A 113,468-nucleotide genomic window follows, 5' to 3' on the forward strand; every position below is an offset into this window, starting at 1 on the left:
TTCCGGAAGACTGTGACATGATGGGGCCGGCCGCTGGCAATCCTTGGTTCTTAACTTGTCACATGGCAAGGCACAGGGTGGCATCTCTTGGTCTCTCCCTCTCTTCCAGGTTCCACTGATCTTCAGCTTCTGGCTGCTCTCTCTGGCTTTCTCTATATCTGAGTTTCATTCTGCTTATAAAGGACTCCAGTAACAGGATTAAGACCCATCCTGATGGAGGTAGGTCACATCTTAACTGAACAAACTTCATCAGGAGGTCCTACTTACAATGTGTTAACACCCACACGAATGGATCAGATTTAAGAACATGTTTTTCTATGGTACGTAGAGCTTCAAACTACCACATTTAGTATATTTCTACCATGAGCCTCTTTACTCTTATAATTTTAATAAGATATAAATTTTACAATTTGGAACTTATAGATCAAGTAGTTCTATGATCAGTGTATACTTTGCATATACCACACTTTCAACCCACACATCTTCAAACCTCCTTGAGCATACAAACTCCTTATTTAGCTTTAATCTTCCCAATATCCACTGAAGTGCTCAACATACAGAAAATATGAATATATTACATCAAGATGTTCAAGATGCAAGTCTTGGTACAAAACGTGACTGCCCTCTACCTACTGTATTTAGCAAATCACCATACTAAAGGGGTTCTTTAAATTACAGAGGATAGAATGATTAAAATAGTAACCTTCAAACTTTTCAGAAGTCTTTCTTCAAACAAAATCTTTTTCAAAGCCTAATATATACAGTCGATAAAAATAAAGCCATTCTGGTGGGGGGATGGAAGCTGTGTCCTGTCCACTCAGTCTTCCTCCTAACATTTCATAGACTGCTGTGCATTTTGAAAACCACTATCTAATACAATTCAGTTGACCCTATATGGCATGTCAGAGCTAGAAGAAACAGCAAAAACACATTCAATCTAACATTTATTTATTTAGCTTTTCTTTTCAACTAAAAATTACAATCACTAGTATATCTGTAATTCTTCTTAATGGTCTGTTCAACTAAAGAATAAGCAAACACAGCAAAGGTTGGTTTAAAACAAATCACAGGATTTCCTAGTGTAATTTGCAAAAGGGGGGAAAAGTCTTGGACCCACTCCTTGGAAATAAATATCAAGTAACCATAAAAATATCCAGCCATTTTTCAGTTATTCAGGAAGGTTCATGCATGTTCCCAGGCACAGCATCAGAGTTCCTCTTTGAAATATCCCAGCTTTGCCAATGACATCTCTTTTCTTAACTGCATAACTTCCCAAAACATCTGATCAACTATACAAACAGAAGAGAAAGACATGTAATCACAAAAGAAATACCAGCTTGTTACTTTTAATCTTTCACTGAAAATTTATGATTAGCTGTAATACCTAATGATGTCTCTGATGCCTAATTATACTACACATATTTCACAAAAACTTTTCGAAGTATTTGTGAGTATCCCAGTTTTATCAATAATAAGCAATATTTACACAGTTTTGTCACAACTATTTGTTAGATAAATCCATGACTAGTACTTTAGCCCAAGAAAAAGCATAGGCATTTCAGTGTCCTGAGTAAATGTCAATGTTGTTGCCTTCATAAGTAATTATACTCATTGCTCAATAATTGAAGAGTTTATTATCTAACATATGGACCTTCTTGCTCTAGCTTGCTATATCTTGGCCATTTCACTCTTCATTAACAATAACAGAAGGTGAGCAGGAAAAAGGAAAACACAAGATAAGTCAGAAAACACAGTCACATTATTCATGAGTAATAATATAGGGAAAGGCATGTATGGCTCAAATTATAAGTAAAGTATTAGAGGATGACATGTCAATTTCAATTATCTACCCTTTTGCAAGTCTCCACATAAATGGAAAAAATTTGGCTCTGTATTTCAGACAATAAAATGTCTTCATATATCATACGGTAAGATTAGAATGATTTGGATCAGCAGTGCTCAACTGGGGAGACTGTACCTTCCAGGGGACATTTGGCAACATCTTGAGAAATTTTTGGTTGTCACATCTAGGGTGTTCCTACTGACAATTAGTGAGTAAAGACAAGGGATACTGCTAAACATCCTACAATGCCCAAGACAGCTTCTACAACAAAGATTCACCTAGTTCAAATGGTTAATAGTGCCAAGGTAGAGAAATCCTACTTTAGATTTTAGCTGCCTTAAATCCTATTTGTCAAGTCATAAATAATAAATGGATTTTTTAATTAATAATATTTGCTGCATGCTCACACAACATATGATGTGTACCAAAAACTGTGGAACAGAAGAGCGATTGAAACTAAAGAAGATATCACTTTTCTCACTATCACCCCCACCATCACTCATGACACTTTCTTCCTATTCTCATAAAGTAAATTAACTTTCAGCCTTCCCTACAAAAAACAGTTTCATTTTAACAAGAAGAAAAACATGCCAAGCAATTTAACTTAATACAAATCATCTGTTCTCCTGCGTTGTTATATTACTCACCAACAGGTATTCAAAAATAGTTCCATTTTATTTAAGTAACAAAAGATATTGTATAGTTTAAAGACTAGTTTTATGCTGAGCAGCCCTACTCTTTCAAGCATTAAAATCCAATTACATGAGATTCTAAACAAACATGAAGTTTGCAACATACCAGAACTTGAGAAAGGGTAAACCAAGTTTTTATCACCATGATTAATTTTTCCATAGAAGTAAGATTCACTGGTTTACCTGGTTGAAAAATAGTAGGCTTCTAATTTTTAAGCATAAGAATATAGTCATAAGAATATTTTCAATGCCTAAAAAAATACAAAGAGAAAAATCTCCCACTACTTCAAATACAAAATTGGCATGGACTTGACTGTAGCCCAGTACCTGTTATTTCTGTTTTAAAACGATCACATGTACTCAAGAAACACGTTTTTGGAACTTCAGGCCATAAAAGTTTTTATGCCTACTATGCAAGATATTTAGCTTTAAAACCATCAGACAATATTAAATATATTGAAACACTTGCATGAGGTTGGCTCTCCTGAATATAACATCTGCACATTTCTGCTGGTTTAGAATACAGTAACCTTTATTCCATTCAGAATAATTCATGACTGCTTTATTAACTCACACATGAAAGTAGAAAATACAGAAAAAAATTTCCTGTTAGCTCCTTCATGGTTTCCACCAGTTAAAATAAATCTGACCACTTCCAAATCTCGTTCATTTTCACTTCTTAAAGAGTAAATTCAAAGAGCTCTGCACTGTCCTCACTTTATTATTTGGTTTATCATATACCCCTCTATAGTTAAAACTACTCCTGCCTAAAATTCAAAATTAGAGTAAAATGAGGCAAATAAAAGGATTGAATAATTTATTTTTTTAAACAGAGATATTTGTTCCCAAATTCTCACAACAGTTTATCAGAACTATAAAAGGGATTCAAAATAAATGTACCAATAATTAAGTTTACTTGAATGTTATTATGTTCTAGACTTTTTTGCTAAACAGTTTATGTAAATATTTATAGTGAATTAAAAACACTCACCATCCTGCTGTTTCACAAGTCCCTGCTGAATATATCGAATATATGTAAAAAAGTTGCATACGGAAGTGATCTAGACCAACAGAAAAAATGTCATAAATAGTCAAATGTCTCATATCAGTGAGCTTTATTAAAAGTCATGAGTAAGTTACTTACCCTGTATCTACAAAAAGGAGAAATATAATAATAGTTGCTTGAGTCCCCTAATTTAATTCTGTGTTTACAAGATTTACTCTGGCCAGTGAGAGCACATTTTCTGTAAAATAATGATAAATTTTAGTTGTTGTATTTTTTTTTTAACTATTAAAGGCATTTGCCTCTACATTCTATACAAGCTGTATACTCATTCTATCAGACAGTAAATATTTGAGAACCTACTATGTATTAGAAACTGTTCTAGAGGCTGGGCTACAGTGATGAACAAGACAAAGTTCCTGCCCATGTGGGCCTTATGTTCTATTATAAGCAACACCATTACATTAGCCATGATTCTAGAAATATAAACTAGATGTTTTCAAAATCTTCTGAATTTGTCTAAATAATTCTTAAGAATAAGTGTAAGCAGTACCATAACATTAAGCATGGTTCTAGAAATAAACTAGATACTTCAAATATCTTCTGAATTTGTCTAATTCTTAAGAAATAACTTATTATAGTTCTATTTGTTACAATCATTATTGGTTAGACTATGAAAAGAGATTTGTATATTTTCCAAGACATCATCCTAAGCAATGAGGGTGATAATGCAAAAGGACAGAAAATACTTTATATAACTACTCAGTTAAGAAGTAGAGTATAGGTGACACAGGTGGCCCCAGAGGAAGTTCTATGTGTGATTTAAATTTCTCCTATTACACCAGTAATCAACTTCAGGGTAGCTCTCAGCTTTCCATCAGGATTTCAACTTCTTTCTCAGTTGAAAAAAAAAACCTAATGGTAATTGTTCAAGTCTTAAAACATGTTATTCATAGGTTACAGGGTAAGAGCCTCCAGATGGAGTAGTTTTTTGATTTATATGCATTTCATGTGGCACCTATGCCTAAAAACCACAAAAGAATAAGCCCCCTATAAAAATAGTGAATCTTAAGTAAATAAGGAGTACACTACATTTAAACATACCATCCTTTCAATTTTTAACCTACAAAATTTAAAATTTGGTATGGCTGGCTCTCTGGCTGGGATTAAACTGTAAACTTCTTAAACTTCTTAAGCTGTAAACTTCTTATTCACTTTTGAACTGCTGGCACCAAGAACATGCCTAGCACACAGCAGGTGTTCAAGAACTGTTGATTCAGTGATGGCCTTCTGTCACCCTGCTGATCAACAGGATGAAGTTGGCTTGTCTATGAAGCTAGATTTGAAAGAGCTGGTTGTCATTCTCCTAAGCTAGGAGCTTGGCTGAATACAATTACCACTCTCTGACAATGTAAAATTAGCATAGCTCTAAGGAAAATAAAGTGGCCAACAGCATTTTATATGTCATTGTAAATTAGATAATAAGGAAAAACATATTAAATGGAAAACATTAAATTTCAGCTATATTTACAGGTATAAGAAATATGACATAAATGTGCCTCTACATTAAAAAAAGAAATGAATAATATGTATTTAAAATAGTATAAATTTTGGAGGTAACCTTTCAAATCACAAAAGAACTCATATTTACAAAGAGATTTTGCCTCAATGTTCCTTTATTAACAAATTCTTTTAATGGTCTGTACTATTTAAAAGCACCACCCATTTGCTTGGGGAGAATAGGAGAACAAAAAATTTAAGGCACAAGTACTGAAGCCCTTGGAACTTCCAAAAGCGTAATTTATGCAAGGGGAAAAAGTATCATCAAACTATTGTACCATCACACACTATTTTTCTGAAAACATACATATACCAGTATGTCTACTTTTTGTCTAATTTTGAAAGTGCTCTGCTAAAACGGTTTAAAATGCCAACTAAAAAAAAAAAGTGTTTCTAAAATTACCTCATTTCTAAAGCCAGCTGTAAACACATTACACCCAACATATTTTTACTAGAAACCAGGGTTCAATGCTGTCTTCTGACCACCAAACTCCAATGCCCCTTTAACATGTTACACTACCTCAGTATCTCTTTACAGCTCTAGCCCAAAGATTTCAAATCCTTGCCTGACATTTTCACTTGGGGATATCAACATATCTAAATCTGGACTCAACATCTTCACAAAACCAGAGCCGTTTCTATTAATTACCAAAATTATTTCAAATCATTCTTCTAGTTGGTCATCTCTAACAACTTTTCACTTTTACTCACCCCCCCACCCCAAAGTAATCCTCTCCTTATGTTTTTTTTTTAAGGTTTGTCACATCTTTTCTTTCCTCTCCATATACTTAACATCCTCTGAACACACCTCGTTTTCTTGGCCTTCAGTCATATGTACTGTTCCTCCTGTGCAAAAGGTACTCTTTTCTATTGGGTGGACAGATTATTTTTTTATAATATAGGTCCGAATTCCACCTATGTTTCAAAACCCAGATCAAATCTCCCCAACTAGAATGATCTAGGCTTCCTCAAACTTCCTACAGCTGTATGGCATTCATTTAGTGACTACTTTAATAACCTATTCCTGGTGGCAACCCTCAGGAAGAAATACTTTACATTTCATAAAAGAGGACAGTATCTTTCCTCGGTTTCTTCCACACAATACACACTCCAAACACACTGGCTTCTGGCCCCATTTCCACAAGCACAATAACCTTTGACTATGTAAATTGTTTCAAAACCTAACACCTAATTATTTTGCTAAAATACTATAAATTCATTTCAACTGACATTTCCATTTGCCATCATTTGATATTTGTGCATGTATATGTGTGATATATATAATGCAAGCACAAGTTTAAAGCTCTACAATAAAAATTTTGATATGCTACATTTAAAATAAGGTATGACGTACACCTTAAAAGTACAAAACTAATATTAAATTTAATTCCCCCTTTAGTACGGTAAAGGATCAGGATAAAAACACTTCGGTGTTTGCTGAATAGGTAGGATTTAGGAATATAAATCTCCTCTCCAAAATTCAGAGGCCATTGTGATACAGGTATGGCACAGGAAGTGTGTAAAACTGGCCCCAACTCCAGGTGTGTGTGTGTCATTCACAGAGCAAATATGTGACCAGGTATCCTTCACAAATGGCCACCCAAATACCAGCATTCTGTAATCTTGCTGGGAATGTAATGTGCATAACAGCAAACAGGAAGAACAACAAGACTCCTACACAGGCTTAAACAAAGATCTATTAGTTAATCTCAATCTACAGTCCTTTCCTCTTCTGGCTTCAAATATCACTCTCTGAACTCTTGCAGGCTTTCCAGTCCCCTATGTTCATCAAGTTCTTAACCCCTAACTAAAGCTTTTCCTCAAAAGCTTTCTGAGTCACTTTTTAAACACAGGCAAAGGTAAAACCTTCAGCTATGCCAAAGATTACAGGCACTGTTGGTTTCAAGTCTTTTTTCCTCTCAGGATTGGATGGAAATAAGCTTGCTTTGATAAGAAATATAGGAGTCTTATCTGTGAAGGTTTATAATGGGCAAATATATCTCACATAAGGAAGACAGAACTATTATTTATCAAAGTGGGAATCCTTTATAAGGACAATATGAAAGGAAAGGACTAATCAAGTCTTTTTGGTACTCTGTTTTCATGCTTGATAAGATCTGGTCTAACTCAATGTCTTTCCAGATCATTTTTGGTGGCAACCCTCAGGAAGAAATACTTTACACAGAAATCTAGCATACACTGCTAGATATACATCACAAACAAAAAACTCTGTTTATGACCCATGAAACTGATTTCATGATCCACTCATGGTCATAACATGTGGTTTAAAAAAACATACTTCTCTAGTCCCTGGCTGCCATGTGTGCAGTGTGGGGCACACACGCCGGTGCCTGGAGTGCTTAGCCTACCACAGGAGCAAGAGCCCGAACTCCACATGCTCCAGGGACTGGAGTCCTCTAGGACGAGCTGTCCTCCACACATCATACGTGTATATTTTCATAATTAAAAGGGGTCTCCTTTGATGCTGTTTGAAATGCTATGTCCCTACTATCTGGGAAATTTTCTTTTGGCTGTACAGACTCTAAATAGAAAATTGATAGGGAATCTAACCACATTTAAAAAAAAAAAAAACTAATAACAACACATAACAAAATTTAAAAGCTCAGTATCTTTCACAAGTCATGGATTTGAAAACATACTTTGGTCCTCCACATTCAACTGCAGAAGCTTTCACAAATCTAATCGGTTGTAATCCTACTGGTTCAATGCTTAGGGTATTGTTTTCCACAGCTTCCAGAACAGCTGAAGCCAACTTTAAAAAAATGAAAAAAGTATTAGATGCTATGCTGGAAGAAAAACATCAAAATTATATTCTATGGTAAACTGATTTAAAAAATTGTTCTTCCCCCAAGTTTCACTGGCCAGTCAACAAAAAAGCAAAGAAACTACATAATCTTGGTTTGAATACTTTTAGAACCCAAACACTGCATTAAAGACAATTCATTTAGAGCTAAATAACTTCTCTTATTAACTGGAAGAGGATTAAAGGCATCAATTCCAGTCTGTCTTCTCCTTACAATTCACACCCACTGCTAATGTCCCTTCAAAATGAACATCCTAATGCATTATTTTGCTAACTCTGTGCTATACTCTTTAATATTGGTTATTTATAACACAGCAACATATACTAATTGCAGCTATATGTTTCCTGTACTTGTATTTATGTGCATGAGTTACAAAAGAATTAACTGAATTACCAAATATTAAATGCCCAGATGGAGATGGTAACAACTGATAAAACTAGATGAAAGAGGCATAACTTCTCCAGAATCTGGCAAGATTACTAATACTGAATGGCCTACCTGAAAGTACACACAGAGCCATAATTAATAACATATTCACATATCAAAAATGTTTTACTGTTCATCTTAACTTACCCTTAAAAGTAATATTATATGAAACAAAATAAAGTTTCAGTGGCTGAGAGATTTCAAATGGAATCGAGGGGTCATTCTAGAGGTTATTCTTACACGTTATATAGATATCCCTTTTAGGTTTTAGTGTATTGGAATAGCTAGAAGAAAATTCCTGAAACCGTTGAATTGCAACCCAGTAGCCTTGATTCTTGAAGATGAATGCATAACTTTGTAGCTTACACAGTGTGACCGTGTGACTGAAAACCTTGTGGCTCACACTCTATCCAGTGTATGAACAGATGAGCAGAAAAGTGGGGACAAAAATTAAATTACTAATGGGGGGATGGATGTTTTGGGTGGTATGTTTTTACTTTAATTTTTATTCTTATATTTATTTCTTTGGGAATAATGAAAATTCAAAAATTGATTGAGGTGATGATACACAACTATATGATGGTACTGTGAACAACTGATGGTACGCTTTGGATGACTGTATGGTATGTGAATATATCTCAATAAAACTGAATAAAAAAAGTATTACAATTAAGTCCTCAAAACAATTAACATAAGATTCTTAGTATTAAACTTCTAAATACTGATTTATATGACATTTTAGATGAACGCTTTACATGCAAATACATACTGAAATTATAGCCTTACATCAGATGCCTTATATTTTTTGGAAGCTCTCATAGATATTTAATCCACTTCATTTTATCCTCATAACAAACCCCGTGCCATAGGCAAGGAAGGCATTACATTTCCTGTTTTAAAACTGAAGAAACTAAATATGATTTTTTATCATTTACAGATAAAGCCAATAAATGCTTTTAATAGAATGCACAGAACTTTCTTCACACTGAACCTTGGACAAGAATAAAAATAAGCCCTATCCCCAAGGCATGTTTAATACTTCATTCCAACATAACACACATTTCAGTGTAATTGATCCCCTGCTCAAATCAGGAAAGATGTTTAGTTACTGAAAGCAAAGAAATTATTATAATCCTAACAGAGCATGGAGAAAACAGTAACAGGTGGCATTTTATAATAACTTATTTGTGTATGAGATTTTTGTAAGAGATATTAAATATGTAACATGATTTAGTAAAAAGTACAGAAACAATTCTAATGCATTTGCATTGGAATGAAAAAATAAATTACCTCACTTTTTGAGAATGTTAAACATGGAAAGATATCTTCTTGATAGATTTTGTCTAAGAAAGGGCATGTTCTATCCATTGTGGGTTCATCTTTCCAAGATCTGAATTCATTATACAGAGATAAGTCAGCCTAACAAACCAAAAGAGACCACACAAAAAATTTTTTAAGTACAAAACAAAACCACTTTATAAAACCAAAACGTACTGAAAAAGAAATATTCTTCCTATTAAAAAACAAATAATGAAAAATTGGATACTTCTTGATTACAGTACATGGTAGCAATTTCTCTTTTTTAAAAAAAATGCCAAGCTTACACTCCTGAATGACTAAAAATCATTCCTTTTTCAGTGTACCCACCGTGGATGTCCAATGATGCTATCATTATCCACCTTCCCCTACCACCCCGCCAAAGACCAGATGTCCTTTTAAGACACATGTGCATATCATTTTGAATATAAAAAATGAAAAGTCTTTTTTTGAAAAGAGTCAAAAAGTGATTTTTGAATCAAGCTAATTAGAGTGCTTGAATAAACTGTGAATGACTAAATTGTGAAAACCAGTTTGGGGTCAAAAATGACATTAATTGTTTTGCTATTATCTGAAGGCATTTCCAAAAGAATTTCAAAAATGTTTATTGTATAAACAGCAAGATTAAAAGAAGCATACATATAGCCTCCTAAACTGACTACCCTAAAATATAATATTTATTTACTTGTTTTTTAAATATCAACATCCGGTAATAACCATCTGAATTACCAACCATAATCTGCTGGTACCCACCTTCCTATTTACTTATCCAGTGTCCCTCTCTTTCCCTCATCCCTATGATAAATTTTCCCCAAGTAATCTTCCCTACAGATTCTCAGATTCCCTCACCCAGCTCAATACTACCTGAAGATGTAAGGCTGCACCTATCCCCACCCAGTCAAACACTGAGTATTCTCCCTCATCCTCCTGCAGCTTTAAGTCATTCTTGTCCAGAAGCACTGGATACGCTTTAAATAATGCACCAACTGCAGCTATAACCTCTAGGACAGCTTAATGGTAAGTACAACTAGTCTACATGAAAGTAACAAAAAAGTGAATGTATCCAAGCTTTCCTATAAGCTTTCTTTTAAGGTGTATGATGGCAATTGCAATGTGAATTTTTTTTATCCCAATCCATAAATTCCTTCAGTCAAAGCTAAAGGCAAAAAGGGTAAGGAATAATAGCAGAGAAGAAACACTTCCATCTTTAAATTCATATTCTTTGTAAAGCTTACACTATAAAGACTTAAACCCCAAGTTTTAAATGAAAAATTCTAGTTTAAAGGCAGTAATTTAAGTCACTTATTAAGAGCTATGTGCCAAGAACTATCCTAAGCACATTATAAACATCCAATCCTCACAGCTGTGCAAGATAGATACTATGATTCCCATTTTATATAGATGAGAAAACTGAGGCTTAAAGAGATAAGGTAACTGGCCCAAGGTTACACAGCAAGAAAGCAATTAAGACATGGACTAGAGTTAAAAGTACAATTATTAAAATGTGCTTTCAACAATTCTAACAAATGGTCCACACCAATACAAGGTGCTAATAATAGGGTGGTATATGGAAATCCTGTCTTTTATACATGATTGTTCTGTAAACCCACAACTAAAGGAAAAAGAGATTTATTTCCTAACTGTATAAAATAAGCCAAGCAATAAAAAATAAGTGCTTTTACAGCTAAAGCTAATTACAATATAGCAAATATGCTGGCAATATCTTTACTTGAACTATCTAATTTTTTTTAATATGCTGTGAAGGTTAAGGCAGAATCCTATTCTCAAAGTCAAAGGACCAGTCTGGACAAAGTCTTTTTAATCTAATCAATAATTATTTAATAGTTAAACCAAAAAAAAGTTAACTTGATATTATAGTTACTTCTAGCTATGCACATTTTCAAATAAAAATTGGGTGTAATTTTATAGATTGATAATTCTTTATAGGTGGAAAATGGGTAAGAGTTGTATTTTAGAAACTCTTCAGTATTTTCTGATATTGTCAGCTAAGGCTGTATAATTAATCAAATGTTGACTTAATATAAGCATCTGAGAATATGATGGGTGGGCCATATACCATTTGTACCTAATAACTCTGTGCAAGTAATCAATAATATGATTCTTTTAGCGAACACAATATCTGTTTTCAATTCTTTCAAAAAAAAACATACTGAAAAAAAAAATTATGAGAACTAGACAAGATTATTAATTCTATCCCTTCAAACTCTAAAACTGTATAGTTCTAGGTTTCATTTTAAACAACGGAGAGATGTGTTTTGTGCATGCGTGTGTGTGTGTTTTTAAGATAAAAGGCATACTTTATAGTATCCTTCATTATCATGTTAAGGGAAAAAGTGAACAACAAAATCACAGATCTAAAATTTCAGGAAAAAAAACAAATTCAGTTTAGGAGAATGAGGGAAGGAGGTGATGTATGAGCCAACCTTAAAGGAGGAGAGAGATTCTGTCAGGTGAAAAAGGCAGGATTTAAAGGAGATGACATCTGAAATGAGTTTTGAAGAATGAGTAGGCGTTAACCAGACAACAAAGAGGGCTCTCCAGCCAGATGAATAGTATATGTGTACTTCAGATCCTGTGTTGGGAAGATATCTGTATATATATGTGTGCATTAAAAAAAAGAAAATAAAAAAAGCAGTAAGAGTCAAACTTCAAATTTAAGTGAATTGATCCCAAAGGCATGCATTGTGTATGTGTGTTTAATGTGTACAAAAGTTATGTCCCTAATGTCATATTTTCTACAAAAACATGGACACATTTTATTTTTTCATTTAGATTGTTATATGTTTTCTAAGACTTCTACAGGTTAAATAACTTGTTTCCTTTGTCTAATAAGACTTTTTGACAAGTTTTCACAAAATACCACAGTATATGTATACCTGGAAAGCAGAAAGTTATTATTATTCTGAAGTTATATTCTGCCTAATCAAATTTTAAAGGATTTCATAAGCTAAAATTAAACTTTAAAATGTTCCATAAGAAATGAAATAAACTTCAGTGGCAGAGTTTCCAAAAGGAGCTGAGAGGTCACTCTGGTGGGCACTCTTAGGCACAACTTAGACAACCCTTTTTAGGTTCTAATGAATTGGGGTAGCTGGTGGTAGATACCTGAAACTGTCAAACTATAACCCAGAACCCATGAATCTTGAAGACAATTGTATAAAAATGTAGCTCATGAGGGGTGACAATGGGATTGGGAAAGCCATAAGGACCACACTCCCCTTTGTCTAGTTTATGGATGGATGAGTAGAAAAATAGGGGAAGGAAACAAACAGACAGACAAAGGCACCCAGTGTTCTTTTTTACTTTAATTGCTCTTTTTCACTTTAATTATTATTCTTGTTATTTTTGTGTGTGTGGTAATGAAGGTGTCAGGGATTGATTTTGGTGATGAATGTACAACTATGTAACGGTACGGTGAACAATCGAATGTACGATTTGTTTTGTGTGACTGCGTGGTATGTGAATACATCTCAATAAAATGAATATAAAAAAAAATGTTCCATAAGAAAACATATTTAAATTTCATTGGTATAAATAATAGAGAAAAAAAGTATATAAGTTCACATAGTGAGAAACTGTAGCAAAAATATAAGTTGTGCCAACCAATTAAAAATGCTCTTCAAATTCAAAGAAATCAGAATAAAGTTCTGGCTACAAAAAGGTTCTTAAATATTTAAGAAACAAGTTAATTTCAGATCTTGTCACATTCAGAGTTAACCATTTATTGAACTTCTCTCTCACTAGCATCTTTTTACTAATACCTAAACAAAATACAACTTAATTAAAATTAAAAACAATAAGTTTGGTTATTCAGTTTAATAAACTCCTGGCCCTTCCATGCGAAAATGGAAGCTTCTTAAAAATTGATGGTACCCAAAGACTTGAATTCAACAATGTAAAATAAAGCTTTTAGAAAAAACACGGGAGGAGTGCACCATGAATTACTGATCAATCCCCTTGAAAAATGATGCCATTAAAGTCATGCTTTCTTACAGTGTGCAAAGATTAGGTGAAAAACATTTAATAACTACATCATTTTTTTATTCAAAACAGCTCAAAGCACTTCCAAATTATCTCAGTTATTTTTATGACCTGTATTTTAAAATGATATAAGGCTACCATTATTTCTATTTTTTGTTCCTTAATTATCCGAATGAACTGGAGGACAGACTTACTGACATAAAATTCTACTTCTCCCAGAATTTAATGAAAAGCAATGTGCCATTCTTCAAGGAAATCATCTTATTTTCACATAGTTCTTATATTCGTATTTTGATAGAGTACACTAGCAATAAATTTCAACTAGCCAGATAATTAAGCCACACACTCTCCTTTATGCAACACATGACAGTTTGCTCCCTAAATGAAGTATCAAGATTAAGAAACTTACCCAAGTTTCCAGAAGGTACTCCCAGGTCAGCCAGGTAGAAAATGGAATTGAAGAATCCCTGAAAGCAGCCAGCTCTAGACAAAGCCTCCCCCATCTTAATACTGCATTATGTTCTACTAAAATTTCTGCTGGCAAAAATCATAACTGACACCTCAGTGATGAAAATTAATAAATATCAATAGAGTCAGAGGGACAGTCCTTGAGGAGTTTTACCTCTTTGCAGTCTTTTACAATTGGTTGTATCACACTGAGGTCCTGATGACTGCCACTCATAGCACTGCTCATACTTTTATTTCTTGTATGCCCCTTTTTAAAAGGTGTCTTTCCACCTGGCAAAGGCTCTTGTGTAGGTGAGGTTGGAGAACTGGACAATACAAGCGTCTTTAATGCAGCTACTTCAGCTTGAAGTACATCAATCTTGAAAAGAAATCAACATAGTAACATACACTAAAAACATTTTATAACATTTGCAGCTAAATGTTAGCAATTTGGTCAGAAACACTTTCATTTTAAAGATGGAAAATAAATTTAATCTCGATTTCCTGTGGAATAATAAAAGGAAAGTAAAACCAAGTTTGTTTTTTTTTTGACATTTCCTTTAAATTATTTGGTTCTAATATAAATGGACACCAAAATGTTCACTATTAATTATATCTGGGCATTACTTATTTTCTTCTTCATAGTTTTATGTAGTTTCAAACTCTTCTAAAATAAGTACTTCTTTTTTAATCAGAATCCAATAAATGTTATCATTAAAAGAGTAATCACTAATTTCTTTACATTTTATGCCATTAAAACTTACTTTTCCTTGTGCTTCTTTTAGCTGTTTTTCTGCTGTTGCCTGCTTGACATTTGCTTCTCTCACCATCTTATGAGCTTCCTGAAAAAGTTAATATTTCAAGTTTGGAACCAAAGTATTTAGCATTTGTTTTCAAAAGACTTTTCACCAAAAAGTTTTCAAAAGATTTGTTTTCAAAAAACTTTTCATTCAACATCTATGACTGAAGCAAAGTTACACTATCATAATTTAGCCTGAAAATAAGTATTCAATGTCAATTACTGAAACAGGAGTTGTCATCGGATACATAAACTATCAGGATTTAGAACAGGTACCTTCCTTTAGTACCTATTACCACTGAAGCAGCCAAGTTGTGTTCAACCATCTGATCAATACAAAAACATAGTGACCCACATGTCAAGGCCAATTTTTCTGCAGTTGGGCTTTGGTAATTTAGTCACAATATATATATATTCATATATTAGTCACAGCAAAGATATACACACAGGCCAAGTAAAAAAAGCAAGTACAAGCATGTATAATGTTGCAGTTTATAGGCATGACAGCTGAGAAGTCTTAGAACTTCCAATAAAAACATTCAACAATGATGTTAAGTGATAATTCTGTGCAAAGCAACCTAAAAAGGGGCAAATCAGAGTTTACCTTTTAATAGAGTCATTAGTACCACAAATATGAAACCCTAGGTATTTCAATCCATTCTATTCATTTGATATTTATCAAACATTTATTCATGCCATCTCTCTGTGAGGTACTGAGTAGATACTGGGAAAACAAACAAGTTCCCTGCTCTTAAAAGGCTACATTCTAATAATCAAATAAAATATCAAGGCAAGAAATCTGGATTTTATTTTAAAGGCAAAACAGAGCCTTAAGGTTTTTTAAGGAAGAGAGTGACATGATCTTACTTTCATTTTTAAAAGATTACTCTGCTGTATGAAAAATGAACTATAAGAGATTAAGGATAGACTGGAATGGTATGTGGAGGGTACTTAAGACAATCCTCTAGGATTTAAGAACATACATTTTAGAACTCAATTTACAGTTTATTGGAAGGAAGGAAGGAGGGAAGGAAGGAAGGAAATGAATTTCAATGATATTTAATACATGTTTTGAAAATGGCATCCTCCCTAGGTCCATCAACTGTTCAGGGGTAGAGAGGAAGAGTGGAAATTCTCTAAATCATAAGAGTTTGACAGTGACACTCCCATCTGTCCATTTGCTTTTACAGCGTTGCAGTGAATTACATTTTGTGTGTACCCAATGAATGTGAATTTACAGATGACATTGGTTTAAATAAGAGAATCTTTACTATCAGTGCTTTACAATTAAATGAGATTGATCATGAAAATCTGTACACATAGTTATGCTGGTTATTTCATGGCAGAAATCTCTTAACAGCTGTCAAAATTAGAATAAGTTAAGCATTTTTTCTTTTAAAAAACAACAAAATTACCAAATTTACTGAAATTTTCTGTGATGGCAAGTGGCTATCAGTAGGAGGCTATATGGCAGATATTTTCAAAATAATAAACACATATAATCTGACCCTTTGAGGAAAGTGACATTTAAATTTGTAAACGCAAAAGTAACTCATCCTATGGATAGAATATTTGTTTAAATTTTTGGAAATTGATTCTTCTTCCATTAAAGAATGGACTATGCAATTTAGACCAAATATTCCACTGGGAACAATTAGAAAAGTGGATAAAATTTTTTGTTAATGTCTTTGAAGGCATCAAAGAGTAAACAAAATAGCGAAGAATTAGGAGACACCAAAATCCAGGAAAAGAAGTAAACCCAGAAAAGTCAGCCGGAATTTGGGGTGACTTTCCCCTAGAGACACAAAGGTCTAACATATACACAAATTGAATCCCTAAAAGGAAAGACAAAAGCTTGGATGAAGCAGTATCTATTAAAACAATTCTGAGAATTGTACAAATTGACAACACATCAAAATGTACATTAAAAAATGTTTGAAGATTTTTTATTGCCCTTTCATTCTGAAGCTGAAAATGATGTAAGTATCCTACCAGGAGTCAGCAAATTTTTCTGTGAAGAATCAGAGAGTGAGCATTTTTGGCTTTGCAGGCCATAAGGTCTCTGTCATAACCACTCAAGTCTGCTATTCCAATGTGAAAGCAGCCATACACATAATACATAAACAAATAAACATGGCTCTTTCAATAAAACTTTATTTACAGTCACCGACATAAGAATTTCATATAATTCTCATATGTCTCAAAACATTCTTCTTTTGATTCTTGCTCCCTCATTAGAGAAATTTCTGTGAAGACCCTCACATAACTGCTCAATGGAACTGAAAACTTAGTATAATGATTTAATACAGGGGAAAAGATTATTATACCTGTGAGTTATCAGCAACCATTACATATAATCAAAAACAAACAAACAAACAAAAAACAACAGAATTTAGACCAGACCCTCATCTGGATGTTAAATTGTCAAAACAAGATTTCTAGAACAAGGTAACATATTAGAGCACACTCTTCTCATAAAATGATTATATTTTACTGAGGACAAAAACTTTTGTACAATTTTGTACTGTTATAAAACATTTTGAGCATTTTTATTATTGTCTCATTGTTATCATACATAACTTATAAATACTTACACATGCCTTTAGAACAGTATCTAGCACAAAAGGAATTCTCCATAAATATTAGTTATCTTCATCATAATGAGGGTATATGCTTAAATTTTCCTTTTCCTGATTGAGTACATGATCAAAAAGTTTGGCACCTACTGGCCTAGATAAAAAATGATGATGGTTTGGCGGATGGTGTCAGCAATATCAAAATAGAAAGGCAGATGGATTTGGTTTATATTTTGGAGGCAGTGTCACAAGAACCCACTCATAGTTTGAATGCATGGTGAAGGAAAAGCCTCAACAGCAACTCCTTTTCTGCGGCTTGAGACAAACGGAAGTTCCTTTTATTATTTTCATAGTACTTAAAGCAAGAGTCAAGGTCATGAATTTGAGTCCCAGCCTTGCCCCATAACCTTTCTATAACTCATTTTCCTCACAGGAAAAATGAAAACATCTGCCCAATATGCCTCATGGCATTGCTGAGAGAAAAGTAGGCATATCACAGGCATTTACTAAAACTGGCTGACTAAAAATATCATAAAAAGTATCTTAAGACTACCTATCTTTTTTTCTTTTCCATGTTAAATGCAGAATACTTTGTAAAGGATTATTTCAAGTGACTTCATTTTATATTATCACAAAACCTAAAGTATTAAGAGAAAAATACATAACTTTGAGGATCTTGCATTTGATACTTTTAAGACTCAACTTTGCTATATATAAAGTGTAATTATATTAGAGAATATTCATCATACATAATAAAATCCAAAACTGAATTTTGGATTTACATATTAAGTTTACCAGAAGTATGCAAATTGAGTTTATTCATAATAATCTTTAATTCTTAAAAAAAACTATATGTACACACACAACACATATATATACATAAAAAAAATCATTTCTTGAGACAATGGCAAACTGAGATCATGAAGGCATGATTAGGAACAGTGAAAAGCTTATGGCACTTCTTTTCACAGTTCATAAATTGGTTTGAATACAACTTTCTTCACTGTATTTTCACTGTACTTCATCGATGTACTTTCTTTCCTAGAAAGCATACGTAGTGTTAAAACTACAAGCCATTGTTAATTACCTGTTTTAGAAACATGATTTTTAGATATACCTTTTCTTTACATGCACAAGTTGCATTTCTTGTACTTTATAAACCCCTTGCTACAGAAAGGGAGAAGTTTCCTTCTGCTTGTTTTCCTTCTACTTCATCTAACAGAATATGCAAGTATGTGCAAATGAATGGAACTAAGCAGAGCTAAATTAAAGTGCAGGGAGGTAGCAAATCAAAATTAATACATTAGCTTGATATACTTTCCTTCTTACCTAGTTTCTACATATCATTATAAAATTTGCTTCTAACCAAACAATCTTGGGAGGTGGTGGGAAGTCTTAGTTTCTGTATACCTTCAATACACAAAAATGTAACAAGTCACAAGGTCCTGCTCCAGATTTTTAACTTCTCACTCTTCCCATCTTCCTCTTATCTCTGGTGACTAGCTAACTAAGCAAATAAACGAATTAATTTAAAATGTTCACAAAAGAAAATGATTCCAAAAAAGATGGAAGGAAAAATGAGGGGTGTATCTAAAGATAGTAACACTGCAATGTTACTTGTAATGATAAAAATTGTGGAAAATACACTTAATAGATTGACCATCATGACAATTAGTAATGACTAAAAAAAAGCAATTAGAAGAAAATAATACAAAGTATATAGGATTCCAACCACGTAAGAAAATATTCATAGTCTGTAAAACTGAAACCCGTGTTGCGTAAATAAAAATAACAAAAGGTAATGGAATTTTTCCTTTTTTCCCCTAAAATTTCTCATTACAGTAAAAGTTCTAAGAACAAATTTTTGAGAAAAGAAAGAACTTTTTGGTAAATGATTAATGACATTAGCCATTCCAGTAATGGATCAATATTTTTGATAAGGAACTTCTGGAGGCTCAAGGTCTCAACCGAAAGAAGACACTCTATGGCAATGGTTCCTAACCAGTGAAGTACTTTCCTTTCTCCTCGCCCCCCCCCCACCCCCGCCCCTGCCCTCACCCTGGGGATATTTTTTTTAACTTATCAAAACGATCAGGGAATACTACTAGCACTTTTTTTTAACTTTTTATTTGGAAATAATTTCAAACTTACAGGACAGATGCAAAAATAATCAAACCCCATACAGAGAACTCCAAATATTCCCCGTCCCCTCCAATCCAATACCCAGATCCACCAAATTTACCATTTTGCCACCTGTGTCATTATCAGTCTATCATCTATCTATCTTCTGAACATTTCAGAGTAGGGTGCACACATCATACTCCTTGAACACATAATACTTCTGTGAACATTTCCTAAGAACAAGTATATTCACTTATATAACTACCTTAACATGGGTATAAAGTTTACATTCTATATTCCAATATTTTCTAATGTTACAATAATGTGCTTTTGAGCATTTTCTCCTCCATTCTTAGATCCCATCCAGTATCATACATCGTGATTAATTATCATCTCTTTAGTTTCTCTTTCTTTGTTTCTTTTATTTATTTGTGGAAACATACACACGATATAAATCTTCCTATCCCAACCCCTCCCAATCATACCATTCAGTGAAACTAATCACAGTCTCAATATTGCAGTACCTTCACCATCATCCATTACTATAACTTTCCCTTCACCCCAAATAGAAACCCTACCCTCATTTTGCATTTACTCCCATTGCTCCTACCCTCTACCCCTGATAACCTGTACCCTAGTATCTGTCTCTACAAGTTTACCTATTCTCTCATATTCGGAGAATAGCTCAGGCCAAAGTATAGGGGCCTCCCAGACGTTTTCTGTGCATGTACCTTGTCTTGGGCATGCATCTGTGGCCTAGGAATCTCCCTTTTTCGCACCGATACTAATGTCCCCCCTTCTCTACAAAACAGTTTCTTCATGGTCCCAGGCACTGTATTGTCTGCACTACAGCCAGCAATCCTTGTCCTAGGCAGCATGACTTGATGGCTCTCCCACAGTGTTCTGCAGGAGAGTTTGGTGAGCGGCCTTCTACATGCAGGGCAAGTTCTGGAACACTGAATCCCTCAAGTCACCATCAGACAGACTAGGCCAGACATACATACTCCCAGTATATGCATGAGGGTTACTCTGCTCCCTCTGGAACCGGGACCAGGGATTCACACTGAGAACATGGGCCAGCTCTGTGCCAACCTGGTGAGGGATGCAGAAGGGACCAGCCAGGGTGCCATAAGATACTACTGCTTTTAGGTGGCATTTTTCTTGATTCAGCACTCGCACTGCTACTGCCATCCTTTAACTATTTTCTGGAGATTTTAGAAAGACGATTCTGTCTGTTCTTGCTGGTTGTTCAAAGCTTCTGTGGGGGGACAAAGCCCTGAAGTGTCTCACTCTATCTTGATTGGCGCCAGACTACTAGCACGTTTTGGGCCAAGCCAAGGATGCTAATTTCCTACAGTGCCTGTGGAACCACTATTGAGAAATATTGCTAGAGTTGGCTAGAAATTTTGGTCATGGTGGCAGGCTGGAAATGAAGATATATACAAGTAGGTGTGCCTTCTAACATTTCTCAAATCATCCCATATCAGATGACTACCTCAAAGGGTCTGCCCTCTTTGTTCTGAAGTCATATAGTTACTCGAAAGTAGTACATAAATACTTGCTAAGATCAAAACGAAAATTAACATTTACCTCTTCTCTTACTATGCATGCATTTTTAAACAACCTAATACTGGTGGCAAATAGTGTTTTTTTTTTTCTTTTTACATCATTTTAAGTTACAGCTACAACATTTCTTAAAGATTTTATTTATTTATTTATTTTTGATTACAGGGCTTATAAATATAAGTGAAGTTAAGCATATCTCTTTCAAGATTCCTTCCAAAAACAGTTCTATCAATATATGAAGAATCAAGATGCTCCTCTTGCCAAGATATAAATAGACAGACCAACCTCAAACAGACTAGCTGTAAGTTCCTCCAATTCCTGTCCAAGTTGATCTCGTACTTTAGAAAGCCTCTCACATTCTTCATCTTTTAACTTCAGTTCCTGTAAGAAATTGATAATTTTATTTTGAATTTCCTTAGTTTGAAGTTAGATTTAGCAGACTAATAATAAAACTACAAAATATTAATACTTTCCCCTCCTACAATATTCACAGTAAAAATGTTTATCTGGCACTTGCTATGTGGAAGAAAATCAGGCAAATCTAAAATTAAAACTAAACCCAACTAATGTACATTTTCACCATTCTTTCATAAGACATCCAAGATTAAATATGCAATATGTAGCATAAGTGGAAATAAACAAAATGACTTAATCCTTGCTTTCCTTTAACTTTAATCTGAATATATTTATTTCCATCAAGCAAGGGATTTCTTCAATTATGTTTATATATGTTGTGTGATTTTTTTCATTTAAAATTGTTTATTTATAGATCACTTCATGTACCATACTGCAATTAGTCTAAAATTTCCACCAGGAGACTATACCCACACTTAAGGCTGTTACCAGAGGTTAATGATGCACATCAGAAGTTAAAAATCAAGCAAACAGTTAATGACAAAAATCACATCCTAAAATTAAGCATGACTCCTCAACAACTCACAAATAGATGCAAAATTTTCCATTATTAAGGTGTTAAAAATATGCAATTTTATATTTTGAAGTAGTCTTAAGGTAATCTTTAAAATTTAAGAGATAAAAATTTCCTATATATTAGTCACAATTAAATTAATAAAACAATTGGCAGTCATGCTACAAGTGTGGTGGCAACTTAGTTTTTGAATCCCCCAAGGACAACTCCTGAAAACCAAATAAATATACCAACTAGGATATCAGAAGAACCCAAGGACTACATCTTCAACAGAACTAGGCAGAAGAGAATTCTCGCAAATTTTAGAATATGAGGGAATATGGTTAAACTGCCAATAATGCAGGATTAGCAGCTGTGCAGAAGTAAAGCTGTGCAAGAAAGTAAAAGGAGACTACTGAACATAGTACTCTACAAACCTCAGAACTCAAAAATCTCTACCTACCCCAAAAGGAAAGGACTCTAACCTGAGTGGAAACTAAGAAAACAAATCTGAGAACAGATGGCATAAAAGAAAGGTTTTCACAGGCCCCAAGTTGCAGGTAAATTCAAAACCTGTGTATGCCATTACAAAGGCAGCAAACAGGGCTATGAAGCTTTAAACTCAAGAATCTCAGGAGGATCCAGCAAAGCACCCCTTCAAGAGCGACAGAGCAACAGCCTAAGGGAAAAGCGCGTGGAATCTGAAACCACACTGAACAGAACAGGAACAATGGAGAGAAAGGCTCAGATAGTAAAAGGAGAGGAAGAGTTGTGGTAAGGTTCCAAAGGAAACAGATCCCAGAACAAAATATGGTTATCTTGTGACGGAATGGTAAGACTGTAAAGCTCTCAGAAACACTGGACTAGAGGAGAAAATATTTGTGAACAACGCTCAGCTCTGAGAGACAGAAGTGGCTACACAGATACATGAAATTTTGCGACAATCTCTGTGGTCTAAAGTATATTTAAACTTATAGCAATTGATTTGTGAACAGCAAGCTGTATCTCTTTATTTCCAGCTAATACTCAGTATTGCTTAGGGTAGGGAGCAAAGGCAGTATCTTAAAAAAGCATTAAGGGCATTAAGTTAATACCCTGACAGAAACAAGCCCAAACATTTTTATCAATAAATATAAATGTGCATAAGTCACCCATTAATAGAAAATGATTTTCAGATTGGCTAACAGACCAAAATTGCTCCCTATGCTCTATACAAGACATATTTAAAACAAAGTGATTTAGACAATGAAAATGAAAGAACAGGCAAAAGTGTACCAAAATTACAATACAAATAAAAATAAAACAGGGATTTTAATGCTGATATCGAACTAGGTAGAATGCAGGGCAATAATCATTAAAGAAGACAAAGAAAACACCATGATGCTAAGGACTACAATTCACAATGAAACCTTTAAAATACTCCTGAAAAACATGGAAAGTAGACCTAAGCAGAGAGATATATTTGGATAGAAAGGCATCATAAAGATGTCAATTATCCTTGCATGCATTAAAAATGCATAAATTTAATAACAGGTCCTTTCAAACACTAATTTATAATTACGTATGAAAACTAAGTCAAATTCTTTAACATTTCCCATTAGGAATGCACTGTGGTAAATCTTCAGGATACAAAAAAAAAAAAAAACAAATACAATACAGTGCCCTTGAGAAGGTTCCAATCCATTAGAACAATATATATGTCATTTATGAAAATAAAATTCTCAAATAGCTCCCTACCACCTTCTGAACTGGCATAAACCTCATCCTAATATTAAAGACTATATACAGCCTACGCTCAATTTCTCTTTTCAGAATTCTCTCTCTTGATCCATACTCTAAAACTAAAGTTAAACCGATTTGATTCATCCATCTGGGCTGTTTTCCACAACTATCTATCTACTTAGTTGTTATCTTTTAAGGTACAACTCAGTCTACCTATATGCAGTAAAATTTGTTCTTTCTGTGAACTTCATTTGTACTCTTCATTATTGGTACCTTGCACTGCAACATAGTTATTCAAAATTCAGTTCTTCAACAAACCTTAATTCTGTATTAACAATGCATGAGGCATTCATCTAGATGTTGGAGATACAGAAAAGGAATGAGACCCACTCTGTGATTTTCATGAGGTCACAGCCTAATCAGGGAGGAGGGGGAGCAAATCTTTAAACAGATTTAAGGGCTACAGCGGTATACATGCTAGGAAAAGTAGGAGTTTGCCAAATATAAAGGAGGGAATAACGGTGACTGTTTTATAGTAGCTAAAGGAAAGGGGGTGGGCACAAGAAGATGATGCCAAAAAGTTACATTTATCCAGTCCTGAAAGACCTTGGATGTCAGGCTAAGAAACTGGAGTTATCTTAAAGACAAGAGGACATTATCTCAAAGGCAATGGGAAGTCACTAAAAGATTTTAAACAGGACAGTGACAAATCAGATTTCAACTGATAACAACTTGGGCAAAAAAAAAAAAAAAAAAGACTGGAGGCAGAGAAAATAGTTCATTACTATTTGGCTTTATTTTAGGCAAGAGATAGGATTTAGAGTAGTAGCACTAGAGAAAAGAAATCGAAAGATATTCAGAACACAGTTATCACTACTCTAGTGACCAAGTGTACTTTGCCGAATCCAAGACTTGATATTTAAGACAAACCATTATTTTGTACACCAAGAGAGAAAAAAAATACCATCCAAAACTATGATGCAACGCTTATTATTCACATAGAATTTCCAATTTATAAGAACTCCTTTAATCTTAGCATTGTAAGTTTTTATCATATATCATACTACTACTCTTTTTGTGCCATTCCATGTACCAGTAACTTTTTGTTTCAATGCCATATAATAGTAAGATCATTTTGAAGATATTTAACCCAGTAATTAAGACCAACAAATATATCACCCCAACTCACATAGTTCAAATGAATTAATAGCAACTATGACCAAGTTCATACACAAGTAGTCAATGACAACTGTCATGCCTACTGCTAGCTGAAGGCCATTTTGCCTCAGACTGGTTTCAGAGAGGTTAAAATGGGAGAAAAATGTATGACTCAGAATCAATGAAACATGACATATGTAAGCATGCCTTTTCTTCCCAACTGTTAACTTGACCACAGGGCTATATCTCATTTATTTTTGGCCTCTCTCTACAAGGCACAGTACAATGCTGTGAAAACTGTGACTACTCAAGAAATATGTGTTAATAAAAGAATATAGTGAGTGATATCATCAACATGATGACATAAGACTTCCCCTGAAAAAACCTTCCCAGAGATTCAGCTAAAAAAAACGACAAATCCCACTTGCTTAGAACTCTGGAGGACTGCAGAGACTGGAGAAGGACTCCACAAACACTGAATCAAAGAAAAAGGAAAGTATCAGACAGAATATTTCCATCCCGGATCTACTAGTCCAGTCCTCTCCCCCTAACTAGGTCCTATGCAGCTTGGGAGTAGCTCAGAGGCAGTGGCCTCAGTCCCTCCCACAGCAGACACAGACTATAGAAGCACTCACAGCAGAAAGTTACTATTTCCAGGCACAAGGACTCAAGCCCATAGAGAACCAGGGTGGAATACAAGCAGCTGAGGAGTACTGCATACAAAAGGGGCCACAAGGGGTAGGGAAAGGAGAGAGACAGTCCATGGTAGAAAGGATAGCAAGTCCTGTACTCTATCCAATTTCTGTTGGCTGGACCACCAAACACAAAAGGGACTTTTCTGGAGTGACCCACATGTCTGCACTGACCCCATCTGGCTCCCCAGAATAGTATACCCTAACAGGGAAGAAACCCAAGGCAGAAAAGCTTCAAAGAGGGAAAAAGGGGAAAAGAGGTTTCAAACTGAAAGACAAACTGAAAAGTGTAAGGAAAATAGAGCACTGAGTAAGGGAGAGAATTTAAACAAATCACAGGAGCTAGGGAAAAATTCTGCACAAAAACAAACAGAACAGATCAAGATTCCTGGGGAAGGAACAGAGGAAAGGAAGCTTTCTCCTGCAGGTGAAACAACTGTACAAAAACAGCAGTCTTAAAAACTGTATCACATACACAGGGCAAGAAAGAAATGAGAAGAGCTGAGAAAATCTGATCAGTTAAACACGGACTATTCTAAAAGTCTAGAATAAGTTGGAACAAGCATCAAAGAAGAGCCTTAACACAAAGTCAATTAAAAATAAAACCCTAGACAAGAGGGAGAAACTGACCTTCAGAGTTAACTCATTGCTCCAGTTTGCTAATGCTGCCAGAATGTAAAATACCAGAAATGGATTGGCTTTTATAAAGGGGATTTATTTGGTTATAAAGTTAGTCTTACAGCCATGCAAATGTCCAAACAAAGGCATCAACAGTAGGGCACCTTCACTGAAGAACACTGATGGCATCTGGAAAACCTCTGTCAGCTGGGAAGGCACAAGGCTGGCATCTGCTTGCTCCTAGGTTGTGTTTCAAAATGGCGTTCACCAAAATGTCAGCGGCTGCTTTCAACGACCATCTTCAAAATGTATCTCTAAGCTGCAGCTACGTCTGGGCCTGTGTGGCTCTTTTTAAAGTATTCCAGTGATTTAATTAAGACCCATGCTGAATGGATGGGGCCACACCTCAAAGGAAATAATCTTATCACAGTTATTACCCACAGTTGGGTGGCTCACATCTCCATGAAAACAACCTAATCCAAAGATTCCAACCTAATCAACATAATACTTCTGCGCCCACAAGATTGCATTAAAGAACACGGTGTTTTGGGGGACATAATACATCCAAACCGGCACACTCACCAAGAGATTCAAACACCTAGACATCAACAAAAAATTACAAGCCACACTAAGAAACAGGAAGATAGGGCTCAGTCAAGGGAACAAATTAAAACTTCAAAGGATACACAGAATTTAGAGCAACTAATCAAAGAAGTCAAACAAATCTTCTAAATCAATTCAAGAAGAAGAAGGAAATATGGATAAAGAGCTAAAGGTTATTAAGAAGACAATGTATGAATGAAAAATAGGGTGGGATGGGGGGATGATTTGGGTGTTCTTTTTTTACTTTTATTTCTTATTCTGATTCTGATTCTGGTGCAAGGAAATTGGTCAAAAATAGATTGGGGTGATGAAGGCATATCTATGTGATGGTACTGTAAACAGTTGATTGTACACCATAGATGATTGTATAGTATGTGAATATATCTCATTAAAACTGAATTTAATTTAAAAAAAGTAAATCAATAATGGGGGGGAGGAGGGGAATGGAATGTTTTGGATGTTCTTTCTAACTTTTATTTTATCTTTTGGAGTAATGAAAATGTTCAAAGATTGATTGTGGTGATGAAGGCACAACGGTATGATGATACTGTGAACAACTGATTGTACACTTTGAAGGATTTTATGTTATGTGAATATATCTCAATAAAATTGCATTAAAAGAAAAGACAATATATGGACATTAAGAAGAATTTTAAAGTATAAAAAGAAACGTAACAGAAATTATGGGGATGAAGAGCACAACGGTAGAAATTAAAAATATACTAAAAATATACATACAAATATAAATATATATATACATATATGTATACACTAAAGGAATATACAACAACACATTTGAACAGGCAGAAGAAAAGCAGTGAACTAGAAGACAGGACAATCAAAATCATACACTCAGGGCTGTGGTGACTTCTGGGAGTCCATTCCTGAAGTGGCACTGGCAACTTTCCATGTGTCCTCTGTGCCTGCTCACTCAACCGAGGACAGGCTAGTCCTGCATGTAAATTACCTGAGAGGTGCCTTGTTTTCCCAAGGGAATCTTGACAGTAAAGAACACAAAGGCACAAAGGGCTGGGCTGTGGAGATTTCAGTAAAATCAAGTTTTCATTAAGAGTGGATTTAGGGGGCAAGATGGCAACATAGTAAGGTGTAAAATTTAGTTAGTCCTCTGGAACAACTAGCATATAGCCAGGAACAACTAGTAAATAGTATGGAACAACCGTTGGGGGACATCTGTGAACTGAAGTGGGCCCCCTCCCCTTAATCTGTAACAGGAGGGTCCCCTCCCCCTCAACCGGCAACGACTGCAAAGTAAAAAATGTTGAGTAAGCATTAAGCCCTGAGAAGAAGGAAGTGAAACTGTACCATTTTAGGGAGTGAAACTTGCGGTTGTACACATTAGCCAAGCATAACCGTTTCAACAATCAACCATTGTGCCAACCTTGAGAAAATTTCTCAACCTTGCTAAAGATCCTAAGCAACCAATAACTAACCACCAACTCTGCTTCTGTCAAAATAGCTTGCTTGCATTTTCAGGATGCAGTTTCTGCCTATATAAGTCTCAAGCACACTCAGGTCGGGGCTGCTTACTGAATTCCCTGCGCAGAATGACAGTGAGCAGTCACCGGCCGGCTAATAAAGGCTCTTTAAATTCTGTTTGGCTGTCTTGTACTTTAACTCGCGGGCACCGTAACATGAACCAACAAACATCGTACACCAGTCTGGAATGGGTGGAATGGCTAAGATTGCAGCATAAACACTGTAAGTAAAGCTCCCCAAACCGCAGAGCTGGCGCCGCTCCCCCACTGGCACGGCAGGCTGAGTGAAACACTTCCCTTTGGGAAAACAGTCTACCAGGAGGAAGGGAAAGTAGCTCAACCAAACTCCAATTGTGGTTTTGATTAACAAATTTGTACTACTGACAAGCTACTAGCACAGATAAACCCAGAGCAAAAAGGAAAAGAACCCGGAGGTTCCTCCCAGCAGAGAGGAGGTGGGGCTGATGAAAAAAATACATAAATAAATAAAAACAGAGGCTTCTTGAATCAGCTGAGCTCAGAATACTGGAAAAGGGGCACACAGAACTGGATACCAACTCCAGTTCTTGACTGGTAACTGGGAGACTCGGGACTGGCTCTGAAAAGGGGATTTCTTTCCTTTTTCCTTTGTCTTCTCTCAGTCTAAGTAGCTCATTAAAGAAAGCCTCAAGCAATTTCAATTGTCAGTGCTGACCCAGGCAAGAGTGGAGTTAAGATAGAGAGCCAAAGGAAGAAATCAAGTGTAGGAGATAAATCCCTAACAGGCTTATCTTCCCGAAGAAAAGAGGGAGCCAGGGCTCACCTCCCTCAGAGAACTCAGACCCTAGGGCCTGGGGTTAAAAAAAAACAGAAACAGCTTAAGCTAGGCTTCTGACACTCTTGGCCCATGGCAGGGACAGGGTCTACTGAGAATTAAAGGCAACATACTTCTTTACACTGGTGGGGAGCTGCAGGCTGACAATCACCACCTGCTGGGCAGGATAGGAAAAGCACAGCATCTAGAGGCCTCAAAGGAAAGTCTCGATAATCTGCTGGGTGTCATCCTCAGGGAAACCTGATACTGATTACACACCCTCTTCCTAAGACCTGGACCTGTCTGGTCTGGGAAAGTCTGATTGGGGTAACCAAGGAAACCAGATGCCTAGACAACAAAAAAGTATGAATCACAATAGAAAAAACAAAGATATGGCCCAGTCAAAGGAACAAACTTACACTTCAAATGAGATACAGGAGTTCAAACAACCAATTAAAGATCTTCAAACAAATATGCTAAATAAATTCAAAAATCAAATCAATAAGTTGAGGGAAGAAATGGCAAAAGAGATGAATGATATAAAGAAGACATTGGGCAAACATAATGAAGAACTTGAAAGTTTGAAAAAACAATTGGCAGAACTCATGGGAATGAAAGGCACAATGCAAGAGATGAAAAACACAATGGAGACATACAACAGGAGATCTGAAGAGGCAGAATAAAGGATTCAGGAACTAGAGGACAGACAATCTGAAATCCCACACAAAAAAAGAACAGATAGGGAAAAGAATGGAAAAATAAGAGCAGGGTCTCAGGGAACTGAATGACAACGTGAATTCCATGAATGTACCTGTCATGGGTGTCCAAGAAGGAGAAGAGAAGGGAAAGGGGGCAGAAAGAATAATGCAGGAAATAATCACTGAAAATTTCCCATCTGTTATGAAAGACATATAATTATGGATCCAAGAAGTGCAGCATACCCCAAACAGAACAGATCCAAATAGACCTACTCGAAGACACACAATAATCAGATTACCAAATGTCAAAGACAAAGAGAGAATCCTGAAAGCAGAAAGAGAAAAGCAATCCATCACATACAAAGGAAGCTCAACAAGACTATGTGCAGATTTCTCAGTAAAAACCATGAAGTAGAGAAGTCAGTGGCATGATATATTTAAAATACTGGAAGAGAAAAACTATCAACCAAGAATTCTAAATCTGGCAAAGCTGTCCTTCAAAAATGAGGGAGAGCTTAAAATATCTTCAGACAAACAGACACTGAGCAATTCTGTGAACAAGAGACTTGTTCTACAAGAAACAATAAAGGGAGCACTACAGGAAGATAGGAAAAGACAGGAGAGAGAGGTTTGGAGAACAGCGTAGAAATGAAGACTATTAGTAAGAGTAAAGAGAAAGAGAAAAATAAAATAAAAATAAGATATGACATATAAAATCCAGAAGACAAAATGGTAGACAGTAGACATTACATTGAGTGAAATTAGCCAGAAACAAAAGGACAGATACTCTATGGACTCACTAATATGAATTAATATTGATGAGCAAAATCTGAGAGTTAAGTTGAGAACACAGGTTGTCAGGAGATAGAAAGAAGTTAGAAAATAGGCATTAAATGCTGAAGGAGTGACTGTATAGATCCAGAATTGGATAGCATAATACTGTGTGATGGCAGCACAGTATTGTAAGTACTCTGAACAAAGATAAGTGTGAGTATGGTTGAAAGCAGAAGGCTAGGGGCATGTATGAAATCAGAAGGAAAGAGAGAAGATAAAGACTGGGATTGTATAACTTGGTGAAACCTAGAGTGGTCAATGATGGTGATTAAATGTACAAATATAAGAATGTTTTAAAAGAGGGAGAACAAATGAATGTCAACACTGCAAGGTGTTGAAAATTGGATGGTATGGGGAAAAAATATAGTCAATGCAAACTAGAGCCCATAGTCAACGGTAACATTGTAAAATGCTTCCATTAATTGTAACAAAAGGCAGTATACCAAAGTAAATGTCTATAAGAGGGAGTTATAAGCGAGTGATAAGGGATTCTTGGTGGTGACCTTTTCATTGTATTTTATTTTACTTTTTTCTTCTTTTATATTTTTATTCATTTTTTTTCTCCTTTTCCTCTTTCTTTGTGGAACAAATGGACATGACCTCTTATAGTTTGTGGTGGTAAATGCATAATTATGTGATTATCCCAGGAATTACTGATTGTTTACTTAGGATGGATTGCATAGTGTGAGAATAAAACTGTTTAAAAAATAAACAGGGATACAAGTGTTGGAGAAACTGTGAAGAGAGGGATGTACCTATTCACTGTTACTAGGGAAGTAGAATGGGGCAGCCCATCTGGAGGGCAGTGTGGTGGTTCCACAGGAAGCTAACTATAGGGTTGCCATATGGTCCTGCAACCCCATTATTGGGTATATACTTGGAAGAACTGAGAGCAGGGACATGAATGGACATTGCACACTGATTTTATGGCGGCAGCCTTCATGATTCACAATGACCCATTAGAAACATTAGAGATGATCTAAGGGTACACCGACTGATAAGCGGAATGGCGAACTGTGCTGTATATATACAATGGAATATTGAGCAGTGGCAAGAAAAAATGAAGTTGTGAGGCACATGTTCTAGTTTGCTAATGCTGCCAGAATGCAAAACACCAGAGATGGATTGGGTTTTATAAAAGGGGGGTTATTTGGTTACACAGTTACAGTCTGAAGGCCATAAAGTGTCCAAGGTAACACATCAGCAATCAGGTACCTTCACTGGAGGATGGTCGATGGTGTCCAGGAAACCTCTGTTAGCTGGGAAGGCATGTGGCTGGCGTCTGCTCCAAAGTTCTGGTTTCAAAATGGCTTCCTCCCAGAACATTCCTCTCTAGGCTGCAGTTCCTCAAAAATGTCACTCTTAGTTGCACTTGGGATATTTGTCCTCTCTCAGCTTCTCCGGAGCAAGAGACTGCTTTCAGCAGCCGTCTTCAAAACTGTCTCTCATTTGCAGCTCCTGTGCTTTCTTCCAAGCGTCCCTCTTAGCTGTAGCTCCTCTTCAAGGAACTGCACTGAGTTCCTTCTGCTTGTCAGCTCATTTATATGGTTCCACTGACCAAGGCCCACCCTAAATGGGTGGGGCCATGCCTCCATGGAAATATCCAATCAGAGTCATCACCCACAGCTGGGTGGGATGCATCTCCAAAGAAACACTCAAAGAAATCTAATCAAAACTGATAAAATCTGCTCACACAAGATTACATCAAAGATAATGGCGTTTGGGGGACACAATACATTCAAACTGGCACAGGACGCAACTAGATGAATGGACTTGAGGACAATATGCTGAGTGAAATAAGCCAGAAAAGAAAAGACAAATATTCTAATGCCCCACTAATATGGACTAACTATAATTTGCAAACTCAGAATTGAACTGAGAGCACAGGTTATCAGGCGAAGGTTTATGGTAAAGGTTCCTAGACTGTAAGCTCTTACAGAAGTCACATCTATTTATGAGGTATAATGGTTATTTCTAAATTCTGAGATGATGAGCTATTTGTGTATAACCTGGTCGGTCCCTGGAACTTCAGGTATTTGTGTGATACCTGAGACTTAGAGCCAGAGATCGATAGCTATGAATGTCAGCATTACCCCATATAGCAAATGTTAAAGAACCTGAAAAAGAAATCAGACTTTAATTAGAGATATGAACAAAATGGACTTAGTCAGGACTAAGGTAAATCAGACTAAAGGGAAAAGGATAATATTGACTGTGTTTTAAAACTTCAACTTCTGTGTGAGACCAAAGGAAGGCACGTTTATTTGGTGGAAAACCTATGTTTTCTGTAGCATGCTATATAATGTAACTTGTATGGTCAGTTTACTCAAACACCATAATTACATGGAACCTCATTGGTTTGAACAGGTTAGCATGAAACCCTGATATATCCCAGAGTAATTTGTGCAGAGAATAAAAAGTATTTGTAAAGCCCCCTTGAGGGACTGTGGAAAAACTGGGAATATTAAACTTCCCCACCTGGGGAATTCTTGATAGTCTTACAATCATTGGGGACTACCAATGTAGTTGGCCAATCCCTTGATCTTGGGGCTTGCCCTTATGAAGCTTATTACTGCAAAGGAGAGGCTAAGTCTACCTAAAATTGTGCCTAAGAGTCACCCCCAGAGAACCTCTTTCATTGCTCAGATGTGGTCTCTCTCTAAGCCAACGCTGCAGGTAAACTCATTGCCATCCCCCATACATGGGACATAACTCCCGGGGATGAGCCTGGACCTGGTATCATATGATTGAGAAAGCCTTCTTGACTAATGGGGAAGAGAACTGAAACAAAACAAAGTTTCAGTGGCTGAGAAATCTCCAATGGAGTTGAGGGGTCACTCTGCAGGCTATTATTATGCATTATATAGATATCCCTTTTCAGTTTTTAGTGTATTAGAATAGCTAGAAGGAAATACCTGAAACTGCTGAACTGCAATCCAGTATCCTTGATTCCTGAAGACGACTATATAACTATATAGCTTATACGGGATGACTGTGTGATTGCGAAAACCCTGTGGCCCACACTCTTTTTATCTGGTGTATGGACAGATGCGTAGAAAAAATAGGGACAAAAAGTAAATGAATAATAGGTGGGGAAAAGAGGTATGAGATGTTTTGGGTGATCTTTTTTAATTTTTGTTTTTATTCTTAGTCTTATTTTTATTTCTTAGAGTGATGAAAAGTTCAAAAAATTGATTGTGGTGATAAATACACAGCTATGTGATGATACTGTAAACAACTGATTGTACACTCTGGATGACTGTATGGTATGTGAATGTATCTCAATAAAATTCCATTAAAAAATGAGGGAGATTTTTAAATATTCCCAGAGAAAAAGAAACAGAGAGTTCGTCAGCAAAAAACATGACTTCCAAGAATTACTAAAGGGAGTTCTGCAGGTTGAAAGGAAAAAAATCCAAGAGAGTAGCTTGGATTACTGTGAAGGAATGAATATGATCACTAAGGTAATTAAAAGGGTAAATGCAAAACACAATAGTACTGGATCCTCAAAGAATCAGAATACAAATGAACAAGAAAGAAGCATATTTCCTAATATTGGAAATGCAAAATATAAAGTGGAAAACTGGGACCAAAACAACATAAAGAGGGGAAACAAAGGGTTATGAAGCAGAGAATACGTATGCTATTGAAGCCAAGTTGGTATCTTTTCAAATAAGTAGGCTAAAGATGTGGGTTGTGTAATATAAAGTCAAAGATAAACACAATGAAAGTATTTAGAAAATACACACAAACAGAAATGAGAAAGGATCAGTCAGATACATCATAACAAATCAACCATGCAGAAAAAAAAAAAAAAAAGATATCACATAAAAACCAAATGACAAAATGGCTGACGTTGAGTATTGCCTTTACATATTGCCTTTACAGTCATAACACTGAATGTTAATGGCTGAAATTCCCAATTTAAAAGACACAGGTTTGGAAAATTGATTAAAAAAAAAAAGCATGATCCAACTATAAGCTGTTTACAAGAGACGAGACTTACCTTAGACACAAAGATACAAATAGGGTGAAAGTGAAAGGATGGAAAAAAATATTCCATGAAACTAGTAAACAAAAAAGAACTAGGGTAGCAATACTAACTTTGGACAAAATAGACTTTATGTCAAAAGCTGTTATAAGAAACAAAGAAGGACACTATATATTAATAAAAGGGGTGGTCCACCAAGAAGAAATAACAATCATAAGTATTTATGCACCTAACCACAGTGTCCCAAAATACATGAGGTAAACACTGGCAAAACTGAAAGGAGAAACAGACATCTCTACAATAATAGCTGGAGACCCCAATACACCACACTCATCAACAGACAGAACATCTAGACAGAAGACCAATAAGGAAACAGAGAACTTGAATACTATGATAAATGAACTAGATCTAACAAACATATACAGAACATTGCACTCCAAGACAGCAGGATATACATTCTTGTCAAGTGCACATGGATCATTCTCCAGAACAGACCATATGCTGGGTCACAAACAAATGTCTCTATAAATTTTAAAAGACTGAATTTATATAAAGCATCTTCTGTGACCATAATGGATGAAGCTGGAAATCAGTAACAGGCAGAGAACTGGAAAATCCACAAATATAAGGGAGTTAAAAAACACACTCTTAAACAATCAGTGGTAAAAGAAGAAATTGTAGGAGAAATCAGTAATATCTTGAAATGAATGAAAAACAAGAACACAACATATCAAAACTTATCAGATGCAGAAAATGCAGTAGTATTGATAGGCAAATGTATAGCTCTCAATGCTTACATTTAAGAACAAAGAGCTAAAATTAAAGACCTAATGGTACACCTGGAAGAACTAGCAAAAGAACAGCAAACTAGTCCCAAAGCAAGCAGAAGGAAATAACAAAGATTAGAGCAGAAGTAAATGAAATTGAGAACAAAAAACAATAGAGAATTCACAAAACCAAAAGTTGGTTCTTTGAAAAGAGAAGTAACATTGACAAACCCTTTGTAAGGCATGTGAATATAACTCAATAAAATAGCATTTAAAAAACTTGACAAACCTTTAGCCAGAATGATGAAGAAAAAAAAGAAAGAAGATAAAAATAAACAATATCAGAAATGAGAGAGAGGACATTACTACTGACCATATAGAAATAAAAAGGATCATAAGAGGATACTATGAACAACTATGCCAACAAATTAGATGAAATGGACAAATTCCTAGAAACACACAACCTATACTGACTCTAGAAGAAATGGAAGACTTCAACGGAACAATTACAAGTAACGAAATTCAATCAGTCATCAAAACTCTCAAAAAAGAGCAACCCAGCACCAAATGGCTTCACAGGTGAATTCTACCAATCATTCCAAGAAGAATTAATACCAATCCTGCTCAAACTCTCCAAGTAATTGATGAGGGAACACTATCTAATTCATCCTATGAGGCCAACATCACCCTAATATACCAAAGTCAGATAAAGATACAATAATAACAAAAAAATTACAGACCAATATCTCTTATGAATATAGACGCAAAAATCCTCAACAAAGTACTCACGAATCAAACCAACAGCTCATTAAAACAACTAAACATCATGATCTAAGTGGGTTTTCTCCCAGGTATGCAAAGGTGGTTCAACATAAAAAAATCAATTAATGAATAATACCACATCAACAAAGTGAAGGGGAAAAACCACATGATCATTTCAATTGACATAAAAAAGGCATTTGACAAAATCCAACATCCTTTTCTGATAACACTTAGAAAAACAGGAATAGAAGGAAACTTCCTCAACACAATAAAAGGCATAAATGAAAAACCCACAGCTAAATCAGTCTCAATGGTGAAAGACTGAAAGTTTTTACTCTTAAGATCTGGAACAAGACAAGGATGCCCATTGTCACCACTGTTATTCAACACTGTACTGGAAGTTCTAGCTAGAGGAGTTAGTTAAGAAAAACTTTCACAACTTGCAGATGACATGATCCCATATATAGAAAGCCCCCCAAAATTGATAACATAGCTACTAGAGCTAATATATGAATTCAACAAAGCAGCAGGGAACAAGATCAATGTGCAAAAATCTGTAGTGTTTCTATACACTAATAATGAGCAAGCTGAGGAAATCAAGAAAAAAATTCCATTTACAATAAAACTAAAACAAATATCTAGGAATAAATTTAACCACAGATATAAAGGACTTGTACACAGGAAACAAAACACTGTTAAAAGAAATCAAAGATGATGTAAATAAATGCAAGGACATTCCATGTTCATGGACTGGAAGACTAAATATCGTTAAGATGTTAATTCTATCCAAAATGATTTACAGATTCAATACAATCTCAATCAAAATTTCAACAGCCTAGTTTGTAGAAACATAAAAGCCAATCATTAAATGTATTTGGAAGAGTAAGGGGCCTCAAATTTCCAAAAACATCTTGTAAAAGAACAAAGTTGGAGGATTTATACTTCCTGATATTAAAGCATATTACAAAGCTACAATAGTCAAAACAGCAAGGTACTGTCACAAGGGTAGATATTATCGACCAATGGAATTGAATTGAGAGTTCAGAAACAGACCCTCACATGTATGGCCAATTGATTTTTGACAAGGCTGAAACGTCCACTCAACTGGGAAAGAAACAAATGGTTCTGGGAGAATTGGATGTCCATAAGCAAAAGAATGAAACAATAGCCCTATGTCACACTATATACAAAAATCAACTCAAAATGGATCAAAGACCAAAATATAAGAACCAGGATTATAAAACTCCTAGAAGAAAATGTAGGGAAGCATCTTTAGGATCTTGAGTTAGGCACTGGTTTCTTAGACTTTACATCCAAAGCACAAGCAATGAAAGAAAAAATAGATGAACAGGACCTTATGAAAATTAAATACTTTTGCGCATCAAAGTACTTTGCCACAAAAGTAAAAAGATAACCTAACCAACGGAAGCAAAGATTTGGAAACTACATATCTGATAAGGGTTTAATATCCATAAATATATAAAGAAATCCTACAACTCAACAATAAAAAGACAAACAACCCAATTTAAAAATGGGCAAAAGACCTGAATAGACCTTTCTCCAAAGAGGATATACAAATGGCTATAAAGCACATGAAAAGATGCTCAACATCACTAGCTATTAGGTAAATGCAAATTAAAATCACAATGAGATATCTTTCCACAGCCATTTTTTTTAATGGCTACTATTAAAAAAAAAAAAAAAAGGGGTTGGAGAGGATGTGGAAAAATAGGAACACTCATTCATTGCTGTTAGGACTGCAAAAAGGTGCAGCCACCATGGAAGACAGTTTGACAGTTCCTCATGAAGCTAAGTATAGAACTACCACATGATTCAGCAATCCCACTACCAGGTATGTACCCAGAAGAAATGAAAGCAGGGACTTCAAAGGATATTTGCATACTGATGTTCATAGTGGCATTATTCACAAATGCCAAAAGCTGAAAGCAACTCAAGTGTCCATCAAAATGAATGATAAATAAAATGTGGTACAGATATACAATGGAATATTATTATTCAACCATAAAAAGGAATGAAATCCTGATATATACAACAACATGGATGAACCTTGAGGACATTATGCTGGGTGAAATAAGCCAGACATAAAAGGACAAACATTGTATGATCTCACTGACATAAAATATTGGAATAAGCAAACTCATAGAGTTAGAACCTAGAATAGACATTACCAGGGAATAGATTGGGGGTAGAAAATGAGAAGCTGATGCTTAATTTGTACAGAATTTCTATTTAGATTGATAGTAAATGTTTGGAAATGGATGGTGGTGAAGGTAGCTAGCACATTATTGTGAGTGTAATTAACATTGCTGAATCCTATATGTGAATTTGGTTAAAAGAGAAAACTTTGGGTCATATATGTTAACAAAAGAAAATTTAAAAAATAAAAGACAGCATTGTATAACACAGTGAACCCTACTGTAGACAATGGATTATAGTTAAAAATACAAGTATAAGAATGTTCTTGCACAAATTATAACTTATGTATGACACTAATACAAGGTGTTAATAACAGGGTGGCATCTGGGGAAAAAAAATACACCTAATGTAAACTATGGGTGATAGTTTATGGTGCTCTTTTAATAATCTTTCATCAATTGTAAAGTTCCAACAATAAGGGGGTATATGGAAATGCTGCTTTTTTACATGATTTTGCTGTAAACTTACAACTAATTAAAAGTCTAATTTAAAAAAAAAAGGAAATAATTCACAGGCCTGTGTCTATTTTGGGTTTTTTAAATGAGGTAATCCCATGTAATTCGCTTCACACAGTGCCTAGAACATAAAATGTGTCAATAAATACTGGCTACTACTATTAAAGAATAGTAATAATAATAATACAATTATAAAAAAAAGTGCTACCGATTCCTACAAATGTTCCACACCAATGCAAGGTGTTGGTGGTGGGGCGGTATATGAGAATCCTGCATTTTATGCAAGATTGCTCTGTAGACCCACAACTTCTCTAAGAAAAAAATTAAAAATCAAAAAGAACAGGTAAATGTTTACAAACATCCTTGGCCAAAGTTAGTAGGTCCAAGTTGAGCATGGATTTGGTAGAGGTATGCATTTTGAGCAAATGTCTCTAGCTCTAAGTTATTCCACTGGATTTAATTTTCCAAGCCATTTCATTCTCCTTTAAGAAAGATAAACTAAAAGTTGAAAGCAACATCTTTTAACGAAGCCTCAACATAATAATTTTGTTTCAGCAGATCTGGGGTGGAGTCTAGGAATCTACATCTTAATAAGGATGTACTAGAGATCAACTTCTGCATCACTTCCACGAAAAGCTGCCCTTCAGCAATGACCTGCAGAAAAAGCCAAATAGCTGAATGACGACATCATGATCTGGCATCCCTGAACCTGAAAATGAATGCATGGGTTAAAACAACATCTAAGCTGCATAACCACATCACCAATACAAAACAAGATGTTTTAATTTATTATTACCTGAATATTCATTTTTAAATTTACAACTTGGAGTGATCTTGCTACAGGAAGGAGGAGTCTATAGACCACATTTTAAGCCTTATATTTTTGAAGAACTAACCCTCCAAAGAATGCAGGATTGTCATTCAGTAAATTGTTCCTACCAGGTACTCAATGACTTGATTTGCACCTGTAAGAAAAGATGCTCTAAAAGAAATTCAAACGAGAATGAGATACCATTTCATCTGTTAGAAAATATTAAAGCCATATAATATACAGTTTGGGCAAAAGTATGAGGAAAGTATGTTTAATGAGATATTAACAAGACCGTAAAGCAGTAATTTGCTCTACAAATTGAATGCCTTTAATAAAAGAAAACTTGGGCATTCCCTTTGATCTACTGAGTCCATTCATTATGGACACCTCCTGGATCCACTACCTCATATAACAATTCTTTTCCCCTTGAGAAACAGATGAAATGAACATTTAGCTATATTACATAACTCAAGTAAACTATGCCAAGATTGGAACCTGTTCCCAGAAGATAAATATAACCCTTTGGTCTTGTCTCTTGTCGGTCCCAGGCTTTGTCTTGATATGTTTAAAAGAATCAAATTATGGCCCATAAACAGGAGGCACACCTAATGCAAAAGTCTGCAGAAAGATATACCTAGGAAAATTCACTAGCTCTCTGAAATTTAAAATGTGAAATAATGTCTATGACTAACGTATGATTAAATTTTAGGTGCAACCACATAATAAAATACTATACAACCATTAAAAAATAATGAAGTGCCTATATATAAGACCAATGTAGAAAGATGTCTAATATACAGATTGAGAAGAAAAAAGTAAATAAAAGGGAAAAAGTTATCAAACTGAATGTCTAAACTTATCCTATTTTTGTTTAAAAAAAATAGCTGCACATGTGACACAGATGACAAGCTGTCCAGCAACCCTTATGCCCCACCCCCACACCCCAAAGACACACACACACAGTAAGGATTTATTGCTGGAAAGTGGCTGCTCAGCCAGGGACAACATTTCCCAACCCACCACACATTATCAGCATCAAACTGGTTCACACCAACAGAATGTAAGCAGAATTTATGAGTACCCCTTTCATGTCAAGGTTTTTTAGAAACAGGTATGCTTTCTTCAAGCTTTCTTTTCCCTTCAGCTTAATGGCTAGACACATATAACAATACAGAAGAAACAGATCCCTGAGATATTTCACAGAGAACTATCAACTATGAATGTCTGCTTACAACCATTAAATGAATAAAAAGGAATTTCTGTTGGGAGAAGTCACTAAAATGTTGGCATTCCTTATAGGCAGTTAGCATTACTCTAATCTATCCATACACTAGGGTAAATGCGTACACATGTATACATTCTCTTAATCAACAATACGTTATCAAGAACCCATCATATATATAATATGAACAAAAACACATAAAATCTTTATCCTCATGAAATTCAAAATTATGGAGCAAGTGTATACAAGTATAGATTCTGCGTGGGGGCGTTATGAGGAAGGGGCAGGGAAGACAATCAAATAATACAAATAAAGAAAACAGAACTTTCACTTCTAATCAAGATAGAGTAACAGGGATAAGATTTGCCATCATGCCTGACACAACTATAAAAACTGGACAAAAGATAAGAAAAGTTGTTTCCAATATAGAGGATATTAGGTAACAAAGACAGTGACCCCAAAGAGATGGGAAAAAATAAGGTGATATGCCCCAGTTTATTGCCTAGAGAAGTGAAAGAATTAATATAGAAAGATCAAAACTGTAAAACTGCATTTCATATGTTCAATAAACTAGAGGAAAGACTGATCATATTAAGTAGAGTAAGGAGGATGTAAAAAAAGACCCAAACCAAACTTCTAGAGATAAAAATTACACCATCTAAGATGAAAAACAAACCATGTGAGATTATCAGATTAGACATAGCAGAAGAAAAGAGTAAGTGATACTGAAGACATAGCAATACGAACTATCCACAGTGAAGCACAATGAGAAAAAAAAGATCACAAAAGAAATGAACAGAGGACTAGCAACCTGTGGGACAACTTTGCCTAATGTACATGTAATAAGAGTCTCCAAAAGAGGAGATAAGAGGGAGGAAAGTAAAAGTTTCTGAAGAAACAATGACTGAAAAATTCACGCCTTTTATAAAATAACCTACAGAACCAAGAAGCTCAACAAATCTCATGCAAGAAGTCTGAAGAAAGCTATACCAAGTCACATCATAATCAAATTGCTTAAAGTCAGTTAAAAACAGGAATCTTGAAAGCAGCCAGACAGAAAAGACACATCACGTAGTGGAAAAAGCTAAGGATAACTGCCGACTTCTTGTCAGAAACAATGCAAGCAAGGAGGCAGTGGAACCTTCACTGTAAGTATTCAGTGTTACCGCTTTTTTCATTTTAGCCTTTCTCATTGGTGTGTAGTGCTATCTCATTGTAGCTTTAATTTGCAGTTCCAAAATGGGTAGTGATACTGAACATTTTTTTATGTGCTTATCTGCCAGTCTGCATAACCTCTGTGGTGAAACATCTCCATGTCAATTCAAATTAAATCATATATATATAGTTGTAAATGCACAAAACTCAACAGTATATATATATATACTGTTGAGTTTTGTGCATTCTTTGTATATTCTAAATACTAGTCATTTTTCAGAATTGTAGTTTGCACCCACTTTCTCATAATCTCTAACTTGTCTTTTCATCCTCTTAATGGGGTCTTCACAGAGCAAAAGGTTTTAAATTTGATGATGTCCAATTTACCAACTTTCCTTTTATGGATCGTGCTTTTGGTGTCAAGTCTAAGAACTTTTTGCCCAGTCCTAGATCTTGTGGGTTTTCTATGTTTTTCCCTAAAAGTTTTATAGTTCTGTATTTTACAATGAACTCTGCAATGCACTTCGAGTTAATTTTCGTATAGGTGTGATACTTACAGTGAGGTTCATTTCTTTGCCAATAGATGTCTAACAGCTCCAGCCCCATTTGTTGGAAAGGCTATCTTTCCTCAATTGAATTGCTTTTTCAACTGTCAAAACTCAGAGCAAATGCCAAGAATTGAATTCGAGAGTACAGGTTACCAGGGAATAGAATGTACGCAGAGATTGGGCAATTGATGAAGCAGGAGAACAGAATGCTCAATAAGCCTTATTGTGAAGGTTCATAGATTGTAAGCTCTTACAGCAGTCACAACTATTCCTGAGTTTTAACTGTTAAATATATTTAAGAGATATTTATTTAGTACAAAATTTATATTCTCTGTAGTACCCTAATTTAATCCGTATGGTCAGTTTATTTAAACAACCTAATTACATGGGACCTAGAATAGGGAATGAGTTCTTGTTATTCTGTACAGGCTATTTTAATACTCCGATATACCGCAGAGTATTTTGGGTAGAAAATAAAAAGGTATTTGCAAAGTTCCCTTGAGGGACGGGAGAAAAACGTACAAATATTAAACTTCCCCACCTGCAAATTCTTGATATTATCTCAAGCATTAGGTACTCCCAATTTATTAAGTCAAGCCCTCAGTCTTGCCCTTAAGAAACTTATTCCTGCAAAGGAGAAGCTAAGCCTACTTATAATTATGCCCAAGAGTCACCCCCAGAGAACCCCTTTTGTTGCTCAGATGTGGCCTCTTTCTCTTCCAGGCAACTCTGCAAATAATTCACTGCCCTCCCTCCTATGAGGGACATGACTCCCACATGCATAAGTGTCCCTGGCACCATGCGACATGACTCCCAGAGATGAGCCTGGCCCCAGCATCATGGGACTGAGAATGTCTTCTTGGACAAAAGGGGGGAAGAGAAATGAAACAAAGTTTCAGAGGCTGAGAGATTTCAAATACAGTTGAGAGGTCATTCTGGAGGGTATTCTTATGCATTATATAGCTATTCCTTTTCAGTTTCTAGTGTATTAGAATAGCTAGAAGGAAATACCTGAATCTTTTAAAAGGTAATCCAATAGACTTGATTCTTGATGACTATATAATTATATAGCTTTTATTGTATGATCATGTGATTGTGAAAACCTCGTGACTGACACTCCTTTTATCCAGTGTATGGGCAGATGAATAATAAAATAAAGACGAAAAATATATTAAAAATAAGGGGGAATAAAGCGTATGGTATGTTTTGGGTGTTCTTTTTATTTTTTTCTTTATTTTGGCATAATGAAAATGTTCTAAAATTGATTCAGTGATGAATGAATAACCATATGATGATACCGTGAACTGACTGCATACTTTGGATGGATTATATGGTGTACGAATATCTCAATAAATTAAAAAATTTTTTTTTCACATGCAAAAAAAAAAACAGTAAGGAATATTTGTGTGGTTCTATTTCTGGGTTCTCTGTTCTGTTTCATTGATTTATGTGCCTATCCCTATGCCAATACCACACAGTCCTGACTGCTGTAACTATGCAATCAGTCTTGAAAACAGGCAGACTGATTCCTTCCACTTTATTCTTCTTTTCCAAATAGTTATAGCTATCTTAGTTCCACTGTATTCTTCCCATATAATTTTAGAATAATAATCTCTACACCAACAAAAAATCTTGTTGGGATTTTGTGAGAAATTGCCAATCTGTATATCAATTCGGGAAATATTCAAATCTTTAATATGTTGAGTCTTCCAATCCCTAAACATGGTGTGTCTCTCCATTTATTTAGATGTTTGATTCCTTTCATGAGTGCTTTGTAGTTTTCAGCATATAAGTCCTACATGTTTTGTTGGGTTCACCCTATTTCATTGGTGGGGTGGGGTGGGTGGGACAATTGTAAATGGCATTGTATTTTAACACATTGTGCCCACATGTTCATGGCTAGCATATAGAAATACAAGTGGTTTTATATGTTTACCTTGTATCCTGTAATCACTCTGAACTCATTTATTAATTCAAGGAATTTGGGTTTTTTTGTTTGTTTGTTTTTTGTTTTAGTAGATTCCTTGGGATTCTTGATGTAGACAATCATGTCACTGGCAAACAGTTTCACTCCTACCTTCCCACTTAGCATGCCTTTTATTTCCTTACTAAACTGGCTAGAATTCTGAACACTATACTGAATAAGAGTCATGAAAACAGATGTCCTTGCCTGACTTTAGGGAGAAAACATTCAGTTTTTTATCACTAAATAAAATGCTAGCTGTGGGTTTCTACAAATGCTCTTGATTGAGAAAGTTCCCGTCTGTGGGAGGCAAAATAATGTCTCCCCAAAGATCCACATTCTCATCCCCAAATATTTTATGTTACATCACAAAAGGGAAATAAGGTTGCAGATGCCATTACGGTTAATCAGAAATAATCCTGGATTATGCAGGCAGGCCCAATGAAATCAAAGAGCCCTTAAATGTGGAAGAGGGAGGCAGAAGAAGAACCTGGAGTGATGAGACATGAGAAGAACTCTGTCATTGCCAGATTTGAAGATTGAGGAAGACAGCCAGGAGCCAAAAGATGTAAGCAGATCTAGAAGCCGGAAAGAACAGGAAATGCATTTTCCTCTAGAGCCTCGAGAAAGGCACACAGTACTGGTAACCCTGAGGGCATTTTTGCCCACTGAGACCCATTTCAGACTTCCAAACTACAGACTGTAAGATAGTAAATTTGTGTTGTTTTAAGCCACAGAGTTTGCGGTAATTTGATAAAGCAGCCATAGAAAACAAATATACCCTCTATTTAAATTTTTTTAAAGTTTTTATCATGAATGTATGTTGAGTTGTCAAAATTCTTTTTCTTTATCTATTGATATGATTATGGTAGGTTACACTGATTCTACAAACATTGAACCAGCTTTGCATTCCCAGAATAAATCCCACTTGGTCATGGGGTATAATTATTTTTATATATTGCTGAATTCTGTTTGCTAATATTTTGTTCAGGAGTTTTTCATCTATATTCTTGAAAGATATTGGTGGTAGTTTTCTTTTCCTATACCATCTTTGGTTTCCATGGCATCAAGGTAATGCTAACTTCATAAGTTTAGAAGTGTTCTCTCATCTTCTATTTTCTAGAAGAGATTCTAGAATTGGTGTTAATTCTTCTTAAACATTTTAAAGAATTCTCCAGTTGAAAATGTCTGGGCCTGGACATCTCTTTTTTTGGGAATTTTTTAATTACAAATTCAGTTTTTAAAATATTTATGGGGTTATTCAAATTAACTATTTCATACTGGGTGATTTGTGATAGTTTGTGTTTTTTCAGGAATTTGTCCATTTCATCTACATTATCAAATTTATATATGTAGAATTGTTCACATTATTTCTTTACTGTACTTTTTGATGTCTGCAGGATCTGTAGTGATATACACTGTTTCATTCCTGCAATTGGTAATTTGTGTCTTCTATTTCCATTTCTTTATCAGTCTTGCTAGAGATTGTCAATGTCACTGAATTTTTAAAAGGTTCAGCTCTTTGTTTCCCTCATTTTCTCTACTGTTTTCCTGTATTTCAGTTTCACTGATTTATCTTTATTATTTATTTATTTATTTATTCATTCATTCATTTATTGTACTGGATTTATTTTGCTCTTTTTTTCTAGGTTCTTAAGATAGCTTAGATTGTTAATTTGAAACATTTCCTCTTTTCTAATGTATGCCTTTAATGCTATAAATTTCCCTCTCAAGCAATGCTTTTGCTGTGTCCCACAAAGTTTGATCTATTTTCATTTTCATTTAGTTCAATGTGTTCCACTTTCCTTGAAATTACTGTTCAATCCATGAATTACAGAAATGTATTAGTTTCCATGTGTTTGGAGATTTTCCTGTTACTTTTCTGTCCCTAATTTCTAGTTTGGTCGTAAAATAGACACTGTATTATATCAATTCTTTTAAATTTGTTAAGATCTGTGTTATGGACCAGAATATTGTCTATCTTGGTGTTGTTAGGTGGAGTATTCTATAAATGTCAATTCGAACATGTTGGTTAATAGTATTGCTTTGTTCTATATTCTTTCTGATTTTCTGTTTAGTAGTTATTCAACTGTTGAAGGAGGGGTGGTCATGTCTCCATTTGTGGATTTAGGTATTTCCCCTTAATTCCATCAGCTTTTGCTTCACATATTTTGCAGCTCTGTTGTTTGCTGCATGCATATTTAGGGCTGCTATGTCTTCCCACTGGATTGATCCTTTCATCATTATATAATGTCACTCTCTGTCTCCGGTAATTTTCAATGCTCTGAAGTCTATCTTTCATTAATATAACCAATCACTTCCCTTGATTAATGTTTGCATGATAGATCTTTTTTCATCCTTTCACTTTCAATATGATTGTATCATTACATTTGAAGGAGGTTTCACATATAGTTGAAACCTATACCCAACATATTTGGGTATTTTTTTTTAATTCAATCACCAATCTCTGTCTTTTATTTCATATATGTAGACCATTTACATTTAATGTAATTATTGATATGTTGGGGCTCATGTCTATTTTTTTCCTTTTGTTTTCTGTTTCTCATTTGTTTTCTTTTTCCTGTGTTACTGTGAGTTATCTGAACATTTTTTAGAATTCCATTTTGACTTAACTACAGTTCCTCTGAGTACGTTTCTTCGCATACCTTCTTTAAAGGCTGTTCTAGGTATTACTTCCTATATACATAACATCACAGTGTACTGGTTGTATCCTTTTACAAGTTTGAGTGAATACAGACCCTATCTTTACATCCTTTACCTTACCCCACTTCTAATTTTCTTAAATATTTCAATTATACACATTCATTGTTAGAGCTTTTGCTTCAACCATCATATATAGATTAGAAAACTAAAGAGAAAGAAAGTCTATTGTATATCCACTATTTCTGCTTACAATGTTTTTTTTTACCTTCTTGATGTTTCAAGATTCCTTCTTTTATTGTTTCTTTTCTGTTTAGAGAATATCCTTTAGGCATTCTTAAAGGGCAGGTCTGCTAGAGATAAATTCTCTTAATTTTCCTTCATCTGAGAATGTCTTGATTCCCTCTTTCATTCCTGAAGATTATTTTCACTGGATATAAACTTTAGATTGACAGGTTTTGTTGTAGCTGTTGTTGTTGTTGTCCCCCAGCACTTTAAAAATGTTGTGCCACTTCTCTCTGGCCTCCATAGTTTCTGGTGAGATACCTGCTTCATTTCAATTTTTTCTCCTATAAGTAAGGTGTCGTTTCTCTCCTGCTGCTTTCAAGGTTTTTTTCCTTCAGTTTTCAGAACTTTGATATATAATGTACCTTGGTGTGGATTTCTTTGGTTTTATCCTTTGGGGTTCACTTAGATTTTTGAATTTGTAGGTTTATGTCTTTTGCCAAATTTGGGAAGTTTTCAGCCATAACCTTTTTTGGGTACTTTTTCAGCCCCACCTTCTTTCTCTTTTCCTTCCAGGGCTCCAATGACATGATGTTAAATTTTCTGTTACAGTTCCACAGGTCTCTGAAGCTCTGTCATCTTTTTTTCTCAATCCCTAACAAGTCCGAAATTAAGCAGGCCAAACTACATTAGATTTTAAGATCTGAGAGTCATCTGTGGATCAACATTTTGTCCTCCAGGCCTGCTGAATTGGCAGCCCCACTCTTTCCAAGAGCTTGCACTGTGGCCTTGCTCTCCCCTAGACATATTGGAGCATATGACCCACAATCCCAAATGCTGATGGTGGCTTGGCTCTCTAAAAATGCTGGGGCACTGGCCCCACCATCTCCAGGAATTGGAGTGTCAGCACTCTTCCCAAATGATCAGACACAAGGCCCACCCCTTCAAAGTACTGAGGCAGATGGTCTGTCCCCTCCAAGCACAGGGGTGGACCCAGACCCATCTTTTCTACACAAATGGATAGGCCTATTCCCCTGGCCTGAGGAAATCTTTTTGGTCTAGGCCTGTGCTTCCATGGTTCTGCCCTTGAAGCCATTCTTCCATCAATTCATCCCTTCTCTGTCCCTTTCAGACACTGCTTCTGTTCATACAGATTTCACAAAACTTTGCTGGCTTTGCATGCAGTCCCGGGGGTGTAAACCATCCTAAAGAACTTTCCACAGACACTGCATTTCCAATCCTACTGCCACTGAAATAGTACGATCCATGCTCAGCCACATCCTCTTAAGAACAAGGTTGATCAGTTAAATCCTCACATCAATCCCTGTTCTCTCACAACTCCCTTCCCAGAAGCTCAGGGAGGTCCCTGATATAACCACTTCAGGCTCAATCTTAGGGAACACTACATAGGCTGAAAATTTTTCAAATCATCAATTGCTGGTTTCATTGTGCTTAGACACTCAATTCTCAGCTTATCTATTTCCTCTCACAATACTATAAGCTGCAAGAAGCCAGGCTGCACCTTCCACATTTAGCTTGGAAATCTGAGCTAATTATCCAAGTTCATTACTTTCAAATTCTGCCTTCCATCTGACATCAGATCACAGTTTTTCCAAGCCCTCTGCCACTTTAAAACCAGGATCACCTTTCCTCCAGTTTCCAATAACACATTCATCATTTCCTTCTAAGGTCTCATCAACAGTACTTTTAATGTCCATATTTTTACTGACAGTCCCTTCAAAGTAATCTAGGTTCTTTCTATAAAGTGCCTCAGAATTCTTCCAGGCTCCATTACTCAACTCAAAAGCTGTTTCCGCATTTTAGGTATTTGTAATAGCAGCACCCCACTTTTCAGTACCAAAAACAGTACTGGAAAACAAATACCATACAATAGGTTGGCTTAACAACAGGACTTTATTTATTTGGCTCATCGTTTCAGTGGCTAAAAGGCTTGCTTCTTCCAGGTAAGTTTATCTTCTGGCTGGCCAGCCATCTTTAGGGTTCCTTTGCTCTTCCACTACATGGCAATGCACACGGCAGTGACTTCTCCTTTCTCTTCTGGATTCTTCTGATTTCCAGCTCCTGCCTGCTCCCCATGGCTTCTTTTCTCTGGGGCTTTCTCTATAAGGCCTCCAACAATAGGATTAAGACCCATCCTGATCAGTGCGCCACTTACCCAAAGTAACCTCATGAAAAGGTCCTATTTACAACGAATTCACAGGAATGGATTACGATCAAGAACATGTTTTTCTGGGGTACATAACTCCAAGCCACCACATTATAAAATCATCATCAAGTACTAATTCCACCCTCATCTACAAGTCAGTCAGCTTGTACTTACTATGGAACCAATACAAAAGCACTAACATAGAAAGGTAAGGAAAGACACAAAATAATATTAATAATAGCATTAACAGAAACTAGCATTTGGGCACTACTATAAGACATAATGAAAAAGAAAGGTTACATGATTTTTTTCTCATTAATTTTTACAGCAAATCTACAGATGAAAGAACTGTGAATTCAAAAGGCTGAGTTATGATTTACAAACCAGTGATTTGGCAGTGTCAAGTATGGTAAAAATTATTACAAACTGAGGACTAAACTTCACATTTATAGTGATAGGGCAACTATACATAAAGTAGTGACTGGAGCTGTCTATCAAGTATTTGAAAAAGACACAGAAATAAATCCGGAATCAAAATGACAGATGAGATCTATATAGGGAATTAAGAACAGAAAACTGTAGCAAAAGCACAATTAGGAATAAATTAAAATTTAATTGAAGTCTCAGAAAAATAATAAGACATGGACACAAATTTGGATATAAATAGCAGAAATTTTAAGGAGCAAATGGAAAATAGAATAGATTACCAAGGAAAGAAAATTCCCCAAGATACTGAAAATATTCAAACCCAGTTGAATAACAAAGGTAATGTTACTGAAACAATTCTTCAAAACAAAATTACTTGGTCTGAATGACTTAAAGTAAAGAACCATTAAGATGACCACATGTAAGGAAGGAAAAACCCTCATGTGGAATATAACCCATTGTTTGCATTACAGATAATTCAAGACAGGGAACAGACAATGTAGAGGGCACAAGAAGAGTTTCAAAATCTCATTTTGCCAGTTAGTACTCTTAGATCAGCTTCTTTACTACCCAACCAATTTCACAGATGTCTAAATGTTGCCCAAAAGGAGCTGAGGCTGGGCAAATGTGAAGGATAAGTACAGGACTATACCGATTTCATTTATGAGCTGCTCCATCTTATGGGTAAATTAATTTAGAATATAATACATGGAAGAACTAAATACCCTTTTTTCTTACCCTCTGAGCTTTTGCAAGTTCTTCTTTTAATCTTTCATAGCCCTTTTCTCTGACTTCCAAAACAGATGGGCTTCGTAAGCGGGACAGACTATCAGTACTCAACCCAAAAATATCATCACTGCCATCACAATCCTCTGTTACTGTAGCACCCTGTAAAAACTCCCTCTCTGCTGTACAGTTGTCTTTTCTTGTAGTTAATTTATTTAACCCAGCTGCAACTCCAGAGGTAGAACAGGATGCTGGATCTGTAACTTGGATGCTATAAAGGAAAGAAACATTTTTCAGAAAACATCAACATCTGTTCAAACATAACTGCCAAAAACACAAAAGTCTAGAACTGTGTTATCCAAAATGTAATGACTATATTTAATTAATAGTGTGTCCTCAATCACGCTATCCACATTTCAAGTGCTCGACAGCTGCATTTAGCTAATGAATACAATATTAAAAAAAACACCATAGAAATAAAACATTTCCATCATCACAGAAACTTCTAATGATTAGTGCTACTACAGAACAGGAGTCAGCAAACTACGGCCTTTAAGCCAAATCCATCCTGCGACCTGTTTTTCCAAGTCCCACAAGCCAAGAATAGTTTTTACATTTTCTATTGGTTGCAAAAAAAATCAAATAATATAGTACTTTATGGCACGAAAAGTATATGAAATTCAGTGTTCATAAATAAAGTTTTACTGGAACACAGCCATGCTCATTCATTTATTTACATCAAGTCTGTGGTTGCTTCCACATTCTAACAGCAGAGTTGAGTAGTTGCAGCACGGACTATATGGCCCACAAGGCCTAAAAAATTTCTATCTGGTCTTTTACAGAAAAACATTGCTGACTTTTGCTCTAGAAAATTAACACATATTGCTCCACATATTGCTTTTAATTTTCACATTTTCTATAATAATGATATTTAAAATAAGGTAATCAAGCAAACTGCATTTTCTTAATACAGTACTCCAAAATAAGTGTTTTGATGATCACCTACCTGATACTAGATATTTCCACACAATTTAAATGTCTGGAGGATGAATACACAGGTTGTGTAGGAAGATGAGAAACATCTAACGCATTAGCCTGGACAGGGGTAGAGCACAAAGCTGAAGGATGTGGACGGTAGATGACACTTGGCGAGGAGGTCTGCTCTTGAGTTCCTGATTCGGACACACAAAGAAGGTCTGGAGAAGTAGGTGAAGCAAGGTTTACTTCATGGAAACCTTCCAAGGGGTCTTTAGCCATAGCAAAAGCCTCATGATAAGATAACCTATGTTAAAACAAAAAACAGGTAATTATCTTTAGATGGTGACTTTTTTTGTGCTAGATTAACTAAGTTAAGATATATACATTATAAAATTTGTTTAATAGTATATTATAAAGTTATAAGAGATAGCAAAGAAAAAAATCTACAATCATTTAACATTTATTGAGTAACCTCAGTATAAATACTACAAAAGACTTAATCTGATTTGGAAAAAATCTAAAAGTGACAGCTAACATTGGTAAAGTATGAGGAATGAATAAAAAGTTGCTTGACAAATTAAACCTTGGTTTGAGTAAGTAGAAGAGGACAGATCTGAGTTCAACAAACTATTCTGCCTCATACTGCAGTACTGGTTATGTGACTTAGGGTGAATCAATGTTTTTCTTTTCTTTTTTATTTTGAAATCATTTCAAATTTACATAAAAGATGCAAAGTTCCTACATACTTTTCACCCAGATTACACAACTTTTAACACTTCTGAATATTGGAGAATAAATTTCAGACACAATGCCCCGTTATACCTAATACTTCAGTGGGTATATCCTAAGTAAAAGGACATTCTCCCATATAACCACAGAATCTCCATCAAAAAATCAGGATATTAATATTGATCAATATTACCATCTCATCCACAGGATGGTAATTCAAATTTCAGTGATTGTCCCAATAATTATGGGTCCAGGATCTAACGCAGGATTATGTGCTCATTTCTCTAAGCCTTAAATTCCTCTGATGGGATGAAAATTGGGATAATAGTCCTTCTTTTCACTGGGTTATCAAGAGGATTAAAGGAGACAAACCATATAAAGAACCTGGCACACGGCATGATCTCAATAGGCATTTGTTACCATAGCTATTAACATTAACACATATGCTTCAGTTTTTCTATAAGCAAATAATATTTCATATGACTACTCAAATGCTACATGAAAACTAAAAAGCACTGACTCAAGTTTTTCACTTGAAAATCTAAAAAGCTAAAAGAAATCTTATATACCCTTCATTGATTTCCTACTGTCTACAGAAAAAAGTCCAACCTTATTAGTCTGGTATTCAAGGTCCTCTATGATCTGAAAAAAATCATAAACTACTTCCAGTATCATATTAGTATTAACATTTTTACTGTTATTCTGAAACTATTACATATAATAGGATAAAATAAATAAATTATGTTAATGTCATCCAGAAAAGATCATCAGGATATGAGAGAAAAGATATAAAATCAAAGAAGTTAAGTAAAAAAACCCTGGAGCCCTAACTTTGAATCATAAATACGAAAAAAACTTTTACTAAAAAAAAAAAATTCCTATCTTTATCCATTCAAAAGGCCTAGCAACAGGGACCCACTCAGGAGCAATGAGTACCCATTGTGCTCAGAGTAATACCATTTCCTACTAAAAAGAACAGGGTCTCCTGGGGGAAATGGCTGATTAAAGGCCTGGGATGAAAATCTACAAAAGGACCCTGGAACACCTTGTTATAACAGGAAGCAAGAAAGCTACCAAAAACTTAACTATTGGAGTTGTACCAAAAAGGACTCCTAGTGACCAAAGATGGGACAATTTGAACATTAGAGAAAAAAAAAAAAAAAAATCTGCAATGAACTGAAACACAAATGTTTAAATCCATGAGTCCATAATACTAAAAACAAAACAAAACCTCACTAGCCTCCACTTTGACCAGTGCTCTAAGCACCCTGACCACTGCTCTTGAACCAATTCATTAATTTTGAAAAGTGGTTAATAAAAGGAAAGAACCAAGTCTTTATTCCAACAATCCTGATTTTCAGGGAATCAAATAGTTGATGAGGAAAAGTTATTCTTTTTAAAAGAATTCCACTTAAAAAATATAGCTTTAAATACATCACTATTTTGCAATCCTAAAGAAATAATGAATCTAGGCAATAATTATCAATAGCTTTCAAAAGCATAAGGTACAAAGCTGACTGAGGACTAATGTTATAGACAATGGCAGAGTAGGGTTATGGTGAATAATCCTTTTAATATGCTGAATTTGGTTTGAGAGCATTTTGTTGAGGATTTTTGCAACTATATTCATAAGGAAAATTGATCTGTATTTTTCTTGCCCTGTTTTTACATGGCTTTGGTATCAGCCTAATGTTAGCCTTACAGAATGAGTTAGAAAGTGGTCCCTCCTCTGCAATTTTTTGGAAGAATTTGAGAAGGATTGGTGTTAATTCTTTAAACATTTGATTGGTCCTGGGGCACCTTCTTGGAAGGTTTTTCATTACTGATTCAATCTGCTTACTCACTATAGGTCTATTCAGATTTTCTATTTCTTCCTGAATCATTTTGGTAATTTGCACATTTCTAGGAATTTGTACATGTAATCCAGGTTACCCAATTTTTTGGTGTGCAACTGTCCGTAGTATTCTCTTATGATCTTTTCTTTAAGGTTGGCAGTAACAGCCCCACTTCTGATTTCAGTTATTTGTGTCTTCTTTAGTCAGTCTAGCTAAAGGTTTGTCAATTTTGTTATCTTTTCAAAGAACCAACATTTGGTTTCATGGATTCTCTCCATTGTTCTTCTACTTTGTTCACTTCTTCCCTAATCTTTTTTATTCCCTTCCTTCTGCTAGTTTTGGGTTTAGTTTGACATTATTTTTCTAGTGTTTTAAGGTATAAAGTTAGGTTATTTGATCTGAGAGCTTTCTTATTTTTTAATGTAGGTGTTTACAGCTCCATCCCATAAATTTTGGTATGTTGCATTTACTGTTTTATTCCTGGCTGTTCTAAGCAAATATTATGACAATCAAGGAAATATGAACACTGATTGGATGTTTTATTTTATTTTGGAATTATAACTTTTTAGGGATAATAATGATATTGTGGTTACACACAAAAAAAATCTTTATCTTTTAGAGATACACAATTGAGTATTTATAGATGAAATGACAAGATTACTTGAATTTGCTTCAAAATAGCCAAAGGGAAAGGGAGGAGATGGGGAGCAGCCCCAAGCACACAAGATGATAGCACTTTTATTATGATAATATTAAATAATATTGACTGACTACTAAATATCAGGTATAGTTCAAGCGCCATATTTATAGTTTAGGAAACTGCAGTTTAGAGTAGCCAGGGTTACAATCTATGTCTGTCAGATTATAGAGTCCAATCTCTTAACTACCATGTCATACTGCCTATATTCAAAAGCTGTTAGAATTACTTTTCTATTTCAACTGGCTAACAATGTTAAGTGTTCAAATGTTTCTCTTTATGTTGAATTAAACTCCACAATCCCTGCAACTTCCATCATATTTTTCCAAAATATAAACGCAGTATTTCATCCATTCTTTCAACAAGTATTTATTGAGGGGCTACTATGAGCCAGATGAAAATTTGTCTCTGACTGCAAAAAGTCTCAATACAAGGAAAGACAAGTTGAAAGACAATGATAGAGCATGATAAAATGCCACAGAAGATGCAAAGACCACTAAGAGGCAACAGAGGATGTCTAAATAAATCAGGGGCAAAGGGCTCCCAGAAGTAAAGTGAAAGCAAAGACTCAAAACGTAGGAGATAAGACAAAGAAAAAGCCCTTGGAAGGGCTTTCCAGGCATCTGTAAGGTATAAAAGCAAAGTACTTATTGAAAATACAAAAATCCCGTAAGCCAGTGCAAAGGCTACAAACAAAAGAGACAAACCAAAGGAGGCAGGTTTGAATCCTGGCACTTGGTAGTTACACGACCTTAGGTAATTTATTGAGCCAATCTGAGTCTAGGTTCTCTCATCTGGAAATCTTTGCCTTGTTTTCTACTTTACGGGATGAAGATTAAAAGTAAACATGTAAAGCCTTTAGGACAGTACCTCAGAGTACTGCCTCTACCTACATTGTTTCTGTTCTAGTGGATACAATTAAACATTATTTAAATTCAAGTCACTTCTGAAAGAGATTATGTTAAGATCAAATTTTCAAGCATGTGGAATTTCCATAAAGTGTAATTTAGCTGGAAATGAGCACTACTGATTCAAATTCTGAAGCCTGAAAATCTTCAGTTCCTTAAAATATATGTAACCTATAAGATTTATTTTATATTTAAGTTCCTAATGTGAGTAAATAAAACCTCCATTTTCAAACAGGAGGACTTTTTGCATCAAGTAATGAGCGACACAAAAAACTAATGTCAATCTGAGATTTTCCTAATTTATAAACTAAATTTGTCAAGAATCACTACCAATATGTGAAAAAGATGACCACATTAAATTCTTACGGGTGAATTACTGACACAGTTTGGCTGGCTTTATTACTCAGTTCCAAGTAAGAAAACTGATTTCCAATCAGAGGAAAAAGTTGATCAAAACAACTTGCTCCTGATCTCTAAAATGAATTTCATGTTATTTTTATTTTCTAGAAGCCAGTAGTATCACCATAGAAACAGTAACCAATATTTACTGAAAGCTAACTAAGTGTCAGATTCTGGTGATAATTATTTCACATGGATTGACAACTCATTTAATGAATGTCTAGAGAAATAATTACGAAAATTATTTTTTGCTAATTAAATATATTTTCTAAATGAAAACAAAAGATATTCCTTGGACAACTCGAGAAATTAAGATGAATTGTTGGTAAAACATTTTCAATTATACATCTGAAGAACATGGATAAAATGGATATGCATAATTCAAATGAAATCAAGGAACTCTATATCAGTAGCCCAAAAGAACAATAAAGTCCATTTTTCTACAAAAGTGCATTCCCCTTATTTGATTTAACAAGTAAAAATATTTCAGAAAAAGCATTTTAAAGAGGTAATTTTTATCTTTTTCCATATCAATTTAACATATCTGAAAATCAAAGCACTACATTTTGAAAACTGAATCATTTCCAATACAGGAAGTAATGTGGCATGAGAACAGAGGAGAAATAAGATAGGACAGTCAGGGAATGAGGGTTTGGGGCACTAATGAAACAAAGGAAAGAGTGACCAAAAATCAGCCTGGAGTGGTAGGTATGTGACAGGTCAATTAAAGCCTCATTTAATCTGGAAAAAGCTGCTTCGAGTTTATTCTTAAGAAATGGACACTGATATGGTCACACAGGTAGATGTACATTTTAGAAAAATGACTCCAAAAGCAATGAATATTTTAGCTACAGAGATGACAATAGACACAACTGGTTAAGAGGTTACTGCAGCAGGCAAGTCAAGAGATTATGGGGGTCTCATCTAATGCCAAGGTCATTCACTGAGGGTGGAGATATATATAGGGAAAACATTCCTAATAAGCTTCATTTACACACATGCATACTAGTCTAGTTAATCCTCACAGCATCCCTTTGAAATGGTTATCCTTATGTTACAGATATAGAAATTGAGGCTCAGAGAAGTTAATTTAGTCAAAGTCAAACAGCTAATAAACAACCCCAGTCCATCTGACTCTAACATCTGTGGGTGGGGGTGGGGGTGGGGCTCCACCACATCACAGGTGTTTCCACTACATCTAAGATACACTTAGAAGGTAAAATTGATGGGTGAAGGAGTGGGGGTGTGGGGGAAACAAAAGTTAGATCAAAACTGAGGATGTCTAAGGCAGGTCCTACATACACTAACCATAACAAATGAACAATCCAAACAGAAGAATAGTGTTTAATCTCTGAATCCTTATCTTACTTTCAGACAGAGAAAAACGAAGTTTCTCTAATGTACCATTACTGAAATTGGCTTATACTATTGTTTTGTGACCTTTCTATTCTTTTTAACCTTATTCTCTTTGCTACCTTCATTTCCTTTACTATTTTGCTGCTATGCTGGGATTTTAAATGCTGATTATTCAGCTCCTTGTAGGACTTTTTTAAAAAAAGAGCATATAAGTCTAAATAAACAGAAGCCTGACTTTACTACAGTGGTCCTACGCCTATATATTTTTTTAAAGTGCAAATATTTGACATTAAAGAATTAGTATTAATTTTTTAAGTGCATAATGTGTCTTAAGGTTAACTGCCCTCACCTTTTAGAAATACATACTGATATATTTACAAATGAAATTGCATAATGCACTTGCCTCAAAATAATACAAGAACAGGAGAAGTGCATAGGGCAGGACTGACCACTGCTGATGGTTATTGGGACTAGATGATGGAAACTTTGAGGTTCGTTATACTATTGCATTTGTTATTTCAACTGAAATTCTTCATAATTAAAAAGTTTAAAATAAAAAAGAACCAGTTCAAGATCTGTACAAATACTAAACAAATAAATGAGGAAAAAAAAGGCTTATACATTTGTGAGTGTCTGTGTGTGGGGATGTATAAAATTTTCTCAAGTTCCATCACAATTTCAAAGTTGGCTTTCTAAACTAATACTTTGGTTTTTTAAGTCACATATACATTTTAAGAAGCATTCTATGTTTTTAAGTGTGAATTTAATTAATAATCCAAGTGGAAAGTTAGTCAAATGACCAATCAAGCTACAAAAGCTTCTCAATTTTATTAAAATAGACCACAAATTAATTTCTATTTACTAATTCCACTAGAATGCATCAATAACCTGACATATTCAGGGATGTTTGTTTTTGCATATTCTTATATTAAGAATTTTCAGAAAATGCTCAGAACTTACAAAATACTAATACTATATTGTATTTATTTACAAATTCTTGGAACAGAAATATAAAAACTAGTTTTCCAGATTTTTTCTTAATAGTGACAGCCTCATTTTGTATATGTCAGAATACATGTCAACTAAATATCCAGTTCGCACTGAACTATGCATTGATTAGATAAACAATCTTCAGTCTTTAGAGAAAGAATGAATGGCAAAGCAGTTTAGAGTGGAGGAAGCAAATCCAGGGTATCCTTGTTTAAAAAGATAGAGACAAAACAGTAGGTACCCTGAGAAATTATTAAGACTTGAGAAATTTAATTTTTAACGTTTGGAGAAACCTGAACATTTTATCAGACTACCTTCAGAAAACCTTCCTTCCAGTGCAGATTTTCACTAACAAGCTTTGTGACCTTGGGCAAGTCACTTCACCCCTTTGAACCTCAGTTTCTACATATGGTGGTAATATTATTCCCTCTTCCTACATTTGATTGAAATAAAAAGGCCTAATTGTTAATGTAAAAATGTTTTGTAAACTGTAACACAAAACACAAATGTATGATATTTATAAGGATCCAAGAAAGAAGGAATTAGTGATGAGGAAAATATCATCAGCACATTGAAGGGTTTGTCTTACAAATCATAAGGGATCCTTATTTATTTGAGATAAAAGGGAAGAAAGAAGGAAAAATAGAATCTTTTTGATGTATACAGTTCAAATATGATCCTCTTCCTAGGAGGAAATTAACTAATCCACACTTGCCTATTGCTTTTGAAATTTACTTTGGTTGTTCTTTTATACTTTATCCCCATCTGTCAACCAGGTATTCCTAAACAAATACTCAATACTACAATTCTTAGCTGGACACATCAAATTATACTTCATTTGTTTAATTGATTCTAAGTCTTAATGCTTTTTATGCTTTCTAGGACATTCATTCTTGAATAGAGTTTCTTTAAACTACATTATCAATCCATATACTTACATATAGGGTTTCAAACTTCCACTATACTTGTATTTACAACCTTGTTGTTCAATACAAGTAAGAAATCTCCCAAACTTGAACTACTTCAATAATTTTCACTCTTTATTCCTCTGATCTAAGTAATCTTAATTTATGGCAGTACTTTATTTTCAACTTTAGCTTAAGTTCCTGATAATCTAAGCTAAATCAAGAATTCTTTTTCCCTTCATTCTAACCATGGCTATATAAAATTTAGGCTTATAAAACTACTTCATTCAGTTACAAGTTGAGAGAGAAAGCATAAGGTAAAAATAGAGATCACAAGTAAACACTACCTGTTCCAAGTATCCCTCTCTTCCTTCCATTAGCCCCCTCAATTCTCTCTCTGAACACTCATTTCAATTTCTACTGTTAGATCAATTTCAACACATCCTCACAAGCTTCTACCGACCATCCAACACCAAATACAGCACAATACTTACTGGGTACCAGGGGCCCTATGACTTAAGATCTGACTTCAAAGCACTTGTAGACTAAGAGAGCATAAAACTACTTCATTCAGTTACAAGTTGAGAGAGAAAGCATAAGGTAAAAATAGAGATCACAAGTAAACACTACCTGTTCCAAGTATCCCTCTCTTCCTTCCATTAGCCCCCTCAATTCTCTCTCTGAACACTCATTTCAATTTCTACTGTTAGATCAATTTCAACATATCCTCACAAGCTTCTACCGACCATCCAACACCAAATACAGCACAATACTTACTGGGTACCAGGGGCCCTATGACTTAAGATCTGACTTCAAAGCACTTGTAGACTAAGAGAGCACCTTGTCAATAAACATTTACAAATACAATATAAATATCAAAATTTATAAATACCAAAATACAGGCATGCAAAGGAGAGGCTAGGCCTCCCTATGGTTCTGCCTAAGAGCCTCCTCCCGAATGCCTCTTTGTTGCTCAGATGTGGCCCTCTCTCTCTGGCTAAGCCAACTTGAAAGGTGAAATCACTGCCCTCCCCCCTACGTGGGATCAGACACCCAGGGGACTGAATCTCCCTGGCAACGTGGAATATGACTCCCGGGGAAGAACGTAGACCTGGCATCGTGGGACGGAGAACATCTTCTTGACCAAAAGGGGGATGTGAAAGGAAATGAAATAAGCTTCAGTGGCAGAGAGAATCCAAAAGGAGCCGAGAGGTCACTCTGGTGGGCACTCTTACGCACACTTTAGACAACCCTTTTTAGGTTCCAAAGAATTGGGGTAGCTGGTGGTGGCTACCTGAAACTATCAAACTACAACCCAGAACCCATGAATCTCGAAGAAAGTTGTATAAAAATGTAGCTTATGAGGGGTGACAATGGGATTGGGAAAGCCATAAGGACCACACTCCACTTTGTCTAGTTTATGGATGGATGAGTAGAAAAATAGGGGAAGGAAACAAACAGACAAAGGTACCCAGTGTTCTTTTTTACTTCAATTGCTCTTTTTCACTCTATTATTCTTGTTATTTTTGTGTGTGTGCTAATGAAGGTGTCAGGGATTGATTTAGGTGATGAATGTACAACTATGTAATGGTACTGTAAACAATCGAAAGTATGATTTGTTTTGTATGACTGCGTGGTATGTGAATATATCTCAATAAAATGAAGATAAAAAAAAAAATACAGGCATGCATTTGGTGCTATGGAAGCATAAAAGAAAAAAAAAAAGTACTACCTGTCAAAGGACAGTGGTACAGAGAAGCTGAAACAAGCTAGAAAAAAGTTTTCAAACACTCAGATATTTTATTTTCAGGCAATCAAGTGCATTTAAGTTCTTAACTTTAGTAACCACTTTACTACCCTTTGTTGAACTGAATCCTAACCAGAATTATATTGGATGCAAAAGTATACTTCCTTAGAATAGCCTGAAAGTCTTGCCCCATTACCTCAACACATAAATATCTCTACCCACTACTCTCCTTCCTTCTTCCTCACTCCCCAGCTATTCCAGCACTTTGTCTAATCTGGCACTTACTAAAATTACAATAAAAAATATATATGTGTGAAAAGTGTCTTCTTAATTTTGAGGAACTTACAAAAACAAGATATGGAGTTGATTACATGGTCTACCCTCCAGGCTCCTATGAATACATTCCTTTAACACCCACTGTGACCTGTCAAGTAGATGCTCAAAATATATTTTATTTGATTAAAATGCCACAACACATTAATAATTACACATACGCTAATATTAAGTATCTCATAAAAGCTAAATTAAAAACAATTCTTCAGCATTACAACCTATAAATTAAGAGGTAGTAGAGTGTAGTGGTTAAAAATACGGACACTGAAGATGAAAAGCCTGGCTCTAATCTAGGCCTGCCACTTAACTATGTGACCTTGGGCAAGCTAGTTAACCACTCAGTTTCTTAAGCATAAATTGGGGATAAAGTATTACCTTTCCCCTGGGTTGTCATGAGAGTATAAGTGTTACTATACCGTAAAGTGCTTAGAGGAAGACCTAGCATGTAGTAAGCACTAGTTTAGTATCAGTGGATAACAGTAGTAGCAGTGTGGTATCACCATCATCAGGAAACTGGGTATTTTTTTTAATCAAAAATACAAACAACACCATTTTTCATCTGTATGTCTCCTTATAGTTACAGAACTTCTCTGCAGACAACGCAGACCAGAAAATTTGAAGTTCCACTTTTGGTAGTCACTCCCAGTTTTTAATCCCAGCTGTCTGACCTCAGACAACTAAGTAAACATAGGCAAGTTCACTTCTCTGAGCCTCAGTTTCCTCATTTATAAAATGCAAAAACACCATCTGTATCCCAGGAATGACCTGGGGACTAAAAGAGCCATGGTACTTAATGCAACCAGCAGTGCCTAGCACACTGTTGAGCTAACATTTTTCCCTCCCCCTTCCTACATTCCACATTTTATTCTCATCCCACCATTATGAGGTCCACATCATCTTGAATCATATGAAAATGTCATTTTTTTTTGGAGATCAAAAATAGTTGAATACTGGTAATTTCATATGATTCAACCTAATGCCATTCCCATTTACAAATGGGGAAAAGATGCTCAGAGATTACTTACTCAAGGTCAAATGCATAGTAAGTGATGGAGCAAAACCTTAAAAACAGACCTCCTAATAATTTTTCATTTGGCCAGCTGACTAATTTGTTCAGTGAGTCCTCCTTAGGAGAAAAAAAAAAGTACACTATTATAATACATGTACAACTACTACAACTTACAAGTTTTTGTTCTGCCATATTAAAAAATGGGTGGGGGGGATAGATTTCTAAGAACCTCTCCATTTTAAAAACTATTTATGGAATGTCTATGTTTGTGTTGGGGGATTGAGAGTTTAGGGAAAATTGGAGGAAGAGAACATTATCGTAAAGGAAGCATATATATACATATATATAACACTACATTAATTCAAAAAGTACAATGGGACCTAATTAGAAAACCTTCCACAAAGCGGCTGAATAATAAACATTCATCCTGGTGAAATAAGAGAGGTATTCAATACCACAGATGAGCTGTTTGCCAAACAAAAAAATCAGAGTTATAATAAATGTATCTCACAAAGTTATACACTAATATACAACATTACTATAATGAAAATAAGAAAAATTTAAATAGCTTTTCTTCTAAAAATAAAAAATACACTATTGTAGTAAAACTGTATAACCACTAATTATTTCTATAAATTCCACAAGGCCTTTAGGGTTACAGCACATAGACCATCATATCTGGAATGCAACGTCTGTCCAAACATTAAAAGTCCTTAATCAAAATGCATAGCACTAGTAAATAAATAACAAATGTTACCAGAACAAGGACTCATAAAAGTGGTGAAATATTTAACAGTATCAAAGATTTACTATGATTGGTCTGCAAACCTATTGTCTCTTTTCTCCTTGATTTGTCATTCACCATGTTTTAGAAAAAACTGCATAAACAACAAAATAATAAGGATAATGAACAAAAACTGATTCAATAGATTTACAAATAGAGCGGTTTTGTTTTGTTTTAATCCTCTTATCAGCCTCTCTTCCAATTATGTAATCATTCCCATGGCAAAAGACTAAATGGCTCTTTGCTGACAGTGAAAGGAAAGAGTTGGGGGCTGAGGGGGCGAGGTTTGTACGAGTGTAAAACAGGTAGGCTTGGTATATGCTATCTTTCCACAAAACTAAACAGTCTGGCTCTCAGGAATCAGTATCAACTCGGCGCTCTTAATTTTCAAGACCTTACCCTTTAGCCATCACAGATTTTTGCCTGAACCACATAAAAACTGGAAACTCTTCACGTGCCGCAGACTCCACTTCGTATCACTCGAGCCCACTAAGCCCGCTGTTCCCCGGGCGGTCGGGAAGAGGTGTCAACGCTGGAAGGTTGAGAGGAGTCTGTGCAGCTCCCCTCAACTAAACAAAAGTCAGGCTGAACTGAGCTGCCTCCTAAGCGCGAGTTCCGGCGCTTGCTCTTTCTCACCAGGTTTCACCGAAACCTCCCGAGAGTGACCTCTATGCCTGGGCATCTCGCCTCAGACGCCGTTTACTCAGACTTGGGTATGAAAGAACCCTTGGTCCATCGCCACTGCTTCATTCCGCACCAGCTTCCTCGTCGAGTCCCGTGTTGCGATGCGCTTCTGACTTGTTTGGGACCTCTCCACTCCCCCACCCCAGTGTCCACAGCTTCGAGCCGCTGGAATGCCCGCCGACAGGTATCCAGGCTCCCGACTCGGGACTGCGCAGTTAATGAATTACGCGTCTGAGCCCCGGGAGCGGGGGAGGAGGCTGGGAGAGCCCGGGGATCAGGGTCGACGCCGCCCGACGCCCACCAGCGGCCGCTGGCTGCCCCCGGGCGCCGAGCGCACCTCCGCCGCGGCGGGTCCCCGCGTGCTGCGCCCTCCGCCGCGCCCGCACCTGCACCTGCCTAGGACGCCCCTCCCAGCAGGCTCGCGGGACGCGGGCGCGCGGGCGCTGAGGGGGGGCGGTGCTCCGGCGCCCACTCCCCGGGCCTCTCCCTCCCGCGGCCGCACTCACCTGACGAACCTATCGGCCTCTGCCCGCGCTCAGGGACGCTCGTAGGGCTGCAAAGAGCGCGCGCCGAAGTACCGAGCCGCGGAGGAGGACTGAGGGCCGACGTCGCTACACTACGCCGCGGGGAGCAATCAGAGCCGGGAGCCACCGAGGGAGCGCGGGACTGCGCCTGCGCCGGGAGGGGGGTCGGGAGCGCGGAGTGGCCCGTCCCCGCGGAGGGAAGGCGGGGCTGGAGGCGGGGCCGGGCTGGCGTGCGGCCGTAGGGGTAGGCAGGCTTAGCGCCCCCTGGCGCCGTGTGGGGCCTGTCGTAAATGGCGGGGCTTGTCGCAGGTGCAGCAGCACGGGCCCCAGGTGCCTTCACCAGTGGTTTCCCTGGGAACCGGAGCGAGACGACTCCGAACCGCGTCTCCTGGGTCCGGAGAGGCGTACTTGAATTAACTTCGAGTGTGTTGGGTTGGCCAGGCGTCCGAACGGGAACCTTCGCTGCGAGTTGAGGACTGCTAGAACGAGCCTTATAGAACCAAGGTATATATAGACTAGTGTCCATATATACCTTATAGCGTGACTGGGAGATCAAGAGGGCGGGTTGATAGACCCCAGATCCCATCATTCCAGCAGCAGGAGTATTCGAGAATGTTATTTCTTTATGTGCCTTCTCTCACCTTTTGTGTCAACTGCTTTATCAAACTTCTGCCCTTCTTAAATCCTCCAGGTAGGAAAAGTGAAACTACAGAACCAAGCTTCCAAAAATCTAACCAAAAAGACAAGCACAATAAATGTCTCTATGTCTAGTAAAAGAGATATATGCAATTTATGTGATACACATTGAATAGGATCTTCATTTTGTATATTGATCACATCTATTAGTCAGTAAATAAGAGTAGGTTTGTTTATTGGAATCAAAATTCCTGGGTTTGAATCTGCCACCTACTACTAGCCTTTTGACCTTGAAGCACGTTAATTAATGTCTGTGAGCCCCAATTTTCTCGTAGTAAAATGGGGATAATACAAATACCTACCTCACTGAGTCACTGAGAGATTAAATGATTTATTGCTTAGTGTACTGCATGACACACAGTGCCTAATGAATACTAGCTATTACAATTAATAGCATTATTACTATCATCATCCACCTAGTAATGATCCAAACAGAAATGCAGAACATCATTTTTTACTCTTTTATACCCCACCTCCAATATTTCGCCAAGTCCTACCAATTCTAATTCTCAGATAATTCGTAAATCTCTCCCTTCTGTCACACATTCACTGCCACTAGGTATGACCTTCCTCATTAATGGACTCCTAATTCTTCTATCTTACTCCATGTATTTGGCTATTCATTCATCAAACATTGTGCTCCATCTATGTGTCTACTGCTCAACTTGGAGGACAGAGAAACCATTAGATACAGTCCCTGCCATCTAATGGGTCAAACCTAGTCGGGGAGACAGGTATGTTGGTAACAAATAAATAGAATGATACTCAAATCCATCCTTCATGCTACTTGTGTTTCTGAAACGCAAGTTGAAAATTCAGTATTAAAATGCCATACAATACCCTCCATTAGTTGAACAGACAGTGCCCAGCCTCATCTCAAGCTATTCTGTTCCTCCCTCGCACCCTAATCTCAATATACAGCAAACTACATGGGTCCTCAGCCTTGACTCTCATACATCCCTGTCTTTGCACATGCTACTCCTTTTTCTTGTTATGTCCTGTTCCCCCACCTCTTCCTTACCTAACTATTCCTGTTTATCCCTAATTATTCAGCCCAGACATCAGTTCTGTCATGAACCCTTCCCTGTTGCTTGCCACCAGCCCTACTCCACCCCAGTGTAGACTAGGGCTTCTACTCTGTGCTCCCATAGCACCTGACCTCTTTCTAGCACGTATCACCTAGAATTGTAATTGTATTTGTCTGTTTTCTTCATGAGACTATGAGCTGCTTGAGAACAGTCACAAGGCCTGTCATGCACTAGGACTGGCCCAATAAAGACAGAAAGAGTGAATGACATACATACAGCCAATGCTGTTTTGGTGTATAAATGTCTAGAGGGCAGGGCCTGTGATATGCTCTACATAGGACTGAAAACATCTATGAGTCTACAGGAAATAGTAAGCAATAGCCACACGCCTGTGTTTTATGTTGATCCATTTACAAATCACCTACCATCCACGTTGCTCTTTGGAATGTGGTTAGAGATGTTTCCTCTCACATACTTAACCAGCTAGCACAGTTGGAGAATGAGAAGAGCAATATAGGTAGTTCTCTATAGTAACACTTCATTGTCCTTGTAGCACAGAGTTCAAGATACATTACAGGTTATAAGGCACTCTGAATCTCAGCCTGCAAAACGTATGAAGGGTTGTGAGCATCCTAAGTTAGGTTGCCTACCCATACATTAAAAGGACAGCCACTTCATAGACTTTAAAAGCATGAAGAAAGCTTTTGTAGTGTGCTTGAGTTTGCCTTCTTTCCCTTTTATTAGAAAATAAATTATCAAGTTAATGTCAAATACAACATAAAATAATATTAAATTATTTAAATCTTAAGGCTTTCCCATCTACACCTCGGGCCAGAAAAGAAAGGAGATGAGTTCAAAGATTTAAAAATCCAAAACTGAACAAATCTTTCTAAGTTAATACTCTTAGTTATAACTCTTATTGCTTGTTTGTCTCTGTTTTGTTTTCAAAGTTAGGAAAATGTATATTTGCATGGTACTTTTTAGTTTCAAACTGATTTTATATTAATTGTCTCATAGTTCCTTTACAAAAAACAATTTGATACAGGTAGACAGATAGTTATTCTTCATATTTAACAGATGGGGATCTTAGATCACGCCAGAGTTAGGGCCCTGGTCTTCAGAATGGAGGATAAACCTAACCGACAAATGAACTTAAAACTCTTTAAAAAGCAGTTTGGACATCTGTGTCTAGCAGCATGACAGACTAGAGATCTCGCTGATTTTCCCACCATAAGCAACTCAAAGTATTTTATAAAATATATAAAATATCTTATCAAACATATCAATGAGCTGTCAAGAACATAAGAAACCCTAAAGGGCAAAAATTAGGTGAAAGCACAGTTTGGCATTTCCTCAGAAAGTTAAATATAGAATTACCATATGACCCAGCAATCCCACTTCTAGATATATACCAAACATATTAAAGCAGGGGCTCAAACAGATATTTGCACACCAATGTTCATCACAGCATTATTCACAGTTGCCAGAAGATGGAAACTTTGCAAGTGTCCATCAACTGATGAAAGGATAAACAAAATGTGGTGTATACCTATAATGGAATATTATTCAACTGTAAAAAGGAATGAAGTTCTGTTACATGTGACAACAAGGATGAATCTTAAAGACATCATGTTGAGTGAAATAAGCCAGACACTAAAGGACAAACAGTGTATGATCTCACTGATAGGAAATAATTGAAATAAGAAAACTCATAGAGTCAGAATCTAGAATATAGGTTACCAGAGGATGAGGAAGGTATAGGGCATGGGGAGTTAAGGCTTAAAATATAAAGTGTTCCTATTTGGAATGATGCAAATGTTTTGGTAAAGGATGGTGGAGATGGTAGTATAACATTGTGAGTGTAATTAATAGCACTGAGAAATATATCTGAATGTGGTTAAAAGGGGAAATGTTAGGTTGTGTATATGGTAATAGAATAAAAAAGTTTTTAATGTCCATGGGGAAAAAATTAGGTGAAAGCAGTAACCCAGATAGTTAATAATGACAAAATGAAAAGAAAAGAAAGGAAGAAAGCTGGTTACAGGGGAAAGTGTACAAAAAATATATATATATCATTTCCTTTTCTAGCAAAATAGTTATTTGTGGGCCAGTGCTTGGGTTCTTGTAAAAATCTGATTCTGCAACTCCTGTACAAAAGCAGAGCCATCTCTAAAGTATCTTTCATTAGAGTAATCACAGACAACACTACATTTCAATCCCTTTTACTGATCTTGGAATAAACAACTGAAAAAATTGGAGGGCTGAGAGAAAGGATTAGAAGAAGAGCTTGGATTCCTAAAAGTATGATTCCCTTCAAAAGAGTCATTTTAACTAGTTACATATACATAAGGAAATGTTTTGGAAATTGGCTTTATGGCCACTTTCTCTCTCTCCCTCTCTCTCCCTCTCTCTCTCTCTCTCTCTCTCTCTCTCTCTCTCTCTCTCTCACACACACACACACACACACACACACACACACACTCTCACCCATACACATTGTCTTCCATTTAAACATTTATTTATTGCTTCCCTGTTAGGCATGTAAATCATCTGCAGTAAGAGGGAAGAGGAGAGAAGAGACACAATGAAAAGACATCCTGACTTCCCCACAGTACTTCAGTTCCAGGTTCCGGTCTATTCCTGAGGCTTAATAACATCTTTACCCATGGTACCCATGGTTCTGTATGACATCCTTGTATCCTTAAAATTAATCCACCTTTTTGCTTAAGATATTTTTGAATGGATTCCTGTTTCTGACCTCCAAATAATTATCACAATCAATACATTTTTTGTGGAGGGATTGGCATCTATAGCGATTAAGATACATGACAGAAAACTCAAAATAACAGTAGCTTAAGCAAAATATTATTCCTCTCATGTAAGTATAGGTGGTCCAGGATTGGTGTGGTGACTTTACTGTCAACAGGGACAAAGACTTCACCATTCTGAACATGCACTTTCCACCATATGATCCATTATTCCTGCTCAAGCTCCAGCTACCACACCTTATCCCAGCCAGCAGAAAAGAGGTAGGAACAGAAAAGAATCTTTCCTTTTAAGGATACTTGCAGGAGTTGTACTTATACCCTATTGTGAACTTATACCCTATTGGTCAGAATTTAGCTGCAAGGGATGTTGAAACATGTAGTCTCTATTGAGTAGCCATGTGCTCAGCCAAAAATCAATGGTTCTAATACTAAAGATGAAGAGAAGAACAGATATTGGAGGTAGCAGTCTCTGGCTCATAATTTGAGATCAGGGTTAGGAAGAGAGATGATGGCCATGGGGTAGAACATACAAAATAGAGCAAGGCATTGTCAGGATAACATACAGTGTGTTCAGTGATGGTGAATGATGCAGATTAGTTGGCCTGTGGGATGAGTACAGGGGGATAAATAAGCCTGGAAAGATATATGAGACCCAGATTGTAGAAGATCATAAATGCCAGACTGCAAAATGTGGAATTTGGTAGTCAGGAGAAAGTCACTGAAGGTTTTAAGCTGGAAAGAGAAAGGATTAAAGTAATGCTTTAGGAAGATTAGTGTGGTGGCAATACCAAAAATGTACTTGTTGGGGAGGGGGGGGAGTTGGGAGGGCAGGGAGGGATTAAATGACTAGGGGCAAAGAAATTACATAGGATGCTACCATTAGATAGTGAGGGCTATACTGCGATCAGAACAGGAAAGGGGAAACATTTCAAAGGATGGATTTGTCTAATATGACAAGTGATTAGATGTTGGAGAATATAGTGGATCTCCCCACTCACGCTCTCTCTCTCCGCCCAGCATCCATTTCACCTTTTGAGATCAGCACATGATTTTACTTGGAGAAGCACCATATTCAGGCCACATAATTCAGGTAGAACTGAATTCCAGCCCTGACTGCAGGACTCAGTATGTGACCCAGTCTTGACCAATCAGAGAGTCCTCCTGCCTTTGTGATTGGCTCATTGATAAGCAAATAATTCAAGCAAGACCAATAAGAATCAGTTCTGAGACTTGGGAAATTGTTGGGAAAAGTGAATCTCTTTCTCCTAGGGTTGTTGAGAAGAAGTAAATCTGAAGCTGCCGGCAGTGATCTTGCCACCCAGTGGAGAACCTGCCTGAAAATGGAACTAACTTGGAGAAGGCAGTCCTGAGAGACAGAAAAACCAGTGTGAGTCCTGATGACATTGTTTGACCTCCAGAATCCAGCTGTGCCTGAAGCCAGGAACCCTAGACTTTGTACTTATATGAGCCAGTAAATTTCTCTGATTAAGCCAGGTTGTGTTGTATTTTCAACCATTTGCAACTGAATATACAGAAATAAAGGTGAGGAATAAGTTGGTGATAATTCTAAGCTCTAAAAACAGTATCATCTACTTGTATCATACATAGCATTAACGAGGCTTGGCTCTGATAAAATTTATCTGTTCCAAAATACCAAATCTACATTCCAAAAAATGTGACCATAATGCATCCTTGAAGATAGAAGCCATACATTAACAATAGCAGAGCAGAAAGCTGATTCCAGACTTCTTGTTAAATGAAAACATATAAAACGCTTAATTTCTTTAAACCCTCACTTTTGGAGATGAATAGAACTCATAAGCAATGTATAGGCCATAGTAAGGAACTTGGGTGCATCCCAAGTGTAATGAGAAGTCATCAAGAGTTTTGATCAGGGAAGTGACATGATCAGAGTGAGGTTTAACAGATGCTGTCTGGCAGCTATGTAGGAGGCAGGAGTGGAAGCAGTTGACCAGTTAGAAAGCTATTGCTGTCATCCAACTGAAAAATACTGGTAGATTGAAATAGGGTGGTAACAATGCAGTCAGAACCAGTTGTATTCAGTAATAAAGAGCCTAACTAATAAGGGACATTCATATTTTGATATGTGTGTTTAAAAATACTTATCCCTCCTTCACGATGCATGTGCATTCCACTTATGTTTTCACTGCTTTTTCATTTAAGACATATTCTCTTAACCATACTTTTCTTGTATAAGAATGTATTAGAGTTAAAGCTAAGCTGCTAGAACAAAGAAACCCCACAATGCAGTAGCCTGAATATAGCATTTATTTCTCTCTCATGTAACAGCCTAGCCAGTCTATACTCTTCTTCACTGGGTCATTCAGGGACCCAGGTTTGCTCTGTCTACAGTATCTAAAACTGACAAGAGATGAATTTCCAACATGTAAGGGTAACTTCAAACCAACAAGAAAAGGACTTGAACACCAATAGAAAACTTGGCAAAGACTGACAATTTATGGAAGAGAAAAATCCAGAAAGTTAATAAGCATATGCAGATGCTCAAACTTCTGAATCCGTTGGTTCATGCCAAGTGTTGGTGGAGATGTAGGACTACAGGACAGTTCATGCACTGCCAGGGGACTGAGGGGTGTAGACTTAGTAAATTAAGTTTCTGAATATCCTGTGACCCAGCAATTCTATTCCTGGGTATATATCTCAAAGAAATTCTCATACAGGTTCATAGGAGAAATGGATGAGGAAATTCATTACAGGGTTATCTGTAGTGGTGAGGAGCTGGAAACACTCTGGGCATCCATCAGCACCAGAATGAATAGGTAAAAAGTGGCAGGTAAACATCATGGAATATTATACCACAGTTAGAAGCAACTGATTAGATGTCCACAAAGCAATGTGGATGAATGTTAAAAACATAGTGCTAAGTGAAAAACAAAAAAAGATTTAGACATATGAACTATACCATGTATGTATTTAAAAGTGCATTATTAAACACTACACATTTTACAAAAACACATACAAACAAAAGATACACATCAAACACAGCTGAATGGTTGCCTCTCAATGGAGAGAAAGGAATAGGAATAAATTGGCCTTGCATGAATCCATCATGATAATGTGGCATGAACTGATTAGTATGATTAATTCAACTCTCCACTCTCTTCACATGAAACAAAACAAACAAAAAAAAAAATGGCAAAACCACAAAAAGAGCTTAAACATTGAAAAAAGTAGGAGGGAAAAAACTCTCTCAAAAATGAATAATGTTGGAAATAGCAAAAAGTAGAAAAAATACTTGTTAATAGAAAACAAAAAGCACATTTTTAAAAAGGGTTATGGAATACCAGATTGACAAAACTAAGTAAAATGAAATGGAAATGAACAGATGACTTAATAGAATTAGAGATAAGATTACGTAAATTGAAGAATGTCAAAAGAAAGCCAATATATATATAATCCAAGGAAATAATCTAAATATTGGTACCGAAAATATTTAGCTTATTACTATATTTTGAGATGTTCCAGAAATAAAAGAAAACCTGAATCTGTAGATTAAGAAGTCATATCATATCCTAAAGAAGGAAAAAATGGTCAAACCAAGACCCATTCTAGTAAAGCTACTGGATTTCTAAGATAATGAAAGAATCCTTTAGGTAGCTGGAGCAAAATGACCAAGACATCTATGAGCAAAAAAAAAACAAAATAAAATGTGACCCATTTATTTATATACCCAAGGATTTTATATCAACGAAACTTGTTCAAGTACAAACATAATCGGCAAAATTTCTGAATTGCCAGCAATGTGGGGTTTTATTTGTTTGTTTTAATTACAGGAGTTGTAGCAATATGGTTTTCATGAGCCCTTTTATAGGATACTACTAGAGGATGAACTTCAACCAACGAAGAGATGAATTTAGAAATAATAGAAAAAAAAAACTGGCAGTGATCATTGACTCTATCTCTAGAACTAAGACTAACACAAATGTGAGAATTACAGAACAAAAAGTAAATATTATAAATCCTGACAATATAGCAATGAAACAAACAACAAAAGTTGAGAAAAATAGGGTAGATACTAAGAAAAATAATATAATTAGGGGATTGAGAGAGGAGGGACAGGAAATATAATTGCTCACTGCTTTAAATAATATCTAAAGAATAGGAAATTAAGTGCAACTTATAAAGATAACTACTGGAACAAAAATAAACACCCTCCAAATTCAAAAAACACACATACACAAAGAATATATAGGCCATATACTGAAAAAAAAATTAAATGAGCAATACAGATTGATAACATAGCAACAAAAAAGATAAAACAAGTTTTATCTCAATAAATGTAAAAAGATTTACCAATTAGTTGAAAATATTTCTCAGATGGGATATCAAAACAAACCCTAGCTATATGCTACATACACAAGATACACTGAAAACAAAATGATTTAGGAAGATGAAAAATAAAAGGATGGGCAAAGCCTTACTAAACAAATGAAAGCCAAAATCAAGATTTATATCAAACAAAATTTAATTCAGGGAAAAAGCATTAAGTGAGACAAAGACAGGCACTTTGTAACAATAAAGTGGGAAATGTAAAATTAAGATCTCACACTTACGCATATCCATAATATAGCATTGAAATTCATAGGGCAAAAACACAGCAAATTCTAGGAGAAATCAGCAGAAAACATGGCTTATTTACCTCTCTCATCTAGGAGACAATAAGGGCACACACACAGTGTGATGGTTTGAAGCTGTATATACCCCAGAAAAACGTGCTTAAATCTAATCCATTCCTGTGGGTGTGAACCCATTGTGAGTAGGAACTTTTGATGAGTTTGCTTCAGTTAATGTGGGCCTAGCCTAATCAGAATGAGTCTTAATCCTATTTCTGGAGTCCTTTACAAGCAGAATGAAATTCAGACAGAGTGGGAAAAAGCCACAGGAAGCAAGAAGCTGAACATCAGTGGAACCCAGAAGAGAAGGAAGAGAACAGGAGATGCCGCCATGTGTCTTGACACAAGACAAGCTAAGGACCAAAGATCTCCAGCAGCTTGCCCCAGAAAGCCACAGTCTTTGGGAAGAAAGCATCATCTTGATGACACCTTGATTTGGACTTTTTAGCAGCCTCAAACCATGAGCAAATAAATTCCAAATGTTTAACCCCACCCATTTCATGGTAATTGCTTGAGCAGCTTAGAAAAACTGAAACACACACACAAGTAAAGATAGAGAAGACCTAAATAAAATGAGGTAGAATCTATGTTTTTTTATGTATAGATTTATATAAATAATACAAGAAAGAATAAGAATACGTCTTTTCATGCATCCATGGGCTATTCACCAAAATTGATTATGCATCTTAATGTGCTTCAGACAGCCTAAGGATTTTGTCTATCATAGGCAAGGGGCATACTCCTTTATTCTCAGCCCTTTCAATGAACTTCCAGCTGGGAAAAAAAAAGTTTGAAAACCATTGTGACACACACATTAATACAACATGTGAAAATGTTTTTAAATTTAAGTACAGGTCATATGTTGTTCCAGTTTGCTAATGCTGCCATTTTGCAAAACATCAGAAATGGATTGGCTTTTATAAAGGGGGTTTATTTGGTTACAAAGTTACAGTCTTAAGGCCATAAAGTGTCCAAGGTAAGGCATCAACAAAGGGTGCCTTCACTGGAGAAAGGCCATTGGCATCCGGTAAACCTCTGTTAGCTGGGAAGGCACATGGCTGGCGTCTCCTTGCTCCCAGGTTGCATTTCAAAATGGTGTTCTCCAAAGTGTTGCTCTTGGGGCATTTTGTCCTCTCTCTTAGCTGCAGCTTCTCTTCAAAATGTCACTCTCAGTTGCTCTCTAACTGGGCCTGTGTGGCTCTTTGTAAAGTACTCCAGTGATCCAATAAATACCCACCCTGAATGGATGGGGCAACACCTCCATGGAAATAATCCAATGAAAGTCTCACCCACAGTTGATTGAGTCACATCTCCATGGAAACACTGAACCAATAGGTTCCAACCTAATCAACATGCAAGACTGCATTAAAGAACATGGTGTTTAGGGGGACATAATCCATCCAAACTGACACATTCCACCCCCTGGACCCCAAAAGGACATGATCTTTCTATATACAAAATACATTCATCCCACTACACTATCACAGAAACTTAAATCATTTCAGTAACAATAGTTAAGTACAAGATCCCATCAAGATCAGTCACAGCTGTGGTCTGTCCTGAGGCAAAATTCCCCTCTGACTCTGGACCTGTGAAACTTACAACAAGTTATCTGCTGCCAATATCCAAAGGAGGGACACTCATAGGATAAACATTCCCATTGCCATAAGGAGAAACTGAAAGGAAAACAGGGTTTAAGGGACCAGAACAGTTCCTAAAACCTGCAGGGCAAACTCCATTAGATTTCAAAGTCTGAGAGTCATTTACAGAATGACATTTTATCCCTGAGGCTTGAAGGGCAGCAGTCCAACCCTTTCCAAAGGCTTAGGCGGCAGCCTTTTTCTCTCCAAATGCTGGGGTGAGTGCACCAACATATCCACACACTGGGGAAACCACCTTATTCTCGGCCCACCCTCATCAAACATTGGAGTGCTACCTGGACTCTGCCTTTCTGGAGCAAAGGCTCTCCCCTCTCTGAACAGTGGGGTGGCAGCCAGGCTTTCCCCAATCCCCAAGGAATGTGCTCCACCCTCTCTGGGGCATAGGGTGGCAGCACTCTTCTGAGAATCAAGGTGGAAGGCCCCCGCTCTGCCTCGGGGGCAAACTCACCCTTTCCACTTGCATGGGCTGCTCCACTCTCCCAGCCAGAGACCTCTTGACTCTAGGCCTCAATCTCCATGGCTCTGTCTTTGAAGAAATATTTCCTTCAATTTGTCCCTTCTCCAGTCCATACTGGCAGTGTCTCCATCTAAATAGATCTTGCAAAAATTTTGTTGGCTTGGCATGAAGTGTACAGGGGTCAAAACCGTCAGACAATAGGACTTTCCACAAATCCCTTCTGGATAACTCCATCTCCAGTGCTGGCTTGTAATGAAATGGCAGTCGGTTTCCATGTTTGGTCAAGTCCTCATGTGGGGCTGTAGCTTCTGGAGTCTCACTTCTTGGAAGCCCAGAATTTTCCAAACTATCAGCTTCTGGTTTCTTTGAACCCAAGAGTTCATTTTTTAGCTTCTCTCCTCTCACATTTTACTAAAAGTTGCAAGGAGAAGCCAGGCCACACTTTCGATATTTAGTGTAGAAATCTCTTTAGCTAAGTATCCCAGTTCGTCATTTTCAAATTCTGCCTTCCATCTAACAACAGGACTCAATTTTACCAAGTTCTCTGCCACTGTAAAACAAGGACCATCTTTCTTCCAGTTGGCAATGACACATTGATCATTTCTGTTTAAGGCCTCATCAGAAGTTTCTTTAAAGTCCATATTTCCATAGTCTCTTCAAAGCAAATTAGGCCTTTTCTGTCAAGCTTCTTACAATTCTTCCAAAATCTTCCCCTTATCCATTTAAAAAGCCATTCCAATATGTTTGGTATTTGCAAACTGAGCACACCTCACTTCTGTTACCAAAATCTGTTCTGGTTTGCTAATGCTGCTGTTTTGCAAAACACCAGAAATGGATTGGCTTTTATAAAGGGTGTTTATTTGGTTACAGAGTTAAAGTCTTAAGGCCATAAAGTGTCCAAGGTAAGGCATCAACAAAGGGTACCTTCACTGGACAAAGGCTATTGGCATCTGGAAAACCTCTGTTAGCTGGGAAGGCACGTGGCTGGTGTCTTCTTGCTCCCAGGTTGAGTTTCAAAATGGTGTTCTCCAGAGTATTGCTCTTGGGGCATTTTGTCCTCTCTTACCTACAGCTTCTCTTCAAAATGTCACTCCCATTTGCTCTCCATCTGGGGCTGTGTGGCTCTTTTTAGGGTACTCCAGTGATCCAACACCTCCATGGAAATAATCTGATGAAAGTCTCACCCACAGTTGATTGAGTCACATCTCCATGGAAACAATGAACCAATAGGTTCCAACCTAATCGACACTAATACGTCTGCCCCCACATGATTGCATCAAAGAACATGGCATTTTTGGGGACATAATACATCCAAACTGGCACATATGTATAGAATGAAAGTGCTATGAAGCAGCAGTATCTCATAGGAGATCTAACTGACCCTAATTAGCTAGAACACAGAATCTTTGCAAGGCCATCCCTGCCAGTGAGGAATTTAACATGGATGTTTACCAGAGGTGGGGTACCTGCAATGAAAGAGAGGGAAATGTTTCAATCCTAATTCAAGACAAAAGAGAGATCTGATGCTTCTTGCATCATTCGTCAGGAGAATTTGTGATTTGAGCTTTGTCAGAAAAATTATTTTTCTGGTGTGAAGATGGAAGTTATCCTGGATGTGAGCATTCTTCATGCCTTTGCGCTTAACCTTCATCAGTTGGAACAAAGACAAAGCAATATATGCAGTTTGGGTTTATTTCAATGCAGTCAATGCCTAGGTTATGGAAGCTTGTGAAGAGATGTTCTGAAGTTCAAGGACTTCTGGGGATTCAAGGGCTCTGAGAGGCCCAACTTATTCAACATGCACAGACTCAGGAGACTGTGCTTTCTGACGAAACATCTGAATGTACTGAGCTCAAAGCCACAGGGGAGAGGAAGGGCTTTTATTTTAGGAAGTGAAGCTCCCAGACTCAAACCAGGCCTGTGAACTGAGATCATGGCAACTGCCTTGAGCTTAATAGAATGATAGATTTCAAGAAGTTGCAGCACTATTTTGGTAGAAGTAAAGACCAAATTTCAGAAGACATACATTTTGATGAATATGAATCATACTTGAAGTTTTTGCAGCTGCTTTTGGTGTGCAAACCTCAAGATGTGTTTGAATTACCAAGTTGCTTTCCTGTCTATGCAGCTTGGATGCAAGAGGATTTAATTTCACAGACCTGAAAGGGAGTTACACCTATCAAAAAAGACATAACTTAACTAGAATTCAAGAAGTGAATATGAATCATATATGAATTGTAAAATTGTCCTAAATTTCAGTTTACATGGTTCTCTGTCATGAAACTGCTAAAATCCAGGCTGGTCAGAAGCAAAAATTTGAAGTAGAAATTCACCAATACACTGCTTGAATACAGTCCAGACTTCTTTAGAACTGTTCAGGCTCAAACATAACTGTGTCATCATTGACATAATCAAAATTAATCGATGAGTTCCTGTTTTAGATAAATATCTTTTAGGACTGGAAATGCTCTGACATCATCCTCAGGTGAAATAATTCCTGCCAGACTAGCGGATATTTTGGCTGCAAGGAATTGGCATCTGTCCCCAATTCATTGCCAGCAATGCCAGCTCAATGATTTAGATCATTGTTGGATCTGACCTTTGAGGCAGAAAGCAGGAAGCAGTGGGGGAATATAGCTTAGCATGGTATGTTATAAGGAGTAAATGAACACTGTAAAGGATTAATTGGTCTGTCTCTTGGGGTCCTGAAATTTCCAGCATTTGTAATTAAAAGGCTTTGAGTAAAACCTGGCAAAGAGATATTTCACCCCTAATTTTGGCAGACTGCATTTTTAATAACAGAGTTGACTAAAGAATTTGAAGGATTCCTTTTATATTATTCTAAAAATCCATAACTTTGAATATCATTGTGATGGTTAGGTTCATGTGTCACCTTGTCCAGGTGATGATATTCAGTTGTTTGGTTAAGCAAGCACTGGCCTGATTGTTATTGTGAGGACCATTTGTGGACTTAAATCATCAGTAAGTTGGTTGCATCTATGGCTGATTACATCTACAATCAATTAAGGAGATTGCCTTCAACAATCAAAGGAGTCTCCTCATCCAATAAGTTGGAGGCTTTAAGGGGAGAAGTGATGATTTCAGCAGTCAGAAGAGAGAATTTCCATCTCTACTTCAGTCTGCCAGCTTCTCCTGGGGAATTCATCAGAAACTTCATCAGAGTTCCCAGCTTGCAGCCTGCCCTACGGAATTTGTACTTGTGTATCCCCACAGTTTCTTGACACAATTTTTATAAAAATCTCATAATATTTACAGGCATTTTCTGTTGGCTATGTTTCCCGAGGGAACCCTGACTAATACAGAGTGAGGTGCTGCTATGGCAAATACCAACAAGGTGGAAACTGCTTTGGAATTCATTAATGGGTAGAGGCTGGAAGAACTATGAGGTGCTTATAGAAAAGGCCCAGATTGCTTTGAAAAGACCATTGATAGAAATATGGACACTAAAGTTACTTCAGATGAGGCCTTAGACAGAAATGGTGAATATGTTATCAGAAACTGGAAGAAAGACAACTCTTATTTTAAAGAAGCAGAGAACTTGGCAAAATTGAGTTCTGATGTCACATGGAAGGCAGAATGTGAGAGTGATGAAGTTGGGTATTTAGCTGAGGAGATTTTGAATCTAATGTGGAAAATGCAACCTGGTTTCTCCTTGCAGCTTACAGTAAAATGTGAGAGGAAAGAGATAAGCTGGGAACTGAACTCCTGGGCACAAAGAAACCAGAAATTGATGGCTTGGAAAATTTTGAGCTTCTGGAAAGTAAGTTCTAGAGAATAGTGCCCCATGTGAGGATTTAACTGAACATGGAACTAGTCAGTAATTTCAGTGTGAACCAAGATTGGAAATGCAGTTACCCAGAAAGGATTTGTGGAAAGTTCTTTTGTCTGATGGTTTGGACCCCTGTGGACTACATGCAAAATCGACAAGTATTTTGCAAGATTATATGAATGGAAACACAGCCAGCCTGGACCAAAAGGGACAGAAAAGGGAGAGATTGAAGGACAAATCACTTCAAGGGCAGGACCATGGAAGTCGAGGTTTGGACCAAAGACATCTTCTTGGGCCAACAGAGCAAATCCACCCATGAGTGTGGAAAGGGTGAGTATGGCCCAACACTTGGAGAGGGCAGGCCTTCCTCTCATTGTTCAGGAAGAGTGTTACCCCCCAGTTTTCTCAGATGCCTGGGGGATTGTGGAAAGTCTAGCCACAACCCCAGTGTTTGGCAAGGGTGGAGCCTAGAGTCTGGCCACCATCCTGATGCTTGAGGATGGTGGAGCCTAGAGTCTGCTGTCATCCAAATGCTTCGTAAGATTGGAACTTTCACCCCAGAATTTGGGGAGAGCATGGCCACTGCATAAGCACTTGGAAAGGGTGGGGCTGCCACTCCATCAAGCTCAGAGAATAAAACATCTTTCTATAGATGACTCTCAGAACTTGAAATCTAATGGAGGGCACCCTGAAGGGTTTAGGAATTGTTTGGGACCCATGGCCCCTATTTTATTCTCATTTCTCCCTATGGAAATGGGATTGTTTATCCTATACCTGTCCCTCCTTTGTATACAGGAAGCAGATAACTTGTTCTCTAAGTTTCACAGGTCCACAGACTGAAGGGAATTATGCCCCAGAACAGGCCACTCCTATAACCGATTTTGATGAGACTGTACTTAGTACTGTTACTGAAATGATTTAAGACTTTGGGGATATTGTGATGGAATGAATGTATTTTGCATATAGAAACAACATGTCTTTTCAGGGTGAAAGGAAAGAGATAAGCTGGGAACTGGCAGACTACATTTTAGTAACAGAGTTGACTAAAGACTTTTGAAGGATTCCTTTTATATTATTCTAAAAATCCATAACTTTGAACATGGTGGAGTGTGGTGGTTTAGAACTGTATGTACCCCACAAAATCTTGTTCTTGCTAATCCATTCCTGTAGGTGTAAACCTATTGTAAGTAGGTTTTCATGAGGTTACTTCAGTTAAAGCATGGCCCAGCATGGGTCTTAATCTTCTTCCTGGAGTCCTTTATAAATGGGATGAATACAGAGAGAGAAGAGAAAGCCATGGGATCAAGAAGCTAAAATCAACAAACCTGGAAGAGAAGGGAGAGATCAGCAGACGCCGTCATGTGGCTTGCCCTGTGACAGAGGAGCCCAGGATCGCTGGTAGTTGGTCTTTAGGAAGAAAGCATTGCCTCCATGATGCCTTGATTTGGACATTTTCCTGGACTCTAACTGTAAACTAATATATTCCCATTGTTTAAATCCAACCCATTTCATGGTATCTGCTTTAAGCAGCCTAGCGAACTAAAACAATCATCAAGAGAGAATTCAAGCCACATGCAGTGAATTTCTGATTATGGGATCTACTTCTTTTAAAATGAGGACTTCATTACTTTAAAGAATTACAGAGGGTTTCTGCTATGAACATGACTGTTTGTATCAGTATTTTCTCTGTCTTTGGAAATTGTTCAAGAGCTAAAAGAATAAAACCACTCCACCCCTCCCCACCCCAGCCCAAAATCCACAAACCCATTTTTTGTTTTATTTTGCATACTGGGACACAAGTATACTACCCAGACTCCGAAATTTGTGTAAGAGTTGCCAAAAGCAGCTGAGATTGAGCAGAAATTGTGTGGGAGGAAATAGAGAGAAGCAGCACAAAGACAGATTTCAGCAGCAAGAAGATCCAGCTAGACAGTGCTAGCAAAAGAATAACTCCTGAAGATGAGGAACAAACTCTGAGTTACAAACCCATAACCTTTATTTGCAAAATAGGGCTTTAGAACTGGGACAAGCCATGCTGGAAACAAAAGCCCCCTATACCTGGTTAATTCAGAAATGCAGAACAAGTAAGGCAGCACAAAGAATCGCATGGATAAACCATATTTGCTGGAAGCAATCTGTTCATGTGGCAGCGGAGAAGAGAAACTGTACTTCATAAACAGCCTCCTCCCACCCTTACTCCCACCCACACTGTAAACTCTTGTAACTAGTTGGTCCAGGAAAACCCACTTCATCCAATGATAAGAAATAAGAAAGGAAATTATACCAATATCATACCAATATAAAGAAAATATAATAAATATTTTGGAGAAAAAAAGCAAAACTTAACATATGAGGAACACTTTACCAGTAAAATATCACTGTAACAGATGAAAATTTTGAAAACTATCTCATTTTGAATTAGAAAAGAAATGAAGCAATTGCCTCTGTAAAAAGCAGAAAAGCAGAAAATCAAGGAAGATGTAGTGAGATAACAGGTAATGAAATGTGAAATGGAAGAATGCAGAAAACTAGTAGGAAAAAAAATAACAGAAATGAAAACAAAATTAGAATATGAAAGAGAAAAGAAACTATAGAGAAGATAATAAGTATAGAGGAAAGGAAAATAAAATGAAATGGAAAGGAGGTGGGGCAAGATGGTGGCATAGAGAGGAGTGGAAGCTAAGTAGTCCCCCTGGAACAACTACAAAAAAACAGAAACAACTAGTAAATAATCCAGAATAACTGCAGGAGGACAAACGAGACCATCCACTCATCATACACCAACCTGAATTGGGAGGAATGCCCGAGAACACAGCATAAAATCTGTAAGTAAAACCTGCGGAACCAAGTCGTGAGACCCCCTCCCACATAGCCCGAGCTGCAAAGCCTTGTGGTGCCAGAGAGAAACTCTCTCCCAGCAAGCAAATATAGCTCAGCTGAGCTCCGACTGGGGTTTTAAGTAGCGAGTGTGAACTGCTCACTACAGGTACACATCCCCAAAAAACAGAGGCTTTGGGTGACGACTGACCTTGGAGAGCCGGACGGTCGCCTTGGACTGGGTCTGAAGGGGACTATCTGTTTCTTTTGCGGCTCAGTGGAGAAAGCCCCAGTCATATTCAGTTTCCAGGGCTGTGACTTGGGGAAGGGTGGAGACAGCATAAACAGAGAGTGAGACCATTGAAATGCTAATGACCTCCACCTGGGGGCTCTGTCTTCTCTAGGAGGAAAGGGGTGGGGCCCTTTCCATTCAGAACCAGACCCCAGAGCCTGGGGGAACATGGCCATACCTCCTCACACCAGTCAAGAATTATAGGCTAACAGGCATCACCTGCTGGGCAGAAAAGCACAGTGACCTGAGGCATCAAAGGCTGGAGCAATTTTCTAAGACACACCCTCAGGGAAACCAGATACTGAATATTTCTTCCCTCTGGGACCTGAGCCTGTTCTGGTCTGGGAAAACCTGATTTGGATAACCAAGGAAACCATGCCTAGACAACAGAAAATTACAACCTACACTAAGAAAAACAAAGTTATGGCCCAGTCAAAGGAACAAATGTACACTTCAACTGAGATACAGGAATTTAAACTAATGCTAAATCAAATCAAAAAGTTTAGAGAAAATATTGCAAAAGAGATAGAGGCTGTAAAGGAAGCACTGGGCATGTATACGGCAGAAATCAAAAGTTCAAAAAAACAACTAGTAGAATATATGGAAATGAAGGGCACAACACAAGAGATGAAAGACACAATGGAAACATACAACAGCAGATCTCAAGAGGCAGAAGAAAACACCCAGGAACTGGAGAACAAAACACCTGAAAGCCTACACGCAAAGGAGCAGATGGAGAAAAGAATGAAAAAATATGAGCAACGTCTCCGGGAACTCAAGGATGAAACAAAGTACAATAATGTACATATCATTGGTGTCCCAGAAGGAGAAGAGAAGGGAAAGGGGGCAGAAGCAATAATAGAGGAAATAATTAATGAAAATTTCCCATCTCTTATGAAAGACATAAAATTACAGATCCAAGAAGCGCAGCGTACTCCAAACAGAAGAGATGTGAATAGGCCTACACCAAGACACTTAATAATCAGATTATCAAATGTCAAAGACAAAGAGAGAATCCTGAAAGCAGCAAGAGAAAAGTGATCCATTACATACAAAGGAAGCTTAATAAGACTATGTGCGGATCTCTCAGCAGAAACATGGAGGCAAGAAGGAAGTGGTGTGACATATTTAAGATACTGAAAGAGAAAAACCGCCAACCAAGAATCCTATATCCAGCAAAGCTGTCCTTCAAATATGAGGGAGAGCTCAAAATATTTTCTGACAAACAGACAATGAGAGACTTTGTGAACAAGACACCTGCCCTACAGGAAATACTAAAGGGAGCACTACAGGGTGATAGAAGACAGGAGTGCGTGGTTTGGAACACAATTTTGGGAGATGGTAGCACAACAATGTAAGTACACTGAACAAAGATAACTATGAATATGGATGAGACAAGAAGGTGGGGAGCATGTGAGACACCACAAGAAAGGAGGAAAGATAAAGACTGGGACTGTGTAACTTGGTGAACTATGGAGTATTCAACAATTGTGATAAAATGTACAAATATGTTCTTTTACGATGAAGAACAAGCAAATGTCAACCTTGCAAGGTGTTGAAAATGGGGAGTCATTGGGGGAGGGATGCAATCAGCATAAACTAGAGACTGTAACTAATAGAATCATTGTATCATGCTTCCTTTAATGTAACAAAGGTGATATACCAAGGTAAATGCAGATAAGAGGTGTGGATAGGGGAGGCATGTTAGACACTTGACATTGGTGGTATTGTCTGATTCTTTATTCTACTTTGATTTAAGTTTATTTTTCCTTTTGCTGCTTCCTAGCTGTCATTTTTTTTTCCTCTTTCTTTTGCCTCTCTACTTTCTTTTACTCTCCCTCCTGCCTTGTGGAAGAAATGTAGATGCCCTTATATAGATAGTGGTAAAGATGGTGAACACATAAATGTATGACCATGCAGAGAACCATCGATTATTTACTTGGGATGGAATGTATGGTGAGTGAACAAAACCATATTAAAAAAAAAAATGGGTTGATGACAAAACCTTGAGGGCAATATACTGAGTGAAATAAGCCAGACACATAAGGACAATTATTGCAGGGTCCCACTGACAGGAACTAATTATAATATGTAAACTCATAGACATGAAATATAAGGTGCCAAGATATAGGACGAGGTTTAAGAATGGGGAGTGGTTGCTTAGTATGAGCAGAATGTTCAACTAGGATGAACTTAAATGTTTGGAAATGAACAGGGGTGTTGGTAGCAAGATGTGAGAATAACTAACAGCGCCGAATGGTGTGTGAATGAGGTGGAAAGGGAAAGCTCAGAGTCATGTATGTTACCAGAAGGAAAGTTGGAGGTCAAAAGATGGGAATGTATAAAACTGAATCCTATGGTGGGCAATGTCCATGATCAACTGTACAAATACTAGAAATCACTTCCATGAACCAGAACAAATGTATGACAATACAATTAGAAGTTAATAATAGAGGGGCATATAGGGAAGAACTATATACCTATTACAAACTATGTACTACAGTTAGTAGTATTTCAACATTTTTTCATAAACAGTTACAAATGTACTATATCAATACTAGGAGTCAACAATTGAGGGGGGTTGGTTAGGGATAGGGGAGGATTAGAGTTTTCTTTTTTCTTTTTTCATCTTTCACTTTATTTCTTGTCTGGAGTAATGAAAAGTTTCTAAAAATTGAACAAAAATTAAGTGTGATGGACGCACAGCTGTATGAGGGTACCCAGGGGCAAGTGATTGTACACTTTGGATCTTTGGATAATTGTATGGTATCTGAACAATCTCAATAAAAATGAAAAAAAAATGAAATGGAAAAATAGAGTCAAAAAGGATTAGAAACAAAATAATACGTACAAAAACAAGCAAAAGAGATTTTAAAAAAAACATACTAATAATTAGTGACCCCAAGGAAATGACCCAAAATAATGTAATAAAATAAATGTTTAAAGACATAATTGAAGAAAACTCTCCTGAGTTAAAAGAAAATTTACTTCTGTTTATTGAAAGGAGTTACTATATGCCATAGTTATTTTAGCTGGTATAGCTACTGTTCCAGTTTGCTAAAGCTGCCGGAATGCAATTACCAGAAATGGATTGGCTTTTTCAATGGGGATTTATCAGTTTGCAAACTTACAGTTCTAAGGCCAAGAAAATGTCCAAATTAAGGCATTAAGAGGTAGCTACTTCTCTGAGGAAAGGCCAATGGCATCCGTGGTTCCTCCATCACATGGGAAGCCACATGGCTGGCTCCACTGACCCTTCTCTCCCAGGTTTAGCTTCTGGTTTCAGTGGCTTTCTCCAAAATGTCTCTGGGCTTCTGTCTCAGCTTCTCTGGACTCTCTCCAAAATGTCTCTACTTTTATCCTCTCATAGAGGACTCCAGCAAGGGGATTAAGACCTACCTTGAATGAGTGGGGTCACCTCTCCATGGAAACAACCCAATCAGAAGGTCCCACCCACAATAGGTCTGCCGCCACAAGATTGAATTTAAAAAACTAGGCTTTTCTGGGATATATAATGATCTAAACCAACACAGCTACTGACTGCAAAGAAGAAGAAATCCTTTAGGGAGGTTGCCAATAATAAAGTCATTTATAAGGAGGACCTGTCAAACTGGCTTTAAATTTCTGCACAGCAACATTCGTTCCAAGAAGGCATTGGAGCATCACATATAAAATACTCAAGTAGGGAAAGTGTGACAAGGGAACTTTCTGCCCAGTTGAACTATCTTTCAAGTATAAAGACTACAAAGAGTTTTAAATATGCAGAAACTCCGGTTACTGTTCTTATTAGCCCTTCTTAAGGAAACTACTAAAAGATGAATTTAGGCAATAAGAGATAATTGCAGAAACTACAACAAAAGGACTGCTTGTCAAATTGTATATTTAGCTACTGAAATCCTCCCAGCATGCCTTCTGGAATTCATCCATCCTTAACAAAATCCCCTCTATCCTCAACCTCTTCTCTGAATATGTCATTCATCACCTTACTCTAGAAACCTGGCTCTCCCCTGGGATCCTGCTTCCTGTTCAGCCATCTTCAATAGTAGTTCCTTGTTCTCCCACAGTCCTCATACACCTGGGCCAGGGTAGGGTAGGGCACCCTTTTGCTTCTCATTGCCACTTTCAGACTTTTCTCATTGCCATCCCTAAAATTCTCCCAGTTTAAAATCTCATGTTCTCAGATGAAATCACCAAATAATTTTAATTTTTGCTATCATCTATTGACACCTGGATCATTCTCTCATGTTTCTCAATGATACTAACTCCTAGCCCATCATCTCTCTCAATCTCTTTAGTCTTAATTCCTGCTGATTTCAATGTATATATTAGATGATCCTTCCAAGATGTTAGTCTCTGCATTGTTAAACTCAACTCAAATGTCCTTGTTCAGCACCAATGAGGCCTCAGTCACTCACTCCTATGGTCATGCTTGACACCTGTCATTACCAATAACTTCATATCTTAATTTCATCATTCTATTTCTAACCTTCCCCTTCCTATCTTTCTAACTTCCTCCTTTTAGTACTCCAACTACAGCCCTGATCCCCTCTGATCAGGGGGAAAATGACATATACAGAAATATTTATTGCAGCATAGTTCTTAATAGAAGACTATTGAAAACAAACGAAATGCCCATCTTTAAAAGACTGGTTAAAAACTTTATTTAAGGAAGGGAGCAGTTACTTGAACCAGGAAACAGAACTGTGTGGAGAGGGCTGTCTAACAAGAGCTGTCTCCTTTAGTCCTGGAATGCAGCCAGCCTGTCTGACTCGGCAAGGAAGGAGCCCCAGAAATAAATACCCAGTCCCTCTCTCATCTCTCTTGTTTTTTGCCAGTGATGCCAACAGTCCAGCCCAGTGACCTGCAGGGCAAGAGAGCCTCCAGGAACAGGGGACAGGGTAGATAAGGGAGAAGTGTGGTTCTGGAGAGACAAATGGAAGATATCCAGCACAGAAGGATTGCTTTAGCTTGCAGTGGTTAGTGAAAGAAAGAAAGATGGGACTTGAGCCAACCCTTGGAGCTTTTATACAGAGAATAATAAGAATAGTCCAGGTTGGTGAACCAGCAAGAACAAAGGTTAGATGGTAGGAATGATGAATGGGTATGTATGAAAGAGAGTGGCCACACAGTTTGGTTATAACCTAGTTACATAAGTAGGAGGTAAAATTGAAAAGCCTGAAATGTCATATTTCCTAGCTTTGGGCTGGTGTGAACTCATTCTGATGAGAAGTGATTTTTATACCTATATAAAATAAAGAAAGGAACATCATTTCAGAGAGACGGAAGGCCCAAGTGTAGATTCCTAAAACAGGGAAATTCTAGGCTTTTCCTTATTTAGAGTCACTGAATCTAAGAAGTACAGTTTAAATTTATGAAATTGTCTTACAGCTAAAAAAATCACAAAATGTATTTCATTATTAGAATAGCATACCTAAAAAATAGATGTTGCTAAATGTTCACCTGGAATTATTGACTAATTCTCCAGGCTTAGTGTGATAAATAATCAGTAAAAGTGGTAGAAGATGCTTGCATTAAAAAGTATTCATATACATTAAAAAGTATCATATAAAATAAAATCATAAGATATTGCTCTGGTTCTAAATTAAATGGTTAGATTAGATTTTTTTGTTGTTCTTTTTTAAGATTCTGGAAGTATTCTTTGGTTCATTCAACACTGATTACTAGTTAAGCACCTTTGGGGCTAGATTATGTTAACAATTCTGTCTTTTCTATACGGTTTGGTCAATTTTAAAAAATAATTTGATGTAGGTTTGCTTTTTATTATATAGCAGGGCTAAAAAACTGTTATTAAGCTTCTCTGAAAAGAAATAAAGGGTCCTAGAATACCCTCTATTTTGGATCCTGTAGTACAATAAAATCTACTCTCTGAAGGGGTTAGTTGGCCTTAAAAATAAAGTTACGGGTTTTACTAAAATCAGAAAAGTTTGCAGATACCATAGCTTTCCATTTTAGGGTAATGGTGGACAGGGACCAGCGTGAGCTTCAGAGGCTTAGCAGTGCGCTGGAGACTGAGGGGAGGAGCTTTCTAGAAAATAGAAAAAGCAGGTGGAGCCCCTGTGGCTCCCTATAAGGGGTCATTACATTCAAAACTGTCAAGGTATCAAAACATTAGCAAGATAAAAACACAAGCAGTTTTCTTCCAAAACGTGCCTATAAGCTGAGGTGTTTTTTGAAGTAGAAGACATATGAAATTTTCCATATGGTGGTCTTTTTCTTAACAATGAATACTGCAGATCCCTTGTTGGGGAGTGCACAGTGTGACCTGTCTCCTGTCTGCCCAAGTTCTCACCCTTTGGCCACTGCCTGAATGATAGCATCTGCCTAGAAGGTAAGGCTCAGGAAACCCAGGTTGAGCAAAGTCAAAATTCATACAATTTCATCTTTATTTATTCAAGACACTTATTCACTGATAATATAACTAAAATAGAGAGGCTTTGGGCATACACAGAAATGAAGGCAATCCTCTCAGGCTGGGAGCCTCTGGGGAGATCAGCACAGCTTGTCAGTGTCTCAGACCTCCATTTGAAAAGCCAGCAGATCCCCCACCAGACGCCAAAACTTAGAACTGCCAGACCCCGCCCAAAAGGCGATAGGGTTTCATGAATGCTAGTCCAAAGGAGCAAATCAGCAAAGCTCCAGAGTGGTGTGGTGACTGGTTTTAAATAAGATCTTTCTATTCAAATTATATTCTGCACTTTAAATTTGTCCCCCAAGGAGACTCATCAATGTTGCTTAAGGATAATTACTTCAGCATTATTCATAATGTGACAATTTGCAAACAACCTGAATGTCCATCGATAAGGAAATGGCAACATAAATTATGGCATATCCTTTCTCTGCAATGTTAGGCAGTTCTAAAAAAGATGAGTTTGATCTCTAAATACTGACAAAGAAAGACTGTTATGTTTTTTATGTTGTTCACAAAAAAGCAAATATCAGAATGTATGCAATATTCTATTTGCAAAATTTCTCTTTTACAAAACAAATATACTGAGCGCAATTTTTGCACACCTTCTCAGATTTCCTCTACTTCCCCCCTTTTCTGAAGATAACCCCTACAATGAGGTGGAGCTCAAGTTAGAGCTCTGGGCCTGCTTGGCCGTCATGTCTCACTGAGCCCTATCCATAGCAGCATCAACTTGCCACCCCCGTTTCTAGACTTGGATGAAATCCCACACTGTGGGGCTTAGGAACTGGCTTCCTGAGTGGCTGCCAAGGGGGTGGGAATATGGGCATTACTTCCCTAATGAATGAACTTTGACCAATGGGAAATAAGAAGCAGGAGGGGACTGAGCAGAAAAGGTCCCTCCCCTTTCTCCTTGCAGTAGACTACTCTGAGGTGTGGTTTCTTCTTGCAGCCCTCCCAGAGGGGTCCTGCATGCTGAGTGGACACCTCTCCCAAGCACCTGCTATGTCTTTTCCAGGCCTGCCTGGAACAGTGGCCAGTGTGGTGACACACTGCATCACATTGCTTTGCATTTCCTAAATACACTGGCCACACTTTAATCCTTGCTCTAATTCTCCTTTCTAGAGGATCCAGGCTAAGATAAGCAAACTAGACATTGGGTCTATATACATATGCACACACCTAAGCCTTTTTAAATGCATAGAAATGTGAGAATATATACCAGACTTTTAACAGTGGTCTGCCTATGTTGCTTACATTTTTAAATAAATATGTTTGACTTTTGTATATTTAATAAAATAATAACTTGATACCATAAAATGATGCCTATTCACCAGCCTAGTATATGCCTCCCTTCTTTACTACTTTGGTGTATCACTAAATCATTGTCTTTCTCAGGCAAAATCAACCTATGATGCTTCTAACTTTTTTATCTCGGTATGACAGACCCTGCTGGTCACTCCCCCAACTCTCACACATGGCCACCCACCACCACCACTTATTCCTTGCAGACAGAACCTTCAAGTTTGTACTCACTCTTTCAGTTGTTCCCCTTGTCAGCTTGGGAGCAGAAGAGACAAGCCAGAAGAATTGCAGAGAAGTGGAACCAGAGCCGTGCTATCATGAAGTCAGTGTATTCAGCAACCATGGAGACTTCCACCCCCAAAGTTCTTGATTTGTGAGATAAAAAAATGTGCTCACTGTTTAGAACACTTTAAATTGAGTATTCCATTAATTGGTTTCAAAAGCATCCTGACTAATATGCATACATACATACATACATACATATACATAAAATGGTGTCTATATATAAAAATTATATATAATACATATACATAAATTCTAGTATCATGTATCTCACCAGAGACTAAGAGGTAGTATCTGTCTCATTTATCTTCATATCCTCAGCTCCTAACATGGCAGCTGCACGTAGTAGGAACTCAACAATCATTTCTAGAATTGGGCTGATTAGGCCCTGTCAATCTCTATCTGCAAAGCATCAGTGCATGGGGGAGGGGCAGAGAAGGGAGTTTACACAAAATAAAATCTAAATCACTTCTCATCCAAAAAGCTTAAGACTATCAAATGAAGCAAACAAACAAAATTAATCACCAAACTGCATTATTTAGATCATTATATTGTAGTGTCCAAAAGATAGCAACGAACTGCAGTGAGAATTGAAAGTTCAGACTCCTGTAGACTATATTACTTCCAGGTATAACCAATTCAACATACCTTAGAAAAAGAATTCTGTACTTGGTAGGGTAATCCTAGCCCTAAAAAAGTAAAAGAAAAGACCATCTTTAAGATATTAAGACAATAGAACTGGACAAATCATAAACAAAGAATTAAGGTTGGTGGTGAAAATAGCAGTTACCACAAATGAGAACTTGGATCTAGATGGATCAAGACCCTGCATCCTAAACCTGGTCTGACAACGCTCCCCTTAAGTAGCTCCAGAATCTCAATAATAAAATTTAGCTAACTTTAAGTTACAAATAGGAATGGGGAAAAGTGTTGACACACAGGCAAAAATCACTTTCATTTATGCAAGACTTATTCCATGCCCACTATGTGCCAGGAACTGTTCTAAGTGCTGGGGATTCAGCAGTGAAGAACTGGGACAAAATCCTCCACCCACTTTGAGTTTATATTCTAAAATTGGGGAGAATGGGTTGGGAGGGGCAATAACCAAAAATTTCAAATATTCACTTTAGGCCTTAGTTCCTAGCAAGGCCAGCCCTGAACAAACTGGTCAAAGCAATAGCGTTACTGTGTCATTTGCTTCCCCCTTCATTCTTGTTCTGGCCTCCTCTGGTCTCTTTTGCATCATGCTAGCAGCTTTCCCACCCCCAAACTACTTACTTTGGGCTTTCTATCTGGTCAACTGAATCACAAACTCTTGGGATGGAGCCCAAGAATCTGATTTTTTTAAAAAAGCTTTCCAATGGTTTATTTGAACAGCCACCCTGCTTCAGTCCTTTCTCTTCCCCTTGTGACCACCCATTAAAATTTACCCAATTTGTGTCCTTTACCCCAGAATCTTGCTAACTGCATTTCAAGGTGATGCTGTTAGTTCAAGCTAATGTCTTTGGTATCAATTAGATTTTCTTTTCCACCTTCAGGTAGAGCCAATGCTGTCAGAATCACTAGCAAGTAATAGATATATCATTGAGTGGACACGGTAATACAACCCATGGGCCAAAATTTATTAGCAATCGGAGTGTTTTCTGTCATTTCTGGTGCTGGTGTTGTCTCCTTCTCCATGCATGCTGGCACCCTCACTGCACCCCCTCCACACACACCCTCACTCACTGCTCTATCCAAGAGCCAGCATCCACTTAGCACCACTCGTTCCTCCCCTCTCCCCATATCTGATATTCATAGGGCGACCATGTAACTTATTGTACAAACCGGAACAAGTTTGAGAGAAAAAGGAAGCACTATTAATAATTGTGCCTGTCAACAGGTATAACCAGGACTGTCTTGGGTAAACCAGCAGCCTACTTATCACCACCAAACAAGGGGTGAAAACTTTAAAAAAAGCAACTGACTAAATTGTTGTTTGTTTTTCCTTCTTCCTTTGCTTCTGATAAAGGTGCCAGTATATGCAAAAGAATCATACATCACACGAAAGAAAATATTCCTGAAAAGTTGCACAATACATCAATGAAATTTCAAATGCATAATAATGCTAGCTAGTTAAGGAAGTTTGTAAATTCTTTGGATGTGTTTTTTTTTTAAAGAAACCTTTTGCAACATGCATTACCATTTCTTAGTTAAGGTTGTAAAGTTTGATTTTTTGGTAAGCTTCTTAACATGTAGCAATATATATTGGCCACTGTTACACATAATAAAATATTTAATTCTCACTGAAATCCTGTAGAGCAGCATATGTGGAGCATACTCAGTCTGGAATCTGCCTTGTTAATGCATCATACTGTAACAGATACTACTGTCCACCAAAATCTTCATTTACATAAAATTTACTTTGTTTTTTAATATTTTAAAATAACATATGCTTATTGTAAAAAAAAATGTAAAAAGTACAGAAAAGTAGAATTTAGGGAACGAAATCACCCAGTATCATCACCTAACAAATAACCATGATTAGCATTCTGGTATACTTATTTCCAAATCCTTTTATTTATACAACTCTATTTTTACTTAGTTGTGATCAACACTATATATAAAAAGTATGTTGCTTTTCACTTAAATTATGACACACATTTTCCCCATGTCATTGTAAATTATTTATAAACATAATTTTAAATAACTACACAGTAATCCATTATTTGGGAATGGATTACTTAACCATTCTCCCTTTATAGGACATTTAGGTTGTTTTCCATTGCTTCTTATTATAAATAATGCCACAATAAACACTTTATACTAAAAGCTTTTTCTGTTGTTTCTTGAAGCTAGATTCCAGAAACTGAAATTGTTATCTCAAAAATGAACATATTTAATCTCTTGTTACATAGTACCAAATTGCCTTCCGAGCCACTTTACCATCAACAGTGAATGAGTATGACCATTTTAGTCTGCTCTCACCAGCACTGTTTCCATAGTTGAAACGTGGTGAACATTTTTTGTTTGACTTTGTTTGATTTTTAGGAAAGCTGAGCTATTTCCCAAATACTGGTTAACTAACTGTGTTTCCTATTGCATGAATTGATTGTTCATATCCTTAGCACAACAGAATTTTTAATAAAATTACAAATTACAAATATCTACAACATACCTTAAAGAGTTCTTTTTGTTCAGATTTGATAAAAATAACTAAAAGATCGATTAAGAATGATTGTGTGGATTTTGAAATGAGAACAATACACAATTTTCTATAAAGAGAACTTAAACATGATTATACAACCATGCATAATTATATAAGCAACAGAATAGTGGCATTCACTGGGATCCTGGCATCAGTATCCATTCAAATCAGGAACCAGCAAAACCCTGCACCAGGGAGGCAGGTAAGGGAACGTTCTCAGTCCTGGTCAGTGTGTGTCCTATTCTGTGTGCATAGTCGTTGTTTCCTGATTTGCTTCCTCCATGTTTTAATGTTTAATCGTATTATTCCTACTGTTGTGGATGTTGAAGCAGATATTATTGGCATCTTTACAGATAAGAAACAGGGGTTTGGAGAAACATGTAATTTACTCAATGTCACTGTGCTGGTTTGGATGTATTATGTCCCCCAAAACGCCATTATCTTTGATGCAGTCTTGTGTGGACAGGAAACATATTGGTGTTGATTGGGTTGGAGACTTTTGATTGGATGTTTCCATGGAGATGTGATCACTCAACTGTGGGTGAGATCTTTCATTGGATAATTTCCATGGAGGTATGGCCCTGCCCATTCAGCACGGGTCTTGATTGGTTTACTGGAGCACTATATAAGCTCAGACAGAAGGAGGGAGCTTGCTACAGCCAAGAGGGACAATTTGAAGAATGCACAGAAGCTGAGAGAGACAGTTTGAAGACGGCCGCTGAAAGCAGACTCTTGCTCTGGAGAAGCTAAGCGAGGACAAACACCCCAAGAGCAACTGTGAGTGACATTCTTGAGGAACTGCAGCCTAGAGAGGAACGTCCTGGGGGAAAGCCATTTTGAAACCAGAACTTTAGAGCAGATGCCAGCCATGTGTCTTCCCAGCTAACAGAGGTTTTCCAGATGCTATTGGCCGTCCTCCAGTGAAGGTACCTGATTGTTGATGACTTACTTTGGACACTTCATGGCCTTAATACTGTAACTGTGTAACCAAATAAACCCCCTTTATAAAAGCCAATCCATTTCTGGGGTTTTGCATCCCAGCAGCATTAACAAACTAGAATAGTCACACAGCTAGAAAGAAGCAAACCCTTTCTGAACTGAGCTTTTTTCTCCTGCCTGAGTTTTAATCCTAACTTTGCCATTTGCCATTCATGTGACTTACGGACATTACTCAAGTGCTCCATGCCTCAGTTTCCTCATCTGTAATAAAGGAGATAATAATAATATGTTGTAGGGAAGAGTAAATGGGTTAGTACATGTAAAGTACTTACAGTAGGTTGAAGTATGTACCTCCAAAAATAACACAAGTTCTCCATCTCAGTCTGGATTCCTGTGGGTGTGAGCCCATTGAAATGGGATCTCTTGAAATGTTTTAGTTTGGATGTGGCCCAATGGAATGAGGGTGGGTCTTAATCTGATTATTGGAGTCCTTTATATGCAGAAGAAATTCATACAGAGAGAGAGAGCCATAGGGAGGAGGAAGAAGCAGAAAGTCAGTGGGAACCTGGAAGAAAATGGAGAGGATATACATCACCACATGGTAGGAGAGCCAAGGAACCCAAGGATTGCCTGCCAGCCAGAATGCTACCAACACCCTCCCACCCTCCAGCCCCACTCCCTTCACTTCCCCACCCCACCCCCAAGGAAACAAGCCCTCTAGCCTCTGAGACCCTGAGCCAATAAATTCCTGTTGTTAAGCCAATGCATTGTATGGTATTTGTCTTAGCCGCCTAGAAACTAAGATAGCCCTTAAAGCAGTGTCTGACTCCTGGAAAATACTCCAGTAATGTTAGTTGTTGTTGTCATTGTATGTATTAATCATTTAACTTCATGACAACCCTATGAGAAAGATACTAGTGTGATACCCCTTTTACTGATGAGAAAACGGAGATGAAATTATACTAATTACTGATTATATAAAAACATAATATAAGTCACTATTCAAACCTAAAAGAGGACCCCTGGCTGTAGGTGTGAATCAGATATGAAAAACGCAAATACGTCAATGAAATGTAAAAAGTTAAGGGAAATAAGTTATACTTTGCATTGAAAACAAAATTAAATAACATTGGATATGCACATAAATTTTGTTGTCCATATTGAATGTGCAGAAATGTAGAGATTTTTAAGATGGTTTTATTTCTATCATGAAGAAGTCTTAGAAACAGAACATCTCTAACCTGGAAAGTGACAGACATGCTGGCAGATACTGCAGTCATCCTCCTTTGCTACTATTTAATACCATTTATCCTTATTCTAGATAGACTTGGATGCTTGGCTCCAGATGCCTGTGATTCACATTTGTAAATAATTAATACATGTATTGAAAACATATTTTGTGCAGCAACATATATTTTCATTTTCAATGAAAAGTGCACACATCCCAAACAGTTTTCTTTATAAATCCAACTTTATCCTAAAAATGACCATGCATCAAAATCCTAGGTGGAGTAAAATATAACTAAAATATTTTAGGAGCACTTTCCTTAAGAAATAAGACAATGGAGAAATAAGACAATAGAGAAAACAATTACAGCATCTTCTTCTTTCCTATACTTAAGGGAGGGTCTTAGCTGAGGGATAGTCTCCTGATGTGTCTTAGGGAACCCCTGAACCTGGCTCTAAGAGGCAAGTAAGAGGGGGCTGAAGATTGTTGCAAATGTGGAGAGCTAGATGAATTTACTAATGAATAGCAATTAGAATCTGAGGAGCCTGCTTAGAGAAAGAAGAGATGGAGGTCAGTAAGGAAGGATGAAAAATACAGACATTCAAAAAAATTGAGAGGAATGAATAAAGCTAGAGATCAAAAATGGCGTGAAAATCACAGGATATGGAAGAATCACCTATTTCAAAATGAAATCAAGCCACTGAAGATAACTCTGGGTTGTGGTAGAGACAAATGAAATGGATTATTTTTAAGGGCACTGAACTATTGAGCAAGATACAAAAATAAGCTTCTTAGATAGTCTATTGCTTTGTGGTTGCAATAATTACACACTCCACTGGACAACAAGCAATTTATATGTCTACATGTGTAAGCTTGGCCTGTGGTTTCTCCTGCTTTTCATCTACTGAAGTGATTCAACAGCTAGAGCAGCCACATTTGGAACTCCATATAAGTAAATGTTACCATCAAACAGCCTAGCTCCATTGTTAAATGTGACCTGAATATTCCTTGTACCATTTGGCAACCTGGCCTCACTTCAGCCATTCTAGAGATGGTTCAATTTCAAGTACTGAATTTCCCTGTGAAGTGAAGTAAACATTGAGCAGAGAGAAGGAAAGGAGATTCAGGTGCGTGGGGAAAGAGAATGGGCTGAGTGCTACATAGGATGTGAAGGGAGCAGGTTTGCTAATGAACCTGGGAGAGGATGGCTCCTTCCTCCAGATACAGACCCTCTAGTAACACTGAACTACCTGCAGCTCCAGGTTGTATTCATCCTGCTGTTTCACTCCTTTGTGTTACTGCTGCTCTGTCACAGGAGATTGTAACGATTTGTTCAGATGTCTGTCTCCCCAACTTTACAGTGAATTCCTTAAACGCAGGGATGGAATCCTCTTCATCTTTGTATTCCCAGCTCCTAGCACGGGACCTGGCAGGTAGCTTTTGCTCAATATTTGTTGAATGAAGGAACCAACTGCCTCAATTAAATTTTTTTCCTCTTTTTAACCTACAAAACTTTTATACTTATGAAAGACTATAAAGTAAGGGACTTTGAGCATTGTCTTCTGCTCAAAGTCCCTTCAGCTCCTCTAGCTGTTGATGGAAACTAATAATTTATATAATCTGATTATTTACTTTATGTCAACAAACCTCCAGTGTTAGACACAGACTGAAGGGTGAACCTATCAATTAAAACAGGCAGAGGGACATGAGAAGACTTTGCACACATGATAAATTAATATAATGAGTTTTGAAGTTATTAAAAATTCACATTTCTTGGAATTAAGCTGAAAGCAGGGTTCTCAATTTGGGGTCCATGAATCCTTGGCGAGTCCAAGGATGAACTTCAAGGAGAAGTATCCATGAACCACACACACACACACACAAAATCAAAGGCAAAATGATGTAAATGCTTGTGTGCATTTTGGAAGGGAGGTGATCAATAGCTCTTATTAGGTTCTCAAAGGATCTATAATCCAAAAATAATACAATCCATTATTCTTAAGAGATATGTGCAGAAGTCTGAAAAGAAATATACACAAGGTTGTGCATCACAGCATTGTGTGAGACACTGAAAAATTAGAAACAATCAAAATGGAGTTCAATAAGAGAAGGTTGAGCACATACACAAAGAGTCCCCTACGCGGCACGCATATCACAGCATATGGTTGAGGGAAAGAGCAGGTTACTGCACAGCCTATACAGGATAGTTCCATTTATGCAAATAATATGCATATGTATAGAGGCATAAAATGTGTCTGGAAAGGTAGTCACCAAATATTAACAGTTATTGTTGGTTGGTGAGATTTGGGATGTTTTTGCTCTTCCTTTTTTATACTTTCTGAATTGTTTGAATTTCTACAGTGAGTACATTAAAATTTTTACAAAAAAAAATACTACTGTTTTCAAAAATTGGAGGGTAGGTATTTAGAGAAATGTAAGGAAGGCAGAAAAACCATAATTGGCAACTAACAGAAACTTGGAAATTCTTAAATTTAAGATTAGCATCAAGGAGACTAAGCTGCTCTCCAAATAGAAACCAGAGTGCCTGATGCAGCGTGGCAATTCCTGTGTCCCAGTGGTTTGTTGAATTGTGTCTCCCAGCCAACACATGTTCTTAATCTTAATCCGCATCGCTGTGTGTGTGAACCTATTGTAAATAGAAGCTCTACAGGATGTTAGTTTTAGTTAAGGTGTGGCCAACTGAAACAGGTGGGATTCTACAGGTCTTATAAAGAGAAGGCATTGGAAGCCAGAGTTTGAGAAAGCCACAAGGAAGAAATCAGAACAGCAGAAAAGGGAGGAAAGCACCATATGACAGAAGGCAGAAATACAAGCCAAGGAACCCCAAGGATTGCCGGCAGCCAGCTCCAGAAAACTACAGATCTTTGAGAGAAAGCAAGCTTTGCCGATATCTTGATTTGAAATTCTTCTAGCCTCAAAGCATGAGCCAACAAATGCTTGTTATTTAAGCCAACCCATTGTGTAGTATTTGTCATAACAGATTGGCAATATAAGTCAACCCTACTTTAAGCATGTTCAAGGGGAAGTGACGACTGGTTTGGAAAGTTCCTGGATCTAGCTCATTGTGAGCTCTATACAAGAATAAAACCACATTTGTGAAAGGTGGAAGTAATTGCATATTATCACCCATGGTTGCACCTGTCAGCCTGCTATGTGGCACAACAAGTTCCTGGAAGCACTGAAGCTGCTTATCATCGGAATCAGATTAGAATCTTCTTTCCACCTAAATGGACAAAAGAGCACTTTCAACCTTATGTTTGGAATGTGAAAAGCTCACTCATAGGATTAAAGCACTTCTCAGAAAGACTATGTACAGATGCACGTTGGCCATGAGTAGGTGTGCCCCTTTCAATAAGAATGCTCACATTTGCTGTCACAGGAATCTCCCTCAAAAGGCAGACATTCTCAAAATGTCCCCTGGTTTAGCACCCCAGATGTTTTCACACCCTGGGGTAAGAAATGAGAAAGGCAACTTAACTAAACGATCTCAATTTCCTTCCTTAATGCCTTAAAAAATTTTTGAAAGGTCTCTGAAAGGAAAAGTTGATGATGTCACTCTAAACATATTTTCAAAATCTTGGCCCAGCTAAATTTCAAAGCAAGCAAAATAAACAAAAAAAATTTAAACAAGAGACTTTTTAAGGTTTTTTAATTTTTATTTCAAATATCTTTAGACTTAGAGAAAAGTTGCATAAACAGGATGAGTTCCCATGTATCACCCAGTTTCCCTTAATGTCAACATCTTACCTAACTGTAGTACAATAATCAAACCAGTATTGGACACAATACCATCAACTAATCTGCGGGCCTTGTCTAAATTTTGCTTTTGTCCCATAATATCCTTTTTCTGGTCCAAGATCTAGTTGTCATGTCTCCTCGGTCTCCCATGACAGTTGTTCAATCTTTGTCTTTCATTACCTGGATACTACTGAAGAGTACTTGTTAGTTATTTTGTAGAATCTATCTCAATTTATGTTTTTCTGATGTTTTCTCATGACTAGATTGACATTATGCATTTGGGGCAAGAATATTCTAGAAGTGATGTGCCCTTATCAGTGCATCATATTAAGGGTATGTGATGTCAATATGGCATTACTGTAAGTGAGGTGAACTTTGATTATTTGGTTATATGGTGTTGGACAGGTTTTCATCTCTGTAAATTTACTATTTTTCCGTTTGAAATTAAAAGCATCTTGTGGGAAAAGCTAAGTATGTGGGGCTCATAAGGTCCTGCAACCTCATTATGGGGTATGTACTTGGAAGATCTGAGAGCAGAGACATGAATGGACATTTACATACTAGTGTTTATGGAGGCAGTATTCATGATTTGCAGTGGGTGGAGGTGGCCTAAGGGTACACTGACTGAGGAATAGAATGGTGAACTGTGGTGTATGCATACAATGGAACATTGAGCAACTACAAGAAGCAGTGAAGTTGTGAGACATGCAAGGAGGTGAATGGATCCTGTAAACAGCACTTTGAGTGAAGTACACCAGAAACAAAGGCAAACACTATAATGTCTCACCGATATGGACTAACTACAATGTGTAAACTCAGAATTGAATCTTAGAGCACAGCCTGACAGGGAAATGATTATTGTAATGGTCCCTAGATTGTAAGCTCTTAAGCAGTCAAATCCATTCCTGAATTGTAATGGTTATCACCAAACTCTGAGATGTTGATCCCTCGGTATATAACCTAATTGGTCTCTGGAACATTGGGTATCTGTGTGACACTTGAAACTCAGAGCTAGAGCTCGGCAGAGATGTATGTCAGTATTAATGCATACAGCAACTGTTAAAAAAAAAAAAAAAGAAAGCTGAAAAAGAGCCCAGACTTCAATTAGAGATATAAATGAAGCAGAGCTGGTTAAGACTAGGGCAAATCAGGCCAAAGGGTAAAGGCTGAAACTGACTGTGTGTTAAAACCTCAACTTCCATGTGAGACCAAGGGAAGAAATGTTTATTTGGTGTAGGATCTATATTTACTAAACAATATAACTTCTACAGTCAGTTTGTTCAAACACCACAATTACATGGAACTTTGAATAGGAAGTGAGATATGGTAGGTCTGTATAGGTTAGCGTGACATAGCAACACATCCCAAAGTAATTTGGGCGGAGAATAAGTATATATATTCAGGGCCCCCCTGAGGAGCTGGGGGAGGATGTGGAGGTGTTGGACTTCCTCACCTGGACTGTTGCTGATGTTCTCATAGACACTGGGGACTGACAGCTTGACATGCTGAGCCCTCTGTCTTGGAGCTTGCCCCTATGAAGCTTGCTACTGCTAAAGGAGAGGCTAAATCTGCTCATAATTGTGCCTAAGAGTCTCCCCCAAGTGCCTCTTTGTTGCTCAGATGTGGTCCTCTCTCTCTAACTGAGCCACCTTAGTGGGTGATCTCACTGCTCTCCCCACTATGTGGTATCTGACTCCTAGGGAGATTAATCTCCCTGGCAATGCAGGGTATGCCTCTGGGGGATGAATTTGGACCTGGCATCATGGGATTGAGTACATCTTCTTGACCAAAAAGGGGATGCAAAATAAAACAAAATAAAGCTTCAGTGGCTGAGAGATTTCAAATGGAGTCGAGAGGTCACTCTGGTGGATGTTCTTAAGAAATAGATAGATAACACTTTTTAGGTTTTAATGTATTGGAATAGCTAGAAGTAAATACCTGAAACTACCAAACTCCAACCCAGTAGCCTTGACTCTTGAAGACAATTGTATAACAATGTAGTTTACAAGGGGTGACAGTGTGATTGTGAAAACCTTGTGGATCGCACTCCCTTTATCCAGTGTATGGATGGATGGGTAGAAAAATGGGGACAAAATGAAAAATAGGGTGGGATGGGAGGGATGACTTGGGTGTTCTTTTTTATTTATTTTTTTATTCTTATTCTGATTCTTTCTGGTATAAGGAAAATGTTCAAAAATAGATTGGGGTATAACTACATGGAATTTTGAATAGGAAGTGAGATATGGTAGGTTAGTATAGGTTAGAGTAAAATAGTGCCATATCCCAAAGTAATTTGGGCAGAGAATAAAAATTCCACCACCCCCCCCCCACCCGGAGGAGCTGGGGGAAGGTGCAGAAGTGTTGGACTTCCTCAACTGGACTGGTGTTGATGTTGTCACAAACATTGGGACTGGCGGTTTGATGTGCTGAGCCCTCCATCATGGGACTTCCCCTTATGAAGCTCATTACTGCAAAGCAGAGGCTGAACTTGCATATAATTGTGCTTAAGAGTCTCCCCCTCAGTACCTCTTTGTTGCTCAGATGCGGCCCTCTCTCCCTCTCTGAGCCACCTCGGCAGGTGACTCGCTGCCCTCCCCTCTAAGTGGGACCTGACTCCCAGGGGTGTAAATCTCCCTGGCAACACAGGATATGACTCCTGGGGATGAATCTGGACCCGGCATCGTGGGACTGAGAGTATCTTCTTGACCAAAAGGGGGATGCAAAATGAGATGAAATACTTTCAGTGGCTGAGAGATTTCAAATGGAGTCGAGAGGTCACTCTGGTGGACATTCTTATGCACTACATAGATAACACCTCTTAGGTTTTAATGTATTGGAATAGCTAGAAGTAAATACCTGAAACTATCAAACTCCAACCCAGTAGTCTGGACTCCTGAAGACAATCGTATAATAATGTAGATTACAAGGGGTGACAGTATGATTGTGAAAACCTTGTGGATCACACTTCCTTTATCTACTGTATGGATGGATGAGTAGGAAAATGGGGACAAAAACTAAATGACAAATAGGGTGGGATGGGGTGAATGGTTTGGGTGTTCTTTTCTTACTTTTATTTTTTATTCTTATTCTGATTCTTTCCGGTATAAGGAAATGTTCAAAAATAGATTGCGGTGATGAATGCATAACTATATGATGGTACTGTGAACAGTTGATTGTACACCATGGATGACTGTATGGTATGTGAATATATTTCAGTAAAACTGAATTTAAAAAAAAAAAGTATCTTGTGGGAATGGACTATGAGACTATGCAAATATCCTGTTTCTCAACATCATATTTTCGTTCTCTAATTTTAAGGTCCATTGATTATTCTTGCCTGTAGCAATTATTATCATGGTGTTTGCCTAGTGATTTTCTACTTCCATCAATCCCTTTATATTTATTTAGAAAGAGCTGTTCCTTGTCCCCATTTATTCATTCAGTTTTTTTTATTTTTATCAGTATGGGTCAGGGATATTTATTCTATTTTCTGGTTATAATCTTTTTTTTTTTTTTTTTTTAAGCGCTTGTCCCAGATTTTACTGGGACCTGTGTCAAGTTGGCTCCTATGTTTTTTCTGACATGCTTCCACATTTCTGAGTCCTTCCTTACTTCCTGGCACCACAAGATGTTCCAGGCTTATCTTGTGTTGTCTCTGGAATCAACCATTTCTCCAACAATTCCTTTACTCATATGATGATCAATCCCAGTATACACATAAAGTAATTTCAGATTTGCTAACCCATATCCTGTGAAAAACAAATTTACTAACCAGAGGACAATGTTTGTGTTCAGTTTGTTCTGTTTTTAGCCTTATATTTTACAGTCAAAAAACTGTTTTCCAAAGTTGGTTCTCCCCCAACTCCTTCAGTATTGTTATAATATCATTTGTAATACAATTAGATCCATTTGTTACTGTTTGTATTCTAATTTGGACTCCCTCCACATCCTGGTTGATTTTAATTGTTTACTTTGGGGATACATGAAATATAACCATGATTGTAAGAGTCAGAGCTCTATGGAAAGGTATATCAGGAAAACGTCACCCCCCCATCCCTATTACCCCATTCTCACTTCCCCATTCTTTCCACCCCATTCCCACCTGCTCCCCCGTAGTAACCAGTCTCATTAGGTTTATCCTTCTTGTATTTCTTTTGTACAAATGAGCATGTATCTGTATATATTACTATCTCTCTTTTCTTTAATGAAAAATACTGTAGATACTCTTTTGTACTTTGTTTTCTTCACAAGTTTATAGAAATCTTTAACTGGAAGTCTCTCCACACCAGTTTTAGAGATCTTTCTTATTCCTTTTCACAACTGCATAGCACTCCATTTATGAATATGACACAGTTTCTTCAACGACTGTCCTATGTAAGAGCATTTAGGTTCTTTCCAGTATTTTGCAGTTACAAATTGCTGCAATTAATAACTTGGAGAATATGTATTTTCATATTTGGGGTGTACTTCAGGGTGAATTCCTGGAAATGGGATTGCTGGGTCAAAAGGTACATTCATATGTAATTTTGTTAGGTATTAATGAAGTTTTCAAGGAACAATTCTGATTCTCTTAAATAATCTAATGATAAATACAAAAAGTAAGCTTTTCCTAAAGGCATTTGCAGAGGGGAAGCCTAAGAGGAAGAAACAAAGCATCCAGTTTTTTACCATGAGGGAAGGAAACTTGTAGAGAACTCACATTTTCCCATTATCTTCCAATAATAAGATAATGCTGAGCTAAGGGAAACTAGTCTTGTCAGCACACAAATACACCCCGTATTCCTGAGGGCAGGCTGTATGTTGTTATAGGATGCTATGAGGTCTGGTAGAATCTGAGTGCTGTGAGTTTGCTTCTGTGCAACTCATTTTCATGTTTGTAATTTAACCTAATTATGAATCTGTGTGAAAAAGTGTGAAAAACAGGATGGAGGAGAACATGAACAATCCTAAAACCACTGGTCCATGTAGGCAATAGTAAAGAGTAAAGAGAGGGGATATTCTTAATTCTCAATTTATTGCAATTTTCATCTCACAGAAATATTAAAATATATCAGAATGTGTTCTGAGACAGCCCCTTAACAGTGGATCAGAACTTCTATACATCTTATATACTTTTCCTTGGCTTTTAGAATTTAGTCATTCAAATTCCACAAAAAGATCTTCAAAATTTAATCTTCACCAAGAATCCTATCTCCTATCCCAGAAGGGCATTCAAGGTCAAGAGCCCTGAGGCACATGATGAATCATGAGAATGACATTGCCATCACCTAGACCACCATCAAAGAACATTTACTACGTTGAATCCTTTAATTATGCACACTGTTAGCTTAGGAGTGTTCAGTGTATTTGTCACTTGTGATGTGAGTACTCAGTTCCATGCCTGCAGCAAAATCATGCTCTGGAATAGTCAACAGGAAGTTGAAGGAATCGATTTATTTCTGTCTCTACCAATTTTCAACATTTAATTGCTATTTAATGTGCAATAGTAGTTTCCTATTCTGAATCTCCTTGAGGTCAGTGAAAAAAGGTAAGAGGCGGTGTTTCAGATGATTGCCTGGAAGATGCCATTCACACTACTACTATACTTACTAGATTTAGTTTAGCCGAGGCTAGAAACTCAGAAGAGAGGTGGCCACACAGAGTGCAGACATAGCTTTTCACAATAGGGAGAATGCAGTCAGTACTCAGGGGTCCCTAAATAATATCTGTCCTTTAGTTTTCCCAAATGCTGAAAAATACATACCTCTGCAGAAAAAATGTTACAATTTTTATAAAGAGATGGACTAAACATCTGACTAGAAATACATATTCACTAATTCATTCTACAAATATTTATCGAGTGCCTACTAGATGCCTGACACTTTGCTGGGCACTGGGTATAAAGTAATTAAAAAATAGTCATGGATCCTGCCATCATGAAATGTACTATCTAGGCAGCAAGACAGATAATAAACAAGTAGGCAGCAATAGACACACTGTGACAAGTGATAAAGGAAATGAACAGGATGTTGAGATAGACAATAGATGAAGATCCCACGCTACTTAAAGTAGTCGGAGAAGGCCTCCTGGAGGAGGTGACACTTCAGCAGAGTGTGGAGTATGAGCACTCAGCCAAGTGAAGGAGGAGTGCAGGGGGTATTGTTCTCTGCCAGGACTGTGCTGAGCACTTCACACACACACACACTCACACACATGTTCCTTTAATCCCTTTCACCATCAGTTTTATAAGTCATATAAAATAAGAGCAAAAAATTTTCTAAGAGATTACATCAGGCAAGAAAAAAGAAGGTATTATCATCAATTTATATTTAATGACTGACTCTCCTAGAACTGTAATATAAATTGTTATTAATTATTATTGGGTCAATGAATGTATGTATTCATATATATATTGCTTCCTACCTTGCCCTTCTATAACCCATTGAGGAAAATATTTTAATTGATTGCAAGTTTGGTTTCTATTTAACAAAATAAAACAATATTCCTCACTAATCTGGAGGAAGAGCACTTGGAGCAAGAAGAACAGGCATTGCCAAGGCTCTAAGACGAGAACATGCCCGGTGTTCAAGGGAGGAAAGGAGGCGAGTGTGGCTGAACGGGAGTCCACAGGTGAGGCTTACAGGAAATGAGATCAGAGAGGAAATGGGAGCAAATCATGTAAGAGCTTGTGGCCATTTAAGGGCTTGGGCTTTTCCTCTGAGGGAAGCGAGCCATTGTGGGGTCTTAAGCAGAAGAGTGGCACGCCTTGCCTTACCTTACCTTACCTACCTTACCTTTTGACGAGATCACTCTCCTTTGTGTTAGAATAGTCTGGAGGGAGCAAGTGTAGAAACAGGGAGCCTGTTTGGAAGCTGCTAGAGTAAATCTGGAGGAAGATGATGGTGACACTGATGAGGTGGGAGTAGTGGAAATAGAGAGATGAGGTGAGAGAGTGAGGAGACAGAGATTCTGTGTATATTCTGAAGGCAGAGCCAACAGGATTTGCTGAAAGAGTGGATGTGTGGTGTGCCAGTTTGATATAATATGTCCCCCGAGAAAAAGCCATGATCTTTTAACCCAATCTTGTGGGATATTGGGATTAGGTTGTTTCCATGGAGATGTGACTCACCCAACTGAGTGACACCTTTGATTAGGGTGTGACCTCTTGATTAAATGTTTCCATGGAAGTGTGACCCTGCCCATTCAGGCTGGGTCTTGATTAGTTTACCTGAGCACTACTAAGAGCTCAGATGGAAGGTGCTCGGAGAGCTTCAGCTGAGAGGACAAAATGCCCCAAGAGCAACATTTTGGAGAATGCCATTTTGAAATGCAACCTGGGAGCAAGCAGATGCCAGCCACATGCCTTCTGAGCTAACAGAGGTTTTCCAGATGCCAATGGCCATCCTTCAGTGAAGGCACCCTGTTGTTGATGCCTTACCTTGGACACTTTATGGCCTTGAAACTGTAACTTTCTAACCAAATAAACCCCCTTTATAAAAGCCAATCCATTTCTGGTATTTTGCATAATGACAGCATTAGCAAACCGGAACATGTGGTATGAGAGGAAGAGAGAAAGATGAGAATGACTCCAAGGTTTTGGCCTTCAGGTAGGAAGGAGTTTCATCGACTGAGATGGGAAAGGCTGCAGGTAGAGCATGTTTTAGGGAAAAGGTCAGGAGTTCAGTTGTGAACACATGGGTTTGAGATGTGTATGAGAACATCAATTATGGGTATGGAGTTTGGGTGAAACATCTGGGCTGGTAGTATAAATTTGGAAGTCACCATCAAATCAGATGTTTTATTACATATGATTAAATATGAAAATATGGATGTTATTTTTAAAATATAAAATTATATGGAGCAAAAACTGAAGTTTCTCCCTCACTCTCATTCTTTTGCTTCAAACCCACTAATCTTCCTGGCAGTAACCACTTTCAAGGGACTGTTGTTTTAAGGAAAGAAAAGGATGCTGAAAAACGCTCAATCAACCATATTAGAAAACCTAAACCAACTATTTTTTTCTGTACACATCTTACCACAGAAGATGTGTTTTAGAGTTGTGCAAGTGCTTATGCCTATAATTTTTCTATTTGCCTATATCTCCCCTTTACCCATGCAGTAATGTAACATCAAAATATTAGAATGGAACATTAGTATATTAGAATCAGTAATATCGGAATGGCTTCCTTATATCTTTTTGGTGATGAAGTAACAGAATTTTTTGTTTAGAATGAACAATATAATAGGATTTGCATGACTTTTCTTGTGAAATTAAACCAATTTTTACTTGGTTCTATGTTGCACTTTTTTCCCTTAATGATCTGGAATGTATTTGAGCTAAGAGGTAAAATCCATTTTAAAACTGACATTGACTATACAGTACAGGATACACTTCCAGCACTGTAGTATAATTCTCTAGACTAAGCTTTCATCTCTAAAATAGAACAAAGTCTCTGTACCTTCCGTTAGAAAAAGATAACCTTCAGAATTTGAACTAATGCATTTCTGTTTTGTTGAGTTGGCAATTACTCTAAGCAAGGAAAGTAAAGATGACTCCTCAAATATCCAGCCTTTTGTGGATTTAGAGTATCAGCTGTAATAAAACTCAATGGTCTTTCCGGCACTAGGAGATTTCTATTTCTTCCCTGAAATGAAAAAGAAAACATTAATTGAAGAAGTGCCCCACCCAGCTTTGGGTTGATTTTTGACAACGTCCAATCACCCACGTGTACTATATCACAAACCCACATACATTTGGATTGCCCTGTGATGTCTCAGCCAATTACTTGTTATGCAGCTACTGAATCCATTAGGGCAACAGTTAATTAGAAAAACAAGAAGAGTAGGGCATGATCCCTGTTCTCAAGAAGCTTATAGCCCAACTATGCCAATAAAAATATTACTTGTAGGAGAAAACATAACTGAGTGATTCTCAAACCATCTAAACCATGGAATTCTGCTATGGAAAAAAAATTGAGTGTTCTCAAGCGAAAGTTTTACTCTGAATTTTTCTTGACCCTTTGGCACTGACTACTCTCTTTTTTATAGAGAGAACCAGCACACAGCAAAATGAATAAGTGCCAGCAAAAATTATTAACAGAAAAACTGAGGATCGGCTACTTATACTTAATCCATTGCAGGACAAATAAAACATATAAGGAATTCTTGCTTTTTAGGTATAGAATGTTTGGAAATTTTGGAAATTTTTTAATAAAATTAATAAAAATAAATAAATAAAAACATATCAAAATTTCATGGTGCCCCACAAAGAGCCATGTAACCTGAACAAACTTTGAGAATCATGTTCTGCTGCGTTTGCTCTTCGTAAGTAAACAGGCTCAAAGGACATAGGAAAAGATGCATCAGATTTCTTTTTCCTCTCCCTCCTCTTCCTCCTCCACTCTCCCTCCTAGCCCTCTCCTCTCACCAGTGGTAGGTTTCCTCAGGACTCTTTCTAACCAGCCATCTTCTCCATTCCATTCACCCACCACCTCAATTCATACTAGAACAACCATAATACCTTCAAACTGATGCCCTTCCTATATAGTCCCTGCTCACTCCAATCCATCAAACATCTTCCCAAGACTCACTGTGCTGGTTTGAATCTATTATATACCTCATAAAGGCCATGTTCTTGTCACTGCCTAGACATCCCTGAAGATCGGGAAAGTGATTAAACTAAAGGAAGGGGTAGCAACAGACAAGATAGAATTTAACAAAGAATTATGAACACTGAATCTTTATATAATTTGCTTTTTCTTAGTTGCTAGAGTATTAGAATAGATAGAAGGAAAGAAGTGAAACAGTGGAACCATAACCCATAACATTCTTTGCAATTTGTTCTATAGCTACATGTTAAATTATAATTTGAAAGCCATACCTTTTTGTATATATGTTATATGTCACAATAAGGAAAAAACTGAAACTATGGTACTATAACTCTTAATAACTTTGGAAATTTCCTATATATCTACTGGTTAAATCATACTTTGAAAGATATTACCTTTTTGTATATATGTTATATTTCATAATAAGAAAATAACTGAAACTGTGGAATTGTAACCTATAATATGCTTTAAAATTTTCTCTCTAACTACTTGTTAAATTGCACTTGGAAAGTTATCACTTTTTTGTATATGTTCTGGTTTGCTAATGCTGCCAGGATGCAAAACACCAGAAATGGATTGGCTTTTATAAAGGCGGTTTATTTGGTTACACAGTTACAGTCTTAAGGCCATAAAGTGTCCAAGGTAAGTCATCAACAATCAGGTACCTTCACTGGAGGATGGCCAATAGTGTCTGGAAAACCTCTGTTAGCTGGGAAGGCACGTGGCTGACATCTGCTCCCTAGTTCTCATTTCAAAATAGCTTTCTTCCTAGATGTTCCTATCTAGGCTGCAGTTCCTCAAAAATATCACTCTTGTTGCTTTTGGGGCATTTGTCTTTTCTTAGCTTCTCAGGAGCAAAAGTCTGCTTTCAAAGGTGGTCTCCAAAATGTCTCTGTAAGCTGCAGCTTCTCTCTCAGCTCCTGTGTGTTCTTCAAAGTGTCCCTCTTGGCTGTAGCAAACTTGCTCCTTCTGTCTGAGCTTATAGAGTGCACTAGTAAACTAATCAAGGCCCATGCTGAATGGGTGGGTCACATCTCCATGGAAACACTCAAGAATTACAATCTAATCAACACTGACACATTTGCCCACACAAGATTACATCAAAGATTATGGCATTTGGGGCGCATAATACTTTTAAACCGGCGCAGTATATGTTATATTCTACAATAAAAAAATATATAGAAATACCTTTTATTTTAAAAGAAAAGGGCCATGTTCTTTCAATCCAATCTTGTCGGGGCAAACCTATTGTGGGTGGGACCATTTGATTAGATTGTTTCTATAGAAATGTGACCCACCCAATTGTGGGTGGGACCTTATGATTAGATTATTTCCATGGAGATGTGATCCTGCCCATTCAAGGTGGGTCTTAATCAGCTACTGGAGTCCTTAAGAGAGGTCAGGGAGAGAGAGAGAGCTCAGAGCTAATACAGACCCAGCTGCTTGGAGATGCTAAGAGAAAGACATTTAAACAAGTTAAGCTAAGAGATGAAGCCCAGAGTCTGCCCCAGAGTAACTAATTGCGAACCCACAGACACTTAAAGAGAAAGACACTGGAATCAGAAGTGAAAGCAATACAACTCAGGAACAAAGGACTAGCAGACACCGGCCACATGCCTCCCAGCTGCCAGAAGTGTTCTGGACGCCATCAGCCTTTCTTCAGTGAAAGTATCCTCTTGTTGATGCCTTAGTTTGGACACTTTTGTGGCCTTAGAAATGTAAATTTGTAACCTAATAAATCCCCTTTATAAAAGCCAGTCCATTTCTGGTATATTGCATTCTGGCAGCTTTAGCAAACTGGAACATTCACCTTTCTGCCACACAGATTTTTTTCAAGCCCATCAAAACTTCATAAACTTTTAATGACTTTCATTCCCCATTTATTAATGTCTAAAACTCTTGGATTCAGAATCAAATCCTCCAGAACACAGCAATTTCTGGTCTGTGGTTAATATATGAATGCAAAATTTTGCCTGCACATGACTGTGTGCAATCAAGCACTCAAAAGAAATTTGGCAAGAAATTTCTCACATCAATGGGGAAAGTAAATAAATTAAAAAATAATGTGGACTACAATTAACAGTAATATTTTAATACTCTTTCATCAACAGTAACAAATGTACCACACCAATACTATGGGTCAATAATATGGGAGGATAAAGAGTATGGGAGGTTTAGGGGTTTCTTTTTTATTTTTACTTCTTTTCTGGAGTGTGCCAGTTTGAATGTATTGTGTTCTCCAAATGCCATTATCTTTGTGGTCCTGTGGGGTAGACGTTTTGGTGCTGGTTAGATTTGCTTGGAATGTGCCCCACTCAGCTGTGGGTGATGATTTTGATGAGATGTTCCCATGGAGGCATGGCCCCGCCCATTCGGGGTGGGCCTTGATCAGTGGAGCCATATAAATGAGCTGACTCAGAGAGAGGGAACTCAGTGAGTGCAGCTGGGAGTGATGTTTTGAGGAGGAGCAAGCTTGCTGGAGAGGAGCATCCTGGGAGAGAGCCGTTTTGAGGCCAGAGCTTTGGAGCGGATGCCGGCTGCCTTCCTAGCTAGCAGAGGTTTTCCAGACGCCATTGGCCATCCTCCGGTGAAGGTACCCACTTGCTGGTGTGTTACCTTGGACATTTTGTGGCCTTAAGACTGTAACTTTGTAGTGAAATAAACCCCCGTTTTATAAAAGCCTATCCATCTCTGGTGTTTTGCATTCTGCAGCATTAGCAAACTAGGACATGGAGTAATGAAAATGTTCTAAATTTGATCATAAGGGTATGTACACAACTATGTGATGATACTATGAACTAGTGATTGTATACTTTGGATAGTTTCTATGCTGTAGGAATTTATCCCAATAAAATTGCATTTTAAAAAAATTAATGTGAGGCTTTAAAAATAGCTAGTTCTCCTTTACAATGTGGTAACAGCTACATAAACATTGCTGTTGTTTTTGTTCTCTCAAGAACAAAGGATGATTTAACTTAAGGCCTGTGTATAAATATCAGTATGAAATGATCATTTTTTCTTTCTTACAAATTATCCTGACACTAGAGATTTGGTGGAATCAAAGACAAATGTGCTTATCAGGACTTGATGTCTGCCAACAAAAGAAAATATGACTGTTACAGTTATATCATAGAGCCCTGAATTTGTGTAAGGGTCCACCATATGGTTTGCTATTAATTATAGGAGCTGAAATATTCTCTACAAAGGTCTGGAAAGGTGAACTTTATGCTAAATAGTTAACACCCCTCTGGGATGGGATGATGGAATAGCACTTTGTTCTTCATATGTTGCTTTATTTCTATTTTTTATAAGCATGTGCTACTAAGAATCTGGAAAAAAGTTATTTTTATTTTTACATAAGAAACTAACATTTTCTTCAAAAAATACATGAACAATAAACTTTACAATTTGCTGTTTGTTGGCTATTTTGAAATAAACTACAGTGACTTGTCTCCTCCAATGGATTAATTTGTAAGTGGCAAATTCAGAAATAACCACCAGACTCAGAATTCAACAATAGGAGTTTTCATGCAATCTGATCTTGTTTTACAAATTTGCATTTAAAATTTTATCTCCAAGCATTAATTAGTCACTCCTCAAAACAGCCCAATGGGAGAGATGAACATAATTTCCACTGCTTAAAAATGAGACCGGCTGGCTCTGCCCACAGTGCCCTCCAGGGGAGGCAGAACGCCCTGTTATGCACTCAGAATCCCTGGGAATTGTGCCAAGTTGCGGGGTCACCACACATCCAATAAGAGATATAGGAGTGAGAATTTTTAAAAACACCCCCAATATTTCTACCTCATAAGCATTAGAGTTGAGATTTGCTTAATTCAGATAATATTGATTAGTCTTGTAAACACTTAATAAAAACAACAGGTCTATCCATCACTTTTCATGGCAACCCAAATACAAAAT

At 37.1% G+C, this 113,468-nt stretch overlaps 1 protein-coding gene and 1 long non-coding RNA gene across 5 annotated transcripts; one reads left to right on the forward strand and one right to left on the reverse strand.

The window, feature by feature from the left end:
• Window positions 1-931: 931 nt before the first annotated feature.
• On the reverse strand, window positions 932-64,806 carry LOC119541642 (RAB3A interacting protein). Of its 4 annotated transcripts, none has more exons than XM_037845720.1 (11): window positions 64,655-64,806; window positions 51,801-52,076; window positions 50,807-51,065; window positions 21,463-21,558; window positions 14,880-14,957; window positions 14,291-14,494; window positions 9,640-9,768; window positions 7,759-7,871; window positions 3,680-3,779; window positions 3,527-3,596; window positions 932-1,289 (listed from the first exon to the last, which is right to left on the reverse strand). In XM_037845720.1, exons 2-11 carry the CDS (start codon window positions 52,049-52,051, stop codon window positions 1,207-1,209), a joined length of 1,383 nt encoding a protein of 460 aa, XP_037701648.1. In that variant the 5' UTR covers window positions 52,052-52,076; window positions 64,655-64,806; the 3' UTR covers window positions 932-1,206. The 4 variants fall into 4 exon arrangements, with proteins under 4 accessions (XP_037701648.1, XP_037701647.1, XP_037701649.1 ...); XM_037845719.1 differs by lacking the exon at window positions 64,655-64,806 and adding an exon at window positions 63,864-64,608; XM_037845721.1 differs by lacking the exons at window positions 9,640-9,768; window positions 64,655-64,806 and adding an exon at window positions 63,864-64,612.
• Window positions 64,807-64,951: 145 nt separating this feature from the next.
• On the forward strand, window positions 64,952-89,177 carry LOC119541644. Its single transcript, XR_005218309.1, has 3 exons — window positions 64,952-65,176; window positions 68,934-69,091; window positions 89,088-89,177. It is a non-coding gene; the product is annotated as an uncharacterized LOC119541644 (long non-coding RNA).
• The last annotated feature ends 24,291 nt before the right edge of the window (window positions 89,178-113,468 follow it).

This window comes from Choloepus didactylus, chromosome 8 (genome assembly GCF_015220235.1).
Source record: "Choloepus didactylus isolate mChoDid1 chromosome 8, mChoDid1.pri, whole genome shotgun sequence".
Lineage (NCBI taxonomy): Eukaryota > Metazoa > Chordata > Mammalia > Pilosa > Megalonychidae > Choloepus > Choloepus didactylus.

Excerpts from the sequence above, each read along its gene's own strand:
- LOC119541642 (XM_037845719.1), bottom strand. The coding sequence starts at position 63,898 with ATGTGGTTCAGGCAAAAATCTGTGATGGCTAAAGG. Across the intron at positions 7,872-9,639 it reads TAACATTCTCAAAAAGTGAG|TTGGCTTCAGCTGTTCTGGA; the intron begins GTAATTTATTTT and ends ATTTTTTTAAAG. Across the intron at positions 1,290-3,526 it reads ACTTGTGAAACAGCAGGATG|TTGATCAGATGTTTTGGGAA; the intron begins GTGAGTGTTTTT and ends CTGTTTGTATAG.